The sequence below is a fragment of the Urocitellus parryii genome, chromosome 12 (assembly GCF_045843805.1).
Source record: "Urocitellus parryii isolate mUroPar1 chromosome 12, mUroPar1.hap1, whole genome shotgun sequence".
Taxonomy (NCBI): Eukaryota; Metazoa; Chordata; class Mammalia; order Rodentia; family Sciuridae; genus Urocitellus; species Urocitellus parryii.
In genome coordinates, this window is record NC_135542.1 from 31,885,862 (window position 1) to 32,021,487 (window position 135,626).

Sequence of the window (135,626 nt, forward strand, 5' to 3'; positions counted from 1 at the left end):
TGAGCTCCAGGAGACTCAGGTCCTGCCATCACAGATGAGGAGATGGGAGGTGAGCTCCATGAGACTCAGGTCCTGTCATCACAGATGAGGAGGTGGGAGGTGAGCTCCATGAGACTCAGGTCCTGCCATCACAGATGAGGAGGTGGGAGGGGAGCTCCAGGAGACCCAGGTCCTGTCATCACAGATGAGGAGGTGGGAGGTGAGCTCCATGAGACCCAGGTCCTGCCATCACAGATGAGGAGGTGGGAGGTGAGCTCCAGGAGACTCAGGTCCTGTCATCACAGATGAGGAGGTGGGAGGTGAGCTCCATGAGACTCAGGTCCTGTCATCACAGATGAGGAGGTGGGAGGTGACCTCCATGAGACTCAGGTCCTGCCATCACAGATGAGGAGGTGGGAGGGGAGCTCCATGAGACTCAGGTCCTGTCATCACAGATGAGGAGGTGGGAGGTGAGCTCCATGAGACTCAGGTCCTGCCATCACAGATGAGGAGGTGGGAGGGGAGCTCCATGTGACTCAGGTCCTGTCATCACAGATGAGGAGGTGGGAGGTGAGCTCCAGGAGACTCAGGTCCTGCCATCACAGATGAGGAGGTGGGAGGGGAGCTCCATGAGACTCAGGTCCTGCCATCACAGATGAGGAGGTGGGAGGTGAGCTCCAGGAGACTCAGGTCCTGCCATCACAGATGAGGAGGTGGGAGGTGAGCACCAGGAGACTCAGGTCCTGTCATCACAGATGAGGAGGTGGGAGGGGAGCTCCATGAGACTCAGGTCCTGTCATCACAGATGAGGAGGTGGGAGGTGAGCTCCATGAGACTCAGGTCCTGCCATCACAGATGAGGAGGTGGGAGGGGAGCTCCATGAGACTCAGGTCCTGTCATCACAGATGAGGAGGTGGGAGGGGAGCTCCATGAGACTCAGGTCCTGTCATCACAGATGAGGAGGTGGGAGGTGAGCTCCATGGGACTCAGGTCCTGTCATCACAGATGAGGAGGTGGGAGGGGAGCTCCAGGAGACTCAGGTCCTGCCATCACAGATGAGGAGGTGGGAGGTGAGTTCCAGGAGACTCAGGTCCTGTCATCACAGATGAGGAGGTGGGAGGTGAGCTCCATGAGACTCAGGTCCTGCCATCACAGATGAGGAGGTGGGAGGTGAGCTCCATGAGACTCAGGTCCTGCCATCACAGATGAGGAGGTGGGAGGTGAGCTCCATGAGACTCAGGTCCTGCCATCACAGATGAGGAGGTGGGAGGTGAGCTCCATGAGACTCAGGTCCTGCCATCACAGATGAGGAGGTGGGAGGTGAGCTCCGTGAGACTCAGGTCCTGCCATCACAGATGAGGAGGTGGGAGGTGAGCTCCGTGAGACTCAGGTCCTGCCATCACAGATGAGGAGGTGGGAGGTGAGCTCCATGAGACTCAGGTCCTGTCATCACAGATGAGGAGGTGGGAGGTGAGCTCCATGAGACTCAGGTCCTGTCATCACAGATGAGGAGGTGGGAGATGAGCTCCAGGAGACTCAGGTCCTGCCATCACAGATGAGGAGGTGGGAGGTGAGCTCCATGAGACTCAGGTCCTGCCATCACAGATGAGGAGGTGGGAGGTGAGCTCCATGAGACGCAGGTCCTGTCATCACAGATGAGGAGGTGGGAGGGGAGCTCCATGAGACTCAGGTCCTGTCATCACAGATGAGGAGGTGGGAGGGGAGCTCCATGAGACTCAGGTCCTGCCATCACAGATGAGGAGGTGGGAGGTGAGCTCCATGAGACTCAGGTCCTGCCATCACAGATGAGGAGGAGGGAGGTGAGCTCCATGAGACTCAGGTCCTGCCATCACAGATGAGGAGGTGGGAGGTGAGCTCCATGGGACTCAGGTCCTGCCATCACAGATGAGGAGGTGGGAGGTGAGCTCCAGGAGACTCAGGTCCTGCCATCACAGATGAGGAGGTGGGAGGTGAGCTCCATGAGACTCAGGTCCTGCCATCACAGATGAGGAGGTGGGAGGTGAGCTCCATGAGACTCAGGTCCTGTCATCACAGATGAGGAGGTGGGAGGTGAGCTCCATGGGACTCAGGTCCTGCCATCACAGATGAGGAGGTGGGAGGTGAGCTCCATGAGACCCAGGTCCTGCCATCACAGATGAGGAGGTGGGAGGTGAGCTCCATGAGACTCAGGTCCTGCCATCACAGATGAGGAGGTGGGAGGGGAGCTCCATGAGACCCAGGTCCTGCCATCACAGATGAGGAGGTGGGAGGTGAGCTCCATGAGACTCAGGTCCTGCCATCACAGATGAGGAGGTGGGAGGGGAGCTCCATGAGACTCAGGTCCTGTCATCACAGATGAGGAGGTGGGAGGTGACCTCCATGAGACTCAGGTCCTGTCATCACAGATGAGGAGGTGGGAGGTGAGCTCCAGGAGACTCAGGTCCTGCCATCACAGATGAGGAGGTGGGAGGGGAGCTCCATGAGACTCAGGTCCTGTCATCACAGATGAGGAGGTGGGAGGTGTGCTCCATGGGACTCAGGTCCTGTCATCACAGATGAGGAGGTGGGAGGTGTGCTCCATGGGACTCAGGTCCTGCCATCACAGATGAGGAGGTGGGAGGTGTGCTCCATGGGACTCAGGTCCTGCCATCACAGATGAGGAGGTGGGAGGGGAGCTCCATGAGACTCAGGTCCTGCCATCACAGATGAGGAGGTGGGAGGGGAGCTCCATGGGACTCAGGTCCTATCATCACAGATGAGGAGGTGGGAGGTGAGCTCCATGAGACTCAGGTCCTGCCATCACAGATGAGGAGGTGGGAGGGGAGCTCCATGAGACTCAGGTCCTGCCATCACAGATGAGGAGGTGGGAGGTGAGCTCCAGGAGACTCAGGTCCTGCCATCACAGATGAGGTGGTGGGAGGTGAGCTCCATGAGACTCAGGTCCTGCCATCACAGATGAGGAGATGGGAGGTGAGCTCCATGAGACTCAGGTCCTGTCATCACAGATGAGGAGGTGGGAGGTGAGCTCCATGAGACTCAGGTCCTGTCATCACAGATGAGGAGGTGGGAGGTGAGCTCCATGAGACTCAGGTCCTGCCATCACAGATGAGGAGGTGGGAGGTGAGCTCCATGGGACTCAGGTCCTGTCATCACAGATGAGGAGGTGGGAGGTGAGCTCCATGGGACTCAGGTCCTGTCATCACAGATGAGGAGGTGGGAGGTGAACTCCATGAGACTCAGGTCCTGTCATCACAGATGAGGAGGTGGGAGGTGAGCTCCATGAGACTCAGGTCCTGCCATCACAGATGAGGAGGTGGGAGGTGAGCTCCATGAGACTCAGGTCCTGCCATCACAGATGAGGAGATGGGAGGTGAGCTCCATGAGACTCAGGTCCTGTCATCACAGATGAGGAGGTGGGAGGTGAGCTCCATGAGACTCAGGTCCTGTCATCACAGATGAGGAGGTGGGAGGTGAGCTCCATGAGACTCAGGTCCTGCCATCACAGATGAGGAGGTGGGAGGTGAGCTCCATGGGACTCAGGTCCTGTCATCACAGATGAGGAGGTGGGAGGTGAGCTCCATGGGACTCAGGTCCTGTCATCACAGATGAGGAGGTGGGAGGTGAACTCCATGAGACTCAGGTCCTGTCATCACAGATGAGGAGGTGGGAGGTGAGCTCCATGAGACTCAGGTCCTGCCATCACAGATGAGGAGGTGGGAGGTGAGCTCCAGGAGACTCAGGTCCTGCCATCACAGATGAGGAGGTGGGAGGTGAGCTCCAGGAGACTCAGGTCCTGCCATCACAGATGAGGAGGTGGGAGGTGAGCTCCAGGAGACTCAGGTCCTGCCATCACAGATGAGGAGGTGGGAGGTGAGCTCCAGGAGACTCAGGTCCTGCCATCACAGATGAGGAGGTGGGAGGTGAGCTCCATGAGACTCAGGTCCTGCCATCACAGATGAGGTGGTGGGAGGTGAGCTCCATGAGACTCAGGTCCTGTCATCACAGATGAGGAGGTGGGAGGTGAGCTCCATGAGACTCAGGTCCTGCCATCACAGATGAGGAGGTGGGAGGTGAGCTCCATGAGACTCAGGTCCTGCCATCACAGATGAGGAGGTGGGAGCGGAGCTCCATGGGACTCAGGTCCTGTCATCACAGATGAGGAGGTGGGAGGTGAGCTCCAGGAGACTCAGGTCCTGCCATCACAGATGAGGAGGTGGGAGGTGAGCTCCATGAGACTCAGGTCCTGCCATCACAGATGAGGAGGTGGGAGGTGAGCTCCAGGAGACTCAGGTCCTGCCATCACAGATGAGGAGGTGGGAGGGGAGCTCCATGAGACTCAGGTCCTGCCATCACAGATGAGGAGATGGGAGGAGAGCTCCAGGAGACTCAGGTCCTGTCATCACAGATGAGGAGGTGGGAGGTGAGCTCCATGGGACTCAGGTCCTGCATCACAAATGAGGAGGTGGGAGGTGAGCTCCATGAGACTCAGGTCCTGTCATCACAGATGAGGAGGTGGGAGGTGAGCTCCAGGAGACTCAGGTCCTGCCATCACAGATGAGGAGGTGGGAGGTGAGCTCCAGGAGACTCAGGTCCTGTCATCACAGATGAGGAGGTGGGAGGTGAGCTCCAGGAGACTCAGGTCCTGCCATCACAGATGAGGAGGTGGGAGGGGAGCTCCATGAGACTCAGGTCCTGCCATCACAGATGAGGAGATGGGAGGTGAGCTCCAGGAGACTCAGGTCCTGTCATCACAGATGAGGAGGAGGGAGGTGAGCTCCATGAGACTCAGGTCCTGCCATCACAGATGAGGAGGTGGGAGGTCAGCTCCAGGAGACTCAGGTCCTGCCATCACAGATGAGGAGGTGGGAGGTGAGCTCCAGGAGACTCAGGTCCTGCCATCACAGATGAGGAGGTGGGAGGAGAGCTCCATGAGACTCAGGTCCTGCCATCACAGATGAGGAGGTGGGAGGTGAGCTCCAGGAGACTCAGGTCCTGCCATCACAGATGAGGAGGTGGGAGGAGAGCTCCATGAGACTCAGGTCCTGCCATCACAGATGAGGAGGTGGGAGGTGAGCTCCAGGAGACTCAGGTCCTGCCATCACAGATGAGGAGGTGGGAGGGGAGCTCCAGGAGACTCAGGTCCTGCCATCACAGATGAGGAGGTGGGAGGTGAGCTCCATGAGACTCAGGTCCTGCCATCACAGATGAGGAGGTGGGAGGTGTGCTCCATGGGACTCAGGTCCTGCCATCACAGATGAGGAGGAGGGAGGGGAGCTCCATGAGACTCAGGTCCTGTCATCACAGATGAGGAGGTGGGAGGTGAGCTCCATGAGACTCAGGTCCTGTCATCACAGATGAGGAGGTGGGAGGAGAGCTCCATGAGACTCAGGTCCTGCCATCACAGATGAGGAGGTGGGAGGTGAGCTCCAGGAGACTCAGGTCCTGTCATCACAGATGAGGAGATGGGAGGTGAGCTCCATGAGACTCAGGTCCTGCCATCACAGATGAGGAGGTGGGAGGTGAGCTCCATGAGACTCAGGTCCTGCCATCACAGATGAGGAGGTGGGAGGTGAGCTCCATGAGACTCAGGTCCTGTCATCACAGATGAGGAGGTGGGAGGTGAGCTCCAGGAGACTCAGGTCCTGTCATCACAGATGAGGAGGTGGGAGGTGAGCTCCATGAGACTCAGGTCCTGCCATCACAGATGAGGAGGTGGGAGGTGAGCTCCATGAGACTCAGGTCCTGCCATCACAGATGAGGAGGTGGGAGGGGAGCTCCATGAGACTCAGGTCCTGCCATCACAGATGAGGTGGTGGGAGGTGAGCTCCATGAGACTCAGGTCCTGCCATCACAGATGAGGAGGTGGGAGGTGAGCTCCATGAGACTCAGGTCCTGCCATCACAGATGAGGAGGTGGGAGGTGAGCTCCATGAGACTCAGGTCCTGTCATCACAGATGAGGAGGTGGGAGGTGAGCTCCATGAGACTCAGGTCCTGTCATCACAGATGTGGAGGTGGGAGGTGAGCTCCATGAGACTCAGGTCCTGCCATCACAGATGAGGAGGTGGGAGGTGAGCTCCATGAGACTCAGGTCCTGTCATCACAGATGAGGAGGTGGGAGGTGAGCTCCATGAGACTCAGGTCCTGCATCACAGATGAGGAGGTGGGAGGTGAACTCCAGGAGACTCAGGTCCTGCCATCACAGATGAGGAGGTGGGAGGTGAGCTCCATGAGACTCAGGTCCTGCCATCACAGATGAGGAGGTGGGAGGTGAGCTCCATGAGACTCAGGTCCTGTCATCACAGATGAGGAGGTGGGAGGTGAGCTCCATGAGACTCAGGTCCTGCCATCACAGATGAGGAGGTGGGAGATGAGCTCCATGAGACTCAGGTCCTGTCATCACAGATGAGGAGGTGGGAGGTGAGCTCCATGAGACTCAGGTCCTGTCATCACAGATGAGGAGGTGGGAGGGGAGCTCCATGAGACTCAGGTCCTGTCATCACAGATGAGGAGGTGGGAGGTGAGCTCCATGAGACTCAGGTCCTGCCATCACAGATGAGGAGGTGGGAGGTGAGCTCCATGAGACTCAGGTCCTGTCATCACAGATGAGGAGGTGGGAGGTGAGCTCCAGGAGACTCAGGTCCTGCCATCACAGATGAGGAGGTGGGAGGTGAGCTCCATGAGACTCAGGTCCTGTCATCACAGATGAGGAGGTGGGAGATGAGCTCCATGAGACTCAGGTCCTGCCATCACAGATGAGGAGGTGGGAGGTGAGCTCCATGAGACTCAGGTCCTGTCATCACAGATGAGGAGGTGGGAGGTGAGCTCCATGAGACTCAGGTCCTGTCATCACAGATGAGGAGGTGGGAGGTGAGCTCCAGGAGACTCAGGTCCTGCCATCACAGATGAGGAGGTGGGAGGTGAGCTCCATGAGACTCAGGTCCTGTCATCACAGATGAGGAGGTGGGAGGTGAGCTCCATGAGACTCAGGTCCTGCCATCACAGATGAGGAGGTGGGAGGTGAGCTCCATGAGACTCAGGTCCTGCCATCACAGATGAGGAGGTGGGAGGGGAGCTCCATGGGACTCAGGTCCTATCATCACAGATGAGGAGGTGGGAGGAGAGCTCCATGAGACTCAGGTCCTGTCATCACAGATGAGGAGGTGGGAGGTGAGCTCCATGAGACTCAGGTCCTGCCATCACAGATGAGGAGGTGGGAGGTGAGCTCCAGGAGACTCAGGTCCTGTCATCACAGATGAGGAGGTGGGAGGTGAGCTCCATGAGACTCAGGTCCTGTCATCACAGATGAGGAGGTGGGAGGTGAGCTCCATGAGACTCAGGTCCTGCCATCACAGATGAGGAGGTGGGAGGTGAGCTCCATGAGACTCAGGTCCTGTCATCACAGATGAGGAGGTGGGAGGAGAGCTCCATGAGACTCAGGTCCTGTCATCACAGATGAGGAGGTGGGAGGTGAGCTCCATGAGACTCAGGTCCTGCATCACAGATTAGGAGGTGGGAGGTGAACTCCAGGAGACTCAGGTCCTGCCATCACAGATGAGGAGGTGGGAGGTGAGCTCCATGAGACTCAGGTCCTGCCATCACAGATGAGGAGGTGGGAGGTGAGCTCCATGAGACTCAGGTCCTGTCATCACAGATGAGGAGGTGGGAGGTGAGCTCCATGAGACTCAGGTCCTGCCATCACAGATGAGGAGGTGGGAGATGAGCTCCATGAGACTCAGGTCCTGTCATCACAGATGAGGAGGTGGGAGGTGAGCTCCATGAGACTCAGGTCCTGTCATCACAGATGAGGAGGTGGGAGGGGAGCTCCATGAGACTCAGGTCCTGTCATCACAGATGAGGAGGTGGGAGGTGAGCTCCATGAGACTCAGGTCCTGCCATCACAGATGAGGAGGTGGGAGGTGAGCTCCATGAGACTCAGGTCCTGTCATCACAGATGAGGAGGTGGGAGGTGAGCTCCAGGAGACTCAGGTCCTGCCATCACAGATGAGGAGGTGGGAGGTGAGCTCCATGAGACTCAGGTCCTGTCATCACAGATGAGGAGGTGGGAGGTGAGCTCCATGAGACTCAGGTCCTGCCATCACAGATGAGGAGGTGGGAGGTGAGCTCCATGAGACTCAGGTCCTGTCATCACAGATGAGGAGGTGGGAGATGAGCTCCATGAGACTCAGGTCCTGCCATCACAGATGAGGAGGTGGGAGGTGAGCTCCATGAGACTCAGGTCCTGTCATCACAGATGAGGAGGTGGGAGGTGAGCTCCATGAGACTCAGGTCCTGTCATCACAGATGAGGAGGTGGGAGGTGAGCTCCAGGAGACTCAGGTCCTGCCATCACAGATGAGGAGGTGGGAGGTGAGCTCCATGAGACTCAGGTCCTGTCATCACAGATGAGGAGGTGGGAGGTGAGCTCCATGAGACTCAGGTCCTGCCATCACAGATGAGGAGGTGGGAGGTGAGCTCCATGAGACTCAGGTCCTGCCATCACAGATGAGGAGGTGGGAGGTGAGCTCCATGAGACTCAGGTCCTGCCATCACAGATGAGGAGGTGGGAGGGGAGCTCCATGAGACTCAGGTCCTGTCATCACAGATGAGGAGGTGGGAGGGGAGCTCCATGAGACTCAGGTCCTGCCATCACAGATGAGGAGGTGGGAGGTGAGCTCCATGAGACTCAGGTCCTGTCATCACAGATGAGGAGGTGGGAGGTGAGCTCCATGAGACTCAGGTCCTGCCATCACAGATGAGGAGGTGGGAGGTGAGCTCCATGAGACTCAGGTCCTGCCATCACAGATGAGGAGGTGGGAGGTGAACTCCAGGAGACTCAGGTCCTGCCATCACAGATGAGGAGGTGGGAGGTGAGCTCCATGAGACTCAGGTCCTGTCATCACAGATGAGGAGGTGGGAGGTGAGCTCCATGAGACTCAGGTCCTGCCATCACAGATGAGGAGGTGGGAGGTGAGCTCCAGGAGACTCAGGTCCTGCCATCACAGATGAGGAGGTGGGAGGTGAGCTCCATGAGACTCAGGTCCTGTCATCACAGATGAGGAGGTGGGAGGTGAGCTCCAGGAGACTCAGGTCCTGCCATCACAGATGAGGAGGTGGGAGGTGAGCTCCAGGAGACTCAGGTCCTGCCATCACAGATGAGGAGGTGGGAGATGAGCTCCAGGAGACTCAGGTCCTGCCATCACAGATGAGGAGGTGGGAGGTGAGCTCCAGGAGACTCAGGTCCTGCCATCACAGATGAGGAGGTGGGAGGTGAGCTCCATGAGACTCAGGTCCTGTCATCACAGATGAGGAGGTGGGAGATGAGCTCCATGAGACTCAGGTCCTGCCATCACAGATGAGGAGGTGGGAGGTGAGCTCCAGGAGACTCAGGTCCTGCCATCACAGATGAGGAGGTGGGAGGTGAGCTCCAGGAGACTCAGGTCCTGCCATCACAGATGAGGAGGTGGGAGGTGAGCTCCAGGAGACTCAGGTCCTGCCATCACAGATGAGGAGGTGGGAGGTGAGCTCCATGAGACTCAGGTCCTGTCATCACAGATGAGGAGGTGGGAGGTGAGCTCCATGAGACTCAGGTCCTGCCATCACAGATGAGGAGGTGGGAGATGAGCTCCATGAGACTCAGGTCCTGTCATCACAGATGAGGAGGTGGGAGGTGAGCTCCATGAGACTCAGGTCCTGCCATCACAGATGAGGAGGTGGGAGGTGAGCTCCAGGAGACTCAGGTCCTGCCATCACAGATGAGGAGGTGGGAGGTGAGCTCCATGAGACTCAGGTCCTGTCATCACAGATGAGGAGGTGGGAGGTGAGCTCCATGAGACTCAGGTCCTGCCATCACAGATGAGGAGGTGGGAGGAGAGCTCCAGGAGACTCAGGTCCTGCCATCACAGATGAGGAGGTGGGAGGTGAGCTCCATGAGACTCAGGTCCTGCCATCACAGATGAGGAGGTGGGAGGTGAGCTCCAGGAGACTCAGGTCCTGCCATCACAGATGAGGAGGTGGGAGGGGAGCTCCATGGGACTCAGGTCCTGCCATCACAGATGAGGAGGTGGGAGGTGAGCTCCAGGAGACTCAGGTCCTGCCATCACAGATGAGGAGGTGGGAGGTGAGCTCCAGGAGACTCAGGTCCTGCCATCACAGATGAGGAGGTGGGAGGTGAGCTCCATGGGACTCAGGTCCTGCATCCAATTGAGGAGGTGGGAGGTGAGCTCCATGAGACTCAGGTCCTGCCATCACAGATGAGGAGGTGGGAGGTGAGCTCCAGGAGACTCAGGTCCTGCCATCACAGATGAGGAGGTGGGAGGTGAGCTCCATGGGACTCAGGTCCTGCATCTAAATGAGGAGGTGGTATGTCACTCCTTGTGCTTTCAGAGTTTTTTTCACCCTAATGGTGTCAGTACATGGTGCAGGAGCATGAGAGTGAACACTGAATAATGGGTCTCTTGATGATCTTGGAATCTAGGGACCCAGCAAGTGTGACAGGAATGTGGGGACGTGGGAGAAGCAACGAATTTCGTGTACACCGGTCACTGCACATAATCGTTTTCCAGCAGGCAGAACACACATACAGGGGAAGGCATGCCTTGCCACCATTCCCAGGTGCCGTGGGTCAACCTGTGTCCTCCTTGCCTCTGTGGGGCTTCCTGCTGGGCCCTCATCGATGTGGTGAACCCACTTGAGCTCTTGGTCCTCTACAGACCCAGCACAGGACTTGCCCTGAGGAAAGGCGGAGCTGCCTCCTAGTGCTCAGCACAGAGTTTTCTGGAGACCAGAGCTGCCTTTGGGAAGAACTGCCTTAGAAGCCTGACCTCAGGCACAGCCAGGGCTGGAGTCTCTCATGGCCTCTGGGGTGTGGTGTGATGGGACTTTGCAGCTCACATCCCCTCTTGCTTGTCTTTTGATGGGTCAGCAGTTCCCATGGGCGTCCACTTCATGGATGGAGGGTCTGTCCTCACCCTGGACCTGAGGCAGTGGAAGAGGAAAGTCCTGCAGTGCATTCTGCGGTGGTCACTCACGGAAGAGCCTGGGGAAGGCAGCAATTTCTCACTAGGAAAAGGAAGGGAGACCAGGATGGAGCTGGCTGTGAGAAGCCCACCTGCTTACTCAGCACTCGCCGCCCACCAGGGCCTGAGCCTTCTCAGTGAAGGGTTCTTAAGTCAGAGGGAAGGAGGCTGTTAGACTCCAGAAGGGCGCTCTGTCTAGATTTTAGAAATTTGTGGTCAGAAGGCGCTCCAGCTAGGAGAAGCCAGCACCACAGGGCCCTGGAGAGAGGGCCTCTTAGAGGCCTGGACAGGGGAGGATCACTGTGTCCACATGGTGTCCAAGGAGATCCACTCCTCCCAGTGGCCGTGGGCCAAGCTCCAGGCTGCAAGCACTTGGACAGCTGGACGTGATGTTTCTGGTGATCTGGCGGAACATTCTGTCGAGTTCCAAAGGCCCGGGCATGTGCAGGACCGGCTTGCAGCAGAAGGACACAGGAGTCCAGTGGTGAGCTCGCATCTGAGGGCTGTGGCTGGAGGCCATTCCAGTCTGGGTCGTGAAAGCTGGAGCAGAGGCTTCTAGATCTGGAAGGAGGTGAGGGATGGAGCTGGACTGGGGTCTCCTGACGGAGCAGGTCACTAGAACTTGCACAAGCTTTTCCCTAGGACCCTCAAAGACTGCACCCCAAACAGGGAACAGGAGGACAGCTCAGCTCCTGAGTACCTCATTCCCAGATCCTGCAAAGACCATCTACCAGCTGGGCACAGTGGCCATGCCTGTAATCACACTGACCCTGGAGGCTGAGGACCACCGGGGCAGCTTAGAAGACCCTACTCAAAATAAAAATAAAAGATCCAGCAGTGTAGCCCAGTATCATACACACAAAAAGATTATCTGTCTCTCAGGGGGTGGTCCTCAGGAGCAGGCCAGTTATTATAGAGGGAAGATTCATCTAGATCTTGAAATTTATTTCTCAGATTATTTATCTAGAATACATGGCCCTCCATCAAGAGTGTCCCAGCACACAAGAAGAATAGGAAAAACCCAGATCCTCAGGAGGCTAGGTCATGAAATTACCAGTTATAGATTTTAAAATAGCTATGGTTAGTATGTAAAGGAGTGATGTGAACTTTACTAGAGAGCCAGAAACTGTGAAATGGTAGTCCTAGTGTTAAAAATGTATTGTTTTTAATAAGCATTCACTGCCTAGGTTGAATGCTGATGAGACCCGGCTCAAGAGGGAGTTTGGAAACACTCAGAGCAGGGCAGACAGAACAGAAGAGCAGATGAAGCAGCTGGGGAGCACTGGAGCTTTGTTCAGTTGCAATTCTCAGAGAAGAATGAATAGGAGGAAGCAGGAATAATGCTTGAAATAATGATACTTAAATGATGCTTGGATTGTTGTGGAACTGAAGGGCAGCAAGCCATGGGCTCTGATGCTCAACCACCTAAAGTGGACAAAATAAAAGACACCGTGTTTGTGATCGTGTGCCAGGACAGCTGAGAGCCTGAAGCCTCTCCTGAGGGTCCCCACCTGCACATAGGCTGCCGGAGTCCAGAGCTCCTTCAAAGAGTGAGTGGACTGGCTCTCCCAGAGGTGCCCAGGCACCAACCCTAGGAACAGAGCCACAGAGATGTCAAACAGCAACTGCAGAAACCATGGCAGAGCTCCACAGCAGGGGAGCCCTTCCAGAGAGGACTGTACATCCAATGAGGCCAAGGATGCAGACAGAGAAGAGGGATAGAGTCTGGCAGAACCGGCCCTACGGACCAATCACAAACCGCTCAGGCTTACACATACCTCTGTGCATCTGTGCACATGAACACGCTCAATGGACATTCATGCAGACGCACACATCTAGATAGACACCTTGCATAAGTACAAATACAGATAATCATACATGCACCAAAAAGGCTGAGAAAGCAAGAAAGCCTGGTACACGAGTTACAAAGTAGGGCTCGAATTATTTGGCAGATGTTAAAAATATTGGGTTGGGTTCTATTATAGCAGGTTGAGGATGTATGCCACAGCGGCACCATGACAGTTCTTCAAAGAACTGTAAAGGATGTGTCTTTAACAAGGTAATATATGTTTAAAAGGGGGGGGGGGTGAGCCAATTAACCTGATATGAGTAAAGAAATGAGAAGAAAAGAAATATAGAAGGAAAACAGAGTCAAATATAGGAACCTGGCAGATTCAAATCTAAACATACCAGTAACTTCATTAGATGCAAGTTACCTAAATTCTCCAAATTAAGGATATAAATTTTCATCATGGATAAAAATGATCCACTATTATGCTGCTAGTTCAGATTTAGGAAAAACCAATCCAGCTCCATGTATTTATGAAAGATGCCCCTTACCTGATGAAAGTAATAAGATACAAAAACACACTCCCTGCAAACACATCTTGGCTGCAGGGAGAGCGCCCCCGCAGACCCAGGGCCAGACACGGGCCCCGTCGAGAGCAGAATTGCAAGTGTCAGGAGCCTGCTGAGGTCACTTTTAACTCCAGGCAGATGACGTGTGTGCTCTCAGAGCTGGGTGGGCTTCAGGGAGCTGTTCGCTCTAAAATATGTCCCTCAGTCACCAACACAAAGGCAGAAGAAAAGCTGCCAGGATGAGGCCAGCCGTCCCCAGGCTGCACAGAGGTCAGCACAGGAAAGAGCAGTTGAGGCAGCACAGCATGTGCCTAACCAGCCTCGTCCAGGCCTCCAAAAAGACTGACAGACCTGCTCCCCACAGTCCGTCCAGGGAGCCGGCCTGCACCTCAGCTGGCCAGCGGGGCCTCGCCTGGAGAAGGGAAGGGCGAAGGATGAGAGAGGGAACCCGAGTTTCAAGCTCCTGGGGAGAAGCAGCTGGGCCTTCTCCATGGGATCCACAGAGTCAAGCCGGGAGTCATGAGTGAAAGAGGCCGCGTGGCTATGCCGGCCAGGGACAGCGGGAGCCAGGGCCATCTGTTTCCACTTTCAGCAGGAGGAGGCTCTGGATGCAGAAGCAGGTCACCAAGAAGCTGCTTTCTCTAGGACATCATGGCCTCACAGAGCAGTGAGGTCCTCTCACACGACCGCCCAGGCAGGTAGAGTGGCTCTGCATGCCCAGGGCGTCCTCGTTCCCTCCCGGCCCCTCCCTAGCCCCCGTTTCCTATTGGTCTTCCTTTTATGTATTTATAGGTGTGTTTTATTGTTGTATTATAGAATTCATAAAGGCAGGATTCACACATGCACATAGCACCACGTGGTGATTTTCATTCTGCCTTTTCTCCCTCTTCCCATCCTTCCTAAATCCTCTTCCTCTGCTCCACTGTTCTCCCTTCTACTTTCAGAGGATTCCCTATCCCACTTTTTCCTTTATTTTGTTCTAGCTTCCAGAACTCGAGTTCAGTAGCAGAGTGCTTTCCTGGTGTGCATAAAGCCCTGGGTTCTATCCCCAGCACTGCAAAAAACTACAGCATCAACAAGAACGTACATGTTTCTGCTTCAGCCTCCCCAGTAGATTGGATTATAGACACAGGTCATCACCATCTCAGGAAGTGGCTTTTCACCTTAAAGGGACTCTGTTTCTCTCAGAATAAAGGGACTCCTAATCTAAAGAAACAGATCCACAGAGACCAAGAGCACAACTGTGATTCATGGTAGAACATCAAGCACCTACAGAAACACAGAAGGGGACCAGAAGTCCACCAGTGGTTACCATGGACATGATCTAGCCAGCGCTGTGAAAGAAGAAATGACCTAGAAGAACTGGAAAAGAATACGATGAATCCATCTTTAAACAAAGATCGCAAGATAGTGTATATATCAAATTCAATTTCAAAATTAATAACCACATTTAGCACAACACTGAATAAAGATCAATGTAAACTATCTACCTAATTCTATACACCAGAAACATGTCATAAGAAGATAAAATTTAAAATCTATCTTTATAATGGCATTAAAAAAATCAAGGCTTAACAGTTTATCCAACAGAAGATGCATGAGACTTATTCAGAAATCCAGAGTATATTGTAAAAAAATTAATTTCCATGACCATTTTAATTAAATTTGATTAATTAAATTAAAATGATTTAATTAATTTAATTAAAATGGTCATGGAAATTATGTCCGGTTTCTTAAAAGTGTTCTGTGGGTTTAAAGTAAGACCCTAAGATAACCCACGAGGTCAATCAAATCCTGTAGAACAAACCTGGAACAATTGTACACTTGGATGATGGTGAGGACTTGGCTCTGGGCTGGACCCAGGGCAAGGAACAGGGTGCCTCCTTCAGAATCAGACGGTACAGGGACAGCAATGAGCTGCAGAGCCACGGGGCAAGCACAAGTGAGTGGGATGCCCGTGTGCAGAGATGGAGTCCCAACTTCACCCAGCAAACAGGTGCCCCTCCGGCGAGAGGCCTAGACTGCGCGCTGTGCAGACCTGTCCCAGACCTGACTGTAGCTGATGATGTGCACTAATGGCTACAGGAGCCTGCGTCAGGGGGCCTGGCCACACATCCCGGGGGACCAAGAGGGACTAAGACCTTTGGGAAACAGACAAGAAGAGCAAAAAACAAAGCCACGCGGTGAAGAGGACTTCATCAAACACGAACCTCTGTGTACTAAGACGTGGCAAACAATCAGAGGCTCGAGAAGCTCACCTCATATCCTGAAAAGAGCTTGCTGTAGCGGAATTGAGAGGGACGCATGCGGAAAACACCAGGCTGGCGGCTGAGACCCAGGAGGAGAACCGGATACACGCTGGTCACTGCCAGAGCACTTCCAGGCAGAGCCACTGCACCGAGGAGTGGGGACAGGGACAGGGCACACCTCTTCTCCTCCTCTCCCAGAGTCCTCCCTCCAAGCTCCCTCTGCTGGTGAACCTGGGGCCCCGGTCCCACGCGGGCTGGCCCCAGAGTGCCACACCAGTGCTGGATGTTTCCACCAATGGCCAGTTCTCTGCCTCCGCCGCTCCCAATTCTTAGAAAGGCTGTCAGACACCCATCACATGTGGCCCCACTTTCTGACAGTGCTCAGTGGGGCCAGCCCCTCTTCCTGGAGACCACCCACACCACCCTCCTGGCACACAGGCTGGGCAGAGCCTTCTCCTGAGAGAGTGAGGCCCTGGCTGCTCTGAAGGAGGGTTATGGCAGCCACCAGGAGACCCCGTGGCCAGGAGGCGCTCAGCACCTGCCTCACAGCAGGAGCCAATGTGGCAGGTTCTCCTCCTGGGCTCCAGGACATGGGCAGCCGCCCTGGGGAGGCAAGGGGTGAGGAAACAGGAGCTGCCCGGTGGAGCTGCAGGGGGCTCTGGGGGTCCAGGTGCCAGCAAGGGTCAGGCACAAGGATGGGGACTGTGGGTGCTCTGCAGAGCTTCCCCAGTCGGGCCTCAGATGGGAAGGAGCACAGTCCCGCCTCATGGCAGCCTCTGGGCCCAAGCAGAGCCTGGCCGAGCCGAGTATGGATGCCTGGTCACAGAGATGGGGAGATGAGGGCCCTCTGCCTCTCCACGTTCGCAGCCATGGGTCACACAGCCAAAGACGCGAGCCCCTGTGCCCTTCTCCCGGAGGCCCCTGCTGGGCCCCGAGTGAGCTGTCTTCTCCTCACAACCAGCCACGGGCCCAGGTCCATCTGACCACAGCAGTGCCCCTGGGGCCCAAGCCAGTTCACAGTGTCGTCCCCTGCTCTCAAATGGCAATGGGAGCAGGATGAGCTTAAGTCTAGAACAGGGATTTGATGGGACTTAGTTTTGTGTGTGCACATATGTATGCTGGTGTGGGGAAGGTGCTGTATTGTGTGCACGTGTGTCGTGTGGTGAGTGTTGTGAATAATATGGGTGTACATACTTGTGTGGGGATCACAGTGTGCATGTAGCATGGGGCCTGTGTTCACACATGGGCGCACATGTGATGAATACCTGTGTAGTGTGCATGGTGTGTGGTGCTGCACTTGAGATATGTGTGTATGGTGTACAAGTGCATGCCATGCCTGTGTGTGACATGTGTGGCGTGTGCCTGAGTGTTGTGCACATAGTATATATGTTATAGTGTCTGTGTGCATGTGTCATTCATGCCTGTGGGTGGTGCATACATTAGGCGTATGTTTGTGGTATGCTTGTGTGTGGTGGGCATGTGTATGGTGCATAAGCACATGCTGTGTATACATGTGGTGTGCATACATGTGGTGCATACCACGGGGCACAATCAGGAACCCTCCCTGGGTCCTGTCAGCTCTGCAGTTGTGCCAGGCACCCCCCTAACAAATGCTGTTGAGGGGCCAGCCGCATCCTCAGCCTGCAATCACCTAACCCACGTCCGCACTAGAGCCACCATGTGGTCAGCAGGACCCTGGGCTGTGGAAGCAGCTATCCCCAGGCCTGTGATCCTGTGGCCCTGGTGCCATGTACTAAAGAATCATTCTTGTAGGGTAAAGAAATAAATATAATCGTATGTGCATTTTCTGCCAATGGTCAGGTCAGCTTGGCAGGAGGGTGGGTGGATTCGGCTGTCGCCTAGATGTTCTGGTTCTCAATGGGCCACATCATCGGGTGAAGAGCTTTATTCATTTTAGCATCGGGGGTTCCATGCATTGTGAGTACATCTAATAGATACCGGAGATTGGTTCGTGTCTTTACCTGTCTGTCCTGACCAGAGAAGTCCATGCGGTGGCCCAAGGGGAGGGCAGCTCAGCCTGCAGGTCAGGTCTGTGTCCTGTGCAGACAAGGCCTGCTGGACAGGAAGATCCAGGAGGGTATGACTGGGCAGAAGACACTGGGCATGAGGAAACGAGGGGACATCTTACTGTCCCTGAGATGAGAGGGGCCTGGTGAGGCTCCTCGATGCTGAGGCCAGGAGAAGCCTGTGACCCAGAGCACCTGAGCAGCAGCAAAATCAAGAAAATTCAAATCCAAAGAGTTAAAGCCTGGTAGTGCATGATCCCTGTCTCCGTCTCCAAGCACACGCACACACACACACACACACAGCTGAAACAAAGGAACTCGGGTTTTGTAAATCATCAGAGACTTCAAACCTGTGCTGCATTTCAGAATGTCACCAAGGTGACTCACGGCCTGGGCTGTCGGAAGCAGTCTCTGGAGGGAAGGCTTCTTCCTGAATGAGCTGGTGGGAAGCAGGGGGCTCTGCCCTCTGGCCTGGCCCCACCTGGCTGTGCGGGCTGAGTCAAGGAGAATGTCTGAGCTGGACAGCGTGGTGCAGAGTCATGCTGCTCAGAGGGAAGTGCTGGCCCGCGGCTCCCACTCTGAAGTATGATTAGGTCTGATGGACGCGCTGGTCACTGAGTAGCTGCCTTGTCCACAGGACACTAGGACAGGTCTACTTTCCTTGCACTCAGGAGATGAGTCAGCAGGCTGATTCACCGTGCCCTGGCCTCACAGCCTGTCATATCCTGATGGAGTCACACCTGAATATTGATAGAGACTTTGAAGCTTTGATCTGTTACATCTTCAAAATAAGCTCATGTTTTTGTTCAGTACCTGTCGCTGCTTCAGATTGTCACGACACTCAGGCTGGCGTGGCAGCTGTCCACGGCTACCCTCCTGCAGGTAGGGCCTGGCTCCTGGCCCACTAGGTGCAGGGGAAGACTCTGGGCCTTGGGTGTGGCAAGACCCTGGGGTCTGGGAGGCCTCACAGGGATGAGCCCCCACCCCTTCACACCACAGCACAGCGCTGGGAGGTCTGCTGCACAGAGGCGGGCTCTGTTGGAGGGGCGGCCCGTCTGGGGAACTCCCTCCCACACCCACAGCCAGCTCCAGGGCCACCTGCAGCCTCATGGTGCAACAGCCTGGCCAGACTAGGCTGCTCAACTGCAGAGCAGCACAGCAGATTCACCTCCAGCCCTTGGCACTTGACCCGGGCATGGAAGCCCCCAGCCTGGCCGCAGACAACGCTGGGGTTCCCAGGTTTGAACATCTTCAGGAGCCACTTGGCACTAACGTATACCAGACAATTTCCACAAGAGAGGCAGAGAGTGGGTGTGCTTGGTTTTCAGCACAGAGCACTTCTAGCCATTGAAGTCACAATGTGACGATGCTTTAGATCTCAGGGGAGTGGGTTGTTCTGAGGGAGGTGGTGTCACAGTGCTATCCTCGACGAACCACCAGAAACGTTTCTGCCCTAGAATCTGCAGTGCCCCCTGAACAGCCTGCAGGTCCCCATGTTCCCCCTCTGCAGGAAGGGTGGTCCTGGCCCACAGGCCACAACCCAGGCAGGTGCCAAGTGATACTTTATCTACTTCACACAGCAATTATTCAAAACCAAACTCACAAACTGAGCAAACTGGGGAGAGGGGACCACCGAGCCACCCTTTAAAAACATGAGGGATGGACCCAGCCAACCCTGCGGGGAGCTTGCTTGCCAGCAGGTCTGAGGCCCATGACCCACGTCTCCTGCTGGTGGGGGTGGAGGAAATGCCAGTCGGCCACCTTCCATGGGAAGTCGCTCTCTGGTGCTTGGGCCTGGTCTTCACTTGGCACCCACAGAGGACACAGCAGTAGGGTCCGTGGACCCAGGGTGGAGAGTGCAGACACGCTCTGCTCTGGTGTCAACCTCTGGCCTTTTCAGTGAAGCAGCTTCAAGGCCAAGGGCTCTCTTGGTGGCTCGGGTTCACTGCAAGGAGACAGAGATGCCATCGCCTTTCTAGGCCCCAGGAAGTGGGAAGTTCTCCCACCAACTCTGAAGGGCATGGCTGCCCACTTTAGAAAGTGAACCCCAAAGCTCAGGGGATTTAGATGGCTCAGTCTCCCCAACACCTCAGCTTCCTGATATGGGGAAAGTGTGGTGCATGCCTCAGGTCGGCCAGTGGGAAGGTCTCTGCGGTGGAGTGTCTGAAGGTGAGCTGGACTGATGGTGATGGACAGTGTGCTGAATCAGTGCCCCTGCTGTGGATGAAATTCCCTGAAGCAGTGTGCAGGCAGAGGGTGCTACAGGGCTGTGCTCAGTGCGTGAGGGTGCAGAAGTCCCGTGTCATCTGTGCCGCAGGGTCAGCCTGCCCATCACAATGTGTGCCTGTAAGCCAAGGTGGAGCCAGAGGACTATCCCACCAACTCCACACAGCCTTGAGTGCAAGTGGCCACTTGGAAATTCCCTCCTGTCAGGGAGCAAACAAACTCACGCGTGCAAGAACAGCAGGATGGCTGTTTTCACCAGAATCCCTGGGAAGACGGTTCTCCCAGGACATGCTTAGAAAAAAGTCCTGGACTCCTGTTCCCAAGCACCTTCTTGTGCAACAGAGCAACACTCAGGCCTGTGGAAGGGCTGGAGATTCACGCCACAGCACAGATGTGGGGCTGCAGCACTCTCAGCTGGCCACTCTCAAGGCTGGCCTAGGAAGCAAAATCTTACTGGCAGAAACGAGTCTAGCTAAACAAATCCCACTGTTGCTTTAAAAAATGCCGATGTTTAAAATTTTTATTAATTTGCTCTTTTTGCCAAGGGGGGAAAAAACACAAACAGAAGCACTTCCTTCCACTGTGAGGGCACGGAGCTCATGGAGGCTTAGAAGTGGAGTCAAGTCCATGACGCAATGACCACCTCCTGGCCCCCGTCTTGCCCCCTGAGCCATGAGCCTGCAGATGACTGAATCACGCTGGCCAACAGAGTGCAGCATCCTGATGCTGCAATTAGCCTGAGTCAACACAGAGCACCAGGCTGCCTTGAAGCACATGGCCCTAGAGATTCAGAAGCAGGTGCAGCAGGCTGGCAGTAGAAGGGACAGACCCTGCACTGCTGTCCCTACCTTCTTTGTTTTCAGCTTAGCATCATGGGCAGCAGCATCTTCCTGTATACAGTGTCCAGAAGAAAACGTGTCCAGGTTTTCAGTGGCACAAGAGTTGCCCAAGTAATGCCTCAACCGTAGCCACAGATGCTTGGTCTGGAGGTCACAGGCTTGCCAGAGAGATTTGCTGGTTTAACCACAGACAAATTGTGCTGACTTCCTCATTAAACACAGTTACTGACCAGCGTACATAATCGACGGATCAGCGGGCCCCTTGGTTTCTGCCAAGGTCATCACCAGGCTTCACGTATGTGAACCAGAGTGAGCTGATGAAGAAGTCAGCATGGTGCCAGTACTCCTGGTGACAAAGCAACCTCTTCACCTGACCTTCCCTGCTCCTCAGCTCCTCCCCCCCACGACGACACATGCTGGTGCTGTCACAACTGCTCTGGGTCACACTGTAGGACTGGGTCTCCTTTTGAGCTGCATTGGTACTGGCTCTTTCATGCTCAAAGGCTCCAGTTGGGCACAGGAGTGTTCTTGTTTTGAGTTGCACCTTTCAGCAAGGCCCATGCAAGTCAGTCATTCCAGTCTTGAGACTAGAACCTCTGAGACAGTGGCAGTGACCGCCAGGTACTTTAGAAGCTTGCCTCTTCCCAGGTGCTCTCTTGCATCTCCCCGGAGCCCTGAGGGGTGGGCATCTGCTGCAGTAGGTTTTAACTGGGCAGCTAAGATCAGGAAGTGTGACCCACTCAGGGCCAGCTGCGTATTCAGCAGCATGTGACCATCCAGTTTCCTGAGGTGCCATTTGAACACAGGCTACTAAGTACATGCACTTGGGTGGCAGCTCTGCAAGCAGAGGCATGCAGGCATTTGCTGAGTGACAAGGGATGTTCTCCATGACCCAACAGTGGCCCCAGTGGTGGCTCTCCTTGTGCTCCTGCGGTCTGCTCAGGAACAGGAAGGACGCTCCCTGGCTCCTCTTCCTCTGACGGCCAGCCACCGTGCTCTCCCCCCTGGCAGGGACTTGGGCACCTGCTCTCATGAGTTCACCTGATCCATGCCCCATACCTTCCCATGAGGACCCACAGCACGTGCTTGCCCAAGAGACTGTATTTCGGTCCCTCTTGTCAGGGCATCTGCTGACGCAGAGCGGAGCAGCTAATGGGCTCCCCCTCGGCCCGGCCCGCCCTGCTTGTTGGCACATTGTCTGTGCACATTGTTTGCATGTGCAGCTGGCTGTGCTATTCACAGGGGCCCAGCTGGCAAGGCAAAAATATGCCAGGGCCACGTCGATACGCTGCAAGACACTGAGAGAGAAGGGCTGCCAGAAGATCCTTGCTGTCAGACCTGAGGGGGAAGAGTGCAGCCTCCTGGCCACTGACGCCCAGCTACAGCACCAGGGAAATGGCCTGAGCTCACTCCCGGTGCAGAACCATAGAGCTGAGAGGAGCTGAGGAGCTGGCTGCTCTGGAGCTAGCCTCCCTGCGAGCCAGGCAGGCTGCCTGGTCCTGCTCCTCAGCTCCTCTCCCCCACGACTACACATGCTGGTGCTGTCACAACTGCTCTGGGTCACACTGTAGGACTGGGTCTCCTTTTGAGCTGCATTGGTTCTTTCATGCTCCAAGGCTCCAGTTGGGCACAGGAGTGTTCTTGTTTTGAGTTGCACCTTTCAGCCAGGCCCACGAGTTCTGGGCAGGAGAGTCCATGTTGACCTGCGTTCACCTTAGGGCAGGCCAAAGGCCAGAAGCCTGTCCTCACATGGACATGTGATCTGGGCTGCTGGGCAGACCCCTGGCACTGAGATGGGTGAATGCTTTCTATATGCTTCACGGTGAGGTGAGCCGTGGGTTCAGGAAGCTTGGTGCCTAAACAGCAGGGCCTGATCTCTGTTAGAGCAGCATGCATCACCTGGCCTCAGCGTTCATGCATTGATTTTTGTGTCCTTTGCTATTTCCTCCTTTCTGCTTCCAAAATGAACCTAATGTGCAGAAGTAAGTCAGGCTGAGCAGTGGACTTCCTCCGCACCATGTTCCAAGTCCCTCACCTGCTCCCGCAGCCTCGGGCAGGCTCCCACTCTCCTGCCTGTCTTCTTCCTGCAGTGGATTTTCTGGTTCCACTCCATGTGTGCTGACACTGCTGTGGCTCTCCATGGCTTTTGTTGCTTTTTCCTCACACAGATGCATGTTTGAGGGTGATGCGCTCATCTCCAGCAGCTGGTGACGTTGCTGACAGCCCCTGGGTGTGCCGGTGTGCCTCTTCCATCACCTATTTCCTGTGATGACCTAACAAGTTATCACCAAGTCGGATGTAGGAACCACACCTGCTCAGCCTGTGAGCCCATGCCCAGCTCAGCTGGGGCTTTGCAGGGGCTGCCGCAGAGCTGGGCTGCACCCCTTCCCACCCAGGCCTGACTGTGCCCATCTTGGCTCTGAGGACACCTCAGATCCTCGCCCTCGTGCCAGGTGACACAGGGCTGCCACCTTGCCAGGCTGGGGTTGGGAAGCCAAAGGCCACCTGGGGCTCCTCACCCAGGGCCTTCCTCATGTGGTCTCCACCGAGCTGCAGAGTCTCCTGCTACAGGCTGCGAAGCAGAGCCCCAGAGGGTAGCTGATGTAGGGAAGACTGACCTGGAAAATGCTGATCACGAGAGTGAGCCTATCTGAAAACTTCAGTGTGTACAAATTGGCAAGATCTCAAAGCATACATGCACCCAAAATCTACCAACAGTTATTTCTGGACAGTGAGGCAGTAAGTGAGTTTAGGGTTTTTGTTTTGTTTTAGCTTACTTTTATTTATAAATTTTTTATAATTGAGCAAAAAATGCTTTTATAATAAGAAAAAAATATTTCCCTTAAAAATATAAACATGTCACACTAATTGTAACATATTGTATCAATTTTCTACATTAGCACAAATAATATAAACAAAATCTGAGCACTGACTGTCATGTCAAAGTTTCCTCCCGTTTTGTCTAAAAGAATAATCAAAGCCATCACTTTTTTAAGAGAGTCCAATGTAACTTTAACTTGAAACTTCTTTCTACATTTGTGTTTTAACATAAGAGTGTTACATTATATTTCTGCAGTGTGCCCGGGATTTAAACTTGACAGACATTTGAACTTAGAGCTATCAAGTTTCATTGTTTTATTGGAAGTGGTTTGTGGTGTCACCTCAAAATCTCCAGTTCACCACGGAGCTTGTTCTTTGGAGGAGGAACTCAGATGCCTTTCCTGGGGCCCGTGGGCCCTGCAGGGATGGGAGTGCCCAGCTTCCTCCAGCAACTGCGGAACATTGTCCGGTGAACACCTTTGTTCTGCACTTCCCATGGGTAGGCACTGCTTGAGAGCCGTGGCTCCAACACAGCACTATGGACTTCAGAATGGCTGAAGGACAGCTGTCCTTCTGTAGGGCTTGGAACCTGAAGGGGAGGCAGGTGATTGCACCTCTGAAATTGGAGTGTGAGGAGCCCCCACCGGGGAGCCAGTGTGTCCAGGAGGGGCCCAAGGCCGGAGTGGGACTGCGGCACCAGCGGTGGGGTGCGGGGGGGGGGGGCTGGAGCTGGCAGAAAGACCTGCTGGGGACTCTGCACACCAAGTGCAAGCCCAGGAGGGTGTGGGGCTGGCCACTAGGGGCCTGGCCTGGAGGCATGGGAGGGGCAGGTTAGGGCACCAGGCTGAGGAGCAGCCTGCCGCCCATGGTCTCTGCCCTTGTGTTTTGTTTTATTTTGCTTTTTTCTTTTTTTCCAAAGTAGTCTCCCTGTGCCAGACATGCAGAGCTAAGGTTCTGGAAGTCACCATGGTCCGCCTTCCTGGGAACTCTTAGGAGCGCTGCGTGTGGTGACAGGTACAGGCCCCTTGGGGTGGGAGATGGTCGTGAGGGGGCTCTGCCCTACCCCGACCTGGGGTTGTGAGCGTGGCCTCAGCTTTGTAGGACAGTCTTCATTCCACGGCAGCAGGCCTCTGGCCCTCCCCCTCAGGTACCAGCTGACCACCAGACCACCTCAAGGTGGGGGTCCACGTGGTAAGAAAGGGACCGAGCCTCTGCTCTTTATGTGGCCAGCCACAACCAGAGACATCCTGGTGTGCACCCACCAGGGACCCGCTGACCTGGCCTCTCAAGCACTCTGACAGGAGGTTCACAGAGCAGAAGCCACTGAGCTGCAGGAGAGGGTAGCCGCTGCCCGCGGCCCCCTCAACCTTCTCTGGTTCTCACTTCACTCTGGGAAGAGAGGGTTAGTTAAGAGGATGTTTTTAACCTGGTGAAATGTGGGTTTCTTGCAAAATTACTGGGAAGATGGTTGGGGCAGCGAGAAGATCCCCTGCGGGTTGCTTTGTTCTGTTCTGTTTTGTTTCTTTCTTTCTTGAGTATTTTAAAACTTATTTGGGAAAACTGGACCAGGCATGGAGAGACGGGGTCAGTGAGTGTGGGCAGCAGCCAGACTGTTCAGGCCCAGTGTCATGGTGGTGCTGGCTTTCTGGACAAAACTACCTGGGGCTGCAAGTCTGCTACCTGCTCTCCTCCTCCACTGCCTGAGCCTTCACACACTGAGGAACACCTTTCACTCCTTAACCCAGGTCCCCATTTGTCTTTGAAAAGAGGAGGGAGTTAGTGACAAGCGTAAACCTGGAGCCACACCTCGCCGTGAAGCAGAAGCTGCTGTGGGCCCAGCCTGGCCTCTTTAGAACACGGCTGGAGTCCACTCCTGGCCCATCTCCCTCATCTGATAGCACCCAGGGTGCAAAGCCCAGCAGGCCACTGTCTGCCCAGGGACTGTCACCTGAGACATAACCTGTCCCAGACGTGAAGCCTGGAGCTGCCGGGCACAAGACAGGCCTGCCAGGTGGGTCTACGGGCTCCCACACAGAGATCCTGCCTGTCTAACTCTGGCTTATTGTGAAAAATCCGTCCCATTTGACAGTACCTGCTCTGGTTCCCAGGGAGGAGCGCTCACTCTAGGCCCTGTGCGCTGAGAGACATCAGCGCTGAGAGCCAGCAGACGGGAAGCAACAGCCAGGTCTGCTCCTTCACAGCGACTCTCGCTGTTCCCAAGTCCTCTGTCCTGCCGCCACTGGGCACGAGTCCCCTGAGGTGGGAAGCTGGGTCTCAGGTTAGAGGCATGTCAATGGGAGAGATGCCCACCCACAGCAGGACCCCTCTTCACAGAGAAGGAGTGGAACATCTAAGCCAGCCGCTGGTGAAACAGGAGAAGGGGCCCTGCCATTCCTGTCCCTTGCCCCTCGGGCCCAGGACATCACGCCTGCCCATGTGGGTCCCCACGATGAGTCTCCCAAAGGGGAGACATCGCAGCCCATGGAAGCCTCATGGTTGGGAGGGCCTGGGCGCCACCCACCTGGAGAAAGCCAAGAGATGGGCAAGGGGCTGGAAAGCTGTCAAACCCAGGCTGCACTGCCTGAGGACAGCATGTCCTGGGAAATCAGGGGCCTTCAGAATCCATTCCACAGCAGGCCGCCGCCATAGCTGCACCAGGAAGGCAGCCCCCAAGGGCCTTCCTCAGACTTGCTCCTTGCCTTCTCCAAGTCAAGGCACAACCTGCTGGGAACAGCTGCCTGCCTGCAGCGGGGACCCCCGGCCTCTCCTGATGCAAGAGCTGTCACACCTACCTTCCAGCGTTCGCCTGAGGAACACACAGATGCCAGGGGGCACCTCTCAGAGTCGCACTGTTGGTGCTGAGTTTGACCCTGATTTATCCTGGGAAAGCTGGGCCCCATCACACCTGCCCCAGGGCCAGGCCTGTGCTCAGCCAGAGGAGCCTGGGGCTCTGCAGACGTGCTAATACCCAACCGGAGCACTGCCCAGGCCCACCCAGCCTGGCCACACACCTGGGGTGTCCGTGAACATGAGTGCTCCCTGGCCACAGAGCTGCTGCCTTCTCAATGCCTCTCGTCTCCCAGGGCCGACGTCCTACTGGCCAGTCAAGCACGTTCTCCACTGTCTTCTGGGCCTCTCCCACCAGACACAGGCAGCCTAGCAGCTCGGCAGCACATCCACCAGCACGCTGCTCTGTGAGGTCCAAGCGCACAACAGGCCCAAACCATTCCCAGGTGCTGCCCCAGGGTGCCCCAGAGAGCAGGCACGCAGCCAGTCACCCCTGGGTCTGCTCAGTCAGCACATACCTGTGCTGGACCCACTGACCTGCACCGTGGGCAGCTGCGGGGCCCTGGCCCTGTGGCTACACAGAGGAAGGCATCTCCTAGACATCAGGCCTCTGACAGTGGCCCGTCACCCACCGGAGGAGCCGGCCTGCAGCTCAGTCTCTGCCGTTCTTTTCTCTTTTCTCTTTATCTTTTTCATGTAAAATTCACTGATTTGGGGCCCCCACATCAGGGTGGTGCTTTGCTCTAGATCCCGCATCTGCCTAGTGGGGTGTGAGAAAGACAGTGGCTAGGGACTCTTCAGGGACCTGAAGCTACTTCTGCTGGGAACGCTGACCTCATTTGGGCCTGCAGCCATCCCAGGGGGCCTGGACTGGATGAGAAGGCCTGGCATCTGCTTCAGACTGAGACCATCCCCCTGGGCTGCCTATGCCTTTGGGCAAGTTCCCCTGGCCCTGCAGGTAGACATGTGGAGTATCCACCACGGCCAGGGTGCCTTTCCTTCCACCCCACTCCTGAGCGTCCCAGCAGCCCCAGCACCCGTCGTCCTCCAACCCCATTGTAAGGCCCAGACTGAGCTGCAGGCCAGGACGTTTGCCCAGGATATGGGATGAAGCTGCAAGATAACTCAGCAGACCCCAAGGTAAGCTGACTGAGAACGCCGGTCTGTGGGTGCTCTGAGTCTTGTGCTGAACAAACACATTTTGGAACATTGTCCCTGGTCAATGGGAAATTACCCACCCCACAAATCAATAAAAGCCTGCATCTCCATGCTCAAGAGCCACTGGTCTCCCAGCTGAAGCTCCCCCAGCTGAAGCCCCACTTCTAGCCTTGCCTGTGCACACACGACACTCAGTCTTATTCCTGCCATCACTGGGTCAGAAGTTCCTGCTGGGACCACACAGCACCCTCTCAACCCACCCTGCAGTCAGAAAATGTCTAGAAATTCACACAGATACATGGAAGTCATATTTCAGAGCACCCAAGCAGACTTGGAAAACCTCCAGAGCACATTCTGCCTTGGCTTTACAAAACTGACCTCAGTGCATCCCAAAGGCCTAAACCAACAGCCTTAACAGGAACAAATCAACACAGAGCTCCACTGCAGAGGGAAGCACACCTGAGTGTCTAGCAGAGTTCTGTGAATTTCACAAGGTGGATTACCCCAATGCTATCTAAATTATTCTGGAAAAAATATTAACTTCCAAATTATCTTTATTAATTGCAAAACATCAGTCCCCAAAACAAAGAATGGAACATCACTACAAATCACTTTCATTTAGTTATATTGATGCAAAATATTAAACAAAATATTTGCAGAATCTAACAACTCGTTTAAAAGATGATGCTTCCCTAACATGACATCTCATATAGAAAGGGTTCTTGTGCCCCAGGACCACGCCAGCTCCCTTGCTAGGCCCAAAGAACACTGGTTTCAATTATTGATCACTATGTCAGTGGCATTAGTCCGTGCAGCAAGACCAAAGAGAGAAGTTCCAGGAATGGATTTGTAAAGGAAGAGGTAAGACTATCTCTGACTGCAGATGGCTTGATTATACACCTGGCAATTCCAAGAAAATGACATGAAGACCACTGCGGTTGGTCAGAGGATCCAAACTCCACAATATGGTACACTGCTCTTCCACCATGCACCCCACACCCCCCCAAAAAAAAACTGGTCCAAAGATAATTGAGAGAACTCCACTCCAGGTAGAAAGATAAAAATTCTTTAACTCCATGGAGCTCCAGCCTCTGGGATGCTCAGAAAGCCTCGGAAACACAAGGAAGAAGAGGAAAGACACGCGAAACCTTGCCCTAGAGGTGCTGAAACAGAGGAGCCAAGTGAGGAGCCTCGGGAGGGGAGCACATCAGCAGGTGAGCGAGAAGCTGCTCCCAACAGAGCCAGCAGAGGTGAGCAGGGAGAGGCACTGCGCCCAGACCCAGCCGGGCCAAGCACCAGCCAGGATGCAGGTGGGTGGGCAGAGGGTGGAGTGGGCGGCAGGCATCAAGACTCTTGGGAAACTGCCTGAATCCCTCTTGCTTCTCCTAGCTCCAGTACCTTTAGTCGTGATTTCAAGTGATAGTGTTTAGCACCACAGTATTTCACAAATTAAAATACACACAGAAAGAGAAGAGCCACATATTATGAAACTAAAATTGACACACTCAAAGAACATTTTTGAACACAAAGCTTATATTTAGATGTTTTCTGTTTTTTTCTTCCCACTGCTTCCTGGGCTCCCATTTTTCACTCAGGGGAGTCTTGCTTTGATTCAGTAACTGCCCTGCATCTAAATTCAAGGTAGGATGAAGCTCCCAGTTCGGATGACGTTCTCCTCCCGTGGGGGTGGGGGGTGAGTTCCCTCTGCTAGGAAGTGTCCAGAAGAGTTCTAGAGACCAGCAGCTGGTTGCTGCAGAGGAGGTCAATGACCGAGAGCCGGGCTGCCTCCCCCCTGGCCTGGTCCTGAGGTGTGGCTCGACGCAGGTGGTCCTGCGTGCAGGCAGCTCCAACAGGGGAAGCCAGCTATGAGAAGGGAATGAGGGGCTTTGCAAACTCTCCTCTTACCTACACATCAAGAAAATAAATGAAATCTGCCTACATAGGGGAGTGTAGGATTGCAGGATCCATCAGGGAGGATCCTAGGTGTGTCTGCACTCGCCACACTGCCCGTCGCCCACTAGGCCCTAGAATCCAGTAGGGCAGGGCCTGTGCAGAGTGGTGACCCAGGCACTCACTCCACCAAGGACACACGGGAGTGCCAGAGCGGGCTCAGGGAGTTGGACTAGTCTCAACCTGATCTGAAAAAAGTGGCAGCTGCCCTGGTGACCCTTCCAGGTCCCCAGCTTGGCAAGACCCGACGTCAACGCTTCCTCAGAAAAGCAGCGCTGTTACCTGAAGTGACACCGACTCTGGAGCCCAGAGAGGAAGGATTCCCACTCTTGAGAGGCAGAGCTCCACTCAGCTGAGCGGCAGACTGCTCTCTGTCCCGGAACGGACCTTCCCATCTCACACCCACTGGCCGGAGAGGCTCCCCAACATCTGAGCGGACCACCCTGCAACTTCTGCAAGTGAACGGGGGCACCGGCCACCCCTGCTCGCCGCAGCAGGAGGGAAAAGTGAGAGACAGCACCCAGGGCTGACGCAGGCCCCTGCGCCTGGAAAAGGTGCTATTTTGCCTTCACATTTCCTGATTGGGTTCCTGAGATCTGAGCGAAACCCCTGGAGTCCAATCCCTGCCCCTCTGCCACCCGGGTGTGTGTGGAGGTCAGGTTGTCCTCCCTCCCCGTGTGTCCCCACCACACTGTGGGAACAGATGCCTAACCTGCAGGTCTGCAAGGATTCTGCCTGCAGCACCCGGCCCACACCCAGGGCAGTGACTGGCGCTAAGCCCTGGTCCCAGAACAAGTGAGCCCAGGTCCGCCTTCTGTCTGATAGATGCTCCCCCCAGGTATCTGGAGGGGACATCAGTTCTCCCAGCTCTCAGCACCTGGTCTGGTGTCCATGAGAGACAGCCATAAACGATGGCATGTGCTGGATGAATCTGTGCCTCACACCACACCCGGGTGACACACAGCAGACCTCACGCCCTGCTTCTTACTTTAGTGACATGAACATGGGGTCAGGAGAGAAGGCTCCCGTGAGGAGAGAACAAGGCCAGAGAGGAGGGAGTGGGGCCAGACCCTCAGTTCTCCTGCAGGCCCTCCCTCCCTGTGCCTGAGGCCACCCAGAGACCCACCATGGCGCACCCAAAGAGCCCGGAACCCCACCCACAGCGCTCCGTGGCCCAGGAATGTCCTAGACTGTCAGCAGTTTCCAGCCACCAGAAGTTTTCTGGTCACACATGAGGGCTCAGAGAGAGCGTCACAGCCAAGACGAGGGGGGACAGGTTGCCGCGGGGTGTGGGAGGACGGCGCCTCGTGTGCCCCTCCTCATGCTGGGCAGGAATGCCAGAGACGGCCTGCAGCCCTCCAGGACCCAGACTCCCCAATGGCGGGCTCTCGAGTGGAGTGGAAGACCCATGGGGGAGCCCTGCCCTGCCCATGGCCGGCCCCCACAGGGACAGACTGGCCTTGCTATAAAGCACAGTGCATTTGGTGGCCCTGGGGCCTGGATAAACCTCGACGTCCCTTGGTGGTGTTCTTCTCCAAGCCCGATTCCCACGGCTCAACAAGCCGAGCAGGGAGCAGCCAGTCCCAACCCCAGGTGTGTTTACAGAAGCTGGGACCCTCAGGGGCTGTCGGGGTCAAGATGCATCCAAAAGGCCGTTTCCACGTTTCAAAATGAAGAGCCGTGTCACACACTCACGAGCACTCGGTCTGCTTCTCAGATACACTTCGCGGAGTCCTGCAGCTGGGGCTCCAGTTTCCACGAGGGCCCCTCACGGTGGGCCAGCCTGCTCAGCTGTCAATACGGCACGAAATCGCTATGAGCAGAACAGCTGCACCGTCCTGGGGGCCATCACAACGTTGTCCCCACTTGGATTCAGTGTGATTAACATTGTGTAAGGTGCCCAGCTATGGCTGGGCCCTGCTCTAAAGGCCACGGGTGCCCAAGGAGGGGCACGGAGGCTGCGTCTCAGCACACACTGGCCCAGTGCCCTCAAGGCTGATGGGTCACTGGCCCCTGGAACGCCCCTGCAGCCAGCTGCACAGGGGAGGGCCTGGGAGGTCCGTGTCTCCCCTGAGACTGAGATTGAGGCTGCCCTGCCTCCCTTTCTCTGCTTCTCCCTCCCCAGCCTTCGTTCCTGGAGCTCGGGTGGCACAGGCGGCATGGGTGGCCCTGTGAAAGGCTGTTCTCTACCCCGGGCCTGGGCCATGGCTTATTTTCAATGGCCTTGATAAAAACAAACTAGAAATACGTTGGAAGGGAAATGTATTTTGATACTTTAACAATTTTGGGTAATAAAATAAATCTTGGGTTATATTTGCTTCATTTATACAGAAAAGAAAATGGGTGGACACATCTGGAAAGGCCAAGAGTGTTAACTCCACATCCCAGCAAAACAGGCATGTCTCTGATGGGATTGCTCATCTTCACATTCATGCTGACTCCTGATCTCAAGTTCAAGGTCACAGTCTGTCTAGACCTAGTACATTCTTTCTGTCGTGGCACAAGGATTCCTCTACATAGGAAAGACAGGGAGAGGTCTGCTGCCCCAGACTGTGCGAGGCTTCACTGACAGCCCAGCAGGAACCTGGGACAGGCCAGCCCTCTCTATGCTTGTCACCCTGAGGAACAAAGCTAAGGGACGTCACAGAGCAGTCAGGACCACCTGCACCTCAGGCTGCTGATGTTGGGCTGAGCCTGGGGAATACCACACCTCCACTCCACTGCGAAGGGGACCTGGACATCCAACAGCCCTCTGGACATGGAGTGTGTGACCCACCTCCAAGCCCCTGCGTGGAGACTGGCACCAGGGCCAGCCCTCCATTCCTTCTCCAGGCCACACGCTCCCCCTGCACCCTAACGGTGGTACCCTCCTTCTCGGGGCAGGCAGGAAGCCAGTGGAGCTCCCCCAGGATTTCTGGTGTCCCTGAACCTGGTCAGGTGCAGCGCTGGCCAAGTGTGGGTGATTCTGTCGGTGCCGTGACCTCAAGGGGCCCCGGCAGAGGAGGAGGGTGCCGTCGGGCCCAGGAGTGACGCCAGCGCTTCCTGCGGGACTCTGACGAGGACGCCCAGCTGTAAACAACGGTGAAGTCCAAGTGTCCAGCCTGGGGCTAAAGGCTTGTTCACCTCTGCCCCAAAGGGACATGGATCAGGGGCCATTGTCCTCCCTGCAGTCACCCCGGTCAGAAGTACACTCCCAAAGAAAAGTCCGAGGGCAGCTTTGAGGGTCTCAGAGGGGTCCGTGGCCGGCAGCCAGGTGTGCAGTATCAGGTGTGCAGTGTGAGGGGCGCGTGTCCCCGCCTGTGGCGCCTGCAGGTGGGCCGCACCCGCTTCTCTGTGTCCCACCTGCCCCTGAGGCAGGGCCGGGCTGAGCTGGGCTGCTGTCCACCCACCGAGTCTGCTGCGCCGCAGTTGCTGGAGGACCCCTGTGGATCTGGCTCCAGCCAGCCCAGTCCTGGGGAGACAAGGGCCAGGACTGAGGGACAGGGCCCTTCATAAATCTTCAGTAATTAGTTTTATTTGCTCATTTTTTCATTTCATTTGGTGTCTTCACATATTATCCTCACAAACCCTCCCTAGTACAGCAAATAAAATTGTACAAAAGTACAGGGACAGGGGAAATTAGGTTTCCCAGCACTCCAGAGTATTAATTAAATTTAGTTATTTACCAGTTAAATGCTAAAGGTCTTTGGGTGATTAGGAAGAATAATGACGTCGTCAAGGGCCCTGGTAATTGTGTGACAATAATGGGATTACACTGTGAAGCCCTGTGCCACACGGGGACCAGCTGCCGTCCACCCCTCTCAGCTGTGGGGAGCATCTCAGACCTCCAGCTGTTGCAAGGAGACCATCGGCCATGTGGCTACGGCCACCAGGTCCTCCTGCCCCTGAGCAGCGCCACCTGGGCCCCCTGTGCCCAGACCTCCCTTCAGGGTGCTGTTGCTTCCTGCTGTGCCACGGCAGGTATGGGCACCAAACACCACTAACTGGTGCCTCCTGATTCCAGGCTTCTGTCCGCCTCTCTCAAGCCCCACATCCCGTACCTGCCGAGTGGACAAGGACAGTTAGGTCCATGCCCTACCTCCTCTCTCTGCTGCCCTGAGACCAAGTCCACCCCCAAACCAGTGCAGCACTGAGTCCCGCTGGACCACCCTGGGCCTGGTCCCCAATCGCACAGTGTGCACCTTGCACAACCCTTCCATGTGCCCCACCCCTGCCCATGTGCATCCCTCTCACACCCCAGTTCTGGACCTTAGTCAGAGGGCCTTCCTCAGCCATCCTGCTGGATGGAAGGTTCTGGAATGTGTCTTGAACTCATGGCCTGTCTTGTGCCCAGTACGGCTCCCTGGCTACCAGCTTCCACCTGAGGATGCAGAGTCAGCTTCATCCAGAGAATGTGTGTGAAAAGCTGTGGGCACCCGAGTCTTGGGTGCCTGGTGGGCGTTTGGTCAACGTTGGGAGGAAACCCAGGGACAGGAGCATGGGACGAGGAGAGCAGAAAACGCCAAGTGGCCTTGCTCTGCCCACATGATCCTCCAAAAGCAGGCCTTACGGTGGAGACTCCCGTTTCCTTCAAGGACCTGGCATGGCCTTTTGTTTCCTGATTCCCTGGTGGCCCTGTGCCTGCAGAAGTGGGGTCCCCAGGCCCGTGGTGGGGGTGGTCCCTGACTGAGGAAAGGAGCAGCTCTGCCCCTCGGCCTCCTTCCTCAGGTGAGGAGCATCAAACAGCTCCAGAAAGGCACCTTCATGAGACTGCCCCACCCCAGCAGCCATCCCCGGGTCAGGCGACAGCTGCCAAGCCAGGAGCTGCACAGGGGCCCTCCTGACCCCACTGGCCTTCCGCCCTAGAGACCCAAAAGCAGCCTGGGCCAACCATGCTCATGGCGAGCCGAGCTGCGACCGTCGGCCTGCTCCTGCTCTCCAGGGCCAGGAGAGCACGCGCCCCTGAGGGTGTAAAACATGCGAAACGCGCACATTGCCTGGAGTGCACGAGGCCCGGCCCAGGGACCGCAGGCACAAGGAGAGTAGGTGGCACGGATGCCAGCAAGAGGTGTCTCTGGCTGTCTTGAGAGGAAAGGCCACCCGCCCAAGATAGGCTTCTTGGAGACAGGAAGAGACATAGCCCAAGTATACTGGGTAGTGCCCAGTGGAACATGGGGCATCTGGGAGCTCAAAGGCCCCGTCAGAGTGGACCCCACTGAGGCCAGGACAGGGCTGGTCCTGTGTCCCTCGTCCACCATTGCTTGGGCACAGGACAGAGCTGCAGGGCCAGCTGCTGCACACAGGCCACCTCTCCAGGCACCTCAGTCTGAGGCCTCGGCAGCCCTTGCCTGGGTCCGGCCCTGTCCTGGGACTCCCTGAGAGGCGTCACCAGATTAGGACCACAGGGGCTCTTCCCAAACCCATCTGCTTCACAGATGCAGTCCTTGCAGAATCCGGCCAGGCCACATGAAGCGCACTGAGTGGCACCTGTACCGTGGCCTGCAGTGTGTGTGCTGCGCCAGGGGCACCTTCAGGGCCAGGTCTGCGAGGACCGACGGTGTGAGGAGGTCGTGCGGGGCCAGTGCTAGATGCAGATGTCAGTCAACTCCACCTGAGCAGCTTGGATGCCAGAGTGGCAGCAGGTGCTCCCTACAGTGGAATCCACACAGCTCTCTGTCTCCAAGCCAGGCTATCTTGGTGGGATTCATAGTAGAGGAGACTTGAACACAGCATTAAACAGAAGAGATCTGCAGGTGGGAAGCAGGCCCCCAGGTGGCCAGAGAGCGTGTTAGATCTCAAGCAAGAGGTGCAGCCTGGTGGTGCCTGGCACTGCCTCTGTCCTGCTGACCTGTAGCTGCACTGTGGGAGCGCCTCTCTGGGCAGAGCATGCCCAGGCCCGCTTGCCCCCTCTGCTATGTGCGGGGGACATCACCTGCTCAGAAGCAGCCTTGGCTCAGTCTTGCAAGGGAAAACCAAACTAAGGGGAAGAGGACAGTCCTGCTGGTGGCCCTTATGTCCCTGTGCCAGACCCAGAGCCCTCCACTCCCACCAGGGCAGCCCTCAGCCACAGGCACCAAGAAACTCAGGAAGCGGCAGTCAGCCCACGGGCCTTCCTGGTGGGATTTCTCGGTGGCACCTCGTGTTCTGAAATCCTCCCATCTGCAGCGGTCATTCTTCACTGCTCTCTCACGTGAAGGGAAACAAAGGACGCATTATGAGACCAGGCGACCTCTGTGGTGTGTTCCAGGTAGCACGGGAGACGGGTGTGTCAGCATTTGGATGGTGCCCAAGACCCCAGAGGCTTCGGTCTGGAGCCAAACTTCTCCACTGGCAGTCTTGCTTTGTTCTTCTGTCATTTATCTCCTATCGCCTATCATCATCTGTCATCTGTCACCTACCATCTGATCTCCTTTTGCCTACCATCCCTCTGTTCATCTCTCTCTATCCAATCATCTATCGCCTGTCCACCCATCATCTACCCACCGTCTTGTCTCCCTGTGATCTCCTCTGTCAACCATCCATCCATCCACATCCACTTCTTCCTGGGATCCTCTTTCTATAGAACTCCTACCCTATGGCTCTTGTCTCCATAACAGTAAGCTTCCTTTAACATCTGCTTGAATAGAGCCGGCTTTGTTCCATCTATGCTTTTATAAAGTCTTTGCAAACTACTTGTGCCTTTCAATATTGGCATCCAACAATGGTGTATTGCTGCTGCTCTGGTGGCACCTGGGTCCATGTGACACAAAGAAGTGTTTTCCATAACAGTCAGGAGTGTAAGGAGCAACCAGGGTCAGGAAAGAAGCACAGCAGTTCCACGTCTGTCTCTAAGTCTTGTAGGTCTAAAATAATATCATTACATTAAAATTTTGAAGAAAATTAATTAGCAACACAAGACAAAAGAAGTAAAGGTAATATGTTAACACTTCTATTTATATTGGTTTTTTTTTGAAATAAGATGAAGTGCATATGGAATATTGGTCTGGCAGGAATGAGCAGTTACTTTGTGATTTCTGTTCTTGAGGATCAACTTTCAAAATTGCTCGACAACTTCTGCAAATACCCAGCATATTCTCTGCAGTTGCTTTTCTGAGAGGCGGCAGGCCTCCCGACCCCTCCTCCACGATCGGCATGCACTTTGTTGATTTCAAGGTTACGTTCTTTCTGAGGCAGCAAAGGTGCGCAGAAAGCTGGAGTGTTACCTGGCCCTGGCTTTTTTCACGAGAGTCCCAGGAAATGCAGCACGGCCTGTGCTTCCCTGGGTCCACTTTCTGAGAGACTCTCAAAGGTCTGCAGAGGCAGCGTGCTTCCCGCCGTCCCCAAGAGGCACATCTGCCACTGTGTCCTGGATCTTCTCGAGTGCTGCTCCTCCTAAGTCAGAGTGGCAGGACCTCTCTGGGGTCTGTGTGAAGCAGCGTCCTTGCGAGGGGTGTCGGAATGTCCAGGGAGGCACCACAGCCCCCGATCAGTGCCGTCTGCTTCCTTGGTCTGCCAGTTACTTGCTGCCAAAGCTTGCTCTGAGAGCCGTCTGCAGACACACGCAGCCACAAGTGTGGGGACACACAGCAGCAGCCAGGTGACCCCGAGTCCAAGCGAGGGGCACGAGGCTATATCTGGGGTCTGGGGCGGGGATTCTGCACTGCTTCTGCAGAGAGGCCATTGCTCATTAATCTCCAGTCCCTGCGATTTGCCAATTTGAAGCTAACGTGTATCATTAAGTCAAAGCAATTTCTTAGAACTGAGATTGACAAGATGTTTTCCAAATGTAGTCTATCACCATGTGAAACTGTTTAGAACTGAGGTCTTTATAGCCACTTTCATTGTTTTCAAAGCCTGTGCAGACGGTGTCTCTGTGACCTTTCCTGACCAGCACTGTGGGCACCACACAAGACAAAGAATAGTGCCTATCTCCTGTGTGTGGGGGAGCACAAAGAGGCCACAGGTGCACACTCCACATCACACAGGGGTTTGTCAGGCCCCAGAGCCTCTGCCAAGGGTGATCTTTACTCAGTGCACTTTGAGAGCTGCCTTTAGTTTAGTGTACCAGCTGTGGGTTTGCTTTAACATCTGTAAGAAATTATTCAGCAAATATTAATCTCCTGGGTACAGTGGGAATTCAGGGAACAGGGCAGAGTAATTACGATCCTGAATCTAGCAATCTCCTCAGAATCAACCTGCCAACAACTGAGTGCAACGTGCCTGTTTACAGTTCCACCAAATGGTAATTATTGATTACTCAAAGTGAGTGAAGATTCAGTGCAAAGTTGCAATGACATTTTTCACAGAAAAGATAATCCTAAAATTCTGATGGGAATCAGAAAACACTCTGAACAACCAAAGCAATCAGAAGAAAACACAAAAGCAGGGCAATGATACTTCCCGATTTCAAAATGCAGGACGAGGCTCTAGGAACATGAGGCACTGGCCTCAGTGCAGACACCTAGACGCAGGGAACAGCAGAAAGACCTCAGAAACAAACCACATGAGCCCACCAACCTTTGGCTCAGGCACAAATGGTCCACACAGGAGACAAACAGCCTCTCCCGATAACACCTGCAGAAAGTGAAATGAGGCCATCATCAACCCAAATCCAGCACAACACGCCCCTGGAGCATACAGAACATGTCAGCCTGGACACCAAGTCTTCATATGACAGCAGGGCACAGGCCACCAAGGAAGACGTTCCATGTTAGGGGGTCTTTGCAGGCAGGATGGGTCACTCTGAAGCCACTGAGCCGAGTCCACCTTCAGATGGACATCTGCAGATCATGTCCCCAGCCAGAGAAGAACCTCCAGGATGCACCAGGGATTGAAGTGTGGGAGTGAAGGGGTCTGGGGTCCCCAAGACAGGGCACAGTGGAGGCCTGGGGACACAAAAGGCTCAGTCAGCACAGCAGGCACCCAGCTCCCAAGGCCTGGCAGGCAGGGACCTCCAGGCCGTGTCGGGGCTGGGGGAGCACTGAACCCCAGGGGTGGACGGAGACCGACCGGCCAGATGTCCCTGGGCAGAGGGTGGCCGCCTGCAGGGCCAGGCAGGGCACCGTGTGCTGTGGGCACACTGGGGCTCCTGCTGCTGCTTCCACGTGTCCTCACTGTCCATGTAGACCTCAGACAGCTCGAGGGGACACTTTCACAGCTGTGCCCCCGAGTCACCTGAGGATTGCTTCCTGATGTGCCTTTCACTATGCGTTGCCTGGAATTCCTTTCAAAGCAGTGGCCCAGCTCAGGCAGGAAGTCCCACGGGGAAGCTGGGATTCCTCTGGTTGCTCCAGAACCCTGCATATCAACCCCCTGCACCTGTGGGCCCAGTCCTGATGTGGCTCAAGACCACCCACCCCAGGTTTGGGTTGTCACCTGCAGTTCGTCCCCGATACCACTCTCACACTCTGACCCAGGTCTCAGAGGCAGGGACAGACCTGGTTCCTGCACACCGAGCGCTTCCCCCAGCCCCAGTGAGGGAACGGCATCCTGCTGGCTCTCTCCCTCTGGTTCCCCAGGTCCTTCTTGAAGGGCTCCATCCTTGTGAGGAATACGAGATGTGAAGATGGACAGGCTCATCCTGCAGTTGCCATGGACCCCAACAACCAGGAAGCCCCGGAGGTGCACCTCGTTATGTCCAGCTGCCAGTGCTGGGGTTGCCTGTTCTGACGGGAAGTGCCTGAGAACATCCGGTTTCCATGTAGGAAGTGTCCATATCACTGACATTTGAATCTTCCCTGTAAATGTCCCTCACTGACATAAGAAATGTGTGCTGGTGGATGAACTGAATTTTTTAAAATCATATCTTTACATTTATGTATGAAGCTATTGCACAGTGACAAAATTTTCTTTTATATGATGAGGTTTTTTTTTTAATACTAATGAATCAAGAGAGCTGTATAACCTTATTCCTGACTGTCTTTAGCTGACTTTTTAGAATGGGAATTTCATCTGGGGGTGAGTACATTTTTCTCAGGTCCACGCAGGAGACCACTCCAGGTCAGCCGCTCTTTCTGCCTCCTGTGAGCACTCTGAGTGCCCACGGAGTCTGGGTGGTGCTGTGCTGTGCAGTGTGTGCAGTGTGTTTGCCCAAGTGAGGACAACTTGCTCGAGCAGCAGGGACATCTCCCGTCCTTGAACTTCACAGGTTGTTCTCTGCAGTTCACATCCCGGCCGGTGGAGTCAGTGTCTGCAGAGCCTTGCATGCACGAAGCCCTGTCTGCCACAACCCAGAGTGGAAGATACGGCCTGCCCAGAGGGTAGCAGAGCTGGTTGTGCCTCTTCCAAGGAGAGACACAGAGGTGTGCCTTGGCTCTGGAAGGCAGTGACCACGCTAGTCCCAAGGTCCGTGTGTTGGTGTAGAAGCTGGGGTCAGGTGGGACTGCTATTCCCGCAGGCGCAAGGATGCTGAGACCTGGGGGATGGGTCAGGAGCAGGCGCTGCCCTGCAGACATAAGGCCAGCACAGGTGGACATAGCACACCCTGGTGGGAGGTGCCACCACCGAGGACCAGGGCACAGCTGCACTGTTCCCACAGACGTCAGGCCTCTCCTGGATGTCTGCTCTCCCGGGCCCTGTGCAGACTGCTCCTGAGGTGTCCCCAAGCTGCTCTGTGGGACTGGAGGAAGCACAGGCCACTACTAAACAGCCCTGATGACTTCATGTCTTGTTAAGTGTAACCACGTAGGGCCCTGAAAGTCTCTGGGGCAAGCCGACTCCTGCACAGAGAGCAGCAAAGGTGGCTGCCCAGAGGAGCCACCAGACGGGACCCTCAGAGCCACCTGCTCCTCTGTGTGAGGCCCTTGCTGGCTGCTGCCCTCCAAGACCCCTCTGGCAGCACGTGGGAGTCACTGGCCCTGGGCACTGAGCTCTTTGGATGCCTGCTAAGAGGAGGCTGTTCTTCTGGGAGAAGCTCCATGGCTGACTCAGGCAGGAAGGGCCGGGTCAGGTGCCTTTGAGGACCCTGTCTCGGGTATGGCACCCTTGATGGGCGGTCAGGATGGCAAACGCTCCTGTGTGGACGGACACTGCTGCCGGGTGACTCAAAGGAGGACCTGGCAGAAGAACGGGCAGGATCAGCCACAGGGTGGAGAGGTGGCCTGGGAGGTCGGGGCTGCAGGGCACCGAGCAGGTGGGCCTGGGAGAGGGATGTCAAGTGGCGGCAGGTGCCTGGCTACAGGTCAATGGCAGAGCGGACGTCTATGGAGAAAACAAGGGAGGAAGTCAAGAAAAGCCTCCAGCCCGGACCCTGAGAAGAGAGAAACCCTGGAGGCTGCGGCAGTGAGGTGGCCGGGCACCAGCCTCCCCTCTCCTCAGACAGCCGGTGTGGCATGGGCCTCGCACATCTGCCTGGAGGCCCACTGGTCAGATCTCCAGCAGCCGCCAGGCTCCACGGCCAGCATTCCAGACCCTCTAGGGCAGGGTCTGAGTGGTCCACGGAGGTCCTCGTGCGCAGCTCCTGTTCCTCGTCCTGCGGTCACCTGCTCAGGAAGCTTGGGGAGTAGGGTGCTCTGGCCTGAGTGTCCATGGGAATCTGCCCTCTAGCCACTGTCCCTGACCCCAGCTGCTCTGACAAGCACCTTCCTCAGCCCACAGGTCTGCCTGCCTGACCCGGGTCCCAGTGTGGCTTCCAGTGTGGGCTCCCGGGCTCTGCCTCTCTGCACGAGGGACCTCCTCAGCCAGCTCAGGGCTGCCTCAGGCCAAGTCCTGTGGCTCGTGGTGGAGGCTGTGGGAGAAAGGAGGGGGAGCTGTGTGATTCAAGGTCCCTCACCTGGAGAGGCAGCCCACAGAGACCAAGTCACAAACAGAAGAGGAGCCAGGACAGAACGCACCGCCCAGCAGGCTCACGGGAACCACGGCAGGCTTGGAGCAGGAGGCAGGGGCCTGGAGGCAGCAGCCGGTGCCTTGGAGAGCCTTCCAGTCTGCAGCCGGAACGAGGGTGCCCCTGGGAGTCCACCATGACCCCCAGCCCCCTGTGCCATCAAAGCCCTACCCTGGGAAGGACTAGAGGCAACAGCAGAATCACCTGGCAGCCTGGAAGACCTGGAGGAAGAGCTGGGGAGGCCTGGAGCAGCCTGGCTCTGTCCCCAGACCTGCTCCACAGCAGTGGGGACGCAGGGGAAGAAAGCCTCTGGCGCCACCTGCCGCTCTCAAGCCACACAGCGCCTGAGGCTCCTTCCTGAGGGAAGTTCTGCCCTGGGAAGGGACAGCACTGAAGGGGCCACCCTGCAGGCGGACAGTCTGCATCTGACCCTGCTGTCTGTGGGCACCTGACTGCAGGCTGGGAGGGAGCCCAGCATCAGGAGAGGACCGAGCTCTGAGTGTCAGGCAGAGGGGCTGTGGGGGCAAGGTGGCCTGCAGGAGAACCCTGTCACCCAAAGCCAGCCTTGGGCAGCACCTGGGGGCTTGCTCCTCCTTGCTCAGGGCCGGGGATGGGGAGAACCAAGGAGGCTGGTCGGCCCCCACCCCCAGGGCCTGTCAGGAACAGGCAGTAACTGCAGAGGACCTGAGCTGGCCCTGTCCTGGGCAAACCAAGGACTGAGTTTCCTCTGCATCTGGTGGGGAGGGAGGATTCTGAGCAGGGACATTTCCAGAGCACAGAGATGGAGGGTTTCTCGACATCTCTGTTCTGGTGCACAAAACCCAGGTGGAGCCCATGTTATCAGCAGAATCCAGCTCAGTGGCCATGTGTTGCTCGCCTGGTCACTTCCAGCTTGACAGAAGTGATCACACATAACACACGTCTGTATTCTGTATGTGCAACCAACTGGCATCTACCACTGGAATGTGAGGCAGACAGAATCTCCAGGGAAAAATTTAACTTTTTCCTAAATAAAGAAGCAGGGGTAAACACAGTCTGTGGGGAAACCCCCGCTATTTCCTTCTGACTCGCAGCTTGAGAGCCTTTATAAATGAAAACAAGAAAAACACCTCAGTTACACTCTCACATTGCTCAGAAGGTGAGATGGATCTGAAGCAAAACCTACCAGCTCCACCTTCTTCCCAGGGCTGCCTGCCCCCATCCCCGTGGGCACAGCCATCCAGTACTCCAGCCCTCTGTGCCACATTAGACCAGCCCTCGAAACCCATGCCTGCATAGACCAACATCTGTGGGGTGCACCAAAATAGAGATCAGAGTGGCCAGGAGCTGATAGCGACCACTGAGCAGCCCCAAATAGAGGAAACCATCCCTTTAGGATCTGGCACACAAAATGTGACAGCAGCTAGAAAATACATGGGACTTCCAGGCATGGTCACTCCAGCCCCCATCCATGAGGGGTCAGCCCTTGTTCTCAGACCATAGGCACATGAAGAGGGCCAATGCACCTGACCCTCATGGCTGGAACCTGTAGCTCAGGGTGTTTCGGATGAGGTTCTTACATTCTAATACAAACATTCAGAGGCTCCTGTAACTGCGCATCATCACAACAACAAATCCAAAGTGTTGCCAAGGGGCCTCCCAGGGCAGGAGAGGCAGTGAGCCCTCCAGCCGCCAAATTCCTCAGAGCCACATCATGATGGGGAGTTCCACTCGGTTGCTTGTAAACCAATTTAGAACAGGACTTTATCTTAACCCGGACGAGTCTCAGAAAGCCTCAGGTTGTCAATTAGCTCAAAGTCTTTAGCTCATCCAGCAACTTAAATGTTAGATTTCTATGTGAGCAGCTTTGGATGTGCAGGTGTTATTTCTGTTAGTATCTTAAAGTCGCCTCTATCATCCAAAGAAAATCTCACACCTGCACACATTCACACACATAGACACATACCCCACACTCGTGCACATACCACACACACAGCACGTGTCCCACACATGCACAAGTCCACACATGCAAGGCTCACACATGCACGTGTGCACACACCTGCTCGTGCCCCTGGAACACTGCCAGTTACTTCTGGGCAAAGTAGAGGTTCTTCACGGGAACCCATGGGCCACGTGTGGCGAGGCCACAGTTGATTATAACCTGCAGGATTTCAAGAGGTCATGTCGTGCTGAGTCCCAGTTCCTGGTGATGATTGAAGCCACCTTTGGTCTGCTGTCACTGTGCCATGCACAAGGGTCTTTCTAGGATGCACCTGAATGCCCAGCTTAACACTGGGATGTGAGGTGGTGTCTGCAGACACGCAGTGAAGCCCACTCACGCCATGCCACCTGGCCACGTGCTCGTACCCACCCGAGGCAGCCATTGTGTTGGGGTATGTTGCCTCTACCCTTCAACGTTTGCCCCTAACCACAGAAGGCCCCTCTTGAAGTGGAGACTCACCTGAGAAGGACAGAGGCTGTGGGCCATCAGGTCTTGTTGAAGTGTCACTGCAGCAGGTGGCACTGTACTAAGGAGGTGAGAGGCTGTCATCTTAGCTGAGTGGGTGTGAGTCAAGGGCAAGGGTGGTGGGCTGGGGCTGGCCACCAGGCCCCAGCCAGCCTGGTCTACTGGACAGTAGGCCTGGAGCAAGAAAGCAGCCACAGTGATGTGTGGACCCCAGGCCTCCATTTGCCCAAGTGGTGTTCATGGTGCTCAGCCTGAGGCCTCCTGGCCTGCCAGACTGAGTCTGCTCACAGCGGGGCCGATCACTATCACCACGGTGAAGGAATGCTGTCAGGCCTGCAGAGCCTTCGGAGGCTTGGGAAGCCATCGTGAGCTCCAAAGGACCTGCTGCGAGGTCCCAGGGTGCCCTCTGCAGAGTGACCCCCCAGGGTTTGCAGTGGACCTAATGTGATTTCAGGAGCATTGCTGACGAAAGCAGTGTGCCCTGTGGGTCAGACCACAGCACCCTGGCCTCGGCCTCTGTCCCAGGAAGAGCTGGCCGCCGGCAACAATGCCTCTTGGCCACAGACCCCAGCAGCTCTGCTCGAGCCGAGGCAGTTCAATGTGCTCCTGAGGGGGCAGAGGAACATCTGGGGGGCCGGCAGTCTCTGTGCTCAGGACTCAGGACGCCGCAGCCACTGGAGCCAACACGCAGAACAGGCAAGTCCCAGGAGCAGAAAGCCCCACACACCACCTGCCCTGCCCCTCAGACGTGAGGTCCAGGTAGGTGACTTTGTGCCAATTTTCACTCTGAGCAGCAGAAAGTGCAAGGGAGGTTCCTGGGCTGGATTCCCTGGTGGGCCCAGGGGCCAGGGTTCTCCTTCAGGCTGTTGACTGCCTGAGTCCGTGGATGAGTCAGAGTTGATACCAAGAGTGACCCAGACCTGGGAACCCGCCCCGGCCTCCCCAAGGCTACATGGACAGGCCACTGTAGCAGGCCCCCACACAAGGGCCCTGTCCACCAGGGGCTCAGGATCAGCAGGACAGCTCTGCACTTCCTTCACAGAACTGACCCAAAACCTGCCTTCTTGCCTTTTCTGGATGAGACGTGTTCTGGCCCTCAAGGGTCTTGCTCTGACTCTCATTCCAGGGTTGACACAGGCCCTGCTGTAAAGCAAGGTGTTGGAGGTTTTAAGGGACAGGCACTTCAGGAGCAGAGAGGACACAAGGACAGCCACCCTGGCCATGCAACATGGGCAGTGGGGAGAGCAGAGAGAGGCGTGAACACAAACCCAGTGTGGGCGGGGCAGCCCGTTCCTCCAGGGCCTTGCGCGGCTGCCTGCCTTGGTGGCCTGCCCTGGCGGCCCCCACTCACATCAGCTCCCTGGTCCCCTGTGCCTTGGTGGACTGCACTCTGCCAAAAGTCCTGGATTCATGCAGCTCAGGGTGATTGAGCCACATCTAGGCCATGTCCAGGCCCTGGGGTGTGTCCCCACAGCAGGCTGGCCAAGGTCTTGGGGAGCTGCGGGCTTATGCAGCACTGTTGGGGACAAATAACACCTGTCTCCTTCTGTGACAGGGTCAGACTGGAGTTCTTCTGCCCTTCTGTGTCTCTGAGTCCAGAGACGAGGAGCCACCATCCACCAGCACCGAGCTGTGCACCTGGTTTGGATCCCATGGCTCCTTGGTCTCCTGGGGGGCTCCGATGACCCTCTTCGGCTCCTTGTCCACAGTCAAATGTGACTGACCCTTGTGCCACTTTAGGAGAGTCACCAGAGTGTCGACAAGCCTGGGCCTCTTCCGCCAAGGTCCTCTGGCCCCACTCCTCCTTCCCCAGCAAACACAGCTGTGGTCTGGGCTTCTCAGGACAGCAAACTCAGCTGCTTCTGGCAGAAGACCCCAGGACACCGGTCAGATGAGAGGCTGACCCTGTCTGCACCTGCACTGAGCCCTGGACTTTGGAGGAGAGGGGAGGAAGTGTCCCTGCCCATCTCTCACAAAACTGCAGGGTCCGTGTGGCTCCTGAGAGGCCACAGCTGCTGACGTCCCCCGCGTGGAGTGCTCTCTGGGGATATGATTTGGTGAAGAGAAAAGGCAGCTGGCTGGGCCTCAGGCATCTGCACAGAGTGTGCATTGACTCTGGATGCTTAGGTCAGGTCTGAGCTCTGGGCGGCGTTGGGCAGTGCTTACTGCTACAGCCTGCCCGCATGCCCTCTGTGGGTGCTCACCCACACACCCAGGGTGACCAGCAGGCAGAACGACCCGTGACTCCCAGGCCCACTGAGTAAAACCTCCAGGACCCTTGTGACCTGGTTCCCGGCCTCTGGCTAGTGTGGAGGATCCTGAGGACGCAGCTCTGTTAGTGGGTGGAGGAGCCTCAAGCACCGCCACCTGCAGGCCCGGGGCAGCTCTTCTCCCAATGAGTGGGGAAACCAGGGTTAGCTTGTTCCCGCAACAGAGTCACACTGTCACACACTCTGCACAAGGCAGGGAAGAGGGGAGTGACTGGGGGTGCTGTTGACCTTACAGATGGGGAAGACGCTGTTCGGGGAGCGAAGGGGCTTTCTGAGACCTGGAGCTGCAGCTGGAGGTGATGCATATTCATATGACATTGAGGATGCTGTCACAGTTCCCAGTGCTTCAAATACCAATGGCATCTGCATTTGATTCCCAACCTTTTAAACATTAAGACATTTCTATTTACAGGCAGATTGAGCCGGGCAGGTGAGCAGCCCCACGTTTCCAGAACTGGCATTCCCACCCCAAGAATCAGGCTTCCTCTGTCTGCAGAGAACTGAGGGCCCCTGCCCAACCTCCAGGGCTCCAGGTCACCTGGACAGTTTCAGTCCTAAAAACCTGAGTCTCCAGATCACCTGTAGACTCATCCCTCATGAACAGCAAACTCAGCTCAGACCCGTTGTTTAGAGGATTCTTCTCCAGGGGAACTGTGTGGCCCAGCAGAATGAAACCCCTGTGTATCTCTTCATAGGGGAAAACCCACATCTGGCACAAGAGAAAACAGAGTCTGCTGAGCTGGGCCAGGAGCTGCAGCCAGGTAGTTGCTGGCAGCGAGCTGGTGGAGCAGCTTCCTGCTAAATCCCAGCACATCCAAGCCGGAGCGAGCCCAGAGGAGGCTTCGCGTTTGCTGACCAAGCAGGCGGTGCCGTGCCCACTTCCTGCAACCTCTTGCCCACATTCGAGCAGTAATATTTCAAAGTGACTCTGAAAGGCATCATTACTGAATTAAGTGGAACACACCTGTGCATGATCCAAGCATCACGCACCTTGGCTTTCGATCTGGAGCTCTCAGAAACCACATGCTTGTTACAGCCATCAAAAGCAGTGTCGTTTGGATTCCGGAAACATGGGCTTTGTGCCAAGCACATCTGTGCTGGTGGATAAAAAACCAGTTTCTCCACCTCTCCTGCCACCTGCTCGCTGGCAGGGCCTTGGGAATTCGCAGTCGGCAGGAACCTCACTGCTGCAGTCACCCAGCAGGCCCCGTGCAGACCTGAAGAATTCCTCGAGGAAAGCCGGAAGGTGGCTCTAATTCTCAGAACTCAGATGCTGCCTTAGATGTCCTGGGGAAGGTGCAGACATGACACCAGTCACAGATCTAAAATAACAGTGGTGCTTTGTCCATTATCTGATTTTATGTGTGTGATCCAATTCCTTCCTTTACAAAAATGACCATCTGGTGAAACACTCATGAGAGGTCCCAAGTCATGATCACACAGACTGCCATCTTTTAAGCAGTGCCAGAATGCCAGACCTCACAGAAGACACGCTTTCCACGACGGTCCCCAACTTCTGCAGTGGCCCTGTGGCTGGGGACAGCCGAGAGATGCAGACAGGTTGACTATTTTACCCAAATTAAGAGAAAGTACAGAGTGTAGATGCAGTTATGTCAGCAAACCCAGGCCCGCTCTCCCGCCCTCCAGGCTCCACCCAGTGCTGGTGCCGGCCAGTTGCCGACACCAGGCATCACCAAGGCAGGCCTCATCCACAATACACAATGTCCCCCCCACGTGGTGGGGACAGTGGCCCCTGACTGCTGGTGGGTACATCTGCAAGGGCCAGGGATCCAGACAGCAGCCACTCTGTCGGATGGGATGTAGTGAGGCTGGAGGGAGCTGCAGGACCTGTAGGGTACATGTCACATGAGGAACATAACCTCTGTTTTTCAGAGCCACCAGGTCAGGCGGTTGTCACCACAGAATGACAATGTGTTTCCACAGGGAAGCAAGCAGGTGCTGAGCACTGAGGGGTAGCGGGATAGGGCAATGGGAGAGGAGTGACCCCAGGGCAGTGGCAGGAGGCCAATGCTGTGTCCCTCAAAAGTCAAGGTGACTTAGAGAGAGACTTTCCCCAAAGGCACAGGGAGAAGACAGTCCCTCTGAGGATGATTAGACTGCTCAGAATGGGCAAGTCACCAAAAGCTCAGTCCTTGTCCCCAACACCAATGCAATGATAGGAATGGTTTTGAGAAAAAGAAGCTTTTTTCCTTTCCTCACCCAGGAAAGCACTGGGGATCCCTTCCCAGAGCTGGTGATGCTGCCCATCAGGGAGACAGGAGCTTTAAAGAAGCCATCAGAGGCTGCATCCCACGTGCTCTGTCCAGAGTTGATTCACTGGTCACTTTGCAGAGAGTGGTTCCTGAGATCTTCTGGTGCCATCCCCGAATCTGATTTACTTGGTTCCTGTGGTGGGTGTGCTCAAGGACAGAAAACTGCCTAGGAGGGGAAGAAAGGTGACTGTTTCCCCAGGATCAGGGAGGAAGAGGGCGAGAAGAAGAGGAAGAAACATGTCCACTTTAAAACTAGTCGCAGCAGCAGAGCAGCAAGGGTTAATTCCAATCCTAAAGTGGAGCCCTGTCACAGCAGAGTTCTGCCCCAGAGAGGAGGCCAGGGAGCGCAAGCCCGGGCAGCTGCAGGCCCCCAGGCTCTCTGGCTGGCTCCTGCCCTGGGCAGCTCCGGGCATGACGGGCGTGGTGCAGAGAGCAGTGAAGATGTGGCGCACACCTGGTGCTCCAGGAACGCCAAGATGTACCCCGCACGTTTGCCTGCGCTGCTTATCGCCGAACCTCGTCTCTCAAGCTTCCATTATCTGGTTTGTGTGATGCCAAATAATGGGAAACGTATTAAGTATTCAAAATATTCTGTTTACGAGGGCGAATGCAATGAAATTGATAGCAGTTGCTATTCCGAAATCTGGGAAAGTGATTTTCTGGAATGGATTCTAAAATATTTTACCAACTCAGGGGGTGGGTGTTGTCCGCCTGATTGCCGATAAAGCAAGGGTCAATTACAGAGCCGCAGGAGTCTAAATCAATGCCACATGGCAGCATGCTCAGGCAGCTCAGCGCGAATCTGTCTCTAAGAGGACTCGACGTTGGGCCCAGGGTCTGTCTGGGAGGCTGGGGGTGGGGGAGGCCAGCTGGAGAGTACAGAGTTATGACCGGCTTATGTTCCCACTGTGGGGCTTCAGTAGGACAAGGGAGCTCAGACCCCAGGAGGAAGCCTGCATCTACCCTCTGGACCCCTCAGCCTGGCCTCTAGCCCCAGGACAGCACTGTGACCCCAGGCTGGCCCCTTCCCGCCCTGGCTCACAAGTTCAGTGGGCAGTGCTGAGCCCATGTGATGAGAGACCCACAGCTTCTGAGAATCTGGGGATAGCCAGGGGCAGTGGCTTCCCAGGGCCCCGGGACCCCTCCGCAGCCTGTGGCCTAGGCTCCTGGTGCTCCACCTGTGGCACCATCCACATCAGAGTCCCCACCTCTCAGACTGGGCTATGATCACCTTCATACCCTCTGGGTCCACACTAACAGCCATATCATCAAACCCAAGGTCACGAGAGGTGGATCAAGTCTCTCTGGGTTATTTGCACATGGTAAAGAAAAGAGGATTTCACCCACAAGTATCCACAGCCTGGCCAAGAGGGAAGAGCTGTTCAGGGCAGAGGCACAGAGCCATGGCCAGGGTGGTAAGGCCAGTGGAGTGAGGAGAGTCGCAGGAGGAGTGGGGGAGGCGAGGCTCGGAGGTGCCCTGAGAAGGCGCCCCAGGGTCCAGACCACCAAGGGGGCAAGGCCCAAAGCTTCCCCAGGGGAAGAACATGCCCTGGAGAGGAAGTGGGCAGGAGATGCTGGAGCTCTCAGGGAGGAGGCCAAGCTCACGTGGCCCAGTGAGTGGCCCTGGGTTCACCCAGAGTGGGAGCAGGCCCATCCGAGGAACAGCTGCCATGCCCAGTGGGAACAGGTCCTGGAATCAAGGGCCAGAGTGAAGCCCTCCGCGGCTCCTGCACACCGCCTGAAGATGCCCAGCCTCGGCAGCCTTGACCTCCCTGCTGCTGACAGGGAACCCAGAGGCCAGCACCAGACGCTTCCGCCCAATGTGTTTGGCAGATATCAGAGGTGGGCAGGGTATGAGGCTGCAGCCAGCCATTTCTGTTTCCTGGTTTTCTTTTCTCAAGCCTCCTGAGACCATTTCTCAGACAGAGCAGACTGTGCTCTCCAGTGAGCAGGAACACACCTACCATGTGCGCTGAGACTTTGTAACTTCCAGGATTATTCGGATGATGAACTTTGATGATGACTTGTGACAAAGGCCCATGAAGGGCATGAGCTCAAACTTCTCAAGGGCCTGAACTGCACCCTTCCTGGGCCCTACACTGCCTGCCCCGGCACCCTACGTCCACCCGCCCTCCTCACTGTTTCCCCTGCGTGTGGCCTCCACAGACATCAAGCTGGGGGTGGTGCATCTTGACTTTCTTGGGGGAGCAACCCCCACCGTCCAGAGCCCCCTGTGGAGTGTGGTCCCAGCTGGTCCACCGAGGCTGGGTGTTAGTTGCTGGCGCTCGAAGGTAGAACTGATTTCCAGGTGGCAGGAGGTGCTGCTCAAACCCCAACACGGCAGCACAGACGCCGCGGGAGACCTGAGCCACAACAGCACTGGCAATCTCGCCAAACCTCCATGTCCTGATGGAACTGTGTCTTCTCCCCTTAAAGCTGCGGTTAGGGCTGTCACCATGCTTAAATCACCCGGCATCACACGTGAATGCCCCCACCAGTCACGACCATCTTAGTGTAGTTACTGTGACAAAGCAGCCAGCCCAGCCCTGTTTCATTTATTACTTCTGAAGGTGGATCTTGGGGCGCTTCCAAGGTGCACATGCATTTCCCTTTAGCTCTGGTCATTCCTCTCTCCATCGGCCCTTGCCGTGAGCCTGGGTTCCCTGGCATGCCAGAAGCCGATCACACGACGGCTTCTCTCATTTCTAGAACAGTGAGACCCAGGCTTTGTGTGCTGGAGTTTCCCCTGAATTCCCAGTTTCTACCAACTCATAACTCAGGACCAGAGCCTCGAACTTGAAACAGAACCTCGCAGTGACACCGTCCTCCCAGGAGCCGCCCACACCTCAGCCCGCGGCTGCTTCAGGTCCGCGTGGGCTTCCCCCCACCTTGGGTCATCTGAGGGGTCCACACTAACACCTCCCGAACATGAGCTAAGCTTTGAAGTGAAAACCACCTCGGAAACAAAAACGTTCATTGTGCGGCACTGGTTCAGAGGAGCGGCTGCCTCCTGCCCTCCGGGCAGATCCTTCTCCGCCTCCCACTCTCCCTTCCTCCCTTTCCCCCTTCCCCTCTCTCCACTGACAGGCCAAAGCAAAACCTTCCTTCCTCAAGCTCCTTTTACTCCATCCCACGTCCCCCTGGGCCCCGTGGCCACGTCCCCCCACGTCCCTACCTTGCCCACAGGAGGGGGCGAGGTAGGTCTATGGCCACAAGGGAGCCGAGGCTGAGCAGTCTGCAGAGGATCCAGCCCTGGCCTCCTGGACCTCGCAGCTCACTGGTAGCTTGTGGGCCACCCCGTCCTTCTTACACTCCCAGGCCTGCTCCTTCCTGCGAATTGCCTACGTTTCAGATCCTCACCCCTGAACGTTCAGAACATGTCACTGCTGTGCTGTCTCAGTCAACACTCACAGCAAGCCTGGTGCTCAGGCCAGATCCCCTGAGCCCTTGTGAGACATGGGCATGGACATTACCCTGGCTCTGATGTTTCCACTTGGCTGAGAAATGCCAAGAAACGGAGAAGAAAAGGGAGGGAGGGAGGATGAGAGGAGAGGAGAGGGGTTGAGAACAGGGTAGCACCATCCCCAGGCACCTGCGTTAGTGCTCTGGACACAGTGAGCAGGGTGTGCACAACCACGCGTGCCCTTAGTGTGTGTGTGTGTGTGAGAGAGACAGAGAGAGAAAGTGAGAGACAGAAACAGAAAGTGAGAGAAAGTGACAGAGAAAAGTGAGAGAGAGAGAGAGAGAGAGAGAGAGAGAGACTCTGGTAGTCCATTCTCAGAATACAGTATTTGGCCTTAATTGGGGCGTAAGATCCCATTACAGCCATCTAACCATCGCCCCCTGCCTTTTGCGGTACCCATTTTAAGATCAGCCAATCGTACAGACTGTAACCCAGATCTCCCCCCTCAGGGCAAGGGGTGGTGCTGCTCTGGGGTAAAGCAGGGCTGCCCGCCGGGGGCCTGCCAGCCAGGTTCAGCAGCACGCCTTCTGCAGAGACGAAGATTGCCTTGCCAGCTGCTTCTGAGCACGTGCCGACTCCTGGCCGCACCTGCTATCTCTCACCATGACGGCACCTGATGTGCTGCTCCACATATTACCTGAGGGGTCATGGGGACTCCCTCCTTTCAGGAGATGTGTCCTGCTGCCTTGCTGTGGTGGCCTCAGAGCAGGGAAGGAAACTGTGAACCTGTGGCTAATGATGGACCCGAAATTCAAAGTAGATCAGCAACACGGGGAGGGGCCCAAGCAAGCCCTGTGGAACCAGGGAATACCTGGCGAGAGCCAACGCAGGCCACCAGGTCACACCTGGCTTGCACCGACGTAGGCGACCAGGTAACTCCATGCATGTACCCACACAGGCCACCAGGTAACGCCCAGTGTGGACTAACGCAGGCAAATCTATGCTGAAGAAAGAAGCATATCCTTGGTTTTCAGGACGTCCTGAGGTTGTGTGAGTGTGACTCAGACTCTGTTCAGAAACACAAGACCACTCCCAGGAGAGCGGGATGGGAGCAGGGGGCCCACATATAAAGACACCTCAAATTAGGGGAAGTGGGTACACAGGGGAAACTCAACCACAAAAAAATGGGGAATACAAATTCTAGACCCAGGAAGAGGGAAGGTCAATGGAAAGATCCTTGTAGGTATTTTGCAAGCAGGGGAAATGGATTGTAGTGATGATGATAGTGAATCTGCCCACGAGGGATGAGTAGCCTCTGGAACCTTTGATTTCAGCATCCGCCATGGCTGCAGACCCTTCCTGATGCTCCCAGGTGCACAGATCCCTTTCATGTCTGGGTCATACTGTAAGAATCTGTGACAAGCTCTATTTTAATTTCTAAATGGTTAAATCTGATAGTTCTTTTGTTGCCTCCTCCTGTAGGAATTTATGCCTGGTAAAGAACCATCAAATCCTTATTTCCTGTTTTATGTACACATTTGTACATACCTGCACACTGTAAGTCCTCTCCACATACTTGCTGTGTATATCATGGACATGGCATCAAAATTGGCTTAAATAAATGAGTACTCATAAATTTAATGAATGGATCAAAATGCCTTTCAGTTCATGTGACTTAAAAAAAAAAAACTTTTAACAAAAAGAGTCAATAGTAATTGGTAAGAGTAAAGATGCTTTGAAATTACCAACGCACACATTTTTCTAGGTGGCCAGCCAGTCAGTGTTGGTTTCTATGATATGTTTTAAGTGCAATGTCCATTGCTTCTAAGGATTCTTCTTTGGCAGAAATAACTGACTTAAAGTATTAACTAGACTTGTTTGATACTTTGGTTTTCATGAGTATCCTAAGTTAGAAAATGAGTGAATTAGTTTTAACATAAATGGGATTAATCTTTATAAGTGTGTAAGAGGAGACATCTAATTAATTTGCAAAGTTAAAATATCAAAACATCAACTAAGTATATAGTCAAGTTCTCTTGGTTTCTTGGATTCCATAATGTAATATGTATTGGGGTCTATTAAGTGTGTTTTTACAAATTGGTAATTAACATAAAGTTTTAAGATTGCTTATTTCTGGGTCTTAACCAAAAAGCATGGTTACTAAGGGTTAAAATTCAAACAGATATAATCCTATGTATGTACAAAAAGTTTCAGCTGTTTTCTGATTAAAGTACTATAAAGACTAAAGTCTTTCATTTTATTAAAAAGCAGTGAGATCTGTTTGAATGAGAGAAGACATCTTGTTGTGAGGGGGAACCTAACAGAGGGTTTTCTCCCACTTGGGTGTACTAGTGTGGGGACGTTGGGCTTCTGGATAAAGGCATTGATTAGAGTCCATGCTGAACAGAACTAGGAGAACTGTTGGGCTGATGGCTGGCATCTGTGTTGCCCAGGCACCAGGAAGGCATGGAGGCCACTGGCTTGGCCCCTGACTCTCTAACAGACCATGCCTGTTAGTCCTTCAGTCTGAACTTTTCTGTAACCTCCCCTTGGGTCTAACCCCACTTCCATTTTCCTTCCATTCTGGGACAAAGGAATTGGCTGGAATGTTTAACCTCACAGGGTGGCCTTTAAATTGTGGGTGAAAAACCTTAATTGGGGCTCATTACCCTGAGTGCCTGATGATTACCCTGTCTTATTCAGGGTAAAAACTGCCAGTCACAAGGACATATCACTGGGTTATAGTTAGATTATAACCTGGGGGGGGGGCAAACGGTCTTCCCTTTCAAGATCTAGCAGGATGCTCCAATTGCCCAGGGGACACTTCTGGGTGTAATGTTGTCTGTTGCCCACAGAGATAAAACACAGGGCCTCCTGGAATCCCCATACATGCATGCATCTGTGTCCTGGCCATGCTGATTTCTGTATAGAAGGGCTCTGCCTCTCACCTACTCCATGTTAGGATGGCTCCAAAGGAGGCCAGAATTAAGTACATTCAAAGTTATGCTCAAAAGTTTCATTTTTGTTGTAAGGCTTACTGTGATCTCTAAAATAAACCAGGGATATAATATAAAACTAAATAAGGGTTTGGGTAAATTTAAAAAGTTGCAAAAGGGTTTTTAAAAGAAGTAAAATTCATAAAGGATCTTATATGTGATTGAGTTGATAAATTTACGGGTCTTTGTAGAGGTAAACAGATACCAAAGATATATTAGTGTTATTATAGAAATTTTTTCTTGATTCAAAGCTCTTACACTAAAAGTGTTTTGGGTCTTGTTAATTTCATTTTGTATTTTCCATATATAACTTTATAACTGTTGTCAGTGTTTTGCAGTAGTACTGCTTCTAATAAAACAGACTGCGTTAACTTGAGATAATCAGCACCACCTACAGGACAGACAGAATATGAAGCTGACTTCCACTACTAATACTGATCCCAATTAAATGGAAGGGGTGACTGTAAGATCATAGACACTGGAGATTAAAACCCAGTACTCCTATTTCAAGACTGGTGAAACTGGTCTTGAAACTTGGAGACCAAATTTAAGGAAGTAAAAGGACCAAGGAAAAAGCAGCCAATATTTTGGCCCTTGCCCTCTAAGGTCAACAAGAACCAGGGGATGATAGGACCTCTCTTTGGGCCCTGAAACTCTGGTGAGTCATCCAATCTCCTGAACAGGGGTATTGAGAGGACCCTAGAAAACAGGAAGTCAATCAGCACACATTCTGCAAAGAGGAAGGTTAGTAGAGAGGAAAATGTCCCTGATGCTTCCAAGGGAAGCCACTGTGGTCAGCAAGACCCTGACCCATCCTGGCATATGGCACAATTGATGGAGGAAAAGGTAAAGGAGTTAGGAGGCTTCTCACAAGTTCCCAAGAGTGATCCCAGACAAATGCCAGCTAACTCTAACAACAGATCTTAAAAAACAACAAAGGTCGATTTTGACCACCTTGGTCTTAAATACTTGGCAGGAGAATATAACCAAAGCACACCTTACACAAACAATTCAAAGATAAGACAATGGTTCTTTTATCAGAGATGTACATTTGTCAGTCTTCCCAAAAGTAAAACTGTGAGGTTATAAAGGAAGGGCTTTATACAGAAGTGCCTGATAATATGGCAGAAAGCTCTGTCAGAGTCACAAGTCTGTTCTGAGTCACCTTGAGATCTATCTGTGTTACTTTTTTTCTGGTACAATTATTATGAACTGCTGCTCAGACTCCTCTTCTGGAGTTCACAATTCATCACTGCCAGCCTGGTGACTTGGTTTTCATCAAGACCTGAAAGAAGACAAGCTTCACACTGAGTTGGAAAGGACCTTACCAAGTGCTCCCAATCACCGAACTGCTAAAAAAGGGTGGCCTCATTACCACCGGTGATTTGCACCTCAAAAAGTTAACATATCCAGGATAGATGGCAATACCTAAGAGTATGGGAACAAAAATGAAAATGAGACCAAAAAGGATAAAAAGAAAAAGGAGGGACTTGTGAGAAACAGAAAGTCTGGTGGTGCTTTTCAGAACACAGTATTTAGCCTTAACTGGGATAAGATCCAATTGCAGCCACTTTTAACTACAGCCCTTCCCTTTGCCCAGCCCAGCTTAAAATTAGCTAACCATGCAGATATGGCCCTGAGTGCCAGAGCAAGGACTGCCCACCCAGGTGCACAGCAGCCAGGTTCTGTAGCCCGCCAGTCTGCAGAACTAAAATTTGCCTTGCAGAGCTGCTTCCAAGTGCTCCTCAGTCAGAAGCAGTTCTGAGAACAGAAACAGCAGCCTCGACAGCACTCTGGTGCCCCCTGGTGGTTGCTGGAGTGTGCTTCCCCAGGCAAGGCAGCCTGGGCTAGGCCAGCCCTGGGAGAGCACAGGGCTCAGCATGGACTCTACCTCTAGCTGGGAAACAGGTTTGTACAGGACAAGGCTGGCCGGTACATGACGCCTGCACCCTGCCTTGCTGTGCTGTCTGCTCATGTCTCTTCCCTGGGTGGGCCAGAGCCAGGAGCACAGGGCTCCAGTGGTCCTGTAGGACAGTGGCTGCCAGCTGGGCCGCAGTGTGTGTGCTTGCAGCCTAGGGAGGTCTGAGTCTTGCCGCCTGTTTGGTTCCCACAGTGGCCTTATCTTACTGGACAAGTACAGTGTCCTTATACACCTTTTCATAGGGGAAGCTGAAGCCCAGGGGATTTCAGGGATTTGGTCCATGTTAAATTTCTAGAGTTTCTAGCAAGGGCAAAACCAACTCTCCAATCAGACATCACTTTCCTATGTTCACATATGACTACACGACCAGTGTAACTCCACATCACTACAACCACCAGAGTGGAAGTTATACTCCATGTATGTATAACAGTCAAAATACACTCTACTGTCATGTGTATCTAAACAGAAGAACAAAAAACTCTCTAGCTCAAAGACACCTTTACACCAGCATCTCGTTTCCCATGTAACATTTCCTTTGTCACTCCTCTGAGCAAACCTTTGGGAACACTAGGAAGTGGAACTGACATCCTCTCCCCATGCAGCTTCAGGAATACTGCAAAGGCCACTGTACTAGGTGCCAGGCCCCTGCAGGTTCCTGGTGTCTGAGGCCACAGAAGCACCTGCAGAGTGTCAGACACTGTGTGCTTCCCAGGAGCTCTTGGTTTCTGTGAACACATTTTTATAATTACAACGTGCTAACAGGTAGAATTCCTCCAACTTGCAGCTCTTACGCTGGGAAATCAGTCAACTGCACATCTACTTTAATTTGCCACCAAAGTCAAGTGGCCTCCTTGTCAGAAGGGTCTTCAAACCTCCCTGGAGGAAAGTAAACAAAGTCCTTCTGCCTGTCTAGCAGCAAAAACCCGATCCTGGTCCTCTCTGCTTCCGGTTCCTCACCTGGTCAGGGCACAGGTTCCAGGGCATCAGCAGCCTTGTCACTGAGTAGGGAGCTAGTCACAAGGGAGCCCAAGCCCAGACAAGGCGACGGTTCTGCTGAACAAAGAGACCATACTCACCAGCACACACCCAGCTGTTTCAGGATGCAGATGCTCATGATACTGTGCACCAAGTGTTTCCAGAGGTGCCTGGAGAAGCTTTTGCATTGTCAGAACACAAACTGTCTAAAATTCACCACCTGAGGTAATAATGATCTCAGGAGACCTACAGAGAACTTGAGAGCAGGAGCCTTGCTGGTTGGCTTTGTGGATGGGCTAACAGTCTTGTTCAGCTGCCTGGGAGGAGAAAGCTCCATTCCAGATGCTCAAACCCTCCTGCCCTGCTTCAGGAGCCGGGAGCTGGGTGAAGGGGTGACAATGTGTCTGGCCCTAATGCAAGCCTGTGCCACACGTGACCTGAGCACTGCTACAAGTGCAGGGATTGGCTGGTGGCACAGGGCTGGGTCCTTACTTCCCCTGCTGCCAGCACTAGTGCCAGCGGGTTCCTTGCCAGCTGAGGAGGAGCCACAGCTCGGCCCCATAGGCGTCAACCCTGACTGGAGAGCATGTGCTGTTCATCATTCTGAAACTTTTCACCCAAGGCCAAAACAAAACTGCAGGCTGGAATTATATTTGCATGTACTGTGAATTTTGATACATAAAATTAGAAACATATATCTTTAAAAGCATATACTGTAATACAAAGAATAAAGTACATGAACAGCCTATTCACAAAAGTGCAAAAGGCCAATAACAATTTGAAAAAATGTTAAATAACCCTCACTGGCAACTGAGGATATGCAAAGCAGTGAGGTGAGACTCTGTCCCTCACTCAGCAAAGCACTTTTCCAAGTTGCTCGGTAGCACAGGCAAAGCCCAGAAATCGTGCAGGGCTGATGTGGGACCGTGCTTCCTGACAAGTGACTTAGCCATATTTCCATATTTATCAACTGCCAGCAAGTAGCTATTTTTCAATTCCCTTCATGTGCAGGAAAGGTAAAGGATGCCTCTCAGGCTGCACATGTTCCTGCTGCCCAGTAGTAACCAGTGAGAAACGCAGAGTCTCCAGTATCAGCAGCTGCTGCAGGAAGTTGGACTGGCACCTGGTCTGGTTATCTGCCATGCCAGACAGGACGTCACACAGTGAAACATCTTCATGATCAAAGGACTGAGCAGTCACTTCAGAGAAGACAGACCTTCAGGGAAAGTGGTGCTTAGTCTTGACAAATGACCACTTGCCCCATTCCCCACATGCCCTATGTCATACAAGCATAAAGAATTCCCAGGCCAGCTGGGATAAAGACGCAGAGCCCTAAGTCCACATTCCAACAGTGTCAGGGCAGGGAGTGAAGCTGAGGCTAGTGGCACACAGCAGTGCTCCCAGATGATAACCCTTGCATGACTGGGACGAGGACTGAATCCTGGCTGGCAGGGAAGGACCATGACAGAAAACAACACAGGCAGGCCATCTGTGGCCCACTGCCACCTGGGGGCATGTGGGTGCAGGAGGGGAGGTTCCACCTAGTCCTTCTGCCTCTGGGGACAGATATGCAAAGTGTTACCCCAGTCCCAACACAGGAGCACCCAAGGCCAACTTGGTCTGTCCCTCAACGGGGGCTGGCACTGGAGCAGAGGCAACTGCAGACAGCCAGATCAAGACCAAGGGGAAAAAGTAAAAGCACACAAATAAAACCCAGGCCCACATAAAACAGGCATCTGATATTAGGAGACTCGCAGGAAAAGGCTGGAGCAAATTCCTTAAGAATCCCACTTCTAGAGGACCCTGGACTCACGGGGTCAGTGCTAGATTCAGGAAAAAGAAAAGTGAGATGATCAACACAGAGCAAATCAATGCACGCTGGGCTGCTCTGCCCCAGCCGAGGCAGACCTTCACAAGCACTCAGTGGAAGGAGTGCAGGCCCCGCGGAGGATGGAGGGCGAGTGCAGGTAGACAGCTGTGGAAGGAATGCTTTCAGAGCTCAAGAAACCGAGTCTTCTCCAAGGTAAAGGCTAATGTTGTGCAGGGCCACCAGCTGCCCCCCAGGTCTGTATGCCTCCATGTCTCTCCTCTAAGGATATGGTTGAAACACCACTGCCCTATTAATATCAGGACCTGCCAACACTCAGGCCTGCCTGCACCAGCCCTGCTCATGCCCGGGGCTCCCTGCACTCTGCTGTTTCTTTCATGACACTCCTAAGACCCAGCATGCAGTTGGTCCTCTGGACCCCTTGCTTCTACATCCTTGCAGTCCACCAACTGCATCACAAATATTTTGTAAAAAGTGGGGTGACTGAATACGTACATTTTTATTACCTCCTGAACAATACAGTGTAAGACATGTTTATTCTGCATTTACATTGTATTGGAAATTATAATCAACCTAGACGTGATTTAACACACAGGAGGATGTGCCTGGGTCTGTGCCACTACCACTCTTTTTGGTAACCTGACAATTTTGGTGTTCACAGGTCCAGGGACCACTGCCCAGTGGACCACAAGGCAAGACTAGATGCACGATCCACATTCTTTTCTATTCTGTCTCCCTCCGCTGCATCATGAGTACAGTCAAGCAGTCACCGGCACTCAGGAGGTCACCGGCACTCAGGAGGTCACCGGGGATGACCTGCCGGTCACAGGAGTACTTCAATGAACAGGCCAGGCCATACACTCCCTCCCATGTGAGGACCTCAACACAAACATGCAGAGGCTCTGGCGGGCCACACCCCCTGCAGCTGCTCAGCACACCCACAGGAGCCCTCTGGAAGGACTCAGAGGTTGGTCCTGGTCTTGCCCTGCCACTGAAAGCCACCCGTGACAGCCTGAATCCTGAGTGCCCTTCCAGGGACCCCAGTGACTTACACATGTTCTGTATAACGTACAAGAGAATGGCCCACCAGAAGCCTGGAGGAGGAAGCCTGAAGACCTCCCAAAGCAAGGACCTGGGGAAGTGGGGCTGTCAGGCACCGCAGCGACCTCCAGCATCTGACTCAAGACCAAGGAGGCACCCCATGCTGCGCCTCCAGCACACCTGTGAGCACTTTTACTTCCCATGTAGATGTCTTGTGAAGGAAAGGAGCACCTCAGATTCCCTCTACCTTCTCAGTTCCTTAACAGTGCAGGCCAGGCACTTCCTTCTAATCTGAAGCACCCATCTCTAAGCCTGAGTTCATGTCCTTCTGGGGAGTTGACAAATTTCTGGGTGAGTAAAAGTCACGGCCAGGTGCTGAGGAGCCCACCCTGTAGTGGGGATCCTGTCCTAAGCTCAGAATCAAAACAAACACTCTCTGGGGTAAACATACTATGTACTATCAAAGGTTTTATTGCATATCAATCAATAAACTTACAGTGTCACAGGCTTGGAGTATGCAGAATGTTCTTTTTTCTGCTTTGTTCATAAACACATGGTAAAAGCACTTCCTAACTTAAGCGGAGGAGCAGGGGCCCCTGAGCCTTCCATTCTCACAGCATGGATGAGTGGGGCTCACACCCCACACCTTGTTTTAAAACTGGAGCCCAGCACTTCAGGCATATGGGCAAGTGCCTGTCCCGCACCACAACCCCCACTGGAACCCTGCATATGCCCACACAAGTTTTATGAATTACTCAGTGTTGATGATTTTGGCTTGCAGAATTTTCTCTAACAAGAAGAAAAGATATGAAGATAGTTGCTAGCAATGCAATTTCCAGCCACTAAAACAGGAGCCTCACTAAAAAGTTCATTTTTGTGAAACCCGGAGCCCACATCAGGGTCACATGTGGGCTGCACCAAGATACAGAGCTAACAGTACTATCACACACCTTTATCCAGGGAGGCTGGACTCAGTTGGGCAGGCCCAGATGCACATGGACCAACAGACAGACAGGGTCTACCACCTTGCTGGTGCATTTCAGCTGGGCATGAGCTCAGACACCGTCCTCAGACATGTCCTCTCCAGCAATTTCCTGACCTGCTTCCCATGGCTGGCCCTGGAGAGCCACACATGCCTGCCCTGAGCTCCTGCAGTCAAATATAGCAGCCCACACTTCATTTTCCATGAAACCTCCTTGTGGGGTGGGAACTTGAGTGAAGCCCGTGTCACTAAACACCCTGCAGTAACTGGGATGTGTACCGTCAGACGTGCCACACAACCTCACAGGTGATGTCGACTTGAGATTGGACTTGCTTAAGATCAGGTTTCTCAGACACCTCTGTGTTCACTCTACAAGCTGAACAATCCCAGAGGGACTGGGAAGAGCTACAGGCAAAGAGCTCCAGGGGCCTAGCTGAGGATTCTATCTGCTCACATCTACCTCCTGTTGACTCAGTCTAGCTTCTTCACTAAGAGCTTAACACCATGTAAAAACTTAAAACTCACATATCTGGATTTCTAGACAATTTTTCAATCTGACAAACTGTCAATTTTTAACCTTCTAAATTTGGACAGTTTTTTTCTTTCTGAAATTTGAAAAGTGTTTCACAGCACCATACCCCAGACAGGCAGCCTGAAGGTGCTCAAGCAGGATAAGACTCAGGGAGGGAACAAGGGACCTGCCCCGTCCAGGTTGGGTGGAGCCCACTAGACTTCCAGTGAATGTTCCTCTATCTGTAATTCTGCACTCAGAACAAAATAAAGGGTTCATTTAACATATTCTTTTCCATGTAGTCCCGACTTCACGCTTCCCTTCACATGAGAATCTTGAGCAAAAGTATTTTCAGTGAGGTGGCCCCATGTTGATTTCAGAAAGCCTAACCTCATGGGATCCAGCCGCTGCACTGAGATGTGCCCAGCTGGTGGTTTCAGAGGGCCTGGGCTCAGGGGACTGGTCATTACATGATGTGCCCAGCTGGTGGTTTCAGAGGGCCTGGGCTCAGGGGACTGGTCATTACATGATGTGCCCAGCTGGTGGTTTCAGAGGGCCTGGGCTCAGGGGACTGGTCATTACATGATATGCCCAGCTGGTGGTTTCAGAGGGCCTGGGCTCAGGGGACTGGTTGGTACGTTAGATATGTTCCATCTTTGCCAGACCTGCTTCAAAGGCCTCAGGCTGAGAAGACGGGGGGCCAGCACTCTGTACAGTCCTCTGGGAGGCCACAGTCTATCCTTGCAGGAGTTCAGCAGCATTTAGGCTCCACCCACTTCCACCTACAGTGACAAGCAAAAGTGTTACCAAACTGTCACAAGTCCTTTGGGGGCAAAACTGCCTTCAGTTAAGAGCCATCCCGTGGAGCACAAGACACAGGGGGACAGCCAGGTGATGGGCCTGTGTGCAGGACAGCACTACCACTCGGGGTTCAGATTCCATACCAAGCAGACACTCTGTAACTGACTATGGAGTCCTGGAGAGAGGCACAGGGCCCTCCTGGGGCTCAGCCAGAGACCAGGCATGCTAAGGGTGGACCCAGGCTCAACAAACACACAGGGGTACAATCCGTGCTAATTTGAGAAACAACTTTAGTGTGTGCTCCAGCACTGGGCCTCCAGAGGGAGCACGGTTTTCCCCAAGCCAGCTGAGGGCACCTGGGCCCCACTGCACAGAACCCCCTGGCAGACGAAGCGAACGGGCACGACCTCACTCCTCCTTCCTCCGCTGCTTCTCTTTTCTTTTCTCTTGCAAGTTCTTCAGGTCAGTCATCACGTTCAAAGTCTTGCGTACCCACAAAATCTACAACAATCATTTTAGGACATATTCAGAACTGGGAAAAAGGCCTGAAGAAAACCAGGACTTAAAAGTCTAAAGCTACATACCACAATGATCATGGCGTTGAGCAGCAGCGGTGCTGAGAACACGACAGAAATGAACATCCCCCTGGAGTCAAAATACTGGTATTTTGAAAACAACCTGTTTAAAAAAAACAAAAAACAAAAAACAGCAAATAACTTGGCATCGCCACAGGGCTCTTTATGGGAGATGATGATGGGGGAAAAGAGCCAAAAGATACTTCAAGGCTCAAAAATCTGCCCACCAGAAGTTCCGGGCTGGCTGCAGGCAGGGCACCACTGCAGGTCTGCTAGTGACCTCAAGTCCTGGAGCTACGCAGCAGCAGCCTCGGTGCTCTGCACCAATGACAGGCCTGGCTTCACAGCCAGCCTCTGCTCTTAAGGACCGCTGAGCTGGGAACGCCCTGCGCTGAGACTTGCAGCCTCCTTAGGAGGCTCCTGCAGGACCCATCTTTTTTCAATTCTGTAACTGAAATTAAAGTAGCCCATGAATTTCCCTCACTGTTATTAAGGATCAACCAACAGGTACAGTGGCATGGTTCAGTCACCAAAGGTAACGCGGTTCGTGAAACATTTAACCAGCTGCTTCTCAGGGTGTGGCGCACTCCTGCTTCCTGCTGTCTTCCATAAGTCTGACGCTCACAGGGAGTGCTGCGTGTGAACAGCACGGTGGCTGACTCCTGAAAAGTCAGGAGCCGACTTTACCTCCAGTTCATTGCGGCCACTTCATTGATGTACTCAGCACAATAGACCAGGACCACTGAAAAGACAGAAATCACGTTAGAATGGAGATGGCCAGGGTCAGCACATCGCTCTTTACACCAGGACACTGACACAATGAAGAGAAATGCAATTTCTGTTTTGGCTACAATTAAATTGTGAATGTAGAACATGCTTCCTGACCGAAGGTGTCGGTGGGCTGGATGGGACCCGTGGGACTGCTGGAGGCCCAGGCTGGAGTGCCCAGTGCCCACTACGAGGCACAGCTATGCTGAGATTCCAGCCACAGGTGGCTCCTGGACACCCTGCAGTGGGATCATAAGCAAGACTCCACACCTGGTGCCTAAACTGCTTCCCTGCCTCATGAGGTTCAGGCCGTCCAGGTGAGACTGCTATGATACATCCCTACCTTCAAGGAGCCAGGTGGTGCAGCCATGGGGGCTGCTGACCGGGGGCTGCATGGCCTCTCAGCCCTCCAGCCTCCCAAAGACCATGGCATTCCTGGAGCACAGAGCACAACTGTCCAGGCCTCCTGCTAGTGTAGGGTGAGGCCTGTGTCCACGCAGGCCAGAGAGAGAGTGTGTGAGGGACTAGAGCAAACTCAGCAACTCCAAGCCTTCACTGTCAGCCAAACCTTTTTGAACCAAATCGGACAGTGGGTTAGCCCAGGGCTATCTACCTCCTCAATACCTGCCTGACAGGTAGACCCATGAAGGCAAACAGAATGCAGAGCCAGAGAGGCCAAGAGCTGGCTAGGAGCCTGGCCTCCTCCCTGCTGATGATGCACTGCACAACTAGGGGAGTCTCTCAATCTCAGTGTGTTTCATCTGTAAGAAGGTGGCAAATAATACCCAACCCTTAGTAGGGCAGCTTAGGAATCTAATGAGTCAGAGGACATGAAGAGCACATGGAACAATGTGACCATAGTCACATCCCAACCCCACACTGTTCATAAGTTTCAAACTGCTCCATGGGTTAGCTCTCCTAGGAGGCTGCCCTTCTTCAAGGCACCTGCTGTACGAACTTCCCACCTTGCCCTCTGCAGGGAGCTCCCCTGGCCCCCTGCCTGGCTCTGCCACCTCTTCCTACCCTGACCTCTCCTGGGAGCTCCCCTGGCCCCCTGCCTGGCTCCTGCCACCTCAGTCTGGCATCACACACCTTCCTATGCTCTGGCCTTTCCCATCAGAAGCTCCGCATGGTGGTAACAGTGCAATGAGGCCTGTGAGTATGTGCTGAAGGAGTTGTCCTCTGGGAAGTTCCATTAAGACAGGAGGCTATTTTGTTCCCCACTGTATCCCTGCCCTTCCTTAGGGCTTGACCTGGTAGAAGCTCTCCCGTGGAGAACTGGACCTAACAACACGGATCACCTAGATTTTTACAGACCCACTTTTCTGTAATGCAAGCTCTGACCGTTTCACTCCAGTCTTCCTAAGGCAACCTGGTGTTTGAGCTTCTCTCAAAGTAGCTGATATGTTTTAATTACTTAACAGAATCTTCACTATCTTTTGGGAGCAGGGGTGGTACAGGTGATTGAACTCAGGGGACCTTGACCACTGAGGCACATCCCCAGGCTTTTTTGAGACAGGGTCTCGCTGAGTTGCTTAGTGTCTCACTTTTGTTGTGGCTGGTTTTGAACTTGCAATCCTCCTGCCTCAGTCTCCCAAGCTGCTGGGATTACAGGCGTGTGCCACTGGGCCCAGCTCTTTGCTGTCTTTCTAATGTCTACAAAATCAGGGCCTGGTCAGGCTCAGAGGCTCTCCCCCACAGTGTTAGCCAGAACCCCTTATGCCTCAGAGGGGGCATCAGAATGCTCAGCCCTGCAGGATATAGTTTCTCTGACCTCTGATCCATACTCCCTACCCAACTCCAGCCCTCTAGACTGGAATCTGTCTTCCTTCCCTCATTTGGATGCTCACGCCCTCTCGCCTGGGCCAGCTGGCTGCTCTTCATCTTTTCTTACTCCACCTTACCTGCTCTTCCCACCCTGTACCATGATTTTGCTTGCTCCATGAAATTTTTGTCAATCTTTTCATGAAGCTACATCCCTTCTCTAAATTCCTTAGCCCTTAATTTTAAAACTCATCTAGGCAATATAATTTCAACACATAAACTTTCCTTCTTAGTTTACATCCTTTCTCCAGAGCAAGCAGTGCAGGACTGAGCCCAAGCAGGGAAATGTCTGCTTTAAAAATAGCCAGATTTCATTACACTTAAGAAGTCTTTGTAACCATCGGAATTCAGCACCCTCCTGGCACAGGGGAGGTGCTCCAAAGGTTCCTCTCAAATTCACACAGAATGACTCTTGGAAGTTATGGGAGGGACTGTAAAAATATTTACATATTTTGGAGATGGCATGCTGGCATCAGGTCGCATGGCCATCAGAGCACAGGGATTTTGTTCTGTTCTGCTCACCGAGACACAGGAAATGGCCAATCTGTAGTCGGTACCTCTGGGATGAGAAGCAAGTGAGAAGCAGGCACAGCACGTGGAAGACAGCCAGCCCCACCAGCCAGGGCTCACTCCAGTCTGTCTGCTGTGAGGATACGGCGAGTCAGGCAGGGCAGGCTCAGCCCAGGATACAGCTTTCTCAGGGGCCCCGAGCACACAGTCAGCCCTCATGGGAAGGTGGGAGCAGGAAAAGGAAAGGGAGAGAAGTAGGAATCCTCTCCACTGCAACCACACCAAAGAGTTTTTAAAGACTTTATAGTCTGAGCACACAACACAGAGGGCATCACCAACCTGCCTGTTTGGGTGGTTGAATAAAGCAGTATTTTAAAGTTGGGTAAAATCTAAGCAATGAACACACCCCGAGGTGACAAGGAGGTTAAGCAACTTCAAGGTGATGCACTTGGTTAATACAAATAGAAACTAGGACTGTGGAAGTCCCTTGGACTACTGCCTTAGCACCAATGCCTTGGAAGCCTGGGCCACCTAACCCCAATGACCTGATCTTCCCACCCTTTCTGCCATACGCCCAGCGCTCCTGGTCTCCACCACCAGGCTGGGAGCCTTCTGAGCCTGGACCCCAACCCCCAGGCCCAGCTCCCAGTACAGGATGCTGAGGCCTTCCTGTACCCCTCCTGGGTGAGGCAATCCCTGCTCCCAGGACCCTCAAGGACAGCTCTAAGTGTCCACACTGCTCTCAGGTAGGGGGTGAACACCCCTGACTTTTGGGTATTAGAACACAGAGCAGCCTGTCCATAGCCTGGCAGGGAAGGAATCTCTCCCTGCCCAGGCCCCAAACCCGGGGCCACACCAGGAGCCAGAGACCCAGAGAGGCAGCCTGAGAGCAGCGCAGGAGGGAACCCAACCTGCAGCGCAGGCCCTCGCCCGGGACCCAGCCCCGCCCCACGACTACAATCCCGCCCAGGTCCAGCCCCACGGGCAGAGCCACGCCCCGTGACCGCGGTCCGGCCCAGGCCCCGCCTACCGCCACCAAGCCCCGCCTACCGCCACCAAGCCCCGCCCGCAAGGCCAAGCCCCGCCCTCGCAGCGCGGTCCACGCCTCCCTCCCGCGAACCCGGGGGCGGGGGGGCAACCCGACCGCGCCCACACCGGTTCCTGCACCTCGGCGGCCGACTGTTACCGTGATCACCGCGGGGATGCTGACGGGGAAGGCGCTGACTGAGAAGGCCGACGGCATGGTGCCCGCAAGGCCCGCCCTCGCCACAGCCGCCGAGCCGTTTCGCCCCGCCCGGCTCCCCAGGAGGGACGCGCACTGTAGTCTCGCGAGATCGCCGCTGGTCGCGAGAATGGTCGTCTCGCGATACTGCCCCGCCCTCCGGGCCCCTATCTCGCGGTCTGGTGCGGTCGTACTGGTGGTGGTGCTCTGCCTGCGCTTCCGGGGGTTGCTCCCCGACCCCGCGGTCGGGCGGCTAGGGCTCCCCGCGGGCCGGGACCTGTCCAGCCCTGGGACCTGGAGAGCTCGGGTTGGTACCCGTAGCTTAGGGACATCCAGACCTTGGGAACTCACTCCGTTGTTAAGGGGCCGGGCGGGGGACAGCTAACTGGGACGCGCGCAGGTGCAGCAGATGAACTGAACTGCCTGTGACCACCGAGGACCCAGGCCCTGCTGGTGCTCGTCCTACGCGGCTCACGCACAGCGCCTTCGGTCCAGTCTCTCACCGTGGTGTGCAGTCCAGGCGGCCACAGTCCTGGGTGGACAGTCTCCTCCCACCCCTCAGCTGGGTAAGGAGGTAAAATGATGAAGATGGTGGGAACCCGAGGTTAAGAGAATAATTCTCTTAAATGAGCCCACTTTGCTGACCGCCCCCCCCCATACTTTCTTTGCTAAAAATCAGTCTGCCTGCAGCCCCGCATGGCCCGAGTGCACAGGATGTCACGTTCCGTAGCAAAGGTCAGGCAGTCAGTGTAGGTGATGAATGATGGGGGTCGAAAGAGGATGAGGTCTGGTTATCAAACAGAAGACAAGGTGTTGTTGACCTCTACAATCTAATTGTGCTCTGGGCACTCTGGGTTGCAAACACTTGACCCCCTTATCCTTGCTCTAAGGTATGTACAAGGAAAAGAAAGAGAAGACAATACTTAAAAAAGGATTCTAGGGTCTATAAAAGAGCAACACACCTCTCTGGCAGGCACCCAGCTTTGGGGCCACTTCTGTCGCTATCACTTTCTTAAATAAACTTGCCTTCTATGCCTGCCTCAGTGTTTCGCTAGTATTTAATCTTCAGCACCAGGGAACAAGGATCCATTCCGTATCTGCAAGACCTGTATCCGCTGTACCCATCTAACTGCCTCCCCCCTTACAGGCAATACCCAGACTCATGCTGTGGCCACCCTTGCTCCTTGTGGGCATTGGGATTGAGTGCCTTGTCCTTGTTCCTCTAAGGAACATGCTTCCCAGACATTAAGTGGAGCGGTGTCTCTCCCACTACACACCATCGGCCAGCCTGAACTGGGCCACCACTCACCAAGTGTTCCATCAAGCATGAGGGTGTCCATGTGGCTATGATCTTGTCTCTGAGTTCTAAAAGGTTTCTGCAAGCCACTGGTTCCCAATAGTCCTCCCTGCCCCTTGGCAGCAGGAAGTGCACCATGGTACCCTGACTCTGAGCGATGGAGCTGGTGACCCTGGTGCACTGGCACCTGGGAGATGGTTGGCACATCTTGTGGAGGGTTTACAGGACCTGTAGCTTACCTGTGCTTCCTCAGGGATTTGTGTCCCGTGGATCAGTTCAGAGGAGGCATGGATCCCACCACGTCCAGACCTGGCTCTCCACATCTTGGCTCAGGACTCTAGTTCCAGCAGTGCCCGGGGGGTGCTGCCCAGAGGCTTCAGCCCAAACACAAATGTTGTGCAAATGTTGTGTGATCCTGTTGTGCATGGCAGATCACTGAGGGCCAGGCTCCAGTGCCTCAGAGCCTGGCAGGGATGACCCTCTGCCCAGACCCACAACACTGTGTGGTTCTTCATTCCCTTTGAACTTTCAGGCTTAGCAGCAGCACCAACCAGAACATCAAGTCCACCTGCTGGGATCCTGACCTGGGCAGACTCTGGATTCCTGGTTCCGTTCACCTTGCCTCTGGCTGTGTGATCTTGGCCTGACCTGAACTTTAGGTCTTGCAGATTCTGCAGTGCAGCTAGCAATAACACATTTGAGAGTTGTGCTCATTCTATTCAGCTTTCTGTAGGAGAAACAAAACAGGCTTGCACAACTTCACTGACCAGGTAGGGGCTCCTGGAAAAATGACAGCCTTCTCTTCTGTTGGCTGACCACCACCTTCCTGCAGCTCTGACCCCTGCCACCTGCTCTGGTCCTCCCCCTTGCTGCTGCCTTGTCTTCTTTTTTCTACTCCTGGGCCTGCTTGTAGCTGAAACATTCAGCAACAGTATCCCTCCACCAGATCCTCAGCTGTTTGTCCTTATACAGAGGAGATGGGAAGGATGGCTCCCATCCATGGTTTCTCAAGAGGGGGCAGGGTGGGGGGGTGGATCATGACACACACACCCACCTTTCCAGTTCCCTTCTGCCTTTGTCATTTCTCAGGGATTGTGTCATTTTTTACTTTCTGTGGTCCTGCCACAGTGACTGTCCCCCGTCCCCCGTAATCTGAGCGCTGCTTCCTTTCTGTGATACCCCCACCTCACTCTTAGGCACAGTGTTGTCTTGGCTCAGACTCATACCCAGTTCCCTAAACCACAGAAAACGATCCAGAAATATAATTTTGTATGTTGATCTGCTGTGCTGCATTAAACACCAGGTGGGCATGCTGGCCTTACCACTGCAACGGACCAGGTGGACCACCTCCACCTGGCCCCTCTGGCCCAGCCTCGAGGTTAACGCAGGGCCTAGAGAGAGATACTGGTCCGGGAGGAGAGCCTCGAGGGTGTGCTGGGCCAGGCAACAGGGCTACCCTGCTCTTTGGCCTGGCGCTCGGTGGCCGTACCTGCCACCTAATAGGCTGTCCCCCTCAGCCTCCCTGATGTTTGAGAAGCGGGGAATTAATTCATATGTTTATAGTTCCAGAAGTGAAAGATTTTAGTTTACACCCAGTAAATTTTTCAGGAATTGGGAATAGACCAATCTGTTATTTTCTACTCTCTTTGCATAAATTGACTTTAGAAAACTAGTAGTTTTTAGAAGTGCTTGTGAAAATCTATAATTATGGATAACAAAATGTTTACAGAGGAAATCTAAGGAATGAATTCTCACACCTTCGCCTTAGGTTCTCAGTCCCAAGTTCAGGATGTTTTCCTGCCTGAGTGCTTCTGGAGGAGATCAGGAAGCAGTTGCCTTAGTCAAGTTTGTTCTGTTCTGGTCTCCTCAGGTGCATTCTTGTGGCCCTAGCACTTCCAACAGGTGTGTGGAAGAACACGGGGGTGACTCGTGAAGAGGTGGACAGCTTGCTCATGCAGCAGAACGAGGCTCCTCCAACCCCCTTTCTGGGACTGCACCCAAGCCGCTGTCACTGGAACTCCCTTCATTAGAAGGGAAGGCGGGTGGGAGAAGCCCTTGCAGCTACTGTCTTCACCCAGGGAGCCCTGGTGTGATGGGGCGGGGTTTTCCAGAACATATGTGAGAGGCCGGTGCCGGCATGTGCACTGGGGACGGAAGCCATGTGCTCGGCCCCAGGGAGTTTCTGCAGAAACCCTTCAAGCCTACCTTCCTCCAGCAGGCAATGAGCCCAATTGTGCTTGGCATCTGGAGATTTTTCTCTTTGCTTGATTGTGTTGTCCCAAAGCAGATGAAGCGCTTGAGGTGCTTGGAGAGTGGGGTACACCAGTGTGGTGTGGGGTACTTTCTGCATTTCTAGCAGGAAAACCTTGAGAAGCCAGCACCCAGCCCACGAGCTCTGTTGGTGCTGGGCCTGAACTCCTCGGTGAATGTTAGCCTCCACCTCCCACTCTGGACCTTCTGAGAGATCCCCTATGTGTCCATTTCCTCTCGGACACATTCCAGTTGTATTAAGGTCCACACATTTCCCAGGATAGCCAGCAGGTTGACACTGCGGAGACATTTGTCCCTATCCCTCATAGGAGGCTGCTTGCTGAAGAGTGGGCCTCACTGGAAGGCTGGGTCACCTCAGAGTACCTGCTGGGGAGCACAGCCTTCATTAAATGTGGCTTCCACCTGCAACAGCAGCTTGAGTGTGAGAGGAGGCTCCCAGCTGTGCGAGCAGGGCCCTTCTGCAGAGAGTGGAAATCCTCAGGGGCACATTGGAGGAGGAGGACAGCATTGGCTGCAGGCTCCCGGGAATGGGAGGAAGAAAGATGAAAGTGTCCCGTGAGCACAGGAAATGAGTGTTGAGCTGCAGTGGCCTGGAGCTCCCACCAGCTCCTCAGAGGACGCCCAGGTGGAAGCCCACACCACCACCAGGTGGAAGCCCACACACCTGGACACATCTCCTTGGCCACACGTTCCAGGCTGGGAAGCACAGCCTTCCCAGACAGAGACTGGGATGAGTCATCATTCCCGATTTCTCTTCAGTGGCCAGCGTATTCTGTTCTGTATCGCAACTAGTGACAGACTGTCTCACTGTCTCCAAGGAATTCAAATTAAACTTTTCTGCAGCAACAATGGAAATGAAATATTTCAATAAATAAAAGTAGCAAATTCATCAAGGTGACATCCAACCAACAAAATTGTAGGTTACTGTCTTATATATTCTTTATTTTATTGATGTGGTACCAAGGATTGAACCCAGTGCCTTTACAGGTGCTAGGCAAGCGCTCTGCCACTGAGCCACAGCCCTAGCCCATTAAATATCAAAGAACCACGAAGATGTCTTTTTCTCTAATAATTGTAAATTTATCCATTGAAACGTAACTCAAAACTTAAACTCCACCTCTCAGGGCTGTGGTAGGGCTGCAGGCCTGTGGCACCCACCCCCACCCCTTTCCCGGGTGCTCTGCTCACAGCACGGAAGCTGGGCATTTCATAGTGGGGTTGACAGCTTTACTGAGTGCATAACTGAAAGTTTATTTTATATTTGAAAATGAAAAAGAAGTTCATGTAATTTGGTTAGGGACCTCTTTGTGGTCACCTGTCTTTTTTTGTTATTGTTTGTTTGTTTTTGGTTTTGGTGCCAGGGATTAAACTCAGGGGCACTCGACCACTGAGCCATATCCCCAGCCCTCTTTTGTATTTTATTTAGAGACAGGGTCTCACTGAGTTGCTTAGTGTCTTCCCGTTGCTGAGGCTGGCTTTGAACTTGCAATTCTCCTATCTCAGCCTCCCAAGCCTCTGGGATGACAGGCGTGTGCCACCGCACCCTGCTACCTGTCCTGGTCCCAAACATAATGATTCATGCTCCCTAAGTTTTTCCAATCAGTTGACCTTGATTATCTTCTTCACAGAGTTGGCGAGTGCTTGGAGAAATTGCTTGCTATTCAGGTTTGAATTTCACGGGAGTTCTGTCATACCGAATCAGTTCATCCAGTGTGGCGTCAGGGTAAATGAAGGCCTTCATTATGTTTGGGATTTAATGTGGACAAGATGTCTTCAAGCAGGTGGGGGCCCTCATTCCCCCAGGATCAGAGGAGTGAGAGCCTGCCAGGAAGGTGCTACCTAGGCAGAGGCTGGGGTAGAGTGGCCTGAGGAACCAGCTGAGCCAGGGGAAGGTGCCTCCTACAAGGTGGTTGTTTGAGGCAGCGATCCCAGGGAACTGGGGACAGAGCCTGCAGGTAAGGGTGCTGATATCCTGAAGAGCTGGGGAACTGCTGTCCATGGTGGCTGCACAGCTCACCTTCCCATCAATCATGCACAGGTCTCAGTTTGCCCACCACAGTTTTCTATTATTTTAAAACAGTTTGATTGTAATGGAGGTCAGAGAAAGTGGGTAGATTCAGAGAGGGTTGTGCAGTAAAACATGTCTAAATAATTCAGTATGGGCATGAAGTTGCTGACACAAAAGAAGGAGTACGGGTCATTAAGTGGACAAGAACAGAGCATCTGTGGCAATGGCTCAGGTCAGGGCACCTGAGGGACCAGACTCTATGCACACCATGCTTCAAGAGGGCAGAGGCACCGGAGGAGGATGCACAGGCAGCACCAGCTCCCTCAGGGATAAGAGCAGGGCCCTCCCAGAGGCACAGGGCAGGCTTCATCTTTGGATTTAGGACTTCTAAGACACGTGGGGATTCCTTGTTCTCCGGGGAGCCATGGCACAAGTTTACTGAGGGGACTGTGTGCCCCTTGGACACATAGCTAACTGGGCCGTGCTACTGGTAAACCCAGGAGTGAGCTATGGGGCATGAACTTCCTCCTACTGATTCATATGGGCTCATGGGTGCCTCTGGGAGTTTGGACTTCCAGAAACTGGACACAATGAGTGGTCAGAGCTTTTCTTACAGTTCCTGGCTATTGGGCAGTAGCAGTTTCAGGCCTCCGTGGACATGGGCCTGGAATGATCCAACCAGCTTCAGTGACCCTGTCCTTCCAAGAGACCAGTGGTCTCCCTACAGTGGACCCCAACCACCATGGAGAGCAGAGAGAAGGGGTGCAATGACGGTGCCTTCAATGTGCCCCCCGCCTGTATTCCTGGGAGCAGCTGCAGGAGACGGAACTGTAGGGCCGGGGTGTCAGAGTCTGGGAAGAGCAGGGGTGTGACATGATCATGGTGGGGGTCAGCCCACGAGAACGGGGCTGCTGGGCAGCAGCAAGCCTCTTGAAGCCACTGATTGTGCATGAAGGGGGCCTGGGCAGGGGGGTCCCTGGGGTGGGGAGTGAGTGCTGAGTGGAGGGAGGTCAGAGCTGAGTGGATCACACGATGCTCAGGTGGGATTCGAGCTGGGCCTAATGGAAATGAGCCCCGGGGAGGGAGGTGTGACCCAGGGATGAGTGGACGATCGTGTCTTCCAGTGTGGTCACTGCTCAGGTTGGGTGTCCCAGCAGCAAGCAGGAGAGACAGGGTGCTGAGTAGAGGGGTCTTCCCAAGGCAGTGGCCTTTGATCCCCAGTGGGAACTCCAAGTGTCCTCCTGGGAGTGGGCATTCTTTGCTGTGTGTCCTTTTATCAGTCACCCCAATGTCACACACACACTCTCAGCTGAAAACAGTTCCAATTCTGATTTCCCAACCTTGTGATGGGAATGAGGGCAGCCTTCCCCGAGGCCAGGCTGCACCTTTTGAACTTTCTTTCCCTGGCTGGTGATTCTTGGCATGACACTTGTTCGCGATGCTCCCAGCTGGCTGGGCAGCCCCTGTGGCCACTCTGCAGTGCCTGACCAGAGCCGGATGTGGAAGGTTGAGTGAGATCCATGCATTTTCAGGTTGCCATCTTTCAAATCTAGGGTGGGTTATTGGAAAGTGACCCTGTTGTGAGGGGGAGGCATCTATATAAGACACTAGAGCCAGAATGTTCCCCTCAGTATGAGAACAGAGGGGTCAGGGGTCCACCAGAGCCCACCAGGATCTCTCCTTCCACAGATGGCCACCTCTGTGCCCTCAGCCATGGTAGCAAGGACCTCCTGTGACTCCCCCACTTCCCACCCCAGGTCCAACATCACGGTTCCGTGTGTCCTACTCCCCGATTGTCCTCGTTATCTTTACCTCTCTACATTTCTGGGCTCTGGTTTCCTGAACTTGGGGGGAGTCAATACCATTCCTCACAGGATTGTTAAGGAAATTAATTAACACAGCAGAATTAATTAACCAAAGCTCGCATGTGGGCCCTGAGTGTGAAGGTGAGGCCTCACCTCAGGGGCTGGGCTGCCTCTGTCAGCCCATGAGGAGGCCATGCTGCTTCTCTGGGAAGGTGACACCATGCAGGCTGGGCTGGCCAGTTTCAGGAGCAGCAGTCCAGCCCAGAGCTTGCCTGGTGTGTCCAGAGGCTCATCTTCCCCAGAGGGCCTCCAGTCAGAACAGGAGTGGACCCCTGGCTGGGAGAAGAGGCAGAAAACACTTCCAGTAGGTGGGACCCTCCAGAACCACATGGCCACAGATGCCAGCAGGTACTAGCCAGGAGTGAGGAGCTGGAAAGCCATGTCCAGGAAAATCCAAATTTCTTCCAGGAATTCCACACCCACATGCTCCAACACATCTCCCAGATAGACGTGCCCAGAGAGGCAAGGGCAGGAGATTCAGGACAGCATCTGGCCCTGCGGATGGCAGAGTGGGCACATCCATGGCTCACCAGCAGTGTGGACCCAGCTAAGAGGGCGGGTGGGAAGCGAGTGTGTGCACGTTGGCTGCCTGGGAACTCACTGCACCAAAATGCCTCTTGCTCAGCAAAGCTGAGGCCCCCAAGGGCCCATTGGTCCTGAAAGGCAGTAGAGGGCTCATTTCTCCTGAAAGGTGGTAGGTACGTAACTGCGTTAGCACCAGGCGAGCACCGGGAAAGCCCAGCACCACCCTCTGTTCTGTTCTGCCGGGTGAAGGATGGGGCAGCTCCACTCCAGACACTGCGTCAACTAGAGCCATCTCTGCCACTGGGGCTCATGTTTGCACAGCCCTGTCTGGCTGGCTCCCTGAGGCCATGAGGAACCTCTAGAAAGTTCTGTTTCTCCTAACACCTTCCTTGCACTCAGCCTGAAACATGCAATTTAAAAATAAGTCATATGTTCTAGAGTGTAAACCCCTACAACATTATTAGGAACACTGCATAGAACTCGGACTTCGTGCTTCTATGTTATATAAGCATCAGCACATGGTCCTCATTAGATCCAAATATAATGAGTATTATATACTCATTATATAAAGGGTATTTTGCAAAACAGGGGTCGTCCAGCTCCAATACTTAACAGGTGTTTGATCATTGCTGAGCCCCAGTCTAGAAATGAGGCTAGACACCCCTCAAAGATGCACAAGGACACAGCCCACTGCCAGCTTCCCAGGTCACCTCCTGGCAGATGTCGTTCCAGTGGTTAGTCTGCAGAAATTGAATGCCTTCCCAATTTGCTGCAGTTCATTGTCTCTGCAAGTTCTCTTATTGGGGGATGATTCATGCTTCCTAATCATGTGATTCCATTCTCTCAAGAAAAACACAAGTAAATGTGGGGCTATTTCTTTGCCAGGGATACGTGGAGACACTCTCCCGGTAGAGGATGATCCAGACCCCCACCACCTGATGGTGTGTCACCCGGAGGACCTACAGCACCCTCCCCAGACTCCTCCTCAGAGCACCGGCAAGGCCCGGCTCATGTCCAAGAAGCTTCCCTGACTGCCTTGCACCCTGGAGGCGGGCTCAGGGCTCAGCTGGACAGCTCAACCTGCCTCTGCCCTCTGCCCTTGGGTGGCTGTGCTTGTCAGGCTGGGGCTGACCTGTGCCTTCTAGTCCCATCTTATCACAATCACCTGCCCCCTCCAACATGTCCCCTAGCCCCACGGTCAACCGTTGCAAAGAGGCACATCTGTCCTTACCTCCCCCTGCTGGAGGCAGGCCCCTACACTGCCCTCTGGGCTGTCCCATGCCTCCCAACTTCCCAAGAGCTTTTTAATCTCACATCTCAGAAACTCATTTCTTTGACTCCCACAGGGCTGGCCTGGGGGGTCTACACTTCAGGAGTTCCTAATATGCAATCATATGCAGGAAACCCCATTCCACAAAGCCTACAAGAGTGTTGTTGTGGATATTTCTGGCATGGAAATTTAACTGCATTAAGCCCCCATCTCATGCAGCCAAGGAAATGAACCCCGGAAGTGCCAGGCACCCCGCTTCCTCTTCTCCTGGCAAGTCTCCAGGCATGGTGACCCCAGCAGAGACCAGGGCTCTCATCCCTGCTGGCCTGTGGCGCCTGCTGACACCTGGTGACATGCCTGTGTCCTGAGACATGGGATCCCCACAGGCAGTCTGCAGCCCACCACCTGACCAGCAGGGCTCTGTGTCCCCACTGCCTGACTGCCGCAGTCTGGCTGGGCACAAATCACGAGCCACTCAAGCAGGAACAAACTTTATTTCTGAACTCTGCCAGCACACTCCACACACGCTCCCCGGGAACTCTCCTGACCACCACACACGTGGCTCCTTCTCCCTGGACACACCACATACCAACCGGAAATCCCTCCTCCGGAAATCCCTCCTCCGAAACTTCCCCAACCCATGGGAACTCTCCGGGAATCCCCGTGAGAACTCCAAAGTAGTGGGCGCCCGAAGCAGCCAGAGCTGCCCCATTGCCCGACAGTAAAGGTCAAATATACAATACAATCAATCCAGCATCACAGCAATCATATACAGCTTACTCAAATCATCATCTCAATGGTTCGCTGGCGTCACCTTTCAAACATTCCCTCTGGCAAAGGCCAGGCGTCATTCTGACTGGCTGTGGCTCTCAACACCTGACCACTGGGGCTTTGTGTCCCCACCACCTGACCACTGGGGCTTTGTGTCCCCACCACCTGACCACTGGGGCTTTGTGTCCCCACCACCTGACCACTGGGGTTTGTGTCCCCACCACCTGACCACTGGGGTTTGTGTCCCCACCACCTGACCACTGGGGTTTGTGTCCCCACCACCTGACCACTGGGGCTTTGTGTCCCCACCATCTGACCACTGGGGCTTTGTGTCCCCACCATCTGACCACTGGGGTTTGTGTCCCCACCACCTGACCACTGGGGTTTGTGTCCCCACCACCTGACCACTGGGGCTTTGTGTCCCCACCATCTGACCACTGGGATTTGTGTCCCCACTTCCTGACCCATGGAGCCTTTGTGACCCCACCACCTGACCACTGGAGCTTTGTGTCCCCACTTCCTGACCCATGGGGCCTTTGTGATCCCACCACCTGACCACTGGGGCTTTGTGTCCCCACCACCTGACCACTGGGGCTTTGTGTCCCCTCCACCTGACCACTGGGGCTTTGTGTCCCCGCCACCTGACCACTGGGGCTTTGTGTCCCCACTGCCTGACCCATGGGGTCTTTGTGTCCCCACCACCTGACCACTGGGGCTTTGTGTCCCCACCACCTGACCACTGGGATTTGTGTCCCTACTGCCTGACCCATGGGGCTTTGTGTCCCCACCACCTGACCACAGGGGCTTTGTGTCCAATGCCCTGCTCAGGCACTTCAGTATTGGACTCTGCTGGAAATCTGTGGACTTGACTCAGACTCCCCAGTCGCCCCACGTGTCACATCTGCACTGGGGACACACATCACAGAGGAGTGGGCCTCCCGGGCTCCTGCTCAGAGGGAAAGACCAGCCTGTGGGCACCTGGATCCCAGCCCTGGGAGGAGCCCCAGCTTCCTTCCCAGGCTTCTCCTGGACCCACAGTGGCGCCCTGGATGCTGGACCCTCTCCAGCTCAGCCGGGGGAGGCCAGTGTCCTTCACACCGCCCAGTTGGAGTTCAGGACCGAACCCCTCTGTTTCCTTGGTGCTCTGCGCGAGTCCCTGGGCCTGGGCCTTCCCATTGCCAGCAGTCGAGGAAGGTCTTAAGCAAGACTCAACAAGAGGTTTCAGAAGTGCAGAAGCTCAACCCCTCTGCCACAACCAGCTGTTACACAGACTGACCAACCCGCCCCTTGCATACCTGTCCTCTTCTGCTTAAGAAGGGCATGTTATTTTTATAGCCCACTTCCTTTCTCCTCAGAAAAGCCCCTAGTTACTTGCTCACAACTCATCACTTGTGGTGTCTGATACCCAATAGAAACTGAGGTCATCGATGGTCTATAAGCCAGATGGTCATCACGTCGTCTGACACTGAGATCCCAGTTACCCTCGGGAGCAAGCTAAAGTTATGAAAATAAGGACATTTATGCAACCTTCCTATGTCTGGGGTGGAGGGAGATTGTACCTGTTGAGACCCTGTCTTCAGACTGCACCCCAAAGAGGCCTGGACTAGCGCTTCCAAGAGCACTCCACTGGAGCAATTAAGTGGGTCTGTGGGGCCATGTGTTCTCAGGGTCGCTGGGCCGTGACGCTCAGGGCCCTCCCATGAGCCTGAATGTGCTCTGACCAAGACTTGGAGCCGCTGGAGGGCTCTTGAGGGGCTCCTCACACCCCACTGAGCCTCTGAAAGGCAGGCGCCACTGGGGTCGTGGACGTCAAAGGCACAGGTGGCTCTTTTGAAGTCTTGGCGGGCCCTGGCCTTAGGGCAGAGCCCTGGATTCCATGACCTTGAGTGTGCCATGGGTCAGCTGGCTGGTGTCCAAGGCTACAGATGAGCACATAACTGGCTTGAGCAATTTTGAAGATCAGTTCATTAAATCAGAGTGGTCAGTTCTCTGCTCCTTAGAAGTTGGCTCTTATTGATGGGCCTGAGCTATCCCTGGCCTGGATTCCTGCCCCTCTGGGGAAGGACACCCTGCCCCTACTTGGAAAACTGCAAGCATGTTTGAATGGATGCTGGCAGTGAGGGACCACTGGTTGCTTCCGGTGAGGGACCTGGCTGGTGGGATGGCTCAGTGACTAGTGCACAGAGCTGCCGATGAGGAGAAACCAGACTCAGAACATAGGTACAATTGGGCCACATGCACCTGGAGGCAGGTGTGAGGTGCACGGCTCACTCTGCCTTCATCAGGGAGGGCCAAGGAGCCCTTCTAGCCTCTAGGACCATGTAGGGTGGTGGACTGGGCCGGCGGAGCTGGAGGCATGGAGACTCCAAGGCCATACCCAGCTTGTACAACAGCAATCTCAAGGTTTAATCACATTCTTGTGTTCCCTTCCACATAGGAAGAGGCTCCAGGAAAGACTGAATCTAGGGAAGAAACTCTTCAACAATAAGGGAATTCGACAGCACATTCCCCGTCCGCTCTGGCTTTTGTGAGCACTCTGTGGCATCTGGACTAGATCTGCCTCTCCACCTCTAGTCAAATGTGCAAGAATGTCTACAGGCAGGAGAGTCACACTGGGCAGAGAAGATGGCTCTCGGAGGGCATCAAGAACCGGTGCTGTCAGAGGTGCCCCAGTGGCCACTCTGCGGCCAGCCTCCCCAGGAGCATCGGAACACATCTGCTTTTCGGTTGAAGTTGGCGCTGTGGGACCGCAGTTGGGGCCCTGGAGACACCTTGCTCTCCTAGAACCCAGCTTCCTTCTGGCCCTGAGCAACATCAGGGTTATGGAAACCCCAAGACTAACCGCAGAGCCTCTGGGCTTGCTGGAGGGAGCCCTGTCTGCTAGTCCAATCTCTGTCAGTCAAAACCGGGTGTCTTTAGCTGTGTCTGACTGGACTAGGCTCAGAACAAACCTGAATCACCCTTCAGATTTTTCTGGGAAGCTGAGCAAGTGTTGAGTCTCATTTCCCTTGAGGTGATTTCAGAGGATTGGGGGGTGACAGAGCCCTTGTGCCCTCTCCACTGCCCCGTGAGGACTCTGTGTGGCCACTGGGCAAGCTTCAGAGCTACATGAGTAGGCACCCGGAGGCCCACTGCACCACTCCGGTTCCCAGCTCTTCCTCAGCGTCCTTTTCTACCCAGAACTCAAGGCTGACCCCATGTGGCTCAGAGACCCCGGGGCTGAGCCTCCTTCACCACAGTCAGCTGCTCTTGGAAGCACAGCCAGATCTGTCACTGCGGACAGCAGAATGCCAACAGCACGGACACAGAGACCTAGGCACAGCGACACATTCATCACGCTCTCCCTCATGTGTGGCATCCAGAGGGCCAAATGTATAGCATTCAAGGTGGCTCCAGGGCTGGGGGGGCACCATGGAGGTGCCAATCAAAGGCACACCTTTGGGTTTAAGACCAGTAAGTCCCGGGGATGCAGGCACAGTGCAGAGACTGCCACTACACGCACTGTTCACGTGGAGTTTCCTGAGAGACCATCACAGAAACGAGAACAAGTGGGGACTGATCCGCTGTGGTTGTTCACCACACTCACAGCTACAGAGACTCCCCTCCTCCACCCCCAGGCCTTCTGACTCATGGGCAGGGGTGGACTGCATGTGCAGCATGATGCTGCACGGGAGTCTGGCCAGCCAGGGTGTAGGAGGACCCAGCCCAGGGACAATGGCACCAACCAGGGTTCTGTGGCCAGGAAGCTGGAGTTGCTCCACCTCCGGCCACTTGAGAGGGCAGCAGAGCAGAGTGGGTTTATGTGGTGGGAACTAGGCCTGGGGCGGTCAGGTCCACACTGCAGGAGACTTCGCGACTGGTAAGCACCCAACCACACACGCTGGTCGCCTTCCCGAGCAGAGCCAGGAAGGTGGGCTGTGAAACTGACTTTCCCATTTTATTTAAATATGTCTTTTTTGTGGGAGTCTGACAGAATACCTTCATTTTATCTGTTTATTTTTATGTGTTGCTGAGGGTGGAACCCAGGGCCTCACACGTGCTAAGTGAGCCCTCTGCCACTGAGCCCCAGCCCAGCCTCAAGACTTTCCCTTAGGAGAAATCTGTCAGTGGCCCTTGAAGAGCGGCCGAGGCCGGCACGGGCAGCTTCTCCTGGCAAAGCGCGGCTGGCGAAGCTGTTCCCTCTGTGACTGCCGCTGAAGAGGGCTGGCGGAGTCCTCCTTAGCACCTGGCCAGGCGCAGGTACAGAGAGCCTGCTGCTAGGAACAAGGTAAAGGCGGTACCAGCGGCTGTGCCTGGTCTAAAGAGCCCTAGTCCTGGGAGCCTGGGCCAGTGTGAGTGCTGACACACGGCTTTTAGTTACCTTTCCTTCAAATGCAGGATTCCTAATATCAGTTACTTGTTCCACAAAGATTCCAGGGAAATAGATCTCTTTATTCCCAGCAGTGTTCCACGTGAAGTCCCAGGCCATCTCCTAAACCCCGCGTGACTGGGAAACGCGGTGCCTGGGGCTGTCAGACCTGAGAGCTCCATCTGCAAGCCAGGGCACGGGGGACACTCAGGCCTGGTTCTGACCGGGGGTCTTCCCGCCCTGGGGGCCACTCACTCCGGTGGGACACGACTGCAGGGTGGGAGCAGGAGGCAGACTCCAGGACCCAGACTCACGCTGAGTGCCCTGTGCTCCGCCTGTCCGTTCCAGCCCCAGGATGAGGGTGTCGACCGCACTGACCCTCACGCTGACCGCAGCCTGTGCCGGAGTGTTCTTCCTTTATATCCTGGGAGGCAGAGGACTGCGGTGGGGTGAGTACCCTCAGGATGGTCATTCTCACCAGCATACAGAGCCTGACGTAGCTCCTGAGCATCCCTGACCCCACTTTAGTGACCTGTGGGAGGCTTTTCAAAACAAAAAGGCAATTCCTGGGCTCAAATGGATTAAAACGATTTTTATGAAAAACTAATTTTCCTAAGATTACAGAATTTAGAATTTTCCATTTTTCACAGTTCACACATCTATTCATGAACAAAATTTTCATGAAGTAGATTCTGTGGTGTAGGTTTTGGATCAGTGTGCTACCATACAGAATTAGGGTAAGAAAGCTAAGGAGATGCAGAGCTTAAAACAGTCACTCTTCAGTTAAAAAAAAAAAAAAAAACATGCTGGAGGGCTGGCCAGACCCTCAGCTGCATGGACACACCCTGGCCCCCCAGGCCTGAGCCCCTGGACATCACTGGCCCATGTGCAGCCTGACAGACCCTAAGACTCCTGGTCCTGAAAGGGACATCCAGCCCTGGAGCCCTTGCCAGCTCTGCCTCCTGCTGGAAGCCACCTTCTGTCCAGCCTTTCTGACGACCAGGACCTTATGACCATACTGATGCTCCTCTGCAGTCCATCTCGACTCTCAAACTCCTTATGGACACAGTGTGGTGTAGGCTGTCTGGGCATTAAGGATAGGGTCACTGCTTCCCCCAGCCTCTTCCTGCAGCATCCTGGCCAGGGACCAGTGGACCTGTTCCTGTTACTAACTCCAGGTCCTCACCTACCACTGCAGAGGACAGGAGAGCTGCCCATCATGGTCATCCCCGGTGAGCATTAATATAGGGAGTGCATTACCCTGGCCAGTACTAGCAGAAGTTAACAGTGACTCTGTGCCTCATGGCCCAAAGTGAAACAGTATGCTTTTAACAGAGTGGACATTCAGCATGGGGACAGTGGGCACTGGGCATGGGGATGGCTGTGAACTGCTTCTTCCTTTCAAGTTTATCAAGGGCTCAGCTCTGCAAACCACATCCAGCTCTGCAAACCACAGTAACAAAAGTCACGGGTCCAGTAGCTAGTTACCAGCAAGTTGCTGAACCTGCAAACTGATCAGCACAATATAAAGATTTTCTGTACGCAATGTTTTCAGGTTTTAGAATCATTTTTTTTTAATCAGGAAATAGGGTGTCTATAGCTTTGATGCACACTTGATCATTTCTCCATCTCTAGATTTGATTATTTCCAGTCAATGTGTAGACAAGGCTCACTCCAGCATTCACAGCAGCCGGGTGCTCTGGAATAAGACTGACTGCTCAGTGGGGTATTTTGAAGCTGGCTTTGATGCCTTTACTCTGTGAACTGCTTACTTGGAACAGATGACTTGTCTCTTGGTGTTTCAGTTTTACATCCTTTAGTGTAAGATAATTGATTTGACCAGTCGACATGCAAGACAGTAGCTTCAGGACTGGATATTCACTGGTAAGCTTCCCTTGAAGCATCATCTCATCAGCTGCATCTCAACACAGCTACTTCAGTGGCGTGACTCTGTGGGCTGGGTGCACAGTGCCTCTGCTCACAGCTCGGGAAGCAGACCCGCTGCACTCGCCCTCTGTGGTGCAGAGCCTGGTGGGGAAGACCCTCCCAGAAGGTGAAAGAACAAAGGGAAAAAGCCCTAAACCCCTGAAAATTCTGAAGTAAAAATATTTGAAAACTTAAATGTTCTGCTTTCCCAAGAAATGTATACATGACCACTGCAGATCTGAGAAAAAATTGACCTGGTCCCTTCTCGAAAACCTGAAGGAATATGCATCACAGAGGTCCTGTGTTCCTGGATGGATAGTTTCTGATATTTGTGCAAGATCCAGATGCACAGGGCCTTGTCTTTATGTCCAGTGTCCCAGCAGGTTACAGATGTTGAAAGAAGTAAGTGGCAAGAGAGCCTAGGTGCAGAGACATGGCTGAAGATGGAGAAGCCTGGGAAGTCTGCAGGGGGATTGCTGAAAGAGGAGAGCTGGCAAACTCCACTCCAGCTCCCAGGATTTCAGCAAACAGAGATCATTAAAATCAGGACCAAACAGCTCTGGGCAAAAGCCATGGGCTCAGAGTTAGTGAAGGGTGAACCTCAGGGGCTGTGATGGTTAGAGTCTGGGAGAAGGAAGATTTGGGCTCTTTGTCCTTTTTTTGCTTGGTTTTAGTGAACACTTGTGGAACTAGTAACTTCTTTTTGTCCTGAAATACAATACTTTCTAGTGCAGCGGCTTCCTGAATTCCAACACTCCCATGTGAGGGGAACATGCACAGGGGAACTTGGGGGTCACTGCATCCTACTGGAGCAGAGGTGACCTTCAGCTGGTGCTCACACTGACTGCCCGAGATGGGACAGAGTTTCCTGATCAAGGAACTAAGCTGGGAACTCAGAAGAATTTCATAATCAGTTCTGAGAAGCACACTCCTCGGGTACCATACCTCTGCAAAGAAAAGACTGAATGGAGAGCTACGTGCAACTCTGAAGGGCATGGCAGGGTCAGATGGAGGCCCAGCCCACCCAGCAGGCACAGGGATGACCTTGAGCTGAGGCACTGACAGGAATGACCTTGAGCTGAGGTGCTCAGAAGAAGCATGTTCTGGAAAAGCTCTCTGCTCTGCCTTGCCTGAAAGGAGGACACAGATTTGCACAGTGCCCTCTCCCCCCTGACTGAGGATAGAGGTGGATGTCAGAGACCAGGGGCTGGCCAGCCAGGCCTGGACACCAACCTGCCTCTGGATGTGTCCCAGACTCAGTCCCGGTGTTTCTTCTGGCTTTGAAGCCATGAGATAAATACCGGGACAGAGGCAATCAGTGATAATCCTGCTAGGCCCACGCAGTTCAATTTTCTGGAATAGGCTGTGCTACTTTAGTCCCAAACCATTGAATTTTACCTCTTCAAATGTAGTTTTATTTCCATATAGCCGTGTCATGCTCAAAAGCATTCTGATATTCCACTTACTTCTAGGAAAAAGTGAATTTCCTCTACAAGGTGCTGGTTATGGAAAAGCTCTCCTGGTGGCAGAAGTGGCTGGGCCACTACCATCCACAACACAGGGACCTCATACTTCTACCAGAGAAGGAACACTGACCTACCCAACGTTCCCAGCAGGAAAGGGAGAAAAACACAAGAGAGGGATTTCACAGGAAACTGGAATATTTAAATAACTTATCTTTTGTTAAATGCACAGATTAACAGGGAACTATTATAAACTAAAATATTCAGAAAGAAAGCTACTCTGAGCCATAGGGTGTTCCAGCACCTGGGAAAGGGGTTCAGATGAGTCCACCCTGCCTGATGGCTATGTGGGGGAGCTGGCTCCCATCCTGGTGGATGCCGGCCCATGCAGGGTCAGTAACCCACTGGCACCTGAGATGCCTGCCCACATGGCTACCTCCACAGCAGCTGGACTGGGCACCAGGTCTGAAGTGCCAGCAAGGCCTATGGCTGGGTTCTGAATGTAGCCATTTATTCCCTAGGGAAGACTGGGATGTCCCTCATTCTCCCTGTGTTGGAGGCCAGCCAGCGCTTGGTGGACGACGCTGTCTACGACACCATGAAGAGGTAAGGTGGGGCATTGGCTGTCTCGGGGCAGGTCCCCTGCCACTTCTTAACCAGTTCACATTCACTTCCAAGACCAGCTGCAGCCCATTTTAAGATCAGGACTTGGAGCCCCTGTGAGTCTGGTCAGTTTCCCAGTGTCCCTAAGAGCCCTAGCCGTCTGTATTGAATCTCAAGCCCCTTCCCGGCAAAGCAAGAGCAAAAGCACCGTGATTCAACTGTAGTTACAAATATTCTGGGAAGAGATGATAGAGGACGGGGTTGTGTGTGCACACATGTGCATGTGTGCAAGGGTTTTTTTTGTGTGTTCTGTGTGCATGTACATGCACGTGGTGTGTGTGTATATTGTGTGTGTCATGAATGTGATTGTGTTTCTCACATGTCAAGTGTGAGGATAGTAAGGGATGCTGCGTGTGTGCTGTGTGCCTGTTGGGCCTGGATGGTGTGGTGTATGTAACGTGCATGTGGAGTATGAGTGTGCTTGTGTGGGTGTGGGTGTGAGCTCCAGGAGCAAGTGGGCTCTGTGGTTAGAGGTCATGGTTCCAATGTTTCTGAAGCAAATAGCAAACCTCACAAGGTTGTGTGACTTGGCCCTTGGTCCTACCATGGGCTCAGAGGGATGGGGCCCTGTGGTGCCTCGGAGGGACCAGTGCAGGCAGTGCTGAAGCAGCAGCTCCCCAAGTTTCGCAGCACTGGAGCCAAGAGTGTGGGTCTGCAGGTCAGGCCCTGGGCATGGCTGTACGGCACTGGGGAGAGGTGAAATTCCCAGCGGGCACAGGCTTCATGACTCTTCACAGGGTTGGCCTATAGGCAGGCCAGGGGCACCTGGGACTCAGGTCCGCTGGGTTAGCCTGGAACAAGAGCAGTGTCCAGGGGCCTTCTCAGGATGCTCAGGCTGGTTTTTATGCCCAAGTGTCTCTCTAGTTAGCAGATTCCCTGCTCAGAATCTCCCATAGCCATCCCCAGGAAAGAAGTGTGCCTGGGGACCACAGCGTGACTCCAAGAGGCGGCAGCTCTGCCGTTGCAGTGAGGGACGGCGCGCCTGGTCCCTGACCCCGATCTCCTCTTTGGCCAGCAGGCCTGACACTTTCAGGCTGTTCAGCTCACAAGTCGGGGAATCTGTCTCCCCAGAGCTCATTGCCACCAGCAGCTTTTACAAATGTGTTGGCAGATCTAAAAGCAAGTGTTTCATATTTTAAGATGCATGGCACATACACCTGCTGTGCTGGCTCATTTCTAGCGTTTCTTGTGTGTGATTTCTGGATCTCAGTACTGTGCCATCACTCACTGCTGTCCAGCTGCCAGAAGCCGCTTAACTTCCACGGGGCTGATTTCATCATCTGTAAAGTGAGCACAATCATAGTATTTATAAGGTTTTTAAATACTATTTGTATCCTAGGTTTTCAGATGTGCAATGTGATGCTTTGATATGGACGTGCAAAGGGAACTCATCCAACAGTCAAGTTAATACTTTCACTCCCATCCACATTATATCATTTTTAGTTTATTTATTTTTTTGATGAGAGCACTTGGTCTCCCTTAGCAAGTTTTCAGTGTAAAATACAATACTGTAGCTATAGCACAGCACAGGAGGACAGGGCTGGCCTCTGGGGAGGTGGACCTGCAGGGGAGCCTGGCCTCGTGGGTCTTGCTTTCTGTCAGGGTGGGTGATGCTGTGGTGAGCCGGGCCTCTGCATCTCGCCTCAGTCACTTGCAGCTAAGACACCTGTGGCCCCAAGGCCTGGACAAAAATGCACATGCCCATTTCCCCTTTCATTGGGTAGGTGTGAATAAATGACGTCTAGCTGAGTTTTGATAAGAACCAAATAATTGGAATGAGAATCAAACCATTGATATGAAAGTTTTATAAAAAGAAAATCTTGGTCATTTTTGTCACCATTCAATACTGATGTACTAGTCATCTTTATATCCTGCCAATTTTTTTTAATCGTATCAGCTCCATTTTTGTACCCTGCACAGTGCCCAGAGTTTTGTCTGGAACGTGTAGTTGCTCAATAAATGCTTCATTTGTTGGTAATTAAGTATCAAAGCCACCATAAAACACATACTTTACTTTTATCTCCTTCTTGTGCCATAGGAACCTCAACAAGAGAGAAGTCGCCACCCCGGCTGAGCTTCTGTCTTTTTCTAAGCTCACTGAGCCAAGCAGCAGAGCTATCTCACGAGCAGCAGAGATCATGGAGACTTCCCTGCAAGCCTTGAGGCTGCAGCAGTCACAGCATCCCCTGGGTAAGCGCCTCTGGCCCCGCGGGCCCTCCTGGGAGGCACCTGGGCTTTCCTGGGGGGCGCTTGGGTAGGGTGTCTTTACTAAGAGAAGCCGGGTCTCACCAGGGCAAGCAGCACCTTCCTAGGATGCCTGAAAGGTCCGTCTCTTGTTTCGGTAGGAGTCTAGGAAATGCTGGTTCTCTGTTTTGCAAATCCAGTCTGGAGGACCAGCCCAACACCCTTCTGTGGTGTGCAGAAGCCGGGACTTCTCAACAGCTCCCCCACCCGTGGTGTTTGGGGTGCTCAGAGGGCACAACTGCTGGGGAGCAGCAGCGGGGCCAGGCCTCTCAGCTCTAGCTGCAGCCCCACTGGGCAGAGGCTTCCGGAGCTTAGGCAGAGAGCGCCTCTCCTGAAGGAGGCCCAGGGCTGGCTTCTCAGGCCGAGGCTGCAGGGGAACGAGTTTGTGGGCACCAGTACTGAGGCTGCTGAGAAGACGGGGAAGCGCCCGTGTCCTGGCCCTGCGGCAGGAACTGGGAAACTAGGGTCCTCTAAGCTCTGAGAGGGGTTTTCAGGGCAGGGCCTGAGTGCTTGGCCTCGGAGCTCCCGGATTGCTGTCACAGGTCATCCAGTGCTGTTCACCCAGCCTTGAGAATGCCATGAACTCAGTGGATAGATGAGCTAGAATTCTCAGGTCCCGAACTTAACAGTTAACACTCTTGATTTTACTGCCACCAAAAATTCATTCAGAATGGCTTTGTTTTTGGAATCATGGGGTTAAAGGTGTTTCTAAGGATGTTGGTCCCCTGTCCTATCATGAATCAGTCAGGGTGGCAATGGGCATGACAGGAAAATGCCAGGTACTGGTGTCGGAGACGTGGGTCTTCTGGCCCACGGCCCGGGCAGGAAGCAGGCGCTCAGGAAGTGGGCCGTTGGGTTTGGCCCAGGCCATTCGAGAACTGCACTCCACAGGAAGTTTCAGAGTATTTCCACCATGGGTACAGCCAGCTGGAGCATTTAGAAGGCAAGAGGAGTCAAGGGTCCAGGGAGACCCTGCCAGGCCCTTCAGGCCAAGCCACGGCCGCAGGGTGTGTGCCCTCCGTCCAGGCTGTCTTACCCTCTGTTGTTCACATGGCGGTGCCCACACGGTTCACGGAACAGGGCGCTGCTGTGCTCTAAAGTAAAAGACAGGCCCATCACTATAAGCTGACGCAAGGGTGAGGCTTCACCGTCCCTCGGGGAGTGCTGGTGGTCACTCTCCTGAGGCCTGCTCCTTCTCTCTGGGAGAGGAAATGCCTTGCTCCTGGGTTACTCCAGTAGATACCTCAGTGTCACTGGTGCCTGAGTAAACAAAGTTTCACGGCTTTGTCTTCATGACATGAACCATCTTGAAGAGGCAGCTGATGGCCGCTTCTACTAATGGACAGCAAGTAGCCCTTTGATTTGTTAAATAACAAATAGTGACAGAGTTGGAAAAAAATAGAACAGAACAGACTGCTTTCTGGGACCCAGTCTAGAGGGATTCACAAGAAGGGAACCAAGAGCCAGCAGAAAGGAAAACAGAGGGCTTTATGGATGGACAGGTGAGCTCTGTCCACCTGACCCAGGCGGGCTTCATGGGGATGAGTGCTCCCTGCTCAGTCCTTGGCAGACCCAGCCACTCTGGGAACAGCTCCTGTCCTGGTGTGATGGCTCGGCCCTGGAGCTGTGCCCTGAGCCTGGTAGATTCTGAGAAGGGGACCTGGCCTTCCTCCCAGGAGCGCAGTGCCCTCGGGTGGCTTTTCTGAAACATCACAAAGCAAAACCCCACTTTCCTGGCAATAAGGAAGCCGAATGGCTTCCAGCTCCGGTGGGGAGCCATCAGCTGAAGGGGGAGGCAGACTCTCACGAGAAGGTCAGGTTGCTCAGGACGGGACCCCAGCACCGACACTCTGCAGGCCTGCTCTGCTAGCTAGATTGGATACCACAAGCAGAGAGTCAGGCTGTGCCGCTTGTCTCTCAGATGCCATCCCAGAAGACCTGCTGAGCCTGGTGGCAAACCTGTCCGGATGCCTGCCTCACATGCTGCCACCAAAATGTCCCGACTCTTGCCTGGCAAACAAGTACAGACTCATCACGGGAGCTTGCAACAACAGGTAACTGAGGGCTCCAGGCTGCTCCTGGAGCCAGGTTGGAGCACGAGGAGCGCCGTCTTGGAGGAGACAGGGTCACTGTGAATCTCCTCACTCCCCACCGCCCCATTCCCTGTCTGCCCGGAAGGCTTCACAAGCAGCCCACAGAGGTGCCCTCCCTATCGCCTGTCCCTGCCTGACCCTCAGAATGGCCCCAGCCATCCTTGGTTCCTCCGAGGCCCCTCCCTCCTGCCTCCAGCGCATCAGCAGGACAAGGAGCCCACTCCCTGCCACTGACCTTGACTGAGGCTGAATCGCCACTCAGCCTCAGCCCACCTGGTTCTCCACACATCCTGGCTCCCTGGTGGCTGTGCAAACCCCCCACCTTGCCCTCTCACTCAGCGGCCCCTAGGCCTCGGCTCCAAGACCTCCTGGGCACCCACTCTCCCCTGGTCAGTTTCTTAGGGCACCTTCTCCATGTCTTGCTTAGCTCTCCCCTCTCCCCTCCCCATCCTTCAGGCCTAGAAGGTGCTATGCCTGATGCCATCTTGGTTCTGCACACTGCCCTGTCACAGGGCCAGGCAGAGCCAGCCCAGGATGAGTTCCAAGGGACATGTGCAGAGAGTATGTGTGAGCAAAGTCTGGGAAGAGAGCCCCTGGGCTGGAGACAGGCTCAGAGGCTTCACAGAGCGAGAACAGTCAGGCGGCCGGCAGAGGCTGTGACTCAGTGGCCCGGAGCCGATGGATGGACAGACCTCTGCAAGGCATCAGCAGTCTTCTGCTGAACCCCTAGGCTTTGGCTTGGGAGGTGTGTCCATACCAGCTCCTGTCCATTCACAATAACAACAAGTTTTCGTGATGGTATCGCAGCAGCCAGACCCAAGGTACCCGCACCCAAGAGTTTCCATGCACCCTGCTCAGATTACCACGAGGTGTCCCTGAGCACAGGAGGCCTCTGCATCTCAGACCCTGGGCACTTCATTTCTTCACTGCAGTCTGAAGCCCATTGGCTCCATATCCCCCTGGGTGGTGGACCTAAACTTGGCCTCTGGGCCTCTGGGCAGTGGAGCTGTGACAGCCCGGCTCCCTGTCCAGCTGAGGTATGCCTGTCCTGGCCATAGCCTGGCCTTGACCAGCCCTGGAGGCCCTACACACAGTGGGTTCACATTCTCTGCAGCCTGAGCTCCCTACTTTCCACCACTCTTTATACTTTTTTCCTTAAATGGGGCCTCCAGGCAGACCTTCCTTCCTGGTGCATTCTTTTTTAACTTTGAAAATGCTTTTTGCATTCCTCGGGTTACTGAGGTTTGGCTGCACATCCTGCTGGGCTGGATTCTGTGTTGATGTGTTGATGCTGGCATTCTGCAGAAAGCTTAGATTTTTGTTCGAAACATATGACCAAGATTCTTTGAAGGGTTTTGGAAAGAATCGAATCCTGGATTGGTGATCATGGCTACTGTTAATACGTTTCCGTGTTTCCTTCTTTTCCATTTGGATCTGCTTCACTGTGATGGCCTTTCTGCTAGGCTCTAGCTCAGATGCACAGTGGCTCTTTTTGCTCTCCTCTTCGCTCTCACTTGTCTTCTGCTGGCAACAACTGTGTGATCCTAAGTGACACTGGTGTCAACTGCATCTTCAAGCCCAATGCTAGTTGAGTCAACTTCTAATATTCTGCCTTTCTTTGGGCGTCTTTTAAACCTATGTCCCTTGTCTGTTGCACTGTGGTGTGGGTCACATGCCATCTGAGTGGGTTCTGGGCCTGTCTCCCTTTGCTGGGATCCCCAGCCGCCCAGGGCCCAGCATGGGAGCCACTCAGTGTAGAGAGGGAGATGACTTGCCGTGTCCCCCCACCCCACCCAGGGCTTCTTGCTCCCACTGCACTGTTCTGAAGCTGCTCCTTAGCTGGACACAAAGTTCACAACATCAGAAGTGCTGGTTGCAGACATGATCTGGGGACATTGCAGGAGCACCACTCCAAGCATTCCCAGCTTCGCTCCTTCTCAAACCAACATGTGCAGACCCTTGGGATCCTGGTCTCAGCTCAGGGCTCCAGCCCCCCAAGTCCCAGTCACAGAACTTCAGGGAATGGAGGTTGCGGAGAGCAGGGGAGTCATGTGAGAACAGGATCCCACAGCCCGAGGACCTCCACCTGAAACTTAGGTTTCCGGGTGGGCCTTGGGCACCTACTGGCAGGATGTGAGGGGAGAGGCTGCTTAGGAACCTCAGCTTGGTGGTCAGGAAAGTGGCCTGACTTGTGTTCAAACAGTACATCTGCAAGACAGCAGGGGATGCAGGAAGGAGAGGAACCTGGAGCCATGGTTTGCTCTGCAGTTTACTCAGTGGAGCAAATTACGCTGTACAGTGCTGGTGGTGCCTTACCCACTATCACAGCCAAGTGTGCATCTTGAACTAATATTCAGTGCAAGACACACTATGGACGGTCCTAACCATATGATGAACTTGTTTATACAGATACTTTACATAGAATTCAGTCAATATGTGATAAGAATCAGTGTGTGTTTTCTTTAGAAGGCTCTCTACATTTCTGTGCACTGGGTAATGAAAAACCATAATGTCTTAAAATAGAAAACACGATTTTAGTCCCAACTCCACCAATTGTGAGATGCCTGGACTTTCTTTGTCTGACTCCATGTCACCTGAGGACACCAGTGTCTATCTGTAGGGTCATTGTTAGGGCTCTGTGAGGGTCAAGTGAGGAAATCAAGCAGGGATTTTGAGAGCAGCGTCCTACAAAGTTGAGCCCTCATTGCCTGTGAATGACCACCTCTCTTAAGATCTTTGTTGAAAGATTCTGTGGTTCCCAATTTTTTTATTGTTTCTTCTCAGTTATGCCTAACATTAGGATTCATCCTGACACAATTACAAAAGCATGGACTATAATTTGCTCTAATCTAGTCCCCTGTACTTCCATTCCCCTCCTCCCCTCCTCCGTCTCCATCCCCTTCTGAGCACTCTGCTGATCTTTCTGCTGTTTACTTCCAACCTTTTAAACAGTTGCACTTTATCTCTTAAGTAGTTTCATTGTTGCTTGAATTACTGTGTCTCCAGAGTAACATGGTGGTCAGCCTGTGCCATGGCTCTGAGAATCTCTCCCACCGGCTGATTCCCATCCTTAGATGAGATATACCTTGCCTGGGATTGTGTGGCCAGTCCCCAGGCACAGGTGGGCCAGCTTGCAGGGGCTTTTACCCTTCCATGAACTCGCAAAGAGGCCTGAGGATTTCCTCTGCACCCAGGGGCTACCCTTGTTCCTCCAGCCCTTGGAGCCCGCCCCCCCGCCCCAAAGTGGCCACTATGTTGACCTTGTCTCTGCGGTAGTTGCCTGACTTTGTGAGGAAAGCCAGATGCACCTGCCCAGGTGGCTCCTCTGCCTCTGCTCCCTGCTTTCGGTCTTCCCTCCTGTTGGTCTTTGGAGCCAGACGTGGAGCCCTTCAGAAGGGAAGGCGTGGTAACTAAGCTTCGAGGGGAGTGCAGAAAGGCCCTTAGGGAAAGCCAACGTGCCCAGGGCTGGGAAGTGGGAACCAAAACTGTGTCCAGAGCTCAGCCTCCATGTCCAGATGAGGAAACTTGGAAGGACCCAGTTCTGCATCTCCACGTCCACCAGCCATGCTGCTGGATGCCAGCCCCAGCACAACACCGGCAGGAGATACTGAGTTGCCCTTTGTCACAGGGGTGAGGAGGTGACCACAGCACCCTGCACATGCCTGCCAGAGGTGCACAAGCCTGCGATTCTGTCCCCGAGGACTGACGCATGGTGAGGAGGGGAAACAGACAACACTGTGTGGCCCATGCAGAGAGGAAGAGGAGCTGGTTTCCAGGCTCGCAGAGGAGGAGAGGTCTATGCAGGGCTGGGGATGCAGGTGTGCTCCGCAGGGTACGGTGGATGAGGTGAGGCCGACTCTGCAGACCCAGGCTCACAGAGACTTCCCAGTTCTTGGCACGGAGGAGGCTGCCAGCCGCCCTCCTCGGGAAGCAGGGGCTAAAGTGCAGATTCTGTTCCATGGCTTTCTGTCTGTTTGGGGGGCAGGAGCTAGATACGATCAATGCATCCCGAGAACCTTTCGAATGCTGGTTCCTTCCAGTTATGCATAACACTAGGGTTCGTCTTGACACAATTACAAAAGCGTGGACTGTTACTTGCTCTAATCCAGTCCCCAGTACTTCCCTTATACTAAACCAGGGGAGCCAGGTGCCCTGGAGAGTCTTACCCTGCAATCCCCAGGACCTGGGTCGGCCGTGTCCTGGGGCGCCTGAGCACCCTTCAGTGCACATCGCCCAGGTCCACCTCCTTTCTCTTTCCTTCCTCACTTCCCCTTCACACTGGTCAGATCACCTTTCCACCGTGTGTTAATCTCACAAACTTTCATTCTGAATACCAAGAACAAGAAAGTCGTGTTTTTAAGCTGATTCTTAATTCCCCACAAGAGAGTCATGGTGGGACATGACTTGCTGGGACTGCAGCTCAGTGAGGCACATGCAGCCCCAGGGGTGCGCGTGCTAGAGCGTGGTCCTCACTGGGAGGTGGAGGGACCTCTGTGAGCGGTGCCCAGTGGAGTGACGAGGTCACTGGGGGCATGGCCCCAGGACGCGGCTAGTTCCCTCAAGAACAGCTGTGGTGAGAAGAGCAAGCCAGCCTGGATCTCCCTCGCTTCCCCACCAGCCTCCATCCCATCTTGCACACTGCAGCACAGCCAAGAGGCCTTGTCAGAGGTGGGGCCAATGTGCTGCCTGGTCCTCAGCCTCCAGAACTGGGCACCATCTAAGGCCCTTTCCTTTATAAAGTACCCAGCCTGGTGTATTTTGTTGTAGTAACAGAAAATGGGCTACTAAGACCTAGGTTCTCCCCGGAATCCCTCCCAGATCGACCTGCTTCCAGACACCCCCATGGTGACAAGAACTGCTGGGACAACTGCATGTGGAGGGAGCTGGTTGGAGGGTAGCATCACCAGTGATGGAGCTCTGGGACTCTCAGGGTGTCCTGCTGGGCACAGTAGCAGGCGAGGGGAGGTGGTGTGGTGCAGCTCCGCCACAGTCTGATCAGGGCTGTTCCTCATCCTCTTGTACTGCATGGGATGTCCTGGAGGCCAAGGTTTGACCAAGACTGCCCCTGGAGTGTGAAAAGCTTTCCAAGGCTGGGTCAGGGCAACCTGGCCAGGTTCCAACCTGAGTCGGCCACTTGTCATCAGGACAGGCCTCTCCCCAGGTCCCCAGCTGCAGCGTGGAGATGGCACGTCCTGCCTTCCAGGGTGGCCACCCGTGGGGCTGGAAGAAAGGGAAGCTGCTCACAGCGGGAAGGCCCGTCCCTTCCACCCTCTCCAACTCAGTGGTGCTGAAGACCCAGCGTCATGGGGACCTGCTGGCTCACGCGCCTCTGCATCCAGGTTGAGGGGACAAGAGGTCCTGTCAATGACGGCGTTGCAGATACCACATGACAGGCACAACCGGGGTGCTCCTGGGGGGCCCTCCCCTCCTGAGGGAACTGAACTCTGACTAACACGTGGAGTCCCACGAGGAGGTGGACCCTCCAGGCCAGAGAGCTACCTGACTGGACCCGAGTCAGGCAAGGCTCAGGAATGGGATCTGCATCCCAAGAAGGTGCCCGGATTGGGCTGCCAGATGCTTCCTCAGGCTTCTCCTCATGAGGAGGGGTCAAGGCCTTGTGGGTGTGCTGGCGTCTCAGCACCCTGCCAGGCAGGGCTCTGCGGGGTGGCGTGTGCTGCTCGCTGCTGTCCCTGCAGCAGGGCAGCTGTGGAAGCAGGACGAGGACTCTGGACAGACAGCTCCCATCAAGGGGCAGAGTGCAGCCGACGCCTCTGTCAGGCTGCCCTGGGTCCAGCCTGAGGAAGGAGAGCGCCCTGCGGTATGTTTGCTCCACCCAGGGCACAGATTCTTCCTCAGTAGCTGGACGGGCTTATCAGAGTATCCTCCACAGCCTGCAGGGGGGTGGGCAACTGGGGCGCTCCACCCGGGGTCCTGCAGTCTGCCGTGCGGGTGCAGAGCCAGGGACGCCGGCTGAGTGTGCCCACAGGTGTCGGTGTCTGGGCTCTCACACCTCCCTGGTGAACTGCTGCCACCTAGGGGCCAATCGGCCAAACTCACCACTGGGGCAAATTCACATCCTACTGTCTTTAATTGAGGGAAGTGACCCCTCCCTGCAAGCCAGCCCGACTTGATGGAATTCGTCAATTTGATGGAGGTCGTCAACATATTAATGATAGAACTGTCCTGCACTGACTGTCCCCATGGACACACAAAATATCTACAGCTCCCTGGAGTGCCCCCGCCAGCCAGGTAGCCTGTATGGATGAACAGATGAAGCCACAGCCATCGGAACCAGAAAGATCCTCTTCCTCACTGTGAGGACCCTTGCCGCTCCATCAGGAGACCTGCAATCAGAGGGAAGCTCTGCCTGCTGGGTCCAGGGCCCAGGCCAGAACAGACCCTGTCTTGACCTCAAGGGCCCTGGGTGCCACTTCACCAGCCATCCCTCGCCGTGGGTTGCTCCTCTCCCTCCCAGACAGGCATCCACATCGCCAGGTCAGAATGCATAAGTTGTTATGTCCATAATGAAATAATAATTGAGTGATAAAGCAACCATTTTGAGTATATTTCAGAAATTTAAGATTTTTAACAAGTTAAACAGTTACCTTGCTATGATCATTGTAGTATTCAGTTCCCAGATGTAGGAACTCTAGATCCCAGGTTTTTCCAGCATGAATTCTTCTGTCCCAGGATCGGGACCTCCCAGGCTCTACAGCAAGCACTTGCCAGGCCCTCAGACTCAGCAGCCTGGCTTGCAATCTGTAGTTGGGATCAGAAGTTCATTGGAAATGAATCCTGGTCCTCAAAATTCTTTCTGTGATATGTAGGAAAATCAACATAAAATCAACTATCATTAAACCATTCTATTGCTCTGTCAGAAAACAACTCCATCAACTGGCTCTTCAGTTAAAAAAAATTGAAAAGCACGTAATTTTCAGGATTATTGGTAACCAATAATCAATAATTAATATCTAAATTTCTCAACTTCCAGAAAGTGCTCCAAGATGTGTCCAGTGGCTTTTAATTTTACCCAAGCCTCTTCTCCTTAGAGGTGTTTACCTAACACAACCCACTCAGAAGTGTCGTAAAATAAAACCATCATTGAGCACTGTTTGCCAGAGCGTGCACTTTAAGTGCTGCCTTTCTGGTGGAGGAGAACCGCAGACACTCGGAGGCAGGGCTGGTGGTGGTACCAGATCTGCAGGGTCCCTCAGGAAAGGCCTGTTTTTAGTTAAAGTGAAGGTGCTAGCACCTGTTCCCCGACAACCACCTCACTCTGAACTGGACTATGATGCTAAGTTTCTACAGAAACTGTGCTTTTGATCAACTAAGACAGGAGAGGCCCCAAGGCCCTGGGAGGTGCACGGAGTGGGACACCTTTCAAACCACCTGTTTGGAGCAGCTCAGGTGTCCACCCTCCAGGGAAGCACCGCGATGCCCTCTCAGGGCGAGAAGCCCACCTCTGAATAGGAAGAAGGTCCCTGCCGGCTGCAGTGGCAAGGCCCATGGGAGGCTGGGCTTGGGGGATTCTGGCTGAGGGGGAGCCTGTGTGGACCCAGGTGCTGGTCCCCGAGGCCCACAGACCCGGCCACACCACAGCCCCAGGAGCACCGGCCATGTGTGCCCTGCCTGGAGACTTCCCTGAGCCAGGGTCCAGGGAACCCCCTGCTTACTGAGCACTGAATGTTGTGTTGGGGACAATGCTTTTTCTTTCTTCTCCCATCTCAGACACATCCTCACGCTCATTTCCACAGGGACCATCCCAGATGGGGGGCCGCCAACACAGCCCTGGCCAGATGGCTCCCTCCAGTCTATGAAGATGGCTTCAGTCAGCCCCGAGGCTGGAACCCCGGCTTCTTACACCATGGGTTTCCACTGCCCCCGGTTAGTCCTTGACGTGCTGCTTCATCGGCTGGGAGTCGGGTTCCCACAATGCTCACACGCCCACTAGGACCCTGGGCCTAGGCACAGCAGGCCTGGTACCACACCAGTCCAGCTGGTCCTCCAACCCCTGGGAGGTTGGGCCACGGCTCCATGGAAAAGCTTAGGAGCACTGCTCAGCTAGCAAGCGGAACAGGTAGATGTAGCTGAGCTTCACCCGACTCCAGCACTTCCCATCTCAACAGCACGGAGTGTTGTCAGATGAAGTCCTGTGTTCCTCAGGTGGAAGACACCTGCTCCAAAGCTAACCTCCTCTTTAGGTGAGGAGGATGGCCTCCACCTCACTCCCAGAGGTGTGTGTATTTGTGAAGCACACTCATACCCCATCTAAGAGGCATTTGTCCAGATGTGGGTCACTGTGCCCCACTGGATGCTCCAACCGCTGGGCAACCCAGCCTGTCACTCTTGTGCATGCTCCATGCTGGTGCCCTTCCGGCTCCCGGCAGGGGGGCTGTGCTCAGCACAGAGAGCACTGTCTAGGAGCCAGGGGCCACCAGCTGGGCTGCCCACCATCTGGAGCTCTCCTGTGGAGACAGACCACTTGACATGGATGTTTTCCAGCTGGCAGCTTAGTAAGAGGACAGAGTGTTCCCTAAAGATGGGGAGGGCAGTGGGAGATGTGCAGGGACTCACTGAGGAAGGGCCTTACTGGGCAGCAGGCCCAGGAATGGGCTCTGCTCCACCCTCAGCTGCCTGCCAGGCACTTGCCCCTCAGCCTCATGCAGACTCTCCATGAAATGGGGTAAGGCTTTACCTATCTTGGCACTGGACCAGTTCAAATCCTAGAGTCCTGGAGCTGTAATGCACTATGATATTCTGATTCTACAAACCCCTAGTTGCTCATATACACAATCATCTAGAAGAATCAGAGCTCAAATATGTTCAAATGTGCAACATGTTAGTTTTCTACTCCTATTCTAACATTATTCTATCAAAAATGACTTAAAAAATACAAACTGATTATCCTCCAGTTCTGTAGGTCTAAGGTCTCTGGTGGGCCTCTGGCTGAAGCCAAAGTTACTACAGGCCAGTGTCCTCTGAGAGATTCTCCTTTTTGCCCCAGCTTCCAAGGCCAGAGTCCTTCTAGATGCCTGGGGGAGCTCTCCTCCTTGGTCCCAACTTCCAAGTCCACACAAAATCATTGGCTCTCACCTCCCACCTCAAAGCCTGAACTGTGTGTCTCTCTGCATCCTCTGTTCAAAGCCACATCTCCGACCATTCAGAAAGGCACTTGGGGTTTAAGCACCCAGGTTATCAGTCTGCAATCACCTGGAAATCCAAAATAATGCCTTCATCTTAGGTCCTTGACGTCGTCACATCTGCAGGTTTTAGAATTCAGGAATAGACATCTTGGGGGGATGTTATTCTGCCCACCAGAGTCCACCCTCCCACTCTGAGTGTTCATATGCATTCCCCATGCAAAACACATTTGCATCCCCACAGCATCAACTCAAGTGCAAACTCCAGTCCCAGTCCCTCCATCTAAATCCTCCAAATCAGGGACAGGGAGGCTCTGGGTGGGTTCCACCTGGGGACAAAATTCCTCTGCATCTGGACCTGTGAAAACCAATTGTCTGCCTCCAAAATACACTGGCTGGACAGGTACAAGAGAGCAGTTGCAGACATCACAGTTCAGAAGGGAAGAAATGGGAAAAATCAGGAGTCACTGACCCCCAAGCCAGGACAAAAACCACCTCGTGTGGCTGCAGTGGGAATGAGCCTCAGCCACTCAAGGACCAGTGTCCTGCAATACCTCATGCTAATAGCTAGATGTCCTGCAAATGTCATTCACATGACTCCCATAGCATCCCCAAAGCTCCTCCTTTTAGGTCCACTTAGAGATGAGGAAACTAAACATGCCGGCATGTGCCTACAGTCACCACCAGGGGTGGCAGGTGCCAAAGTCCAGCTGTGCCTGTCTTCCAGCTCAGCTGTTCCCACCTGCCCACAGGGAGCAGGTTCCCACAGCACACACAGCCATCATGGAACGTGGGGTCTCAGACCTCATCTGTAGGCTGCTGCCTCACGACAAACCACTCTCTTCTCACCCAGGTTCGGGAGGTGACAAGGCAAGTTATCCAAGTTTCAAATGAGGCAGTGACAGAAGATGACCAGTACTCTGATTTCCTGACTGTGTGGGGACAATACATCGATCACGACATTGCACTCACACCTCAGAGCACCAGCTCCACTCCCTCCTGGGGAGGAGCTAATTGCCAGCTGACCTGCGAGAGCCGAGGCCCCTGCTTCCCCATACAGGTGATTTCCCAAAGTTTTAATTTCCATTATGAAACTAACATGTGCATTCAAAACGTAAACAGAAAAGTATGCAGTGGAATGCAGTTGTGTGGTGTGTGGCGGGGTGGGGGGCAGCTGCTGTGAATTTCCTGCATCCTCAGGCATTGCTGGTGCCCGTGGGCCGCACCCCCTGCTTGTGAGTGCGGGCTTCCACTTGCACTGTGCCTGTGGGGTGTGTACCTGGGAGGGTCCCTCAGCAGTAATTCCCACTCATCGCTTCACAACTGATTAGACAAGAAGCTTCCAAGGTGAGTGCATGACAGCGCACCTGAACACTGACATCCCAAGGGGAGGAGAAGTTGCAGTTCCAAGACAGACAATGAACCAGTGGCCAGGACAGGTGTGAGCGTGAGGGAGGGCTGGATCCAAGCAAAGGGTCTCAGGGACCAGGACACGCTTGCCTGGGGTGGGTTCCACATCCGACAGGCCCTGCCTCTCCCTGCTAGGAGGGTAAACGCCCAGGCCACAGCAGGAAGAGGTTGGGTTGAGTACCAAGATGCCCGGCCTGGTGGGCTTGCCTTGCTTGAGCCTACAAATGTCCTCAAAAGGGGTCCAGGGCCGAGGTGACCCGCGTCTCCCCTCTGGCACAGCTTTCTTTTAATACTTCGCTGGCCGCTGGCACCGCGTGCTTACCCTTCTACCGCTCGTCCGCTGCCTGTGGCACCGGGGAACAGGGTGCTCTCCTCGGCAACCTGTCCATGGCCAACCCGCGGCAGCAGATGAACGCCTTGACGTCCTTCCTGGATGCGTCCACGGTGTATGGCAGCTCTCCAGGCGCAGAGAAGCAGCTGCGCAATTGGACCAGCGCCATGGGGCTTCTCCGGGTCAACACGCGCCACCAGGACGCAGGCCGCGCCTACCTGCCCTTCGTGCCGCCGCGTGCACCCGCCGCCTGCGCGCCAGCACCTGGCGCCTCCGGAGCTGCCCGCACCCCCTGCTTCCTGGCAGGCGATGGCCGTGCCAGCGAGGTCCCTGCCCTGGCGGCCCTGCACACGCTGTGGCTGCGGGAGCACAACCGCCTGGCCGTGGAGCTCAAGGCCCTGAACGCGCACTGGAGCGCAGATACTGTCTACCAGGAGGCGCGCAAGGTGGTGGGCGCTCTACACCAGGTGCGAACGTGGTCAGCCTGGGCTTCCGACCCCGGGTGGGCCATCTGGGCGTCCCAAATATAAGTCGAAAGGTCATGGTGGGCGCCCAATCTGGGGCGGGTGAGGTCGTGGGGGGGTCAGGGGAGGGCTTCACAAGATGTGTCCACAAAGTCATCGTGGACGCCCAGAACGGGCGCAGGTGAGGGCCCTGTGAGCACCCTTGTGGGCAAGGTCACAGTGGGCATCTCCAGTAGGTACCCAGTGGGCTCAGGCAAGGTCAGGTGGATACCCCTCTTCCTGTGCCCCAGCATCTGGGCGGGGTCCACTCAGGATGTGGAGGACCCCTCTGGGCTCCTCTGTCCCACCTGCGCACACCCCCACCCCACCCCACCCCACCCACGGGGGTGGCTGTCCTGGTGCCTGCAGCCCGAGGATGAGTGCTGGTCTTCCTCCCCCAAAATCTTCTCCACCACCTGGGGGGGGGGCCCTAAGTCTGATTTTTTATTTTTTATTTTTTTTGTATTTTGAAAACAACAGAGACCTTAGTCATTTTTGTGTGTGAAAATTCTCAATTAGCAAATTAGACCAAAAGTCCAGTTTGATTCTCTTCATTTTATGGTTTAATACAGAATCAGAGGGTCTTGAAAGGAGGTTTCAGTAGGCCAGGTACTAGTTGTGATTTTAGGAAGGTCAACTATGAAATGCGGTCACTGGCTCTGGGTCTCACTGGCTTCTCAGGAGGACCGCGGCACGGCTTTCCACCAGCAGTGGCTCTCTGCAGGGTCCTCTGGGCCAGGCCCTGGGTAGACACCTGGTGTTGCCCTTTACCCTCAGAGGTCCTCTGAGGAAGGTGAGCCTTGTCCAGGAGCACACCACTTGATGAACGGTGGGTCCAGGCACCAGTGGCAATCCCAGGTCCTAGAATCCCCAAGCCGGGCATCAGTCCTTGAGTTTCTGGGAGGAAGAGGGGCATGAGCATCCAGAAGTCAGGCAGGGCCACAGGAGGGTCTCACATACCTTGACCGACCTCCACAAAGGTGTCCAAATACTTAGCACCTATGTGCACAGAGATGCCTTCCCGTACGTCCAGGCCCCCAGCCTCGGCAAGGACCACCAGGAGCAGGAATTTGGGTGGGAGAGGCAACACAGGGAGCAGCTCTGGGAGGTGGACCCCAGCAGAGCCCTGCCAGAGAGGAAGGAGAGACCCCCACCATGTTACGTCTGGGATCCTGCCCAAAGAGCGAAGGGTGTTGCTGGGGGTAGTTCAGAAGGTCTCACGGGCGTCCTGGCTCCTACCTGAGTTCTGAGGTCAGGTGTCCAGGGCACACACAGTCCCGGGTCTGCCTGCCATTTCCTTTCTGCCCAGAGGGCTTTGCTAGCACACACTGACCCACTGTCTGGATCCACTGTGTGTCATATCTATAGGGGCTGCCAGGTAACACGCCGGTGTACATAAAGCCGTGGACACAAGTTCATGTTCCCACAAAAACCTTCTGAAGGAGGGTGTTCCCGTGAGAATGAAAGGCTCCTCAGAGCCACACAGCTCAGGACCAGGCCTGTTGAGACTCAGGGCCACCAGGGTTCAGAGCCTCCAGGGCCCAGGTCCCGGAGAGGGATGGGGCTTCTGATTACGGGTCGGGTCTAGGGTGGAGAGGTTGCTCTTGGGCCCAGGGAGGTCCAGGGAGAAAGCCGGGTCCCAAGCAACATTTCCGTGATTCTGCAGGCAGTGGCATGGCAGTGCCCTCTTCCAGTTCTGCCAGGCTCGCCCTGCTGGAGGCCTGCTGGGTTCAGGGACGGCTCTGGGGTGTGGAGGGGCTGCCCTAGGGAGGTGGTGTTTCCACTCGGTACCTATGTCTGGCAGAGTTCGGCAGGCCCTGTCTGCTGTCCCAGCTGTCGCCGTGACCTTGGGCTCTGGGATGTTCCGGAAGCTGTTCTTCCCGGTGGCTGGCTCTGACCCTCATCTGACCGGGGCAGCCCTGGGCTCACCACAACCCCTGTCAGAAACTCACCTGCCGTCTTTCTGCACAGATCATCACCTTGCGGGATTACGTCCCCAGGATTCTGGGTCCTGAGGCCTTCGGGCAGTACGTCGGCCCCTATGAAGGCTACGACCCCACCACGAACCCCACCGTGTCCAACGTCTTCTCCACGGCTGCCTTCCGCTTCGGCCACGCTGCAGTTCACCCGCTGGTGAGGCGGCTGGAGGCGGGCTTCCAGGAGCACCCCGGCCTGCCCAGGCTGCCTCTTCGGGACGCCTTCTTCAGCCCCTGGAGGCTCATCCAGGAAGGTGCGTCCTCCTCCTGCCCAGGGACACTGCTCTGCCCCGAGCTGTCAGAGGCCACCTGGCCCCCGCAGAGCCTCGGTCTCCTGGTGGTGTGCAGGAAGAGAAGGGGACTGTGGCTCAGATCCTTTTCTGTCATTTCTAAAGATCCTGGGCACTTGGCATGACTCCCCCTGCTCGGCTTTGACAGTCCCCTGGTTAAGGTCAGGGCAGTGAGCTCAGGGTGCTGACAGCCAGGTAGCTGAGCCATGAGTCATTCAGAGCGACACTTTCATTCCCTGGTTGGGCTTGGGAGGGCCATTTGCAGTTTCCCTTCATCTCCTCTCTCTCTTTTCCTTGTGTTCTTCTGTCTGTCTGGAAGGTTCTGAACTGTTGATTCTAAACTCACAAGTTGGTGACTCCAAGTGGGTGCTGGGTGTAGTGGTGACTAGGTGACAGAGGCTGGCAGGTGACAGTAGGCTCATTGTCCCCTGTTTAAACAAAATGCTGTTGAGCAGAGCTGGTAGGGTGAGGCCAAGGGTCTCTCCAGCTCACTCCACACAGGCAGAGGCACATCATGAATGCTGCTTAGTGTTGGGGGGAAGCATGAGACCTCCTGGCCCTTGGCAGACTATCACATGTCACTGGATTCACATGACATGGGGGGGGGACCTCAGAGGCTCTAGTCTGTCTCCACCATCACCTGCTGTGAGGAGACCCCAGGCCTGGGGTGACAGGATGGGGCCCTGAGTCCCTGCAGCTCCTGGGGCCCAGCAATGTCCTCTTCTTACTGTTCCAGCCAGCAGAGTCTGGCCAAGGCTTCTTTGGGTGGCAAAGCTTCTGCTACGATGAGCAGAAGGAAAAACTTCAGCAGCCAGGGCCCACTGCCAGGGTCCCGTGGGTTCTGAAGGCCCATCCTCCACCCTGGTGTGGTCAGTGCCAGGTCTGCAGCTAACCCACCACCAAAGGCCCACCCTGAGAGTCTCTGGAAGTCCCTGACTCTCAGAAGGGGATTCATCAACTGACACAAGCACATTTGTTGCAAAGGTGCTTGATGATGGAGAACCGCTTCTCCGGGACTTAGTACAGACTTTCCTTGGCTCTTATACCGCATTCCCAGGTGGCTTGGACCCCGTAGTGAGAGGCCTTCTTGCACGACCAGCCAAGCTGCAGGTGCAGGACCAGCTGATGAATGAGGACCTGACCGAAAGGCTCTTCGTGCTGGCGCAGCCGGGCGCCCTGGATCTGGCGTCACTGAACCTGCAGAGGGGCCGTGACCATGGCCTGCCAGGTCTGTTGGTGTCCTCAGACCCCATGCCCATGCCTGCTGCGTGCCTGGCCAGATCAGCCAGCTGTCCTGTGAGGGACGGACCTGAAATGAAATCTGCTGCCAGCCCCTAAACCCGGGCTCTTGAGGCTCTGCTCCCTGCACCCCAAGAGGCCACTCCAGCCACCTGCAGGAAATGGCCCAAGGTGACTCTGCGCCCCAAGGCAGGGAGCTGAGGGGTTCCCACCATGGCTCAGCAGCCTCATCCTCCATGCATCTGTGTGTGCACTTAGCACTGCTGAGTGCCCATAATGTGCCAGGCACCAACGTCAGAATAGTCACAGGCCTGGCACCTGTAGAAGGCAGAGGAGCAGGCAAGAGGGCATGAGCTGCTGCGTAGCCTGGCATGGAGTAGTTCCAAAGTTAATCACTCGGGGGCTGCAGAAGGCAGAGGCTGAACCAAGATGAATAGGATGGGACCGAAGGCAGGTGCCAGTGGGGCCTAGTGAGGACCCAGGAAGAGCAGGCAGCAGCCCAGCAAAGCTGGAGCATGCACCAGAGGGCTCCCAGAGAGTGGGAGCAGCTCAGGGCACATGATGAGTGCAGAGGGAGTCAACGGGAAAAGCTGGGCCCACGCCAGCGCAGGGCCCTATCTTCCTTGTGGGAAGATTCTCCTGGAGCCAGGGGTAGTGGTGTGGGAGAGGGGTGCTGAGAGGTCTTCAGTGCAAGAGATGATAGGTCAGAGGGAAAGCAGGTTAGCTCACAGTGTGTCCACTTCCCTGTGTGTGCATGTAAGGCAGGGAGGGAGCCAGGTTCCCTTGTGCTCCTGGGGGCCTTTCGGGCACAGGCCTGAAGAGGAAGGGCCCCTCCCTAGAGAATGGAGCGCGCAATGCCCTGCTTCCACGCAGATGCCTGGCTCTTGCCTCCACTCACCTAGGAACAGACCCTCTGGAGGACTGAGCCTGTGCCCAAGCCTACTGAGCTCTAAAGGGTGATGTTTTGGTCTGTCTGCATCTGGGGGTGAGGACAGGGCAGCTAGTGGGGACCCTGGTGAATCAGGCCCCTCTTTCTTGTAGGGTACAACAGATGGAGAGAGTTCTGTGGCTTGCCTCGGCTAGAGACCGCAGCCGACCTGAGCAGGGCCATTGCCAACAGGAGCGTTGTCCGCAAGCTAATGGACTTGTACAAGCATCCAGACAACATCGACGTCTGGCTGGGTGGCCTAGTGGAGGACTTCTTGCCCAGGGCCCGAACGGGTCCCCTTTTTGCGTGCATCATTGGGAGGCAGATGAAGGCGCTGAGAGATGGGGACAGGTAGGTGCGTGTGGCAAGCCTCTGTCCCGTAGCTGCTGCTCCACAGGGGCACTGCTGGTCCCGCCATCCGGGGGTTCAGCCCAGGGCCTCAGGGGGACTAGACAAGCTCACTGCCACTGAGCCACACCCCAGTCCTCTGCATACTGGCCTTGGGTGAAGCGGCCAGGCCTGGCTCAAATACTGGCTCCACTCCCAGTACTCAGTGACCCTGGGCAGGCCATCTGTCAATCACAGTTTCCTCCACTATACAATGAGGAAAGGAGGATGAGGCATGAGGATATCCTAAGTGCCGCAGTCTGGCTGGGCACAAAATCACGAGCCACTCACACCTTGTAGATTCAAACAGCAACTCTTTATTCTCGAACTGTCACCAGCACTCTACACACAGGTTCTGGGCAAAATTCACGTTCTGGGCAAAATTCACGTACTCCACCAGGCTCTGAATCCCAAATACTTTCTAAATCCCGCGAGAACTCAATGGGAACTCAAGGAGCAGGCGGGTGCTTGAGGCAGCAGGATCCGCCCTATTCCCAGCAGGGTACACCTTAAACCTGGAACCACCCTAAACCCAAGGAGCGGGATACCCCCTAATCCCAGCAGGATACACCCTAAACCTGGATCCGCCCTGGTCCTTGAGCAAGGTCACCTTACTCAAGCATACATGCAATGTCACTGCAAATGACCTGGGTCCAAAGGCAAGCCCATTTCCACAATGGAGAGTCCTTCCTCTAAGCAACATGGAGTAGGCTGACAAAGAAATTGCCATGCGTCATTCCTACTTGGCAATGGCTCTCAGCACCTAAGCACTTAAAATGTGAATTCCTGCAGGCTGATCTCCCGCATTTCTAATCTCACAAACAAGCAGCAGGGAATGAAAATCAAACTGTCTTTCATGACAACCTGAAACTGCTCCACCTTTGGGCATTCTCTGAAATAGCTGCTGAAGCTGCAGAGGTGGACTGACGGGTGCCAAGGCCCAGGCCAGACCTAGAGCCCAGGAGCAGGCTGCAGCTGCATGGACAGGCCACCCACCTTTCCACCTCGGGTTCCACCCTGCAGCTCAACCAAGCTGCACTCACAGCCCAGCCCAGCCCATGCTGTGCCCTCCTCTGCTGCAGCCCAGAGCTCTGAACCTTGCACAACTGGAGTCCGAGAGGCCAGCTGTTTCCACACCTCACTCAGCTGCCGACACAGCACTGAGACTGATGCCCACATGGCTTAGAACACCTGTGTTGTTGGGAATGACCAGAAAAGAGCCATGATATATATGGTGACCCTCTCACCTGCAGTTCTCTCTCTCTCTCTCTCTCTCTCTCTCTCTCTCTCTCTCTCTCTCTCTCCCTAAATCAAATTGTTTCCAAGCATATCTAAGTTCTTTTTAGAGAGGAATCAGCCACATACTTAGGATCCAGTCCTTCTTTCCAATACAAATTTTGCCATTAATTTTTGAGATGCAGCATTTCAAATACCTGAGAATATCTGGGCAGAAGTAACTAGGAGAATATTCTCCCTGAAATGTGTATCTTTCACATTCATGGGGTTTGGGGTACCCTAGGTCCTGAGAGCCCCTGACTTGGTAGTGGCCCGTGTGCTCAGCTGGGTGCTGCAGGACCTCAGGTCCAGAGCCAGCTGCAGGTCTGCGGTCTGAATGATTCTGGTCCTGAGCCTTCATGACTGAACGTCTCACAATCCAGACTCTGCTCAAGCGTAGATTGAGGCCCTTCTCCCATTCGAAGGGAATGTCCCATGTGGTGCACTCGGGTCAGTTGCTCTTGGGCTGTGTCCATGGTGTTACTGTCTTCTAGGAAAGTGAGGCTATCTCTAACAGGCCGACTTCCCTGACCACCCTTGCCTAGAGGAGGAGGTGTGAGCCTGGCTGCAGTCTAGGCAGCAGTGGGTGCTGATGGCCGTCTGCCTGGCCACGCTTGCATCTGCACCCTGGGCTGACTGCAGCAAGCCAGATTGGCAGGGAGAACCGTGTCCATCCCATGCTGCCCCACAGACGGGCCCACGTCAGGGCTGGGGCCCTCCTCGTCCCCCACCTGGCCTTCCTGCTTGGTCCTGCCAAGGAGACAGAAGCGGGCCAGAGTGTCCACTGGTCAGCTCATGCTCCCCACCCCATGCAGGTTCTGGTGGGAGAACAGTGCGGTCTTCACGGAGGCTCAGAGGCGGGAGCTGGGCAAGCACTCACTGCCCCGGGTGCTCTGTGACAACACTGGCCTCACCAGCGTGCCCGTGGACGCCTTCCGCACCGGGACATTCCCTCAGGACTTTGTCCCCTGCGCCAGCATCCCCCGCCTGGACCTGGAGGCGTGGAAGGAGACCCTTCCCCAAGGTGACGCCAGCCCCTGGTGGCCCGTGGGCCCAGCAGCACCCATGAGCTGTGACCCCTCTGTGAAGACACAGCTGCCCAGGTGCCCTGGCCTGAAAAGTGGCCAGTGAGAGGACCCTGTAGGGTGTGGTGTTGACATCTGGCTACACAGAGAGCACACCACCAGCAAAACCCCAAGGCCCCTGGACGGGTCCACAAAGCAGCTGTGCCGACCTTGGTTTCACCTTGTCAGCACCTCATCACCATGTCACAGCGTCCATTGCAGAATAGGTCTCACCACACACACACTACACACACATACCACACACACCACACACACATACCACACACACCACACACCACACACCACACACACATACCACACACACACCACACACACCACACACACCACACATACCACACAACACACAACACACACCACATACCACACAACACACAACACACACACCGCACGACACACACACTACACCTACACCACACACGCCACACACACCACACACCACACAACACACACATACCACATACACCACACACCACACACACATACCACACACACTACACAACACACAACACACACACCACACACCACACATACCACACCTACACCACACACACCACACACACCACACACACCACACAACACACCACACACAACACACACAACACACACACCACACCTACACCACACACAGTACACATCTTACACACATCACACACATATCACACCCTACACATACATGCACACTCTATGTACACACACCAGACACATTGCATACACACTATACGTACAGACACAGCACACACCGTACACACCCACACACACCGTGCACACACTGGGAGACACGTGTTCCTGGCACATCTGTCCTGGATGGGAAGCGACAGTGGGCACAGCTCTCTGAAGCCCCTTCTCCAGGGGCCTGTCTGCAGGGCTGGGCTGGCCTAGAGGTGTGGCGAGTGTCCACCTGCGTCTTCCCCTGAGGTCTGATGCACTGTGACCTTGGCCCCACACAGGTGGCAAGTGTGGCTTCCCGGGCCAGGTGGACAACGGGGGCTTCGTGCACTGCGAGGAGTCCGGGACGCAGGTGCTGGTGTACTCCTGCCACCACGGGTTCGTGCTGCAAGGGCAGGAGCGGGTCAGCTGCACCCAGGACGGGTGGGACCTCCAGCCCCCCGTGTGCAAAGGTCAGTACTACCCAGGGGCATGTGGGTCAGGGACGATCCCAGAGCACCTGCTGTGTGAAGAGCAATGCCACAAAACCCGGTCCTCCTGGCCAGTAGCGCTGCACGGCGGAGCTGCTCCAGCCCAGCGAGTCAGACTCGCCATGGCCGGCCACTCCCAGGGCGCCCGGACTGCAGAGGACGGCAGCATCGATCATGATTGACAGAGCAGCTTGGGCACGGGGAGAGAGAACCCACAGAGCGAGTTTCCCAGGTGGAGTGGCAGAGGAGGTTCCCACCCCAGGCCAGGAGTCACACCGGCCCCTGGCCCGCCAAGCCCAGGAGGAAAGAGACCATGCCAGGACATACATGTTTGCAGCAGAAACAAGACAGAGCCCAAGGGACATGGTGGGTTTGCAGCAGAGACGAGACAGAGCCCAAGAGTTTAGGTTCTGCAGAGTTGAGTGTGGGAGAAGAGAGAGCTCTGTGATAGTGGCACTGGCCACACAGCAGGGGCCTGGGCTCCATGCTGCCGTGCCGCCTGCTGGCCAGTGACCAAGGTGGTCCAATCCATGCTGTCCACTTCCTGCAGCAGAAACATTTTGTTTAGATTTTGAAATTTCAAGATATTTGGGCCTTGAAGGGTTGCAATGGATGGCCAGTTACTTCCAGACCCTGACAGTGAAGTGAATCAGAGACCCAAAGTATCTGCCTGGTCAGATGTAGGTGTGGCTACCACACCAGCCATCCAGGTGCCACTGAGGACAGAACCGGGGTGAGGAGGAGAAGGCCAGCAGCGGCTGGGGAGGGCGTCTGGGAGAGCCTCATGGGGGCTCTGTGGCCAGCAGCACCTGAGCCCACCCCGAGCCAGGCTCTTCCAGGAGATCCTGAGAGATGGGGACAGGGCGTGTGAATTAGAGACCCTGGGACCAGTCCTGACCCTCTCCTTGCTCTGGCCACTGACCTGCTGGAAATCTAGTTGCTCCCCAGGAGCTAAGTTTCTGTGTGCCAGCGGGTGTCCAGGTGCCTGGTGAGGATGAGGGTGGTCAGCTCACTGGTTGTCAACTAGGTCCCTTGGTGAAGGCACAGAGTGGACAATGGGGCCCCTGCCTGCACTGTCAATGTGGCGAGTGCTCAAAAGCTGTCCTGCAGAGCCAGCTCACAGAGACGGCCAGCCTCGAGCCTCAGCCACGGTGTACACCAAGAGGAAAGTGACTGACGGCTTGTGTGTGCCGTGTCCTTAACGTCTTCCTGAAAGGGCAGAGAGGGGAAGGCTGGGGTCAGGATGGGCGTGAGCGGAGGCTGTGTGTGCAGGGGAGGGCGGCACTGCTGGACCACGGCCTGCCGGGCTGGGCAGGCTCAGCAGGGCCCACAGGAGTCGGTGCACCTCCCCATATTCTCCCTGTGGGAGTCAGCCAGCAAGAGGTGGGCGCCGGGGTCTGGGGTGACATCCCTGGTCCTCTGCTCCAGGGCTGGGCCTGAATCCGGGCTGCCTGCAGGAGGGGCCGGGCGGGGAGGGCCGCTCTCCTCCTGCTGATGACCTGGCGCTGTTTTCCCAGACGTGGACGAGTGTGCAGACCCCACGCGCCCGCCCTGCCACGCCTCTGCCCAGTGCAGGAACACCAAGGGCAGCTTCCTGTGTGTGTGCACCGACCCCTACGTGCTGGGCGAGGACCAGCGGACCTGCGTGGGTGAGCGCCTCCCGGCTGCCTCGAGGGCACCCCGTGTTCAGCGCAGTCAGTCAGGAGAGCCTTCTGAGCTCTGCTGCCGCGGGCAGGGTGGGGCCTGAGGCCACCTCCCTAGCAAGAGACTGTCACCCAGGGGCTCTGTGCCCAGTGCGCGTAGGCTGGGACCAGAGCTCCCACTCCGTGCCAACCCCCGTGGGCCACACAGCTGGCCTGTGCAGAAGCAGGGTGTCCAGAGACTCTCCAGCTTCTCTCCTTCAAGCTCACACCCCTCTGCCCTGGCCCGGGCAGCAAGGGGTCCGCCTGTAGGTCTGCCTGTCCCACGGGAACTGGGTGCCCACCAAAGTCCTTCAGGGTGACGCTCGGCTCTGCTTCAGGGACAGTGTTCATCCGCACCAGAGGTTAGGGAGCTGGGCACTGCTGCAAACCTTCCGCTGATTCGCCTGCTGAGTTGTCTCTGAAGGAAACACTGTGATTAATCCCCACTCTTCAGATGAGGAGTCTGGGGAACAGAGAAGTTGAGTGACTTTCTCAGGGCCACACAGCCACTCAGTTGCAGAGGTGGGTGTGTAAGTTGGCTTCTAGTTCTTATAAAAAACTCTACACTAGGGGAGTCAAAGTGGATTTTATTTAGCTACCACAGTAGGGGAGAGAGACCTTCTGGTAGAACTGAGCTCACTCCAATGAGCAGAGACACTCAGGAGTGTGACTGTGTCGCCTGAGGGCAGAGAGAAGGCCTCGTGGATGGAAATGCCGAGAGGAGCTTACCAGACAGAGCAGTCAGCAGGGCATCTTGCTGACCTGGCCTAGAAGAGCCCACTGGCAAGAAAGGGCCTGCCAAGGTCTGGCCAGAGGAGGTGACTTGGCTGCTGTTGGTACAGCAGGGTCGGCGGCTTGCTGGCCTGGGCTGAGAGGGCCGCAGGGCACTGCTCTTCCTGCCCCCACGCTGACGCTGGGAGCCCCTTCCCTCTCATAGCCTCCGCGGCCCCTCTCCCCAAGCCCCCCTGCATGCCCAGCCCCCACACTGCCCCCTGGCGCCCCCCAGAGCTCTGCTGTGCCCTCCTTCTGGAAAGGTGTGTGGTAAAACAGGAAGGCAGGCTCCACGCGCCCCGGGAGGTGGGGCGGCTCTGCAGCGGGCGGCACTCCACGCTGCCGGTCCTGGGGGTGTTTCACTCTTCTGGCCCCAGACGAAGGCAGGTGCGAGGACCAGGACCAGACTCTTAGCCCCTGGCCAGCCCCCTACTCCACATCTGGCCCTCTCCAGCCCCTCCCCAGCGCCAGGTGGGCCTCAGGGTGAGCCGGCTGCTTGAGCCACTGGCTTGGCACTGCTGGGCTCTCGGGCCCAAGGCAGGAGTGCCCCTGGCTCCCTCCAGCCACTCTTGCTGCCTCATGGACTCCTCCCGGGCAGCCTCCTCCCGGGCAGCCTCCTCCCGGGCAGCCTCCTCCCGGGCAGCCTCCTCTCGGGCTATGACGTCTCTTCTCAGCTGCTCTCTTCCCTCAAACCTGCTGTTTCCTCCGATTTCAATCACGTTTTCTCTATATTTGAATGGATCCTCTTTTTATTTTAAACAAGATCACGCCTGGTCAAGGTAAAGTACAGAAAACTGAAGCTTTTGCACTGAGATTTTTAATGAGACCTTTTGTGTCAAACACCATCCGGGTGCAGACTGGCGAGGTAGCCCGCAGCGTGCTGACCGTGGACATAGGGTGGCAGTCAGGGCTGCTTGGTGCTCTCACTTTTGGAGACTCTAGAAAGCTGTGGGTTCAGAAACGTGCCAGGTGGCCACGGAGGATACTTGAGCCCACTTTCAAATGTCCCTGTTGCTATAGCCTCAGAAATATTGGCTGTATTTTTGGTAATGTCTTTTTAGCCTGTGAGATGGCTCTAAGGAGCCCTAGGAAAAACTTCTGTGCTGTTCCCAACAGAAGCCACCTCATATGCCCCTCCTGGACATTCGGCTCAGGACTGTCTGCCGAGGGTCTCTCTGAATGCTAAATACTGAAGGCAGGAAGACTTTTAGGAAAAAAACCCACAACAGTGTTTCTCCACTCTTCCGTGTTCCACAAGAACTAGAGGTGTCTGAGAGCCCAGGCAGAGGGCAGGCAGGACCCTGTGTCACGGGGCTGGGGTGGGACTGAGGCAGGTCTGCCCGTCAGGCAGGGGTGGCAGGGCCTCAGTGCATAACCTCCACCCAGCCCTCCCTGTCCCAGGAGCTGGTCTGGAAGGGTGATGGGGTGCAGGCAGAGGCAGGGTGTATGCTCATGTTCAAAGACGGCACAGCAGGGCAGCTGCTGGCAGTAGGACCGCCAGGCTGGGCTCAGGGAGGTGGGCTTTATGCCTGCAGAGGCTCTGGGAGCTCCATGGTGCCCCCAAGTCAAACATTTCCTAGGGAGGGGAGCTGGACTGGGGTGGGAGTTGGGGTGTTCTGCCTGAACACTTTCCACCCACTAGAAAGCCCAGGAGGTTGTGGTAAGAAAGGCACACTGTCCCCAGCTGGCGACACCCTGAGAGTCAACAAGAAGGGGTGGGGACAGAGGGCAGGGAGAAGGGGTGAGGCCGAGAGGAAGCAGCTGGAGACAGGGTGAATTCCCCGGTCTGTCCACCCAGACCAGCGGCTGCCTGCCTGACCTCACGGAGGCTGGCCCCTACAACTAGACCACACCTGGGGAGGACGCCAGTGTCAGTCTGTATCATCTCAGCATGGAGCCAGGCCAAGGGCTGAGCGTCCAGGCCAGCCCTTCCCACCAGGAGGGTCTGCACCTAGTTCTTCCCGCCACGGCAAACTTCCCAGCCCACCGGTCACTGCTTGACCTCTGCTTGGCCAGAGTCCCCATGGACTCTACTGGCTGAGAGGGTTTACGTTTTAAAAGTGGGTTTCCATCTCTGCTGGGTTTCCCCTGGGCCACTAACTGTGCTGGAGAGCCAGAAGGAAGTGCTGACCAGCCCCATCGGTAGCAAGCCCAGGACGTCAGAGCCGGGCCCAGCTCACAGCCCACAGAAAGCGTGGAGGCTGGCCTTGAGGGGCAGAAGCCCTCCTGCCAGATGAGGGCAGGGAGGTCCCACCCGGAGGGCACACCAGCGGTCCAGCCCCAGCCCTGCAGGGGCCAGGCTTCCTCTCCCAGCCTTCTCGTCCGTCTGTCCGAGACCACACGGCCCTCTGCTTTGGGTCTCTGCGGGCTGCCCGTCCTCGCCTCAGGTCGACCTTCTGGTGGCTTCTGCAGAAACCAGAACCTGCCCCTGAGTGAGGCCACCGGGTTGGCCCACTTCCTTCCTGTGGGACCCCAGGCTCCCTGGGCAGGATCGCTCAGGACCCTGCGCCCTCCTGCCTGCAGGGACCTTCCCTTTCTACCCTGCAGCTGCCAGAGCACTCTCGGGGTCGTGCCCTGTCCCTGCCTCCCCCCAGGCCCCATGTGCCCAGGGCTGGGCTTGCTGTCTACCAGGCTTTCCTGGGCCGGTGACTGGCCCCCACGGCTGATGCCGTGAGCCAGGTCAGATGCAGTGCTCTGCAGCCCGGGTGGTTCCCTGACTGTCTCTGTCCTCGCCAGACTCTGGCAGGCTTCCACGGGCGTCCTGGGTCTCCGTGGCACTGGGCGCACTGCTCATCGCCGGCTTGGCAGCCCTCACCTGGACCGTGATCTGCAGGTGGTAAGTCCCACACCCTGTCCTGCCTCCTTAGACCTGGCAGCTTCTCTCCTCTGGACACGGCCAAGCTGCTTGGTTCCCTGAAGCCATTTACAGGTCTGCTATCCAGACACAGTGGCCCCAGAGTCATTCTGTGTCTCGAACCCCGCCTTCTGGGACTTCTGGGTGCTTTGGGCAGAGAAGGTGGGTGGCCACACTCAGGCCTTGGGTAGTGTCCTGCCTCTGTGGACAGGGATCTCGGAGGAAGAGTCTTCTGCACATGGAAAGCCGTAAGTGAAGCCGAGTGCTCGGGTGGAGGACAGCACTGCCGTTTGAATGCCCCCACGGCAAGTCTGAGGGGTGTTCTCTGTGAAGGAACCTGGCTGGGGTCCTCCGGGACGGGCCTTTCCTGCGCCCTATGGAGAGACTCGGGCTCTGTCCTCACCGTGCTGCGGCTCACCTGAAGCTCTGAAGAACCAGCTCTGGCCGTCACACATGTCTCACACAGTGGTTCGTTTTACACAGAAAGGACCGAAGACAAATAGACGGCCCAGGGTGAGAAGTCGCGGGTGCCCAGGCTGGGCCCCAGCACCCCGACTCCCAGCAGCACCCGCGTGTGCGTGTGGGCCTCTGGGACTCCACCTGCACACCCTCCCACAGAGGCACGCCCTCGCTCCCTGGAGCCAGCCACCTCCTCCTTGGGGAAGGAGGAGGGTCTTCCCAGGTCTGACACCCTTTCCTGCAGAGCTCTGGCTGCGGGTCTCCAGCAGGACCCGCAGCGCGTCCTAGAGTGGACGGTGGGGGTGTCCTCCAGGATGCCTCTCATTTCCAGCAGCCCGATGGTTCTGGTGAGTCCCAGCACACCAAGAAACACTGGCCACCTGAGCCGAGAGGTGACTTCTGCACACCTTTCACACAGACATGGTTTTAAAAACCCAAACCGTGAGCCTTAGCCATCCAGGGTCACAGGGTCGTCGCTTCCAGAGGGTCCTGTCTGTGGCTGCCACGCGGCCTGCTGCTTTCCTTTCTGTCTCACCTGCTCGCTGCCCGTTGGCCGGTTGCTCTCTCGTGGTAGAGCCGGTGCGCCATTTCCGTCACAAGCCCTGGACTTCTCTGTGTGACGTGACTGATCTTCCCAGTGTCTGATTTTCAACCACTGCATTTTCTAGAAGATTCACATTCCTAACAGAACTAATCTGGGCTGAAAGTCGGGTGGCCGAGGAACTTGCTCAGGAAGAGGCCGCGGTGGCCGGGGACAGTGTGCACTGGCCAGTGTTGAGACCTATCCAGCCACCCTAGCTTGAGTTCCAGGCAGTCCTGTGAGGAAGGGGCCCTGGAGGGTGGAGGGTGTCCCTGGGCACAGGCTGAAGTCCCCAGCAGAACCTCAGCAGGGCCGGAGTTGGAAACAGGCTCTTTGCAGATAGGATTGTTTGGGAAGGGTGGCCCCTATCCAAAGTGAACAGTGTCCTGATGAGAGGAAGAGATCTGGACACAGAGGGGGCACTGTGAGGGTGGAGGCAGAGGTCACTCCACAGGCTGGAGTGCAGAGGGCCATCCAGCACCACAGCTGGAGAGAGCGGCAGAGCCTCCGCCCAGCCCCTGGCCTCCACCTCTGGCCTCCGGACCCCAGACAGCGGGTTTCTGTTTTCCCTCTGGGCCTGAGGCTGTCAGGCCCTGTCGCACGCTGCCCTGTGACATGCTTTCCAGCTCACCCTGCCACGCGTCGGCCACACGGCTGCTTGCCCACACCCGGGAGGCAGAGTGGGATCTCAGCTCAGGACACGCCATGTGCCACCTCTGCGGAGTCCCCAGAGGTCCCGCCATCCAGCTGTGGCTCTGATAACCTCCAGGGTTTTCTCCGTCTCTGCCGCAAAGCCCCGTTGCTTCTCTGCTCAGGGGAGTTCCTCAGGAGAGTGGCAGGAAATGCTCCCTATCTTGAAGAATCGCTGTCTCTTAAAAGCTCAGACATTACTAATCATTAACTCCTTAGCAAACCACGACCCAGGCTAGCGGTAAAACTCAAACAGGCTGCGGGCACACAACCCGCGAGTTCTCTGGCTCTGTCACACTTTCCACTGAATGTCCACGTTGCAAAGCTCTGGCCCTACTGGAGTCCAGTTCTCACTTGGCATTCCGTATTTCTGGGTGTTTCTGTGAACGCCTGTCAGGTCATGAAGATGCCATGCCTGTGTCCCCAGTCAGCCAAGCCAGCATCTGTCTGGAGAAGGGAGACTTGGGCTGTGACACCCCTGGGAGTGTGCGAGGGGGCGTCCTGTCACACTGGACTCCAGGCTCTGGGCACACACTCCGTGATCAGAGCGCGGCTCTTGGCCCGACGCGGGGGCAGAATTAGAGTGAGCATCTGAGAAGGTGCACGTCATCACCGCCACCAGAACCCAGTGCTGCTTTCACCGGGGTCTGCTCGGTGCCCCACCACCCATGTCCCCCTAGATACCCGTGGCCACGCAGGTGCCCCATGGCTCAGGCTGCTTGGTGCCAGAGGGCATCTCCTGGCCGTGCCCTGTCCCAGAGCCCCTCCTCTGTCTGCCCTGGGGTTAAACCCCCGCTCCAGGCCTGGCTCACCCCTCGCTTCTTTATTCCTGCAGAAGCTTCTGGTCCGCCCTCCTCGCCTGCCGGGCATCTGTCCTGCTCTCTCAGGTCCTCTCAGGGTCGGGGTGTGGTGGGGTCACGTGGAAAGCCTCTGGGCCCCACAACCTCCCACCACGCACCCTCCCTGTGGGGGCAGGTGGACTCAGGTTTAAACTTCAGAAGGCTCCAGAAAGTGAGCGATCTGCCCTTGGTGGAAAGGTTTGTGCCACAATCGTAGAGTGGAGAGAATGGAAAAGAAAACCAGCTGACCTCTGTAGCACTGTGCTGAGGGAAGGGCTTGTGCTGGGTCTGAGAGTTGGTATTCTCCCTGCTGTCAAATCCCACAGAGAACACGCAGTCCACAAAGGGAAGTGGGTGGCTTTGTGAATGAGGTTGTCCTTACAGTTTAGAGTTTTCAAAAGTGCATGGTATCTCAGTCTCAGAGGGTGTCTTTGAAATGGTGGTGAAATCAAGAGCACTTAAGGACTTGACCTTAGTTGCTACCTGTCACTCAGGTCCCTGGACTCCAGGGTGGGAAGCTCTCCAGAAGCCTAGCAGGGGAGCTGGGCTTCCCAGCTCTGTCTTCAGACCTCCTGTGTTTGACTGAGGGCACTTGCTGTGGGAGAGCACTGAGGCAGATAGAAGTGGCCCCACCAAGTCAGAGGACCCCCTGGCTGTCGGCACCGGGCACGCTGGCCAGGCCACTGGGTCTTACTGAGCCCCAGAGCTCCATGAGTCTATGAGGACAGCCATCTGATTGCATGGCTGCTGTCAAGGTCACGGATACCACCTACTAGACATCTAATGCATTCCCAGCACACAGTAGGTGCTCAATCAGTGCTAGCCTCCGTTGTCATTACATGCTTGAACCGTCATGGCAGAGCCCCAGGCCGCCCTGTTAGAGGAAGTTCCCCTCTGCTGCTGAGCAGGGTGCCATGGTGCTGACTGCCCCCTGGTAAGAAACCCACCTCCTTCGAGGAGAAGAGATGGAGCTGAGAGACAGCTCAGGGGTAGTGCCTTTACTGAACCGGTGTGGAGCCTGGGTTCAGCAGGAAGGGAGACAGCAAGGGAAGAGGAGAAGACAGGAGTTTGGGGCTAGAAACGATCACACATAAGCAGAGAGCTTTGCAAACTGTCAGGTGGGGATGCCCAGTGTTGGGGACCTTCTGCAGGAAAACTGTTGCTAAGTCTACTTTCCTGGAGTGCATTTCTGCATGGTAACTGCTTTGTACAACTGGGTGATTTTTTAAATTTTATTTTTTGATTGTGGTTGGACACAATACCTTTATTTTATTTAGTTAGTTTTATGTGGTGCTGAGGACAGAACCCAGGGCCTCCCATGTGCTAGGCGAGTGCTCTACTGCTGAGCCACAACTCCAGCCCCGTGGGTTGGTTTTTATATAGGATTTGCTTACCTGAGTTTCCGCAGCATACACTTCAGATGTGATCTTTTTGTTTTGCTGTTAAAGTAAGTATTAAAAAACATTTGATCTCCTCGCTGCCTAAAAAAATCATTGAATCATGACCTAGTGATGATTCCTCAGTGGCCTGTCCAGCCTGGTGGCCCTCTGAGTTTGTCCACAGAGGAGTGCTTGTGTCCCTGCTTGATCTTACTGCACGTAGTCCTCACGGGGGAGCAGCCAGAGAGCACCGTGCCTGGGGGGTGCCATGTACCCACCACTGACGATGCTGGTGCAAGATCCCAGTGCGGCCAAGATGCCCTGGGGATGGCTTGGGGCTTTAACCTGTGTCTCGGTAAAAAGCAAAAATGTGTAAGGAGATTGGCCTCTGGAAGTTTCAGGTCCTGACTGCTGTTAAACATTTAAACTCAAAAATATACAATGCCATGACATATAGCATATTCACTGTCAACCCCTGGCCTGAAAGAAGGTGGAGGTGTCATCCTGGTGAGAAAGCAAACAAGGGCCTCAGATCAACCCTGGATTCCTTCAGACGCAGGGCACTGGAGTGGGGCCACCCACAGCGCCACCCGGAGGCAGAGCCCCTGTGCTGCAATGGCTGCTGCCCCTCACCAGAAGGGCTGCCTGGAAAGACAGGCTGCCATTTGCCTGGGATGCTCCTGGATCTCCTCCCTTCTGTGAACACGCCCAGGCTCCAGATGCAGGACCGGGCTGTGGTCAGCAGAGAGCAATCCACTTTCCGGGGGACACAGTTAGCTGCCCTGAGGCGCAGAGCTGCAGGGGAGGCCCAGTGCCCACCTGCAGGGGCAGCCCAGGGAAGTGCCCTGCCAGGAGCCTGTACCAGAAAGGTGGCTTCCTGCGAGGGGACGTCCTCAGAGTCGGGCCAGGCGTGGGGAGTTGGTGGAGTACTTCCCTGGTGAGAGCATCACTGCCATGTGGCCCTGGTGTCTGGTCCTTGTCCCCGCATGTTCTCACCCGAGGCCAGTGACAGTCACACGCCACGCCGTCCACCCAGCTGAAACCCTGGCCTCTCCCACAGCCCTTCAGATTTCTCCAAACACCAAGGGCAGTGACTGGATGTCTTGATCCACAGGTCACGTTCAGAGGCAAAATCCACACTGCCCATCACTGAGAGAGACGCAGGAGGAGGCGGACAATGCCGGGAAGCGGGGACGGCCCAGCGCCGGGCTGCAGCTCGGGACTCAGAGCAGGTGGGTGCACCGTGGCCTTGTGAGGCTGACAGCAGGCCACGGATTTCCCACTGAGACCCAGGACCCCGTACAGGCCCTCAGCCTTCCTGCACCTGCGTGGACCCCCTGCCAGTCCCCTGTGGTCTCAGTGGACGTCACAGGTCCTCCCTCTGTTTTCACACAAAGTGTGTTCATGGAGAAGGAGGCTTTGTCAGAAGCTGAGCCTACACTTTAAAACACAGCGAATTAGAATCAGTAGGCCAGAGCTTAAGACTGAAAATGGCTTCCAGGCACACAAACTCCCCAGCATTTCTTCACTGCCATCTGAGTCCTGGCTGTAATGACGACAGTGAATTCCCAGAAGCAGAGAGAAAAGTGTCGACTTGCTGATTTGCTATTTGAAACAGAGTAACTAAACCAGAATGGGAAAAGTCAGTCGACATTTGCTTTCTGCCAGTTGTACCCTTGGGGCCACCCCAAGAGAAGATGTCCCTTGAGAATCCGACTTCCAGTTTGTAGAAGCAGAGAGCGGCGGCAGGGTGAGGGGTAGTGGGAGATGTGGTCAGGAGCTCAGCGGTTGTGTCAGGAGGAGTGAGTTGGAGACCTCTCCCGCCCGGTGCCTGGCGTGGGCTGTAGTTAACTATAACCTACTGTGGAATTCACAGTTGCTGAAAGAATCGACTTTTAAACAAACATCTCACTACCAAGACTAAGTGGTGAGGTAGGTGACGAGTTGATGACCTTGACGTGTAAAATGCACCAAAACATCAGGTTTTACCACACAGATACCTGCAGTTAGTTGTCAACTGACGTCTAAACTAAAGTCGCTTGTACACAACTGGGGCCATCCGGATCAGCCCCCTCCTGCCACATGTGCAGAGCAGGGGAGAAAAGGTGCCCCGTGCCTGCGGTGAGCGCAGCCCTTGGGGTCTGCCGTGGAGCAGGAGGGCCTGCAGCTGCCCAGACGCCCACCCCCTTGTAGCGAGGGCTTCTCCGAGGTGCGCCCACCGGCGGTGCTCTCCTGCCACCGAGCTGCCCACCCTACAGGATCGGGCTGACTGGCAGAAGGTGCTTCTGCTCCAGCCTGGCCCACAGGACTGGGCTCACCCTGCCTTCCCTCCCCAGGAGCCGGCCTCTGGGTCCCAGATCCCACTGTGTGAGTAGCAGCCCTTGCTGCTCGGGAACGCCAGCGTCCTCAGGCACAGGTCCCAGGCTGCCTCGCTCAGACCCTGGGTGCACATCGGTGTGGGAACCCTCGGCAGCCTGAGGGGAAGCAGGATGGCTCATCTCGCAGGTCCCTGGTGACCTCGACTCCTGCTCCAGGTGCCCCTGTGAAGAGTGTGCTTCTCTGGGAGCAAATCAGTTGGGAGTTTGCTCTGATCTTCCCAGGAGAGGAGCTAGAGAAGGCCAAGACCCCCAGGCTGCCCACTCCTGCTGAACCAGGAGACTCTAGGTGCAAAACAGTTCTGCTCAAATGTGCCACCAAGACTGTCCGCCCAACACAGGCCAGTCTGGCATTACGTTCTAGTTACTGTAAGGCGCAGACAAATAAATCCTACAAGGTTTCCCGTGTCTCACCCTTTTTTGTAAAGATTGTCTGATCTGTTCCTCCTGGGGAGTCTGCATTAAATGCATGTACTCAGCCTTAGAACATGATTCCCACCATACCACCCCAGGTGTTTGGGCCACACTGAGATTGTTCTGCCTTCTGCCCTGCCCTGGGTCTCCTTCCCATGACTCTAGCCAACACCTGAGATTATCGGCTTAGAGAAGGAAGGTTTCTCCTCAGGGTCATGGCCCCGCCTCCCTGGGAGAACCCCCGGGAGCAGAGCTGCTCACCTCATGCCTGAGGCCCAGAGGAGGAGAGGAAGGACCAGGTCCCCCGGCACCCTTCATGATACGCCACCAGTGACCTGCCACCTTCCAGTGGCCTCAGCTCCCTGGAGAGCCGCCCTGGGGACCCAGCCTCTGACCCCTGGGCCTTCGGGACACATTTCTCTCCTCCAAAGCTCCCAACTGCAGGCCTGGTTTCTCCCACATCTGGCCACAGCTGGCAGGCTTGACACCCTGCTGCCACTGCTGGCTTGGGCACAGGGCGCTGGTGCACAGCCTCTGTCCCTCTCTCCTCTTCTGCACTGGGCTCCTGGCCTCCTGCAGGCCAGGGAGGAGGGCAGTGATCCTGGGAAAGCAAGCCCCTTCAGGGCTGTCCACCAGAGCTGGACTCTGAGCTGGTGGAATATCACAGGTCAGGACTCACTTGGGCTGTGGCTTCTGGGTGGACCGCCGTCAGACAGCACCACCTGCTGGGGGCTGTAGGAATAGCAGAGCGCCGCTGTGGGTTTCCAGGGTGCCGGTGAGCACCTGCCCGTGGAAGTCTCTGTATCTGACCTGGATTCTCGTTTGCTGGCTGGTTTCTTAGAGTTAAACATGCCCGGTTCCTCACTCAGCCGTGGGGTTGAAGACCTGGTTCCCTGTGGGTTGATGCACTGAAATGGGTGGGAGCTTGGCGGCCCAGAGCCAGGGGATGGCGTCCCCGAGCCTCGGCTCCTGTCACTCCCTCCACACCTGCCAGTCAGGTGGGCTGACCCTGCAGCGAGGAGGTGGAAGGCCAGGTGGCCTCTCACTGGACTCCACCTGCACAAGCAAGTCCGCGTCCAGCCCGTCTGGTGCCCCTCATGCCCCATGCAGCCCAGAGCCAGTAGGTGGAAGGGTGGGGGCACGCACCCCAGGGCAGTGGGCAGTCCTGGCAGAGGAGGAGGTCCGACACACACCCTGAGGGAGCAGGCCTGCCTGGCGGGCATCTGGAGGGACAGAATCTTGAGATCTCCGCTGACTTTCGCCACACAAGGACACTGCAACGGGTTCTCTAGCAGCTTGCTGTCCGGAGGCCTGTCCTGCTCCAGGTTGTCTTGGTGTCAGATAGAGAGAACAGGAAAAGGACACTCTCCTGCCCCTTGAGAGGGGCCTAGGATTACCAGAGGGTCCCTATCATCCTGTCAAGTGAAAGGGGAGACGCAAGAAGAATTATACCAAGAAAACTCACGCCTGATTGCTGTGGTAGGCTACTAAACACTGGTATTTGTAGTTGGTGTCCACAAAACCTTGGTCCGTAAACCCTCCAGTCCCTGTGACCAAATTCAGCTAGAGGTTTAGGACAGAGCAGGTGCTGGACTCACAGCAGAACTTCCAAACACTGCTCAGCTGCCTCCTGCAGACCTGTGAAACACAAGACATCAGCACAGAAGGCAGCTCTGTGGGAGGAGTCCCGTCCCCGGCTCCTGCCGTTCCAAGAGCAGCGGTGGTCCAGCCAGGCCATCCTGCCGCCTCTGGCCTGTTGTGCCGTGGGGTGCCTCCCGGGGCTTTCTGACAGTCCTGCTTTCATCCTGTTATAAAGTGCAGGAGATGAAGGAAGGCGGGGAGCGCACTGCTGCTTGTCTCTGTGGGCTTCCAGCTTCCCCTGGAGGGGGGACTTCCAACATAGGGAGGCTTTCCTAGCAGGTTGCCCCAAAACTCAGGCATGTTTTTCTGTGGCAAAATCCTGTCCCCAGGTCTGGCAGCCAGAGCACAGCCAGGAAAGACTGTGCTGCCTTCCAGCGTCATCTTTGGAAACCCTGGGGTCTGGGCTGGGGATGTGGCTCAAGCAGCAGCGCGCTCGCTTGGCAGGTGTGCGGCCGGGGTTCGATCCTCAGCACCACATACCAACAAAGATGTTGTGTCCGCCGAGAACTAAAAAATAAATATTAAAAAAAAAAACCCTGGGTCTGCTTCCTCAGCCCCTCCCCCATGGCAGGAGTGTCAGGGTGTGCAGAGGCTGCCACAGGCAGAACAGCCTGACTCTGCAGGGCTCCCCTGAAACCTGAGCTGGCCAGAACAGAGGGGGACGGAACCTGTGGGCAGCCATGCCCCCATCATGCCCCAGGTCTTCTCCAGCCAGGATCAACTCTGCCCCTTAGCCTGGTCACTGTGTGGGCCTGGGAGCGTCCTGCAGGTGGCCGAGGGATCCACTGAGGCCATCCCTGCCGAGGAGGGCAGCCTGCCTCCCCACTGCCTCTCACCCTCCCAGGCTTCGGAGGCTGGAGCTGGAGGACTGGCCCACACCTGCTGCCTGCCCTCCTGGCAGTCATGGCTTGTCTCCAGGTCCTTTCATCTCACACTGAAGGGAAGCCGCAGGGGCCTCCGGGGTCCCAGTTCTTGGGCTCAGCCTGGTACTGTCAGGCTGAGTGACTGTCTCCAGAAATCCTGTGACGCAGAGAAGCCAGAAAGGGGAGAGAAAGGGAGAGGTGCAAGGTCATGAAGGAGAGAAGCAGGTCTCTGGTTGGCTCGTGAAGGTGCACCAGAGCTGTGCCAGGTCCCAGGAACGCGAGTGACCCAGGGGCAAGGGCAGAGGGACCGCCTTTGCAGCCAGGAAGTCAGCTCATCAGAAGCACCGTGGGTCCAGTTCAGAGGTCGTCTGCCTCCCCTCCCCCAAGCCTGGGCCCCCTCTGACTGCTGCAGTTTCTTCCCACCCATGGTGCAGCTGCCTGGATCTCTGGGAGCATCCTCCTCACCATTTCTGGCACACAATGGCCCTGGGCCCAGCCACCCTGTGCCTTTCTGCTGTCCCCCTCATCAGCACCTGGAGCTCAAGGGGGCATGTGCAGAACAGGACCTGCTCCCCTTTTCTCCTCAGCTGGACTCTGGCCCCTCCCCCCTCCCCAGCTGTGCACAGGTGTGACCTCAGGTGGGGGGTCCAGAGGGAGGTGTCAGGACAGAGGGCTCCACGGTCCAGGGAGGGGGGGCGGCCAGCTCAGGCTGTCTCCCCAGGGGACGTGTGGAAGTGTGCTCAGGCTCTGTTGCTTCCTCATGGTGCAGAAGGCACTGTGAACCCTGGTCCTCCTGGGAACAGTGACCGTCCCCTCTGCCCTCACCGGCCAATCAGATGGCTCTGCAAAACTGTGCAGGTAACACCAGCAAAAGCCTCAGTGGGCAGTCCCAGCCACTCTGTGGTGTGGACAGGCCCACCACAAACCGCCTCACGCTCTGGGCATCGAAGATCTGGGACTTGGGAGAGAGGAGCAGGATTGGGTGTGGTTCCAGGGGCCTCTGTGGGGTCAGAGGCAGGTGGAGGGGACAGACCTCACCCTGGCACTCCCAGTCCCTCCCTCTGCCTTCCCAGCATCATCCTGACTCCCCACCTTCCTGATCCAGGAGGGTGGCTGCAGAAGGCCTGCCTGTGGAGACCCATGGAGGACATCCTGAGCCCGGGGGGGGGGGGGGTAGAGGTCGATGTGCCGGGCAGTTTCCCTGAGGGCCTCTCCATCACCCTGGACCGGGTGTCCACTCCTGAGCACACCTGGCCTTCCCTCTGACGCAGCTCTGCACCCTCCAGGCCACCAGGCCTCCAGGGGCAGTTTCTCTGTCTGCTCCTGGCGGAGTCTTCCCTGGGCCTACATCTGGGTGAGCCGTGCCACCCCTCAGCATGGCGCCCGGAGCACTCTGCTTTCTCCCTGCCCAGACATCCTGGGAAGGAACCATGCCTATCCCCACTCCTCCTGGGAGAGCAGAGGACGTGGGAGAACTCTGCTCAAAATGTCCACTTCTGACAGCCAGCACCAAGCCACAGAAATGTCCCAGGAAGAGGGTCCAGGTCACCGGTGCCTCCAGAGACTCCTGGCCTAGATAGCTACTTGCCCGCTGAAGCCTGGGGCCTCCTGGCTGTGGGCCTGTCGGCAAGCTCTGATGCTTTGGGGATCTGAGTGGGGGTATTTGGCCTGGGGTCAGTTTTGCTTTCCAAGCTGGACTCCCCAGGCCCAGTGAAGAGTCCTTCTCGCTGGCTCTCCAACCGTGGTCTCTCAGACCACAGCTGACCACATGGCTGAAAGCACATGCCCAGCCTCCTGAGGAGGACCTGAAGTTTGAGGAAACCAGGAGAAGCAGCTTCTGCTTTGGGTGCCAGCCCTTGGCAGGTCCCCAAGTGTCCCTGATCCTGGGGCAGCTCCTCGGCCTGTCACCTCCTCCTGGACAGGAGCTGAGGAAAGGTCCTCAAGTCCAGCCAGCGAGGCCAACTGAGGGCCGCAGCCCAAGGCCCAGTGCTGACGGGAGGCCTGCAGGTGTCCCCAGTGCGTCTGCTGAGGTCACAGTCGAACCTGGGACCAGGGACATGAAGAACCAATTACACCCTGGGGACTTTTCCCAGGAAGTGCGTCCGGGCACTCGAGAGTCCCTGTCACCTGTCCTGGTTCTCCAGTGCTTCACAGCCTGGGAAGAAGGGGTGCAGGCAGGACATGATCTGGATCAAGGTGGAAGGTGTCTCAAGACCGTGGCTGACATGGAAATGGAGGGAGACCCTCATTGCTATACAAAATTACATATAAGAGGTTGTGAGGGGAATGGAAAATAAACAAGGAGAGAAATGAATTACAGTAGATGGGGTAGAGAGAGAAGATGGGAGGGGAGGGGAGGGGGATAGTAGGGGATAGGAAAGGTAGCAGAATACAACAGTTACTAATAGGGCATTAGGTAAAATTGTGGATGTGTAACCAACGTGATTCTGCAATCTGCATTTGGGGTAAAATTGGGAGTTCATAACCCACTTCAATCTAATGTATGAAATATGATATGTCATGAGCTTTGTAATGTTGTGAACAACCAATGAAAAAAAATAAAATTAAAAAAAAAAAGACCATGGCTGACCACAGAAATGACCAGCACCTCCAGGGCTGACCTCTCCATCGCTGAGTCCAGAGGCACATGACCTCTGAGAGTCCTCAGACCCCGAGTCTGCCCTGAGAAAAGGCCCGCCATGGCCCGGGGCCGGCTGAGTCCAGCACAGTGCAGGCTTTCACAGGAGTGAGGGGCCAGCACCTCCTGATGTTCCAGTGCCGAGCCCTGAGCTCCTCAGTGCTGTCCTCCCCGAGGGCTGGTCCTCCAGGCTGGTCCTCCAGGCTGGCCCTGAGCTTGGAGGCCCCGTGTCCTTTCCAGTGCTGCAGGTGGGTTGAGGCCTCCTCAGCCTCAGAGCTGCGTAGACTTGAGGCCAGGTCTCCCCAGGGGACGTGTGGAAGTGCCCTCTGACCCCAGGTCCCCGGTCCCAGGGCTAGCAGGGTCCCATGTGCCACTAGGACCTTCCTGGATGCCCAGGAAGATAGTGGAGCACCCACCCCTTCCCCTGAGTGTGAAGGAGGCCCACACCCGTGAGGGACCCTGGGATGGACACAGGGGCCACTCTGGAGGGTGTCCCAGGGTGGTTCCTGTCCCTGGCCTGCGATGAGGCAGGTCCTCCACCAGGGGGCGCTGGGAGCTGGCTGCACTGGTCCATTCTGGAAGAAGAGGGCCAGGACTCCCAGGCTGACCAGCCGCTCCCATGCCCACCCCGACTTTCTTCAGGGAACCCCTTCATCTGGACGACAGCTGTGGTTCCCCGGGCTCCCAGCCTCCGGGAAACGGCACAGCCGAGACCTGGCCAGGCCTTGGAGTGGAGAACAAGGGCCTTTTGTGGAAGAAGGGCTTGTGGGGAGTGGCCTGGGTCTGTGGGTCCTCTGCTGGCGGGCCAGCCCTGGGGCTGCCGGTCACGGGCTTCCCACGCAGTCCAGACTTGGGCCAAGCTCAGGAAACCCCAGACCCCGAGTGGCTCCACAGTGAGCCTGCTCTCTCCCAGCTCCGTGTCCTCAGAGGCTGGGCCACCGGCATGTGGGCTCTTCTCACAGAGTGTTCATTTCCACACGGTGGAAGGATGGAGTCCAGCTGGGGTCAGAGAGGGAACCTACCTCCCAGTAAGGCATCGACTCCGTTTCTTCCCCATATGCTAGTGTCCTGGGCTGGCCCCCGCTCCCCTGCGGGCCTGAGAAGGGCACCAGGTCCTGGGCGGTACATCCCCACTGCGCTGGCCAGTGTCTGGAGGTCACCGGAGACCCCTCGGCTCTGTCCCTTGAGTGCAGAGGGCTGCAGGGGCTGCCCACCGCCTCTCCTGGCTCATCCCCAAGTTACAGGTGGGGACCTGAAGCCAGGCAAAGCAAAGTCTCGAGGGTCTCCTGATGCCACCCAGCCCTGCTTAGTACCTCAGGCGCAGCCGCTGAGAGGAGCCTGCAAGTCCTGCCTGAAGCTGCCCGCCACTGGAGGGGGGTCGGGCCAGGGGCACAGGGCAAGACGCAGCCTGTGGCCCTGGCAGAGTGTCCTGTTTCTGTTCCAAGTGCAGAGGGCAATGTCCCAGCCAGGCCCAGGGTGTCATAGGACAGTACTTTGGGATGGGTCTTTAGAGTCTTGAGTTTGTGCAGTCACTAGGGCGGCCCTGATCCAGTGCCGCTGGAGTCCTCGTGAGAAGAGGAAATCAGGACACAGAGCCACAGCAGGACAAGGCACGAGGACACAGAGATGAGAGCCTCTTGGCCAGGAGAGGCCTCAGGAGGGCCAGACCTGCGACGTCCGCCCCTCTGACTCCAGGCCTGTGGGAGGTGAGCTGTGGCTGCCTGTGTTGGGGCAGCCGCGATGGGCTGGGTGTGACCGAGTGCCCCAGGCCTCCCCTGTGGAGCGTTGACCCTCTGTGAGCACCAAGAGGAGCAAGCTTCATCCGACTGTGGGGTGCAGAGGGTCAGGGCCAGGTAGGTCATCGGGCCACCCTGGGATCCCGGTGGCTTCACAGGAAGGAGAGACACCACAAGCTGCACACACATGCACCTGTAGGCTTCCTGTCCTCCCATGGAATGTCCTGCACCGCCTTGGGGCAGCCAGAGCCACCCCGGATGTGGCCCCTGCACCGTGGCCCGCCAGAACCAAGAGCCAAACCACAGCTCTTTTCTTTGTGACGCCCCAGGCTGTGGCTCTGTCGGGGGCAGCAGAGACCACTCCACAGCACAAGCAGGGCAGCGTGGATTCCTGCCAGCATTCGGCAGGGCTGCCGTGGCCGGGGCTGCACCACACCTGGGCCGGGAGCCGGCCACTCGGTGTCCTTCACTCCAGGCAGAGCCTGCTGGAAGCTGCCTGAGCCTTTCCTGGCCTGAGGGACAACTTAGTCTGGCCTGTCCAGCCCTAGAGAGCAGAGGGCACCACTGGAATCTGCCACAGCAGCGGCAACCATGGAGCACCCATCCAGGACCTCGCAGGGCGGTGCTTCGGACAGCCAGGAAGGAGAAAAAGCCATGGACAGAGCCACCCCTGTCCCTGGCACAGGACTGCCATTGCTCCCCTGAGCAGGCCCCCTGCTGACCCGTCACAGCAAGATCCAGGCTCGCTCTGCTCTCCAAACCTCGAAACCTGACCCCACGCGATGCGTAAGGAATCCTCCCAGGGTTGCCCAGGGGCCTGAGGACAGAGCACAGCCATGGGCAGACGGAAGTGCTGGCCACACCCAGGGGCAGGCCCCACCGGCTGGGCCCTTCAGGCGACTTGTGTGCACAGTCATGACAGATCACTGTGAGGTGGCCGAGCTGGAGAATTCCTGCAGGAGGTGACTGAGGTGTCCTGAGGCCACACCCCAGGTCACCGAGCCTCGAGTGCTCCCCAGGGAGTGGTCAGGCAGCACTGCACCAGTGGCCAGTGTGGCCAGCGGAGCCAGTCCCCAGCTGTGTGCTGGACCGTGGGCAGAGGATGCACAGCCAAGGTGAGCACACGGCTGGATGCCAAGGCTGTCCCACAGGGGCCCGAGGGCTGGTGCCACAGACCCCGCTGCTTGGCTGGTCTGTCCTGGCCCCGGTGAAGTCTGGGGCACTGCAGCCGTGAGGCCCAGAGATGCCAAGGAAGCTTCTCGTGACCCTCTGTCACCCCAGGTCTGCTTCTTGAACACCACCGTCCCGGGGCTGTGAGACAGCTGAGCCCAGCTGCAGGCTCCTCAGCAGTCCCACAGCGTCCCGCTGGGTGCCGGAGCCAGGGAGAAGGCCTGGCACTCTTCCCCGAGCACCGATTTCAGACAAAACCACAGACAAAGCAGTTTGTGGCCCTGTTCTCTTTCCTGTCTGTCGGAATCTGTTTGCAGCTTCAGAGGCAGAAACAGGCTTCTCGGCCCATCTTGCAGGCAGGAGAGGCTTTGTGCGCAGAGAGGAAAAGGGAATTTTCTGGGTAGAGCTCCTATGAGCCTCTGAAAAGGGGACAAACCCCATGGCTGGGCACGCGATTCCTTTTGGCTCTTGACTCTTGCTGCTGCTGGGAACAAGCAGATGGCGGCAGGAGCCCCAGTAGCTGCCATGAGAACAGAGGCACAGGGCCCTCCCACGAGGGTGGGGCAGGGGACAGGGAGGCCAGACGGCTCCAGGCTGCCCACCTAGGACACCTAGAGACCCACATTCCTCCCTTGTCTGGGAATTCCACGCTGCCCTCCACCACGGAGTAAACCCATCAACCAGAGAATGGCAGCCCGGCTCAGTCCCACAAAGGGACACTGGCTCCCAGCCCACCCCGCAGAAGGTCCTCCGCTTCAATCTGGGAAGGACTGGGTGGCTGGCAGCCCCCACAGGGTGGACATTACCCAGCCCTGCTGGGGGTAGGGGGAGCTGGGGCTGGCCCTGCAGGGAGGAGGGCAGAGGAGGCACGGGGACATGAAATGCCTCAGATGTACTGTGGGCAGGAGGTCCTCAGGGGCTGCGAGGGCAAACAAACAGAGCTGACCCCAGCCTCCCACACCATCTGAGATGACGGCAGGTGTCAGCCACTGTCCCGACTTGGCTGTGGGACTCCCAACACCACCATGCAGGCTGGTGTCAACTGGTGTCCCTGCTTGGCTTTGGACCCCCCCCCCCCACACACACACAGAGTCAGCCACTGTCCCGGCTTGGCTGTGAGACTCCCCACACCACCATGCAGGCTGGTGTCAACTGGTGTCCCAGCTTGGCTTTGGACCCCCACACACAGATCAGCCACTGTCCCGGCTTGGCTGTGGGACTCCCCACACCACCATGCAGGCCGGTGTCAACTGGTTTCCCAGCTTGACTTTGGACCCCCCCAAACACACAGAGTCAGCCACTGTCCCGGCTTGGCTGTGGGACTCCCCACACCACCATGCAGGCTGGTGTCAACTGGTGTCCCAGCTTGGCTTTGGACCCCCCACACACACACACAGAGTCAGCCACTGTCCCGACTTGGCTGTGGGACTCCCCACACCACCATGCAGGCTGGTGTCAACTGGTGTCCCATCTTGGCTTTGGACCCCCCCCACACACACACACAGAGTCAGCCACTGTCCCGGCTTGGCTGTTGGACTCCCCACACCACCATGCAGGCTGGTGTCAACTGGTGTCCCAGCTTGGCTTTGGACCCCCCCCACACACACAGAGTCAGCCAGAGTCCCGACTTGGCTGTGGGACTCCCCACACCACCATGCAGGCCGGTGTCAACTGGTTTCCCAGCTTGACTTTGGACCCCCCCAAACACACAGAGTCAGCCACTGTCCCGGCTTGGCTGTTGGACTCCCCACACCACCATGCAGGCTGGTGTCAACTGGTGTCCCAGCTTGGCTTTGGACCCCCCCCCCACACACAGAGTCAGCCAGAGTCCCGACTTGGCTGTGGGACTCCCCACACCACCATGCAGGCTGGTGTCAACTGGTGTCCCAGCTTGGCTTTGGACCCCACCCACACACACAGAGTCAGCCACTGTCCCGGCTTGGCTGTGGGACTCCCCGCACCACCATGCAGTCAGGTGTCAACTGGTGTCCCAGCTTGGCTTTGGACCCCCCCCACACACACACAGAGTCAGCCACTGTCCTGGCTTGGCTGTGGGACTCCCCACACCACCATGCAGGCTGGTGTCAACTGGTGTCCCAGCTTGGCTTTGGACCCCCCACACACACACAGAGTCAGCCACTGTCCCGGCTTGGCTGTGGGACTCCCCGCACCACCATGCAGTCAGGTGTCAACTGGTGTCCCAGCTTGGCTTTGGACCCCCCACAAACACACACAGAGTCAGCCACTGTCCCGACTTGGCTGTGGGACTTCCCACACCACCATGCAGGCTGGTGTCAACTGGTGTCCCAGCTTGGCTTTGGACCCCCACACACAGATCAGCCACTGTCCCGGCTTGGCTGTGGGACTCCCCACACCACCATGCAGGCTGGTGTCAACTGGTGTCCCAGCTTGGCTTTGGACCCCCCCACACACACACACAGAGTCACCCACTGTCCCGACTTGGCTGTGCGACTCCCCGCACCACCATGCAGGCTTGTGTCAACTGGTGTCCCAGCTTGGCTTTGGACCCCCCACACACACACACAGAGTCAGCCACTGTCCCGGCTTGGCTGTTGGACTCCCCACACCACCATGCAGGCTGGTGTCAACTGGTGTCCCAGCTTGGCTTTGGCCCCCCCCCCACACACACACACAGAATCAGCCACTGTCCCGGCTTGGCTATGGGACTCCCCACACCACCATGCAGGCTGGTGTCAACTGGTGTCCCAGCTTGGCTTTGGACCCCCACACACACACACAGAGTCAGCCACTGTCCCGGCTTGGCTGTGGTACTCCCCACACTACCATGCAGGCTGGTGTCAACTGGTGTCCCTGCTTGGCTTTGGACCCCCGCCACACACACACACAGAGTCAGCCACTGTCCCGGCTTGGCTGTGGGACTCCCCACACCACCATGCAGGCTGGTGTCAACTGGTGTCCGAGCTTGGCTTTGGACCCCCCACAAACACACACACACAGAGTCAGCCACTGTCCCGGCTTGGCTGTGGGACTCCCCACACCACCATGCAGGCTGGTGTCAACTGGTGTCCCAGCTTGGCTTTGGACCCCCCACACACACACACACAGAGTCAGCCACTGTCCCGACTTGGCTGTGGGACTCCCCACACCACCATGCAGGCCGGTGTCAACTGGTGTCCCAGCTTGGCTTTGGACCCCACACACACACAGAGTCAGCCACTGTCCCGACTTGGCTGTGGGACTCCCCACACCACCATGCAGGCTGGTGTCAACTGGTGTCCCAGCTTGGCTTTGGACCCCCACACACAGAGTCAGCCACTGTCCCGGCTTGGCTGTGGGACTCCCCACACCACCATGCAGGCTGGTGTCAACTGGTGTCCCAACTTGGCTTTGGACCCCCCCCACACACACAGAGTCAGCCACTGTCCCGGCTTGGCTGTGGGACTCCCCACACCACCATGCAGGCTGGTGTCAACTGGTGTCCCAGCTTGGCTTTGGACCCCACAAACACACACACACAGAGTCAGCCACTGTCCCGGCTTGGCTGTGGGACTTCCCACACCACCATGCAGGCTGGTGTCAACTGGTGTCCCAGCTTGGCTTTGGACACACCACACACAGATCAGCCACTGTCCCGGCTTGGCTGTGGGACTCCCCACACCACCATGCAGGGTGGTGTCAACTGGTGTCCCAGCTTGGCTTTGGACCCCCCCACACACACACACAGAGTGAGCCACTGTCCCGACTTGGCTGTGGGACTCCCCACACCACCATGCAGGCTGGTGTCAACTGGTGTCCCATCTTGGCTTTGGACCCCCCCCACACACACACACAGAGTCAGCCACTGTCCCGGCTTGGCTGTTGGACTCCCCACACCACCATGCAGTCAGGTGTCAACTGGTGTCCCAGCTTGGCTTTGGAGCCCCCACACACACACAGAGTCAGCCACTGTCCCGGCTTGGCTGTGGGACTCCCCGCACCACCATGCAGTCAGGTGTCAACTGGTGTCCCAGCTTGGCTTTGGACCCCCCACAAACACACACAGAGTCAGCCACTGTCCCGACTTGGCTGTGGGACTCCCCACACCACCATGCAGGCTGGTGTCAACTGGTGTCCCAGCTTGGCTTTGGACCCCCCCACACACAGAGTCAGCCACTGTCCCGGCTTGGCTGTGGGACTCCCCACACCACCATGCAGTCAGGTGTCAACTGGTGTCCCAGCTTGGCTTTGGAGCCCCCACACACACACAGAGTCAGCCACTGTCCCGGCTTGGCTGTGGGACTCCCCGCACCACCATGCAGTCAGGTGTCAACTGGTGTCCCAGCTTGGCTTTGGACCCCCCACAAACACACACAGAGTCAGCCACTGTCCCGACTTGGCTGTGGGACTCCCCACACCACCATGCAGGCTGGTGTCAACTGGTGTCCCAGCTTGGCTTTGGACCCCACACACACACAGAGTCAGCCACTGTCCCGGCTTGGCTGTGGGACTCCCCACACCACCATGCAGGCTGGTGTCAACTGGTGTCCCAGCTTGGCTTTGGACCCCCACACACACAGAGTCATCCGCTGTCCCGACTTGGCTGTGGGACTCCCCACACCACCATGCAGGCTGGTGTCAACTGGTGTCCCAGCTTGGCTTTGGACCCCCCCACACACAGAGTCAGCCACTGTCCCGGCTTGGCTGTGGGACTCCCCACACCACCATGCAGGCTGGTGTCAACTGGTGTCCCAGCTTGGCTTTGGTCCCCACACACACAGAGTCAGCCACTGTCCCGGCTTGGCTGTGGGACTCCCCGCACCACCATGCAGGCTGGTGTCAACTGGTGTCCCAGCTTGGCTTTGGATCCCCCACACACACACACACAGAGTCGGCCACTGTCCCGACTTGGCTGTGGGACTCCCCACACCACCATGCAGGCTGGTGTCAACTGGTGTCCCAGCTTGGCTTTGGACCCCCCCCACACACACACAGAGTCAGCCACTGTCCCGGCTTGGCTGTGGGACTCCCCGCACCACCATGCAGTCAGGTGTCAACTGGTGTCCCAGCTTGGCTTTGGACCCCCCCCACACACACACACAGAGTCAGCCACTGTCCCGACTTGGCTGTGGGACTCCCCACACCACCATGCAGGCTGGTGTCAACTGGTGTCCCAGCTTGGCTTTGGACCCCCCACACACACACACAGAGTCAGCCACTGTCCCGACTTGGCTGTGGGACTCCCCACACCACCATTCAGGCTGGTGTCAACTGGTGTCCCAGCTTGGCTTTGGACCCCCCCCACACACACAGAGTCAGCCACTGTCCCGGCTTGGCTGTGGGACTCCCCACACCACCATGCAGGCTGGTGTCAACTGGTGTCCCAGCTTGGCTTTGGACCCCCCCCACACACACAGAGTCAGCCACTGTCCCGGCTTGGCTGTGGGACTCCCCACACCACCATGCAGGCTGGTGTCAACTGGTGTCCCAGCTTGGCTTTGGACCCCCCCCCACACACACACACAGTCAGCCACTCTCCCGGCTTGGCTGTTGGACTCCCCACACCACCATGCAGGCTGGTGTCAACTGGTGTCCCAGCT

The 135,626-nt window shown here is 55.6% G+C and overlaps 2 protein-coding genes across 4 annotated transcripts; one reads left to right on the plus strand and one right to left on the minus strand.

Moving 5' to 3' along the window:
- Positions 1 to 60,791: 60,791 nt before the first annotated feature.
- Tmem18 (transmembrane protein 18) lies at positions 60,792 to 67,621 on the minus strand. 3 transcript variants are annotated; one of them, XM_026412860.2, is made up of 6 exons: positions 67,498 to 67,621; positions 66,324 to 66,444; positions 63,897 to 63,951; positions 63,219 to 63,312; positions 63,042 to 63,135; positions 60,792 to 62,615 (listed from the first exon to the last, which is right to left on the minus strand). In XM_026412860.2, exons 1-5 carry the CDS (start codon positions 67,552 to 67,554, stop codon positions 63,043 to 63,045), a joined length of 420 nt encoding a protein of 139 aa, XP_026268645.1. In that variant the 5' UTR covers positions 67,555 to 67,621; the 3' UTR covers positions 60,792 to 62,615; position 63,042. The 3 variants fall into 3 exon arrangements, with proteins under 3 accessions (XP_026268645.1, XP_026268647.1, XP_026268646.1); XM_026412862.2 differs by lacking the exon at positions 60,792 to 62,615 and having other exon boundaries at positions 62,908 to 63,135; positions 66,324 to 66,441; XM_026412861.2 differs by lacking the exon at positions 60,792 to 62,615 and having other exon boundaries at positions 62,908 to 63,135.
- Positions 67,622 to 67,663: 42 nt separating this feature from the next.
- Tpo (thyroid peroxidase) lies at positions 67,664 to 121,606 on the plus strand. Its single transcript, XM_077791732.1, has 16 exons — positions 67,664 to 67,844; positions 85,799 to 85,883; positions 87,979 to 88,130; positions 90,106 to 90,238; positions 98,032 to 98,161; positions 100,271 to 100,477; positions 101,107 to 101,625; positions 103,633 to 103,891; positions 104,985 to 105,155; positions 106,208 to 106,445; positions 108,572 to 108,780; positions 109,789 to 109,959; positions 111,495 to 111,626; positions 115,167 to 115,266; positions 120,346 to 120,463; positions 121,568 to 121,606. Exons 1-16 carry the CDS (start codon positions 67,664 to 67,666, stop codon positions 121,604 to 121,606), a joined length of 2,844 nt encoding a protein of 947 aa, XP_077647858.1.
- The last annotated feature ends 14,020 nt before the right edge of the window (positions 121,607 to 135,626 follow it).

Bases quoted from the DNA above. Each gene is read 5' to 3' on its own strand.
- Tpo (XM_077791732.1), top strand. From the start codon at position 67,664: ATGGTCGTCTCGCGATACTGCCCCGCCCTCCGGGCCCCTATCTCGCGG. The intron at 90,239-98,031 runs GTAACTGAGGGC...TCATTTCCACAG, and splicing joins ACGGGAGCTTGCAACAACAG to GGACCATCCCAGATGGGGGG. The intron at 109,960-111,494 runs GTCAGTACTACC...CTGTTTTCCCAG, and splicing joins CCAGCCCCCCGTGTGCAAAG to ACGTGGACGAGTGTGCAGAC.
- Tmem18 (XM_026412860.2), bottom strand. From the start codon at position 67,554: ATGCCGTCGGCCTTCTCAGTCAGCGCCTTCCCCGTCAGCATCCCCGCG. The intron at 66,445-67,497 runs GTAACAGTCGGC...GTATCCTCACAG, and splicing joins GCATCCCCGCGGTGATCACG to CAGACAGACTGGAGTGAGCC. The intron at 63,313-63,896 runs GTAAAGTCGGCT...TTTTTTAAACAG, and splicing joins GTGGCCGCAATGAACTGGAG to GTTGTTTTCAAAATACCAGT.